At 39.8% G+C, this 144179-nt stretch overlaps 10 protein-coding genes, 1 long non-coding RNA gene and 1 pseudogene across 18 annotated transcripts in view; 6 read left to right on the top strand and 6 right to left on the bottom strand.

Annotated features, from left to right (window-relative positions):
- The window catches only part of LOC147869509 (uncharacterized), a 1292-nt gene extending 825 nt beyond the window's left edge, over positions 1-467 (top strand). The window contains exon 3 of the long non-coding RNA XR_015532229.1: positions 1-467. This exon is cut by the window's left edge and continues 61 nt beyond it. This is a non-coding gene — a long non-coding RNA (uncharacterized LOC147869509).
- A 35645-nt stretch (positions 468-36112) lies between these two features.
- Positions 36113-37332, bottom strand: PER1 (1-cysteine peroxiredoxin 1). The gene is made up of 4 exons (XM_087338722.1): positions 37193-37332; positions 36817-36965; positions 36575-36721; positions 36113-36394 (listed from the first exon to the last, which is right to left on the bottom strand). The coding sequence occupies exons 1-4, from the start codon at positions 37308-37310 to the stop codon at positions 36149-36151; spliced, it is 660 nt and encodes a 219-aa protein (XP_087194848.1). The 5' UTR covers positions 37311-37332; the 3' UTR covers positions 36113-36148.
- Positions 37333-39450: 2118 nt separating this feature from the next.
- On the bottom strand, positions 39451-42704 carry LOC147869507 (elongation factor 1-alpha). Its single transcript, XM_087330232.1, has 4 exons — positions 42604-42704; positions 41037-41362; positions 40695-40832; positions 39451-40595 (listed from the first exon to the last, which is right to left on the bottom strand). The coding sequence occupies exons 2-4, from the start codon at positions 41358-41360 to the stop codon at positions 39714-39716; spliced, it is 1344 nt and encodes a 447-aa protein (XP_087186358.1). The 5' UTR covers positions 41361-41362; positions 42604-42704; the 3' UTR covers positions 39451-39713.
- Positions 42705-45498: 2794 nt separating this feature from the next.
- Positions 45499-52401, top strand: LOC147869506 (putative sodium/metabolite cotransporter BASS5, chloroplastic). The gene is made up of 8 exons (XM_087330220.1): positions 45499-45682; positions 46233-46339; positions 47346-47479; positions 48338-48531; positions 50014-50266; positions 51434-51687; positions 52067-52149; positions 52243-52401. The coding sequence occupies exons 1-8, from the start codon at positions 45547-45549 to the stop codon at positions 52318-52320; spliced, it is 1239 nt and encodes a 412-aa protein (XP_087186346.1). The 5' UTR covers positions 45499-45546; the 3' UTR covers positions 52321-52401.
- A 12206-nt stretch (positions 52402-64607) lies between these two features.
- On the top strand, positions 64608-68133 carry LOC147869505 (protein yippee-like At5g53940). Of its 2 annotated transcripts, none has more exons than XM_087330207.1 (5): positions 64608-64966; positions 67326-67369; positions 67597-67705; positions 67813-67868; positions 67989-68133. In XM_087330207.1, exons 1-5 carry the CDS (start codon positions 64871-64873, stop codon positions 68005-68007), a joined length of 324 nt encoding a protein of 107 aa, XP_087186333.1. In that variant the 5' UTR covers positions 64608-64870; the 3' UTR covers positions 68008-68133. The 2 variants fall into 2 exon arrangements, with proteins under 2 accessions (XP_087186333.1, XP_087186325.1); XM_087330199.1 differs by having other exon boundaries at positions 64613-64966; positions 67953-68133.
- Positions 68134-75936: 7803 nt separating this feature from the next.
- On the top strand, positions 75937-79047 carry LOC147869504 (pentatricopeptide repeat-containing protein At2g33680-like). Its single transcript, XM_087339289.1, has one exon. It carries the CDS (start codon positions 76084-76086, stop codon positions 79045-79047), a length of 2964 nt encoding a protein of 987 aa, XP_087195415.1. The 5' UTR covers positions 75937-76083.
- Positions 79048-82789: 3742 nt separating this feature from the next.
- On the top strand, positions 82790-106459 carry LOC147869503 (protein GRIP-like). Of its 2 annotated transcripts, XM_087330168.1 has the most exons (24): positions 82790-82914; positions 92085-92168; positions 92412-92493; positions 98416-98860; positions 98953-99068; positions 99238-99407; positions 99996-100089; positions 100237-100323; positions 100599-100679; positions 100753-100878; positions 101724-101832; positions 101910-101989; positions 102067-102195; positions 102278-102378; positions 102462-102595; positions 103695-103786; positions 103869-103985; positions 104309-104336; positions 104428-104486; positions 104570-104641; positions 104733-104780; positions 105598-105703; positions 105798-105856; positions 106027-106459. In XM_087330168.1, exons 3-24 carry the CDS (start codon positions 92443-92445, stop codon positions 106135-106137), a joined length of 2415 nt encoding a protein of 804 aa, XP_087186294.1. In that variant the 5' UTR covers positions 82790-82914; positions 92085-92168; positions 92412-92442; the 3' UTR covers positions 106138-106459. The 2 variants fall into 2 exon arrangements, with proteins under 2 accessions (XP_087186294.1, XP_087186303.1); XM_087330177.1 differs by lacking the exons at positions 82790-82914; positions 104309-104336 and having other exon boundaries at positions 92041-92168; positions 103869-103997; positions 104412-104486.
- Positions 106460-108719: 2260 nt separating this feature from the next.
- LOC147869502 (uncharacterized) lies at positions 108720-109966 on the bottom strand. The gene has a single exon (XM_087339279.1). The coding sequence runs from the start codon at positions 109932-109934 to the stop codon at positions 108720-108722; it is 1215 nt and encodes a 404-aa protein (XP_087195405.1). The 5' UTR covers positions 109935-109966.
- A 2733-nt stretch (positions 109967-112699) lies between these two features.
- On the bottom strand, positions 112700-119243 carry LOC147869501 (protein REPRESSOR OF VERNALIZATION 1-like). Its single transcript, XM_087330156.1, has 8 exons — positions 118632-119243; positions 116065-116127; positions 114041-114820; positions 113723-113857; positions 113557-113640; positions 113404-113463; positions 113230-113316; positions 112700-113113 (listed from the first exon to the last, which is right to left on the bottom strand). The coding sequence occupies exons 1-8, from the start codon at positions 119019-119021 to the stop codon at positions 112862-112864; spliced, it is 1851 nt and encodes a 616-aa protein (XP_087186282.1). The 5' UTR covers positions 119022-119243; the 3' UTR covers positions 112700-112861.
- Positions 119244-123703: 4460 nt separating this feature from the next.
- LOC147869500 (large ribosomal subunit protein uL11z pseudogene) lies at positions 123704-124520 on the bottom strand (annotated as a pseudogene).
- Positions 124521-126198: 1678 nt separating this feature from the next.
- POL{LAMBDA} (DNA polymerase lambda (POLL)) lies at positions 126199-134534 on the top strand. 4 transcript variants are annotated; one of them, XM_087330117.1, is made up of 15 exons: positions 126202-126403; positions 126596-126733; positions 127477-127645; positions 127789-127862; positions 127972-128053; positions 128168-128298; positions 128563-128625; positions 128743-128922; positions 129010-129057; positions 129216-129304; positions 130331-130424; positions 131159-131239; positions 132216-132283; positions 132384-132468; positions 134148-134534. In XM_087330117.1, exons 1-15 carry the CDS (start codon positions 126236-126238, stop codon positions 134244-134246), a joined length of 1569 nt encoding a protein of 522 aa, XP_087186243.1. In that variant the 5' UTR covers positions 126202-126235; the 3' UTR covers positions 134247-134534. The 4 variants fall into 4 exon arrangements, with proteins under 4 accessions (XP_087186260.1, XP_087186252.1, XP_087186243.1 ...); XM_087330111.1 differs by having other exon boundaries at positions 126204-126403; positions 129004-129057; XM_087330126.1 differs by lacking the exon at positions 132216-132283 and having other exon boundaries at positions 126201-126403; positions 129004-129057.
- A 2001-nt stretch (positions 134535-136535) lies between these two features.
- PMP (putative type 1 membrane protein) lies at positions 136536-143318 on the bottom strand. 3 transcript variants are annotated; one of them, XM_087330099.1, is made up of 11 exons: positions 143147-143318; positions 142937-143020; positions 138592-138684; positions 138431-138509; positions 138248-138319; positions 138088-138167; positions 137878-137970; positions 137648-137776; positions 137466-137571; positions 137202-137389; positions 136536-136691 (listed from the first exon to the last, which is right to left on the bottom strand). In XM_087330099.1, exons 1-11 carry the CDS (start codon positions 143213-143215, stop codon positions 136623-136625), a joined length of 1062 nt encoding a protein of 353 aa, XP_087186225.1. In that variant the 5' UTR covers positions 143216-143318; the 3' UTR covers positions 136536-136622. The 3 variants fall into 3 exon arrangements, with proteins under 3 accessions (XP_087186225.1, XP_087186222.1, XP_087186231.1); XM_087330096.1 differs by having other exon boundaries at positions 138248-138328; positions 143147-143316; XM_087330105.1 differs by lacking the exon at positions 136536-136691 and adding an exon at positions 137023-137039 and having other exon boundaries at positions 137153-137389; positions 138248-138328.
- Positions 143319-144179: the final 861 nt, after the last annotated feature.

The following is a 144179-nucleotide window of genomic DNA, read 5'->3' as shown; positions in this document are numbered from 1 at the left end:
AGATACCATTTGTCATCCTTCTTCGTTGGTATATCCGCTACAAGTGCTTCAGCCACAAAAGCTTGCATCAAGTCGTTGTAACCTTCTTCTTCATATTCATCCTTTTCTTCCATTGAGGCAACATAAACCTCTTCTTCTTCTTCTTCTTCTTCTTCTTCACCATTTCTCTCTTCCTTGAATTCTTCTACAATGTGCGCTTGTGGTCGACGAATGTTGCTTGGGAATCTTCGAATAGACTTTTGTTTTGCCTTACATTCTTGTGGTGTGTGGCCTGGTCTTTTGCAAATGTTACAATTAGACTTAGTGAACTTCATTCCTCCTTTAGTCATAGGTGCATTAGTCCACTGACTCTTGAAACTCTTGTATCTTGCTTGTGGTTTGTAATGAGGTCGATAGGCTGCCATAACGATAGCTTGTGTTGATGTGTTTTCTTCTCTTGTCTTTCTCATCGAGTCTTCTTGTCTTATGTCTCCCATGAGATCTTCCACAGTGGCATTTTTATTTAAATTTTGTGTAGTCACAAAAGATGACCAAGAAGAGGGTAAAGCGCCTAATAATAAACATCTTTGTAGTTTATCGGAGATGTTCAAGCCAGATGTGATTGTGTCATCCAATTTCTTTTCCCAAGTTGTTAGAAAATGATCTACATCATCTTCTTCTTTCATTGTAAATGTGACATATGCACGTAGTGTGTGCACTTGCGCTGCATCCGTCTTTGGTTTGTATTGTGTCTTTAATTTCTCCCAAATTTGATGCGAAGTTTGTAACTTTCTAACTGCTTCTCCTTGAACATCTGATATATGTGCTAATAATTCCATCTTTGCCACAATATCTTTCTCTTCCCAAGTAACTTGGTCAGGTTCGGGGAGATCGGGTTTTTTTGATAATCCTGACACTACATCCCAAAGTTTGTAGTGTTGAAATAATAATTCGAGTCGAGCACTCCAAATGCGATAATTTTGCTTTAATAACTTTACTAATGAAAGTTTATGTGTGTTGAGAATGTTGGCAGGAGTTGAGGATTGTGCCATTTTTATGGAAGAGGCCTATCCGGCTTAGCGCTCGTCTTGATGACAAATCGATCAACGCTCCTGGGATTCTCTAGTCTTATTTGATAGATGCGGAAATCTATAAATCTGATACCATGTAAAATTTGGCAACTATACAAATAGAGAATGATTGTTAGAGAGAGAGAGATCACACATACATAATTTGTTCTATATTAATTGTATAATGTTACATTAGCCAAATGGCTTGTTTGTAGAGCCGATGGACAAAGAGTTATGTCTCTTCAATGAAGAGTTTTCTCTAAAGTGTAATTGTAAATAACTCTTTGTAATTACTTATTTTAATAATAATAATAATAGTCATATTAATGATATAATATTAAGATTAAATATTTCCACAACGGGGACTAATAGCCTTATAACGACTCCAACAGAGATACTCGTTCTGTATTTGGATCGCAAGACAAGTCGCCACGGCCAAACATGAACTTAGCATGGCGGAAAAGGAAATATATGACATGGAGTTTCATGGAAGCATGACGCGATGGATTCGAGTAGGGGACAAAACCACGAAGGAATTCTTCCGCTCCAAAGGCCCGAGGCACGCTAGAACTATGATGCGCAACCTCAACCGAGAGGATGGAATGACCACTGACGATGGCGACGAAATGAGGAATATCGCCACAAGTTATTATCGCCGCCCATTTACCGAAGACATTATAGCTACAAGGGAAGACATAAGAGAAGATATTATCCTCCAAAGCATACCGGAGAAAGTCACGCCGGAAATGAATACGTGGCTCGTGTGTCCCCTATCAATCAATGAGATATGGGAGGCCCTCACTGATTTAGATGTTGATAGTTGCCTCGGAATCGACGGCCTCACCCCACACTTTTTCACATGTCTTTGGGACACTATTAAAGAAGACCTCCTCCAGGCATATGAGGAGATCATCACCTCTGCAAGCATGCCGGAGGAATTTGGACAAGTGATGATACATCTCATTCCTAAAAGTGGTGGGAATGCCAACGACATTAGCAAGTCGCGGCCCATAACTCTTCTCAATACTGTCTATAAGTTGCTCGCAAAAATCGTGGCACGCCGTTTAACACCACTTCTCCCTCAACTCAAGCATCCATCGCAGACAGGTTTCGTTAGAAATCGGAGCATCCTAGACAACCTCTTCTCATTTTGGGAAGTAGTAGCCCTTGCCAAGTGAACCAACAACAAGGTCGTGGTGGTGCTACTAGATTTTGAGAAAGCATATGACAAGGTATGCTGGAACTTTCTAGAAAGTGTGATGATGAAACTCGGCTTTCAAGAGACATGGATTAAAGGCATTGCAGGACTTTATAGGAATGGCAACAATTGCATTTCACTGGCAGGTGAAAGGGGCCCCTTTTTCCGAATATCCCAATCTGTACGGCAAGGATGCCCACTAGCTCCATCCTTATTTCTATTATGCGCCGAAGCACTCTCTTGCTTTCTCAACTCGCGACATCTCAACCTACGTGGTCTTACTGTACCTCATTCTCACCAAAGCATCCTGGATATAGAATTTGTAGATGACACAACAGTCTACCTGCAAGGGGACTTGGAAAACCTCCAAAAGCTAGAAAGTGGGCTAGCTGTATTTTGCAAGAGATCCAACGCCATGATCAATTGGCACAAATCCTACGCAATATGGCTATCTCAGGAAACACATTCGTTATCCATTCCATTCGATAAAAGTTGATACATTGGAGCTCCAAAAAATTGTCGCTAGCGGGTCGCATCATAGTGGCAAATCAAGTACTACTCGCAACAACATGGTACAGTCTATCATGTTGGACAATCTCCAAGGAAAGTATACATCAGATTCAACGACTGGTTCGCAACTACATTTGGTCTGGTAAGGAAGACCATGTAGCTCGCGCCAAGGTGGCGTGGCCTATACTCACAACGCCTAAGTCGAGAGGGATCGGGTCTTATCGATCCCCTTTCACAATCGAAAGCCTTACTTGCCAAATTTGTGGTGCGAGGACTCCAACTAGGAAATGAGTGCTGGAAAATGCTACTGAGGTTATGTTTCGCTTACTTTAGGCCACGAAAAGGGGTCAATTGGGCCCCCCAAACGGGATGGATTCTAAACATGGATCTCAAACCTAGTTTCTCCCGCCAATTGGAGGATAGATTTAGTGCATCCATGTGGAAGGCATGGTGTGACATTCGTCGAGGGCTTAAGTGTGATCAACCGAGATCCGAACCTGCTTGGCTCAGTCAACGTTGTCGTGCCTTTTGGCGCCAGATCGTTTGCATGAGTTGGGTGGGAACCGCTTGGGTTTTGGACTAGGAAGAGGAGAGTTTTAAGGCTAATAAGAATATAAATATGTTGTAAGAAAGAGTTATAGCAAACACGTGAATCCCACGAGTGTATTGTATTAGATTAATCAATATGAATATAAGAATATAAATTTGGGTTGAAAGAGAATGATATAGAATCCTCGTGAATCCCACGAGTATAGTTTATTAATTGGTATTTTTTTAGAAACATATCCAGTTTCCAAATATTTTTCACACCTATTACATTGTGCTCCCCATCCTTATGTAGTGATGAGGGAGTCTTAGGAATCCATGCTTTTTTTTACTAACTATAGACTCCATGCTTTTCCTATAGATAGACTATATGCTTTATCTAAAGTGATTATGCTTTTTCTAACTTGTGCGTTTTTTATCAACTATAGCGTTCATGCACGCTAGATGTGCATGTGTAGCTTTTTCTTTTAGCATGCGTTTTTCTTTTAACTAAAGTTTATCCTACGTGAACTTACGATTTTTATGTGGGACATCTACTTTTTAATAGGAATGAAATGCTAGTGTAATGGTAAGACATTACATTATTAACATGGAGGTGCAAGGTTTGAATCTTGCCCTATGTATGTAATGCTTATTTTGATATTTTCTTCTTCTTTTTTTTCTTCATATTTATTCAATCGGTTATTTTATATTATTTTCACGTAGTGTACGAAATACACTACGACACTCGCCCCCTCCGAACCCGCACATCCTCCGGTATGTGCCGAAGTTGTCGGTGATTGTTAGTCTCATCCGTCCGTTCTCCGCATGGTTGGTTGGTTCAGTTCAGTTGTTGGCTCTGTCCAGTCTCCGGTTACCGGCCCTCGTAATTCTTCGTCACTTGTTGCGCCCTCCATTTCTCTTGCTATGTCGGCTTTGTGTCTCCATTTTGAACACATCCATTCTTTCCACCTGAACCATTGTTGCCATCCGATCCACCATATTCTTTGTTCATTCTTTGCATTGCCATGAGTGGTTGTCATGGTCCCTTGTGGTCCTCTTGAGCATCTCCGCGTGTTGTCTCTCTCCGCTACGCGCTTGTCTTCCGTAGGTTCTACCCATGCGTCGATGTCGACCTCCGAATACGCGCTCGCTGTTAGGTCCTTGTGCGGCTTTAATGCATGTTTCATTTCTCGTTGTTGCGCATGCGTCGTATTACACCGTAGCGCATGCTTCGTATTCCATCGTAGTGCATGCGTCGTATTACCCCGTAGTGCATGCTTCTTTTTGCACCGTAACGCGTGCTTCTTTTTGCGCCGTACCGCGTGTTCCGTATTACGTGCTCCTCCCGTCGTAGACCTGACCTTCGCGTTGTCGTGCTTTTGTTTACATTGGAATTTCGGACGGATCATCTTCCATCCGAACCGGATTGCAACTTTACCTTCCTCGCCGCCATCTCCCGTCTCTCTGGTCTCACGTTGGTTCTCGGACACAACCGCCGAAGTCTCTAGAATTAGTGGGTAGGAATCCTTGGTATTATCATCCTCCGTTGTTTCACCCATAGCCATCTTCTCAGCTATCTCTTTGTCGTATGAATCGGCTTCGACCTTTGTTTTCTCTCCACCACCTTCCGTCTCTTCGGTCTCACGTTGCCTTTCAAACGCAACCGCTGGAGTCTCTAGAATTAGTGGTGGGGAAGTCTCCATATGGCCATCCGCCATTGATTCGTCCATAGCCACCTTCGATTCGATGTCATCTTTTGCGGCAACCTCCTCAATCAAGTCCTCCTTGCTCTCTTTCACTGCATCAATTATGAAAACATCAATTATGCTTACCCCTTTTTCAGCCGATGTTTCAGACACTTGTATTCCGAAATCTTCTTCTACACTTGGGTTATCGGCCTTATCCTTCGCCGTCGTTCTTTTGCAAGACAAGAGGGTAGCTTGTTTTACACCCTCTTCCGTCGCACCATCATGTTTTATTTCGGCCTTCATATTGGCTCCATCGTTTGTCTTCAATCGACCATCCTTCATCGGCCATGTCGTTAACAAGATTCTCATCTTCCTCTCATCATGTCTCCGGCATACCCTTTGGACTTCGGCCCAATCTTCGGTAAGACCATTCGCACCGTCATCGTCTTCGAGTTCGATCCCGATGTCCATCCTTTCTTTTCGATCGATCGATTTTACGAACATTAGGACTTTATCCTCCCCCAACAATCGTTGTTCCCGCTCTGAGAGTCGAGCAAAACAATGCTCTAACTCTAGAAATGCTTGTGTTGCACTTCGGTGGGTCTTCTCCGATGCCACTCATTCATCGTACTCTCGCTGATCTCGTCCCTTTGGTCTCTTGTAATCATATGCCTCTTGTAAAGCTTCTTCGAATGACCCCCATGTCGAGTTTTGTTGCCGTATCTTGTGGATTCTCTCTTGTAGCTCATCCATGGCCACCCGATTGAAGGATGTCACCTGCAACCCTTCCGGTATCCCACATCGCATCATCTCCACCTTGTAGTCACGTAGATAGCGTGACACATCGTTTCCGTTGAATTGTCCGTTTCGTTGTACAAGCCGCCGTGATCTTCGACATCCCTCGTTCTTGTAGCATCCACTCGAACATCATCATCATCGTTATGCTCATCGCCTCTTGTTGATTCTCCATCTCCTTGCCACCCGCCTTCACCTTCGGTCTTATGTTGACACACGGTCTCGACTGCTGAAGTCTTCGGAACCAGTGTGAAGGAATCCCTTCGTTCATGCACATTTACCTTGTCTTCCTCATCACCCTTCCGGTCGTCCGCTTTTCTATCCGCACATTCCGTCTCTTCGGTCTCATGTTGGCGCACGTGCACAACCGCCGAAGTCTCTAGAATAGGTGTGGGGATATCCTTTCGTCCTCGATCTTGTTCCTCCTTGTGTTGGGCCTTCATCTTCCCGTCACCACCTTCCATCTCTCCGGTCTCACGTTGGCACACGGGCGCAACCGCCAAAGTCTCTAGAACAAGCGTGAAGAAAGTCTTGACATGGCTATCCGTTGTCGACTCGTCCATAGCCACCTCCGACTCGATGTCGTTTGTCATGGCTACCTCCTCAATCTCTTCAGACTCAAACACTTTATCTCCCTCGATCATGCAAGCTTTTCTCATGCTTGCACCTTCATCACCCAATGTTTCGTACACAATGCGTGTTCCGAAACATTTATCCTCCCTCGAAGTGGCGTTTGCCGTGCTCGAGTCATCGGCCTCCTCCTTGGCCGTCGTTTCTTCGTAAGACAAGAAGGTGACTTGTTTCACACCTTCTGTCTCGGTACCGTCATACCGAACCTGAGCCTTTGTATCGGCCACTTCATTAACCCGCATTTGTTGGGAGGTCTCTTCTTCCTCGATCACCATTCACCTCGGTTTTGTCTCCTTTTTAAGCTTCATTTCTTTTGTTGGTGGCGCGTTGTTGCATCTTGTCCCTCTTCGATCGTCCCTCATGGGCCGTCTTGTTGTCGTCGATATTCTCGCTTGCCCCTTATCGTGTAGTCGGCATACACTTTCCACTTTGCTCCAATCCTCGATGAGGCCATTTGCACTATCATCTTCTTCGAGTTTGAGGCCGATGGCCATCCTTTCCATTCGATCGATTGACTTCATGAACATAAGGACCTTATCGACCCCCACTAATCTTTGTTCCCGCTCCGAGAGTTGAGAAAAATGATGCTCGAAGTCTACGAATGCTTGTGTCGCGCCTTGGTGGGTCTTCGCTGATGTCACCCATTGGTCGAAGTTGCGTCGATCTCGATCCCTTCAGTCTCTCATAGCCATATTCCTCCAATAGAGCCTTCTCGAAAGTCGCCCACGAATCATGAGCTTCTAGAAGCTCTTTTACATCTTTGAAGATCGGTTGAGACACCACCTGACAAAAGTACTCTAGCCTCATAGCTTTGTCCACACCTCTTGAATCCATCTCCGCATTGTAGACTTTTAGGAAACTTTGGACTTCGGCACCATTGAAATAGCTCACTCGCTCGACTACCCTATCGACGGCTTGTTGGGCTTCATTTCGTCTTTTCCCTTCTCTCAGAAACTCCATCATCCTTTTTGACATTGCCTCCATGAGATATTTGCCATCCATCTTCGTCCTCCCCTGCTACTCTTCACGTTGGGTTCACCACTTGTGTCGTGCCTTTCAGCGCCAGATCGTTTGCGTGAGTCGGGTGGGAACCGTTGGGGTTTTGGATTAGGAAGAGGAGAGTTTTAAGGCTAATAAGAATATAAATATGTTGTAAGAAAGAGTTATAGCAAACTCGTGAATCCCATGAGTGTATTGTATTAGATTAATCAATATGAATATAAGAATATAAATTTGGGTTGAAAGAGAATGATATAGAATCCTCGTGAATCCCACGAGTATAGTTTATTAATTGGTATTTTTTTAGAAACATATCCAGTTTCCAAATATTTTTCACACCTATTACATTGTGCTCCCCATCCTTATGTAGTGATGAGGGAGTCTTAGGAATCCATGCTTTTTTTTTACTAACTATAGACTCCATGCTTTTCCTATAGATAGACTATATGCTTTATCTAAAGTGATTATGCTTTTTCTAACTTGTGCGTTTTTTATCAACTATAGCGTTCATGCACACTAGATGTGCATGTGTAGCTTTTTCTTTTAGCATGCATTTTTCTTTTAACTAAAGTTTATCCTACGTGAACTTACGATTTTCATGTGGGACATCTACTTTTTAACAGGAATGAAATGCTAGTGTAATGGTAAGACATTACATTATTAACATGGAGGTGCAAGGTTTGAATCTTGCCCTATGCATGTAATGCTTATTTTGATATTTTCTTCTTCTTTTTTTTCTTCATATTTATTCAATCGGTTATTTTACATTATTTTCATGTAGTGTACGAAATACACTACGACAACGTATCCTATGGAACCCATGTATCAAGGATGAATCTAATCAACTACTGGGATCACGTAAGGGGTTGTCATGGGGATACATTGCAGAAGATCCAAGAAAAAGTATAGAATGTTGGCGATGGTTTATGCCACGGCCACTACAAGATCAAGCGAACATACTCCATGGAATCATGGGCGGATGAACTATGAGATCAAAAATCATTAATGCTCTACTAATTAGGGAATCTGCTACTCAAAGAACAACAATGGAGAAATGGATAGGCCACGAGGAGGAGGGATTTCTGTTCCCGAGAGGTAGGGGACCACCAGACAGACTCGAAGGCTGTGAATTGCGAGACACCGAGACAGCAACACAGAATATCACAATTCGAGTACTCGCGTATACTGGTCGTAAATGGACTATAGATCCTTATCCGATCAAAGTACAACCCGATTGGCACATAAGGTCAGTTGGGACCCTTTTGCAATGGACATGGCGTGATCCCTATGCGGGGCAAGGAAGCAAACCCATCCCTTTCTTCCAATTCACAACTAGATTGGGTCACCATAGTCTAGCCGCCCAAACTGCCCGAGAGTCGGCTGCTGCGAAGGTCTGGCACACATTCCAAGTTCCTCCCACAATAATCACCAAATTTTGGCAGAAAATCTGGAAACAACAACACGCAAGGCGAATTACCACGTTCCAATGGCTATTAATACATAAGTCCCTACCGGTGGGAGCATGGCAACGTGGGAACCTTAGCTCTCCTAATTGTATAGAGTGCCCACATGCAGTAGAATCCATACGACGCACTCTGTGGGACTGCCCAACGTCCCATCGAATATGGCGGGGGGTTGGCCACTTGTTGCAATTATGCCAAGTGCAAGGCTCAATCAAGTGGGGAAATATATGTTGGCTATCATGGCAGGCCGCACTTGGCAGATACGAGCATCAGGAGGAGGGGATGACTTTGGTGATACAAGCACAAGAGGTATTTTTCTCCTCCAACGGCAATGTCCACTCCACTCCTCTTAATGACAAATCTCAAGAGGTGTTGGAATTGGTCAACCCAATAACTCTTTGGATCCTATGGAAACAACGATGTAGGCAAGTCTTCTCCAACCAAACCGCACATCCAACAAGGTTACTGCAAGAGATATGGAGTGAAATTGTAGCCACTTTGAAGAGCCAATATGATGGCCTTAAGGGCGGCTCCGAGGGAGTTGAAGACAACGAATAGCCTTCATCCAACAATGGTCGTCCTCTCCCTTTCTTGAGTTAGTGGGCATCCACATAAAATGGAACTATCGCATCCCTTCAGGGATTTGTACATAATCGTCTCATTTGTAAAATTTTATAACTAATGGAAGGAGTTTTTTTTTGGAAATAAAAAATAAAAAATAAAAAATAAAATTGGGTAAGATTTTAGTTATTATGGACTATATGGACATCACCCTAGAGCCACCTTACAACTTGACTAAATTTCGGTAAGCGTTTAGTTATTATGGACTATATGTCTTCAAACAACCTAGTGTAGATAAAATCTTCTTCCTAAAGTGATCTCTTAGGCAAATCATTTCATGATGAACTTCAAATCCATGATATTTTACTTGACAACTCTCAAATATTTATCAAGTACTTATACTCATAGGTATTTTAGTGGGGTTTTATTTCAATGTGAGGTTTCGGGTTATTGCAAAGATAATCACAATCAGTTTGCGTAATTTAAATGATCAAGCTCAAGAGTTGACATTATATGGTGTACATCCTTGATCAACAAAATGATCATATAAGTATAAGCACATATCATCAACAGTGAACACCAACAATGTCACATGAATACTCATTGTTCCCCAACTTTATATTCCTACAACCCTCATCAAAAGTAGAGAAATATTGAATGTGTGAGGTGACATGAATTATGGAACCAGAATCAAGCTTTTAATATTTTTTGCACATATGCACCATTATTGGCATTGGGCATACAATAGTTAGAAGAAAACATCACCGCAATCACCAACAACACACATAACATTATTTGCCAAGTTCTCATTTCCGTTTGACTTTATGGGGTTATTTGTCACAAGTGGATAAATGCTAGGCACATTAGGATTTGTGTGCATGTGCAAATGGAATTGTAAATCTCATGGCCCTTTCTAATTGTAACTATATGGCGATACGGAAACTCTACATCCGAGCCCTTATACTATCACATGTAGTTAATTGTAAACCCATAATACATATAGATACATCTATTGAGGGATATGACTCATTGGGTATACAACTTTAGCCTGATAATACAATTGATGATCTTAGAGTTAGTACTATAGTTATTAAATCGTGGATAATACAGTTAATTTTGCCATTGTATGAGATTTACGGATTGTGGACTAATCAAGATATTGTGTAGCTAACATAGTCTTCAATTGATTAGTCCATGTTCTTTAAATTTTAATTTAGACAATGAGATCACATGGGCTTGGAAGTTGGTGGACAATCTCTACATTATTGTTTGAGACCGCATGACCTTTCATTAGGTAACTTTTAAATATGCTTTGACAACTTCTATGCATTGTATGTATGGTTGGCGAAGCTCACATGCCCTTCCACATGATAACTTTTAGATATTCCTTGAGTGCCTGTAAAGCATTATTATCGATATCATCATCTTACAAGAGCACATTTTTCTACATAAATATTCATTTATGGTTCATTAAAAACAACGAAAACTAATCAAACATAGATGAGAGACCCATACAACATGGTGGATGGCCATGAGATGCACATAACATATAGTTTGTCTACCTTTACACGATACTAGCGGATATAAGATAGGAGTATGATGAAGTCTATGGGAATAAGACTGATGCACGAGGCAATTAATTTATCTGCCTCTTACAGATAGAGGATATCGGGTAGAAACGATCAGAAGTGTGGAAAAGCTAATTAACCGAAATATTCGGGAGTAACTTGATGGGTGGGTGGGTAGGGATATTAACAACAATGCCCTTAAGTTTTCAAACTTGTGCTTGGATATCTCTTTGCATAAGTTTGAACTACAAAGGGTATTTTGGTAAAGTCCTCCCCTCCCCTCCCCGCCCCCCCCCCCCCCCCAAAAAAAAAAAAAACAAAAGACACTCATCCTCAAGGGGATTTTGTTTTTTGTGTTATTTTGGGTGTGCAATTTCACTTTCTGGACAAGGACATCATTGAAATTATTTTAAGGGGCGGTCTGGCGGAGTGTGCCGGCGAGTGAGAGGGCGACATCCTCGACTTGGCCGATTTCGGTGCTACGCTTCACGATCAATGTCATCGTGGACGACTTGGAAGCTGATGAATCGGGGGCCTGGCCAAGGCCGTCGGAGCACATGCCTTGCATCGTGAAGGCTTGGCTGAGGGCGACCTGGATGTCCATGATGTGGCGGCGCCTCAAAGATTCCGACTCGGTGCCCACGTTGACAAGGGCCGCGCATCGGGTGATCGTGAGGGAGAGCTGGTCCATGGAATTCCTCAACAATTCAATGCAATCATCAAGAGAGGAGGACGAAGGGGAGCTCGAGAGGGTGGCTTGGTGGTACGAGACATTGGTGAGAGAGAGGGCATACGCAGCCATTGCCGAGATTTGTCGTTGGAGTGGTGGGTTGGTGGAGGAGGCCGTAGAAGGATTGGTGTGGAGGATTTGGGTGCAGAGTTGTGGGTATGGTGTTTGATCACATGGGGTGCTTGCACCTTCTCCTACTCCTACCCAACTACTAAAGCTCACACAAAGCATCACAATTACACTTAAGGTGATCGGCACAAGTTCAAATCTCCCCATCTCTCTCTCTTTCCACACACACCCTCTCTCTCTCTTGGTCTTCTTATTCGTTTGCACTAAGTAATAAGCTTGCACTCAATTCTCCTTATATATAACAAACACCCTCTTGCTACCCATCACATAAATATCAATAGGCCTCCCAAGATATTATTAACAAGATATTATTAACATCATTGTCATTGCCCTTAAAGCGAGGCCCATGTCATGGCCTACAAGACCAAAAAGTGGCACACAAATGAAACTATCTCGCCTTTTTTTTTCTTAGTCTTGTTTATGGAATTTTGGCCTTAATCTACATTAGTACATATGTGTATGATAACCTATCGTAATCAGAGAGTCTATTTTCGTAGGTATACCTTTAATGATCATTTGCGCACACTCACACTTGCTTTCACACACAACGTTGCTACCTTTTTTCTTGGAGTCATTATGCACACCATGCATTCAAGTGTTGCAAATAATCCACACTACATATCGGTATCCCAGTTATCATCATTGATGCAAGTGTTGCAAACAATCAACTCTGCCAATTTGCACAATCATCCTAGACATCATTCCTTACGAGTGGTACAAACAGACCACACAACCTTTTTGCACAAATTCGTCATAGAGTTTGTTCAAACAATTGCTACCTAATTTATTCATTAGTTTACTCATCCTAGATATTGTTCTTAAAGTTGAAGACGATCAATGATGCCAATTGCCAACTTACATTAGAATATGCTAGAACTCGCTTTAGGGAAAAGAACAATTGAAATTAGAGACTTTGTTTACCTCCCGTATGACTAGATAAATAAACATTCCCTTAACAATGCTTGTCAAAATAGGACATACATATGTGGATGTATAATTGATGCGCCTCTTTTGTCCCGTTTTAGTTTTGATTCATTTGTATGAACGGTAAACAACAAAGCTTGTTTTTTCTTTTTCTTTTTCGGAGTTGGGTTTGTGGAGTATCTCTTTATCAAAGACTTAGGGATACAAAGTTGAAGTAAAGACTTCAAATATATGTTGAAGAAAATGAGTTTGAGATGGAGACATACACATACACTATCTCAAATATTCGACATATGAGATACAATTTTTTATTAATCTTGTGGAAGATTGATACAATTTCTGTAATTTGGAGAATTCTATGATTGAGTGTGTGAGCATTCAAACCCCATTTGAACCAAAATGGCTTGTGATTTGAATGTGAGCTACAAAGCCAATATAACTAACAACAAAAACATAAAAGAAAGGAGGGTACACATTTGATCTTGTTTGAATCAACGTTCATTGGATAAAGGAGTTGTTTATTTACTAGTTTGACTTCGAAATGCCATTGTTATAGGATGTTGAAGACATGTTCAATTTTTGTTATAGATTTCGAGTTCCGGCACCCAAACATGAGAAAATATCTCTTACTTTAAACATATTTCAATGTCAATCGTTCAAGCAAAACCTAGTTAAATCGTCAAATTACATTATATATAATGTGACACCCTCAAAGTTACATGTTTATCCTCATCGTTATGAATTGAACCATAAATTTGTTGAAATGTCTACATACATTTATTTAACACACAAAATGTTGGTGATCAACTCCCAATTTCCCCTTAATAATCTCATATGGTAGTAGTTTGTTTTGTTTATTAGTAGTAGGTTAGAACTTCAGAATTCATTTTTTGTTCCAAATTTGTAAACCAAAACAACATCCATCAAATCATATATTGCAAAAGTTCTTTGAAAGATGACATATCAATTCCTCAATCCTATTGACGACCCAAGACCTAAGTCTTTTCTTTTTCACCACAAAAAGATACTACATTAGTATTAAGAAATGCCCAAAGATTGTGTTTACAAGATGTACCTTTCAGTAATGAGCCCCTGTTGTAAATTCTAACTGTTGGTTTAAATAAATACTTCAGTGTAGAGTAGAACCATTCCGCCTTATTAGAAATCCATGCCTCTGTCCTAGGTGGCATGAAACTCTAATCATTTGAGCTCCGCTTGTTGCGTCTTACTATTTATATTATCCAAAGAACCTTTGGGATTATGCACAATCTCTATCCAAATCCCAGAAATTATTTGGGCAAGTCTTTCAGTCACATTTTGAAATACCTTCAAAGATCGAGCCTTCCAAATATACCAAATTGTGATACTACTTACCAATTGTCATATTTCATGTTTATTAGTCTCTATTTTGCATCAAACCATGTCTCACAGCAATAGCATCTACAACCTCCTCTTGTTCATATACCATTGGTTTATCTTGTACGACCACCCATAATATCACTCTTGATGTATACACATCTCGAGGATATACTAGTATTAGTAGTGTTATGATTCTTTTCCATATTTCTATCGCAAAACCACAACTCCACACACAATGCTTAGCAAACTCCACTAGATCCATATAAAAAGGGCCTATATTGTCTACATCCCCTTTTGCCAATCATTAACCGGTATAGTGTGGGGTTTCGGCTGGTTGTCCAGACTACCATGGCCCCATGCCATGATAGCCCTCTTCAAAAATCCTCTCGGCCTTTGCTGTTGAGAGAGTCCCGATTACGCTCATGGTTCGGCCTAACCGCCAGGATTTGAATGGAGTGCCGACCGTCTTAGTTCTTCACCCTTGCGTATGCTAAACCATTGTCCAACACCTTCGTCTCCATAGCTTTATGAACCAACAACCAACGAAAACAAACAATTTTCCTACTGATTTTTATGCCCCACAACCATTTACAAAATTGTTTGAGATTTTGTGAAGAAATTTTATTTCATTTCCAGAAAAAAATTGTGGTTGGTTCTTTCCATGATCTAGCACCAATCTTCACAGAATATTAAAAAAACGTCATAGATTTTATCTTATCACCTACACCTTCCAATACAGTTCTCTAGGATCTCAAGTTAAGTTAGATATTGATCTCCTTTCCATAACCCAAATCCTCCAAAAAGAATTCACCTTTCGTGGATCCAAATCTAATACCCAATTTGATCCATCATTTGCGATCACCCCCACTTCTTTATGCAAACAAAAAACTAAACAAATTAGTTTCCTTACATGCATCATCATGTACATCAAAGGTCATACAAGCTTCTTCCCCAATATAGGCTTTTACTCCAATCAAACCCTCCAATGGAGTAAATATACCCATCCACTTATGTGTAGAAGATCCAAACAACATCTAAATATTAGAAAGGGTAGTTTGTATCGCATAATACATTATCTTTCCGCCCCTTATATTATGAAGCATTATCTTGTGGGTATCGATTACATCTATAATGTGTTTAATGATATGACTACCACCATTTTGGCCATTTTCGAAAATTGACAAAATATGGTTGCTCGATGATTTTCTGGTGTCTTATGTTAACATTATTGATATGGGTATTTATCAAGTGTAGATATATTGTCGTATCATTTTGAGGGATATCTATTAATGGTATACTATATAGATGCTCTCTTTAAAGGAGACATGGCCCAATAGTCAATCATGCTAATGAGTTATGTCGTGTAAATATACATGTGTTGTTATTATATGAGTACCCTCCATTTGAACATCTTTTGCGGGGCCAAAGTTCGGATACCTAATTTATGAATGTCTAACATTAAAATGATTCACATGCTAATTTGCCACAAGGATTCTAATTTCCAATTTCATAACAACATAACTTGAGCAATATATTCTACAATCTCTTTGTGGGCAAAGGTTATTTTAAAGTCATGTGTAAATATATTACTATTGTCTTTTGACGTTGATGAAAGTAAGAAAATTTGGGTGCTTATATTTTTTTATGTCTAATAATTTGGGATGATTTATCATTTATAATATTATTAAGAATAGCAACGCTCATATCCATTGATGTTTAGGATCTAAGGAATTGCAAACTCATGGGTATTGATGATGAGACTCATGCATACTCTCTATATTGATGTATAGTAACGTAAACATCAGTGAAGTTACTATTGTAGGTATTTAATGCGTAATGTCCGTGGGACTAACAATTTTAGTGAAGAACATTAGTTATGATTGATAGCACTTGACAATAGCACACTCTTGGATAATCATGGTTTCACATTATTTGCAACAAATCCATGCATAAAATTACATTTTCAAGTGACATGGTGAGGTGCAATTCCAATAATATGTTTGTGACGAAGCTTTTCTTGAAAAGGAGTGTGAACATGTGTACATAAGCACATCCACCACATCGTTGTTTGTTCAAAATCCTCAAGTTAACGTTTTCTCCCAATATTGGCGGTTGTTGAATAGGCTTGGCAAACGACTAAATTTCTATCATTTGAATATAAACCTTTTTTAATTCCATTCCAAGCATATGAAATACAAATGATTCTCAATGTAATGTCATCTCTTAGATTGCGTTTGTCATGTGTTTTCTAAACTTATTACTTATTTTGATATAGATTCTAGTGTGCCTCTTATTGAAGTGACGGACACGCAAACACTACCTATGGAACTTGGCTATTGCTTTTTGTTGTTTTATGGATGAAATCTACTATACTTTCCTTGAGGTGGATGATGTCGCAATTGTTGTATATCGTATAATTTAACTCTGGATTATTCTATGTAGTTTCTTTGTTGATGGTGGATTATGTTACAAATGTTATGTATTTTGTAGTTTCAACTCATGCCATTGATTTTATGTAGGCAACTCATTTGAAGAGATGCATCCAAAAGAAAAGTATATGCATAGTTATTTAAAGATGTGATACTGGTTCATTTGGCCATAACAATTCAAACATCGACTACGTATAATGGTATTATGTATGAGTCCTCAAAGGTAATATAGGATTTGTGGAAAAATATGAACTAGGCACAAAAGACTTACAACACGAGCTAATCAACCAAAGCCTCATCCAAAGTGGAAGTTGTGGATGATTTGGTTGCAAACTTCTTCCATTCAATTTTACCTATTCTCAATGGAATACCTAAGTAACAAAGCAAACCATATTTGGTTCTTATGTCAAAATCATCTCAACTCTCTACGCAATTCTTTTGTTGCTTTCTCCTCCAATACAATTCTTGTCTCCCCAAAGAATGCATGTATGTCTCAATTCAATAGTTGCACTTCTATATATGAAAGAATTCAAAACTTCTACTTTTTCTATGTTTTTTTATTTTTTCTAGCATAAACTAATGTTACATTTGTGTCGACAAGTGAATTGGCATTGGTAATGACATAATAGCGCTACGATGGGTGTGTCACATACCAACCAATGAAGTAATTGATGTGTATGTCGACTTACATAGGTTTTTATAAATAATTATTCTTTTAAGTTATAATTATAAGTACTTAATCTTAATTTCCCCACGCTTAGTAACCGATACTTCTTCTTTTTTTAAGATACACCTTAGTATATTACTTGAAAAGTCTACATAAGAAAAACAGAAGGAGACATTTCATCTCACTTCTTTTTGTAAGATACAAAAGCTAGTACATCTGATGATACAGATGATGTCATATATGAACAAGTAGACAATACTTACTATCCACTATCCAACATAAACGAAGGTATGGCATAATTCCACTTTGGACCAACAGTTGTCTCTGAAAATAATTGGAGTCCTTGCCATCGGTTCTTAAAGGCCACTTGCCGTTGCCACAAAACATCATCTGAACCCTGTAGATCATCATATGTAAGTAGCTTTGGAAATAAGAAACCGATGAATTTTGAAACTGATACTTTGACCATACATATGTAAGTAGCTTTGGAAATAAGAAAGCATGCATTTTGAAATACATATATAAGCATATTCTAGTCTTATCTCCCCAAAGAATGCACGTATGTCTCAATTCCATGGTTGCTCTTCTATATATGATCAAATCGAAAACTTCTCCTTTCTCTTTAATATCCTTTTTTCTATGTTTATTTATTTTTGTCTTCGGCTTTTTATTCTAGCACAAACGAATGTTACATTTGAGTCGGCAAGTGAATTGGCATTGCTAATGACATGATAGTGCTACGATGGGTGTATAACATACCAACCAATGAAGTAGTTGATGTGTATGTAGACTTACATAGGCTCTAAGTACTTAATTATAATTTCCCTATGCCTAGAAACCGATACTTTGACCAGGCATATGCAAGTAGTGTTGGAAATAACAAACCATACATTTTGAAATACATATATAAGCATATTCTAGTAATTCCCCCTTATTATTTTGCCATACACAAGAGCCGGTAGTTCTTCCTGTCTATACATACATGCATACATCTTGTGTTTCTTAATCACTTAACACCAAAGAAGAACCTTTCAATAACAAAAATAAATTATCTTGCTATAATCAACACCTACTAAGCAAAATGCAAAATGTGTTTTTGTTAGCCCAACGTGTATGTGTGCGTTATCTTATATTGTTGTCCAAAATTTTGCATTTCTCAAATTGTGTTGTACGAAATATACTTATCATTGTGTTATATGAAATATATAAAAGTTAATGAAGTGGGTTTTCCATCAATCACTAAATATAACATATCCTTCAAGACCCCACAAAAGTTCCATGAACACATCATGACTTATGACTCATAATGTGTGACAATATTGAATCTCTTTTATGTTGTTGAGAATAAGTGTATGTGGAAAACAATATCTGTGAATGTTAAATTAGTCACAAACACAATATCTATGTGAATCTCCCTCCAATGCATTTAGAATCATATTATATTACATTTAGGCTAAAGCTATTGTTACAAACTTACAAGTTACAACATTATTGACTTGATGTATTACAATGGATGAACCTTTTTGCTCATTTCATGAGAATCTAAAGCATAATTTCCATTGAATATCCATGTTTATGAGTAGTAATTGATAAAACATTACCAAGCTATGCATAATTCTTTCAAATCGAGTTATCTAAATTCCCATTGCAATAGTCGCCAATGAGGCACAAAAAAATAAAAATACACAAAAAACATGTAGCATTATTTGAGATTCCATTGTGAAAAAAAAAATATCCTTGTACACATGATGCTTAAAAAAAAGGAGTATTTATCTCTATCTCTGTCACTCACATCTATAGAGTCATCGAAGGGAAAACAAAGCAAGTTGATGAGCTTACCTAATTTCTCTTGGAAGATCCCTCAATCTAACCAATCTTGTTTTCTTATTGCTACAAAAATCTCCTCCCAAGAATTCTAAGATTATTCCAATGCAACTAGAAAGTGCTTCTTATACTTTGCATTTCTAGAATAGCACATCACCTCCTAGTTTGGTTCCATTAAGTACAACCAATCTATCTATTGCCATACCTTCTCTGGTAATGGCAAGTGGCCTTTAAGAACCAATGGCAAGGACATCACTTATTTTTTGATACAACTGCCGGTCCGAAGTGGAATTATGCTATACCTTCTTTTATGTTGGATAGTGGATAGTACTGTTCTACTTGTTCAGATATGACATCATCTGTTTGATCAGATGTACTAGCTTTTGTATAGAAGTGAGACGAAAGGTCTCCTTTTGTTTTTTCTATGTAGAGTTTTGAAGTAATATACTAAGGTGCATCTTTCTTTCTTTCTTTTAAAAACAAAAACAATCTGTCTATTGTTTTTTGTTAGTTTAGGCTAAACATTTTGAACTCTCAAAAGAAACAATATCTATAGGTACATCCATAAAAAATTCAGCCTATTGAAAATCAAGTATCCGTCCAACTTCTTCCTGTCAAACATGACACTAAATCTAACCTTACTCTTTAGGTGCCTAAGAACATACATGCTCCGTCCCTTTTTCATCAACTACTTTCTTTTCTTTCCTCAATATCCACTCACCAAGGGAATCCACTCCTCTCTTTTACACATAGTTTTCTTTACGATATTTTCTAGTCTTGCTACATTTTGATATTTGTCTTCTCTCTAAATGCTCCCTCCCTTCTTCATCAACTACTTCTTTTATGTCCTCAATATCCACTCAACAAGGGAATCCACTCCTCTCTTTTACACATAGTTTTCTTTACGATATTTTCTAGTCTATCCGCCAACGTATCTAAGTGAATGACTATCTGAAATATATTCAAATTTGAATCTATCGACTAAGTTGCTCATAATTAACCAAATCTTTCCCCTAATGTTCATCAATAGATTTTGAATCTCGTGTTTGGAGGACCCACCCACACTTTCATCATCACCATGGCACCCAAGGTGGCCTATCTGAAGTCTTCCAAATACCTCACTCTCTCGATCTCCTACTAGAAAATGATTTAACACTGGTTGCCCATAATTCAACTTCACACTTAGTTACCACTTTCACTATTAGAAAACTTGGTTGCCCAAAGCATCAATGCCACAATGTTGTGATACAACTTTATACTATTCCACGACCAACCAAGCGAATTACAAAAAGTTGCCTTAAATCTCTCTCCATAGATTCAACTACTCGTTCTCCATCAAGTGTTGCGCACTTGAACACCTAACTTGATGGAAGAGTACATCATATTCTAGAGATCAAAAGGCATCTTTAACATGTATTTGTACTCGACCCTCAAAGAGAAACTACCTCATTTCCTATATGTATCAAGTTTGTGAAGCACAAGTGCATCTTCAAGGCACTTCATTCAACCCACTTGAGCCTCAAATGCATGAACACTTATGTACCGACAAACCAAAATTTCACACACACACACACACACATTGTGCCAATTACCATGATTTTGAATATAAATACAACTCGAATTACCTTGGTAAAGTGGAAATCATAATCAAACACTCAATGAATATACAATAGAAGTATTCGTATATGAAGTAGATGCTTGGAAAGGGTATAAAAGACCATTCCTTTGACACCATCTTGGGTCAAGGAAACCATGCAATTGTTACTAATGCTAGAGTAGCAACCAAATACTAGGACAAACAAAATAAAAATCTCCCTTCCATTTGGAAGAAGTCCGTTTCTTTTTATGTGATGGATGGTGTCATAAAGCACTATTGATTTGCATGCAACATGTGGAAGCTTATTAGATGCATATAAATTGTTCGAAGGGCTGAGATCCCTTAAAGTGGGTGTTGATCACATGGTTGTACACGACGACATGTTTATACATGCTAGAATCATGGATCGAGACATACAAAATGACCTCTATACCATAATGCTTTGATTGAATTTTACGTTGAATATGGAAAATAGAGGATGCTTGGTCATAATTTGTAAAATTGGGAGTATATTGGGTGCATGTGATGACCCAAAGGTGGTATTGGGAGATGTTGAATATAAACATGATGAGGAAGATTGATTTGGTTTGAACATATGGCAAATTCATGGTATGTTTCCAACTATTGAAGAAGTGTTCAATCAAAATAAATAAATAAATAATTCTCCCTTCCAATTGGGTGAATGTCTTAATTGAATGGTTAAGGAAAAGGTGGGTGACTCTAAGGTGTAGAAATAAGTACTTGAGTTGCCCATTGATCCATGCCTTCTAATACACTCAAAAAATGAGGATATCAAGAACATCAAACTACAACATATTGCAATCAAATAAATCCACGATCTTAGAACATTACCTAGAAATAGCGAGACATGCTCATGACATGTTATCATCCACATACTAGCTAGTGTAGACTACTACATCTTCACATTGTATCCAATAAGTAGATATCTCAAGAACGAAGGTCGCTTCACACAATGATTCCCGTTGATAGTCTAACACAAAATTGTTAAAGTTTGACATGACATATCCACCTACTCGGATGCATTAAGCATGTATATATGCTCTTGACTAACATATATAAGCAACCTTAAGAAAATTGCAAGGTCCATAATGTGCTCTATGTGTGGATCATGCAAAACCAAAGATTCTCCATTTTATATGGATCCTATAGGTCATAAATTTGGACTCTATAGGATGCATGAAAGTAGACATTTGTGGGCATGTTCTTTTTGCTCCATGAGCTTTAAGATATCATTTTTGGGATAGGATGACAACAATCGGAGTCCCAAACTAGCTTTTGCATGGTTTATACGGTCCACATGAGAAAGTGCTATGCTAGCTAAAGAAGTTGAAAGGTTACTATTTGGATGAGTTCTCTTAGTAGCATCCTACAATCAAACAAGGAGACTTTTCCCAAATACAAACTCCTTGGATTATGCACTAATGCATCGGAAGATTATATTTTGGATGTTGTGATTGGTTATCATTATTATAGTTATGCCCTTATTCTACTTTCCTACACTTACATTGTATGCCCCTTGCCAGATAATGCCATTATCCATATATATCAAGGATTGTTCAAGAATAAAGTGTCCATGCTCCAAGACTTTTGTGCACAAAGTTAGTGATTAGTGAAAGCAACAAAACAAAGATGATGATCCCAACAAAACATACATGATCAACATTTGTGGCTACATAGAAATGAAAAAAAAAACATTGATGATGTGCGCTCTTTTCTAAGTACTTGTGCATTGAGGCGCCAATGGATCGACCATAGGTAGCAAATGGAGCGATCATGGATTGTGCATTGAGAATAGACGGATATTAAAATCTGGGTAGTCATACCTCCATGGCTAGTCATTGGGATAGTCCTTTTTCCTCTTCTTTTTCATCTCTTTTGTAGTTTGTACTTGATAGGTATTTTTTTAAACTAATGGAAGGATATTTTGTTTTGGAAAAAGATGTGTGAGTAGAATGTTATATGGGGGGCACAAACAATATAATCGAGAAAATATGTGTGCAAAAAAACATATGGAACTAGAGACATGCTCTAGTACTATGAGGCCATTGTTGTGAGTAGAATGTTATATGGAAGGCATAAACAATATAATCGAGAACATATGTGTGCAAAAGCATATGGAACAAGAGACTAGACATGCTCTAGTTCTATGAGGCCATTGTTGGCGCCAATAGGTGCCGTATGTAATTGAAGTGTGAGATGCCAGCATTTAGAGACCACATAGAATCAAATGCAAAAAACTTCAGGACTGACTTATTATGTAAAGTCCTAGCAGAGGAAGTGACTACACCATATGCATTCTTGTTGTTGGAGATGAGGACTCACAAAAACAAACATGGAGCTTCTACTAAAAGATATGCCATTGAATGTAAAAGTCAAGAATCTGCATGATGGCAGGCTGCCAAAGAATACATAGATGATGAGTGTCAAACCTATCGATATACCCACAAATTCTTATCAAATCAGCCTCGTGTTACAAAAAAAAAACTCAACCTCATGATTCATGATGGTTTCTTACCTAACACACAATCTGCAAGTAAATTATCCTAAATGGAGTCACTAGCGAAATACCACAACACATTGTGATTGCTGATATAGAGTTCTAATTTTAACTCTAATCTAAACCTCAATAGTGGTGCTAAACTCGGGGATCAGTTTGGTTATAAGTGATTAGAGGTTTTTTCATTATAATTGTTTAGAGGTTTTTCATGATTCATTCATTCACCACACTTCTTCTTCCAGATTAACTAGAGTGTTACCTTTTTACACTACCAAAAAAGGGAGAGAGTGAGAAGCATGACCCAATTGCATCACCATCTACATTACTCGTCAAGTCTCTGTATATATTTTGGTTATATGAGCATCCATCACATTTCTTGCTTTATGAACAACATGACATATTTTCTTACTGCAATCACACTGCCAAGGCTGTTTTTTGGAGCAACATTCATTCGCCTTTACACAAAAGCTCTTATGTTAATTTATTGAAACACTATTTGAGAAAATTGTGAGGTTGATACATAGGAATGACTCTGTACAAATGATGAAGCTTTTAGTTTTACAGAACAAAAACAGGGACGATAAAGAGATGAAAAAGGGAAAAAAGAAGAAGGTGTGGTGTTGGTGATTTCCTTTAAGGAAAGACTAGGGCTATGGTTATGGCTAGGGCTATGGCTATGGCTGTTGATAGTGGCGATACAATCCATAGGATGGGATGGGATGGGATGATGGAAGGTCAGAATCCAATCAGACATTTGGGTGAGCTTCTGGTCTGGCTTTTTGCGATCCAACATCTGTGTCCAACATTAGGGGTGCAGGATCTTGTGCTGCAGGGTTTCAGCCAAAGATAGGCCGACGGCAATCGTCTGTGTGATGGGGCCGCTCTGCTTGATCAGCAAGGCGGCGGCAGAGCTGGCATCATGGTGTCCGTTAATCTCGTCCTGGCAGGTGTCTTGGAAGGTATAGGCGGCGCTGAGAGAGACTTGTGCATCCATGAGGCGCGCATGGGAAGCGCGAATCTGCTGCTGCTGCTGATGCCCCTTCCCGCGAGCAGGGAGGACAATGCCAGAGATCTTGGATATGGAGATGTGGAGCTGATCCATGGAGTTTCCCATCAAATCGATGCAATCCTGCAAGGCTCCGGAGGCGAGCTTATCACCACGGCCATGGCCATGAGCAGGCCCACGCCCACGGATTTGGGATTGATCCCAAGAGTGCTGCTTCGCTGTGTCCCGGACGACTGCAGAGTAAGTGAAGTTTGTGAGGCGCAGGGCATACGCTGAGACGGCAATGATTTGGCGGGTGAGGGGGGCCTTCGGGGGCAGCGTGGATAGGATCCTGGTGCATTGCTCTGGGTATGCAGTCGTTCTGCACAGCGTTGTGATAGCAGGAAAGGCTGGGGTTGAGATTCGGGGCCTAGCTCTGCTACTTCCATGGCCTATGCTGTTAGCAGGGGAGGGTAGAGAAGCTTTGCAAGCTCCAAGCTGAAGAAGAAGAAGAAGGAAGAAGAAGAAGCATTGATTGGATCTGTGCGAATCAACAAATGAAGAAGCCATAGCCATAGCTCAGAAGATATCTCTCTGTCTCTCTCTCTGTCTCTCTCTCAGTCTGTCTGTCTCTCTCAAGAACACATTTGTGAAGGGAAGAAATCTTTCAGTAACTACTTACTTGAAAGAAAGGAAACCCTACTGCACTATGTACTTACTTACTACGTACATACATTCATTCATTCATTCATTCATTCATTCATTACACACACACACCCCCTTTCTCATCTTCTTTCTTATCATGTTGAGGTCTACGAAATAACCACACAAAGACGTTCTGTTTTAAATATGTATATGTACACCGTATTTATACATAATAACTTTGTACATACATACATACATATGTATCTATATGTATGTACAATGTATGTTGTCGTATTATGTATAGATACATTACACGTACTTTGTGTCTTAAATACTCAACTCCTTTTGCTTTATCTATCCAACCTTTTTATGGCACCTCTATCTTTCTCTCTCTCTCTCTCTCTCTCTCCACCATGCCGCCTCAACTTCATGGGCATAATTTATATAATGTGCCTCATTTCATCCCCATATATGTATACGGACACCGAAGGCAAGTGGGGATGTATGTAATATATGTATACATGCGGACATGTATGTATATATATGATGGTCATAATATACATACATACGACCATCATATATATACATACATGTCCGCATGTATACATATTTTACATACATCCCCACATGCCTTCGGTGTCCATATATGTATTCAATTGACACCCGCCCCGATATTGAATCCCGCCCATTGCCTTATGTTTCTGGCATTGCTCTTCTTGAGAAACCTAGTTGAAAACTCCATTGCCAAGAGCCCCGACGTTTCTAGCATTATTGTTCTTTGAAAATCCTTGATTGGAAACCTATTGTAAAGCCCTTTTGTTTCGTGAATACAATACTACTTGTGCTTTTCTGACTCATTTTATGTAGCGCGGTGCGATGTTACACTTTTAAATATGCATTCCCCACCATCATTGCAAAAAAGAGACATTGCGAAAGCATACAATGTTTTATATGTAATGTCTTGTCTTACCATCGGACTTATATAATGCACAATACATTGTCGTTATGCATCGCCACAACCCAACCAATGTTTACCTTAAATCTCCCTCAAAAGTAAACTAAAACTTTACTTACCGATTGTTCATTGTATAAAATACCCTTCGTTTTTGTATTTCCCAAAATACTTCTTTCTCTATAAACTCATTTCACGTATTGGGATTGCACCCTAGTGCGACCCATGCAACAAACATCTACCCTCGCTAATAAAGCTACTTTTCTAGTGAATCCCATTTCATTAGACTTCTAACCTCATCACTAAGGCTACTTTTCTACTGCACCCCATGTAGTAGACTTTTAACCACTAACAAGGCTACCTTTTTGGATAATATATAGAGGAGGGAATTGCATAGAGAGATGAGCATTTTGGGGGATTGGAAAGTGCTAGAGGTGTTGTAGGGATGTCTTGGAAAACAAGGAGTATTATGGTAAATATTTGAAAAAATAAATATAGAGTTTCGACTTTTCCTTACATGCTTATCTCCTACTCGAGGACTCTTGTTCCTTATATCCTATGGTGCATAGATAAATCTGAAATCCATAGCAGATAGTGCCCTAAATTTAGCCTTTCTTACAAAGATACCTTTAACATTCACATTCATCTATATACGTCCAACAATGAATACCTTTGCTCTTCTTGCATGGACATAGTTCGCAAATGCACATGCATTCACATTTGTCGCACATACATCCAATAAGAGAAAAACTCTTTCTACATAATCGTCTCATTTGTAAAATTTTATAACTAATGGAAGGAGTTTTTTTTTGGAATAAATAAAAGAGAAAAACTCAACTTACGTCATATTCATACAAGTTTTTATTTTCATTGAACTCCAATAAGGGGCATTATGTTATGTGATGTTACTAGATTTCAAAGTGCAACCCTTTCCAAACTTAACGACTTGCACTTAACAAAAACTTAAATAGAACATCAACTTGATATTAGGGTAAAACAATGGATATAATAACTAATGTAATAATTAGGATATCAATAGGTGTTAGGGTAAAATGGTAGATGGATGTCAATCAACATGAAAGTAAGGTCTAACATGTTTGTATGTTGTCTTTTGTTTGATTTCAAATATGGCAGTGCATGTTTTGCCCAAAAAGTAGAAACAAACCAATTAATTGGAATTCATGAAAATATCGTGTGCATGCCATTGCACATTGGAAGTGATCATCTAGTTTCAAGTGCTGACAACAAAAAAGTGACATGGCGATAATGTTGTGCATATCCGAAAAATAAGTGTGTGATTGAAGTACAATTAGTTTTTAAGTGAGGCATTCTTATTGCCCCCCTTTACCTTCCGTTCTCTTTGCATTCAAACTTAGATGCCAAGTTCCAATTATAATATAATACTCCCAATCATGCACAATCCTTATAGGATCTTACTAGAAAATTTTAAGTGATTGCCCACAATGATATGTGAATAGCAAATACTTCAAAATAAGATATTTTGAAAATCCATTTGCATTATTATGGCATCATTGGTGTAAGCATTAGTAGTCGCATCAAGGCCATTTAATGGAACCATGAATGGAGAAGAGGTGTGTTAAATCCTGAATCACAAGATTCCTAAGATTTACAAAAAGTCCTCAAATGAAGATGTTGTGGACAATGTGCATTTAGTGACCCCCTTATTTGAAGCCTAGAACAATGTCAATACACTTTCTTCATATACACTCTTGTGCTCTAACTAATTAGATTAATTGAACCTTTGATGATAGTGTTTAACAATCAGCAACGGTTCGGTTTGAACCAACCCGTGAAACCATGGCTTAATGGTTTCAACGGTTCGGTTCAAGTTTAGGGTTTTTAAAACAATTCAGTTCAGTTTCAACAGTCAAAACATGCCGTTTAAATGGTTTAACAATTTTTTTATTTTTTATTTTTTTTAAATTTGTTTTTAAACAATCTTTTCATTTTTAGACCTTATTCTCACATTTTAGGAACATCTTTAAAATCATGAAATATTATAAATTTTAAAATTTTAAAATTTGACCTAAGTTGAAAACCGAAACCGAACCACGAAACCGCGGTTTTTACGGTTTAATGGTGTAACGGTTTCAAAATGTTTAACGGTTTCGTGGTTCGGTTCGGTTTGGACCCTCTCAAACCGAACCGAACCATTGCTGATTGTTAATAGTGTTCTTCATTTATAACAACAATTGTACTATAGCCTCATTGCCAATTGCTTGGCATTAATAAAAGCATAACAAGATTCTTGAAGTAGCGCGACTAGTTGAGGGTTGTATTACATAGGTTTGAACATATGCAAGACAATATATGTATACTATTTACTTTATTTTTAATACCAATGGAGGATAGAACCAGGAGCAGGAGCGGGTCAAAGTGTTTTTCTGGTTAATCACCCATCGGGCTATTCCAACTAGAGAGTGGCTTGGGAAAAGAGGTGGCATGAGTAGTTGCAAGGCCTACAGTGCAAGCTTGGAGGACATCGCACATTGTTTGTGGAGTTGCCCACGAGCCCAAGAAGTTTGGCTAAGGAGCTTAAGAATATTGGCTCGATTCGGGTGTATCGAGCGCAACAATCATTTGGTTGGCCACTAAATCGGCCGCGTGGTTTCAAGGGTGGAATGGAAATAGTCCTTCTTTAAAGGTGATGCAAGGGACTGTACAACCAGCGCAAGGAGGTTCATTCTACATACAGGAACACTACGTGGACATATGATTATTAGTGGTCGGCCTTACGGTTTGGCAAGTGTGGGTATCTAGGTGCAAGGAGACCTTCTCAGGTAAGAGAACCCCCCCGACTGAGAGTTTAATGATGATCTGGTTTAATCTTATTTTTACATTATGAGGAGAGTTTGAAAGCCTTCAAGGGTCCTCAGACGCAAGTGAAGAAGCTAGAGCTCGGTTCCTTCTAAAATGGAGCAGTTCTTCAATGCTGCAAATGGTGGATGGCAAAGCGAAGTGGAATTATCAACCACCACGGTGGTTGTTCCCTCTGAGTGTGCCTAACATATAGATGGGTGCTACCATGAGAAGAGAGTGGAGGATGGCTATGTTGAATTTGGGTTGTATGAGGCTCACGTGGAGGGTATGTGTCGAGTAATGCTATGCTCATCGAATAATGTGGTGTTTTGGGGTTTTTTTTGTTGTTTCCTTTACACATGTTGTTTTCTTTTCGACATGCAAGTTGGCATGTAAGATATGAGTTGTATATTATCCTATGTACATTGCCTTAACTAATGAAAGTAATTTTTTTTTGGAAAAAAAAATACCAATGGAGGATATTTTTTATGGAAAAAAAACAATATGAGTGTTTTTTTGGTGCTCCGGGTTCCCTAAGTTTAAGAAAAGTTCCTTACTCTTATGATACATAATTTGAGGTTGAATTTTAATATTATGACAACTATTAATGTGTCATATTTTGTAAAACAAACACATAGCATATGGACATATAAGTTTTCTAGAAAAATAATGCTAAGGGCACAACCAAAGGACATGAATTTATAGTGTAGGGTGGTGGCGTGTTCCAATATGATGGGGTGAGACCGGGCACAAATTCTGAATTTTTTGAGGAGATTTGTCTTATGATGGTGTGTTTAACGGTCTGGCACATCTGGATCAGGCGTTGTAAGTTTGTTTTTCAGTAGCAAAAGCTCTCATGTGGGGAGGTGTTGTTAAATATCTAGTTTGAGCTTGTGGCTTGGTTGCGCAGTCAATATGATTCGATTCAGGGGGAATCGGAAGAAGTAGAAAGGGCAAGGTCAAAGTTCTTGCTAAAATGGAGTGGTTCTCCCATGATGGTCAAATCTTCGTCGAGGCCTAAGTGGAATTACCAGGCGCTTAGGTGGTTGTATTCACCGATGGCACCCAATATTGTACATCGGTTGTAATTATGTATGTATAGCTGAAGCAAAAGTGGGTTAGTATAGTCATGTTACCCGGATAATGTTGCTAGAAAAGAGTTGGTTGGGAGATGTAGAGTCGGGGTAAAATGGGGTTTATTTTAGTTTTGTTGGAGTTAAGGGTCAAGTGAGTTTTTGTTGTTTTTGTTTGATAGTTTTGGAGTTGTTCCTCTAAGTTGTATATGTTGATCCCAGTGTGGATTAGGGTAAACTCTATTGTATTCCATTTGCTAACTAATGTGAAGTAGTGTTTTTTTGGTAAAAAAAAGAGGGGCACAACGAAAGACTTCATTAGCTTGTGAATATTGACAATATTACATTATGTTTCATTAGAAATCTCAACAAATTTCATCTTTTCATGTCCAAGATGCGATAAATGTTTCGGTAATGAATTACTTAATCATCATCTTGATTGAATGAAAGTTAAAACTTATTATAGAAATGAGTTAAATAACATTTTGACCAAATAAATTATAGAATTTGGACAAAGTTTGTGCATAATCTCAAAGGTTTGTTGGATAGTATAAGAGGTAATACGCACCAAGCGGAGCTTAAGCAATTGGAGTTTCATGCCATCTGGGACATATGTATAATGTATACATATTTTATAGACGCTTTCTGATGATAAGGTGGAGTGGTTTTACTCTACACCAAAGTATTTATTTAAGCTGATGGTTAGAATTTAGGAAAAAAAGGGATATGTGGTATATCTTGTTATGTATAGCCTTACGGCGTATTCTAATACTAATGTAGTATCGTTTTTTGAAAAAAACAAAAAACATTTCGACCAACTATGTGTTCAAAATTAATTAAAACATTCTCACTAATCTATGGAAGCCTTTCAGATGTGTCTTACTCCGACCAATGTGTATAATTGAATATTGATGATAAAATATTAGTGAAACAATCTTTCTAACAATGTTCATTTTTAAATAAAAAGGAGAATTGAAAAGCCAATGTCACCTTAAATTGGTGATCACCAACCCTTTCTTAGTTAGGTGAAAAGTGCATGGATGTTTAACAAATGAGTTAGGAAGCCATAAAAATACTTTAAGCCAACTTAATTTTAGAAAGCATAAGATAGTAAATGTAACAACATAATAAGAAGCTTTGACACAAGGTCTCCTTACAAACTTCAATATAGTCTCTCAAAACACTATGCATAATTTATAGTCCAAACACAACTTTTAGTCATCAAGCACACTATGCACAATAATGGCACCACAACAAAATGGGCAATTTCTCATCATGCACATGTTTTCATGCTGACTTTATGTCAGAAAGTTTGATGAAAAATGTAGATATTTCTAATACTACTTTATATTGTTGGCGGTTTCGACAATTTTTGCAAAGTGTCTGAATTTATGGTACTAATGATGTGTATGAAATAAGGATAACCTAGCGCTTTAGAAATAGCAAAATGTCAATAAGTTTGATGAAAAATGTAGATATTTCTAATGCTACTTTATATTGTGGGAAGCTTTGACAATTTTTGCGAAATTTCCGAATTTATGGTACTAATGATGCGTATGAAATAAGTATAAGCTAGCGCTTTTGAAATAGCAAAATCCTAGCCATGATGAGTGTAGATATTTCCAATGCTACTTTATATTATTGGAGGTTTCAACAATTTTTGCAAAATGTTTGAATTTGTGGTACTAATGATGGGTCGAAAATCATATGATAATCTAGCACTTTTGAAATAGTGAAATCCTAGCCATTACAAGAACTTGTGGGATTTCAAGCAAATTTTAGAAGTAAATGTCGAGAACAAATTATGTCTCGCAATGCCAACATGGGCAATAACATAATAAAATCAATGTTGTACCATTAAACATTATCATGATGTGCTGCATTTTCTTTCTCCTTGTATGTGCCTTCCGTTATTCATACAAAAGCATGGGCAATATCATACAAGAAAGAAGATAAGGTAGTTCAACAAACCACAAAAACAAGATATGCTAGCTAAAGCACAAAGTAAATGTTTTGACTTTGTAGGCAAATTATTGGTTCTAGATCATGAGCCTACTATTGATGAAATCCTCGAATCAAATGCATAAGCATGATAAATATCTACAATATGTGAGTGATTGAATGCTTTGGACATCATTCCCTCTATAAAGGTTTTTCAGCTTTGCACAGCCATGACATATGATATGTGCATGTATTTTACATGTGGAAACCTGGAAGAAACATTCACTGCCTTAGTAAAGGCATTAGTAAAGCAAGCAAAAGATACAACAAGCAATAAAAGGCTGAGAAGAAGGATGTTGTAACTGGATTACACCAGGCATTTGTACGGAATGTGATTGATGATAAATATCTGCAATATGTGAGTGAATGCTTTGGACATCATTCCCTCTATAAAGGTTTTTCAGCTTTGCATAGCCATGACATATGATATGTGCATGTATTTTACATGTGGAAACCTAGAAGAAACATTCTGTGTTGCAGCATAATCGCGATGTGGTGTCTTACAACGCAATGATCTCTGGGTATGTGCGGAATAGTGAAGGTTTTTCAGCTTTGAAACATTTGAGCAACAAATGTGGGTTATTGGTTGACCTTATTGATAGCATGTACATGCTTTGGCAATATAGATAGGGGGAAATTATGCTCGAATGAAGTTATGAAATTGGATCCGGATACAATAGTAGGATATGCATTGATGTCAAGCATGTATGCTGAAAGTCACATAGTGGAGGCTTCTCCTAATCATCTCTCATTTTTGTAAAATAAGTGGGCTGTATTTTGTAGCAGATATGCTTTTTAAAACTAATGGAAGGATATCTTGTTTAGAATAGAAAATATATATATAAAAAAATGCATAAGCATGATGTTTAAGCTACTTATGTAAACTAGATAAGTTTAGTGTTTTTCCTTAAGATTTGCAATTTGAGATTCGAGGATAATGTTCAAGAGTTTCATTGGGACTAATTGCAGGGTAGGGTTTGTTCTTTGTAGTGTTCATGGTATAGTTCAACGTTAACTTATGCCTTAAACCTAATCCTTATTCTACAAATCGTAAACCTAGAGAGATTGACCTTGCATCTTTCGTGATACAATGCACACTACATCGCAAACCTTACATTTCCAACCATTAATGTAATTCATAAGTGACAAAACACTAGAATTGAAAGCTTAGATCCCAACCCTAAGGTTCCCACACTATAATTGCCCCAATTTCCATCGTTTTAATTATTGTTGTTTGTTTGGAGTGCCAAAAAAATTTGTGCTAATTCCAAATAAACACTCAAGGTCAATCTTTGACTTATGCTGATATGATTTGGAAAATCATATGGTTGTATTGATCACATTTTGAGCATTTTGAGCATTCATTCGGATAACAATCATGTGGTATTTGGTCAATAATGTCTTGTTAACTTTTGTTTCTCAAAGCTCTTTGAAACAATCTCTTTACGATTGTGTTCAATTTGAAGACATCCTTCTAAAATTATTTCAGTTTTATTTTTAAGTACTTTTGAGCATCAAATTTTGAGGTTGCCCACCAGTGATATAAAGGTCTTATATAAGAATTTGGTAGAAATTTAATTGATGCTTGTTGTTGGACTTCCTCACAATATGACAAATTATAGATATGTGCATTATGAGGATTCCTAAAAACATGTTGATCTCTTTTAGTGAATATAACTCATAATCATGTGGTATTTGGTCCATCACATCTTGTTGACTTTGAGAACTTGTTTTCCAAAGTGGTATTTGGAACAATTTCTTTGTGATTGTGTCCAATTTGAAGAGAAAAGATGTTTGAGCTTTATTTTCAGTACTCTAAGAATTGATATTCTGCCTATTTTTATTTTCTATGGTTTTTTACCTTCACATTAAGGTTTCCCACTAGGAATAAATGTATCACCAAAAGAAAAAGCATCAAAAAGTTTGGAACTATATAAAAACTTGGTAGGCAAAAACTTATCTGATGCTTGTTTCAAACTCTCTTTACTACAACAAATTATACTTTTACATGCATTAGAGGGAACCTTGAAACGAGATCGTTCTCTTGTAGTCAATATAATCTGGTATTAAAATGTGATTCATTTTAAATACATCCCTTCATGATATAATAACCAAATGTTTAAATAGTTATATAACCTAATCTCGAGGAGCGACCATGTGACAAAATAGTTATATAACCTAATCTCAAGGAGCGACCACATGAAAAAGTCACACACTTTTGTTTGAATGTGAATACCTCCTCACTTCTAGTAAATTTAATGACGCATTGATTTATGATTCTTGGAGTTGGTTTTGGTGAGCGTGGCGAAAGTAGAACATGGTTTCGCATTATTAATAGATCCAGATTTCAATGATCTTTCTTTCGAAAACTAGTCACTGGGGGAATCGTAAAGGTTTGTTTTGATATAAGACAATCTCCAAGTAAAATGTACATAACCTCTTCGATATGTAGGGTCAAGGAGCTCTTATTTTGTGTACACCTGCTAACCTTCCTTTGTGCGTGAGTTTTGTGATGATTCACACATGGACATGAATGGAGACGATGAAACATAATCATACATAATGCCACAATTGGCAAATTCAATGACTTTACAATGGCCAATGATGCAATTCTAGACTTGAGGAGGAAGCCGAAGGACAAACAACTAGGACTTAATGTATTTCATCATGTGTCAAAACTTCTTTCGTGTAGTGAAGCCAAAGGATTATAGAGGGGTTTCGTGTATCTAAACTTTTTCCATGCACTACACATCCAATATTTTAGAGCTTCCTCGTAGATTGAATGATGAAGATTCTTACACACTCTTCACTCTTCTCGTCCAAAATATAATATAACACATTATGCTCTTCTTATGTTTGACAGTCTCAAAAGAGATGGGGATTTCTCGTGTATCATGCGTGTTGATATATTAAAAAGTAGATAAAAATATCACTTACCTCAAGTGGGCAACTTATAGTAGTTAAACTACGTTTCTAATATCAATCCACAATTTGATGTCATCTCGTGTTACTACATGGGGGGAAGCAAGTTTTTAACGAGAATTTGCAAATAAATCTTATGTGATGTGTGTCAACAAGGTAACTTGCAAGTTTAACTTAGGAACAAGAATTTGCAAATAAATCCTATGTGATGTGTGTCAACAAGGCAACTTGCTAATAGCAAAAAGGTTTAGCAAGATCAACAAATACTTGTTAATAATAATTGGAGCAAAAATGTATACACATCATTAAGAAAAAGTAAAAAACAATCAAATCAAATCCATGACCAAATTATTAAATTAATGCTGGTTACAACAATAACAAGCCACACTAACCAACAAGAAAAAAAATTGGACCCCTATAATAGTTGAGAGCCTAGCAAGGCTAGGTTGATAGCTAATTGAGCATGCCAAGAAGGTTGTTAGAATCTTGTAGCCTCTCTAGCTAAGGGACCCTCATGCGCCTCCAAAATCTCTTATGCCCAATACCCCAATTGGTTCCTACACCATCACAATGTCTTTGACACTTTTATGCCACATTGATTGGTTAAATCAAAGACATCTATTAATCATAGGATACAAATAATGAATACTAACTTGTCTCAAAATACTGATATGGAGAAGATACAAATAATGAAGTGGACCATTGCTTACCTAACGGGTCTCAAGATTGATATCGACGTATAATGCTTTTATGGTTTGTCTTTGTCTACATGATAATCATATTCACGTTTCTTGAATATTCTGATAGACCTATGGACATAATAATGCTTCTATTGTTTGTCTTTATCTATATGATTATCATACTAACATTTCTTGAATTCTTGAATATTCTGATAAGACCTTGAGATCCTTCGACATATCATATTCTAACAAAGCATTAACTGTCTATTTGCCTATTGACAAAATAGAATTTACTTTGGATGGATAGTAACATGACAAAGTAGTATTGAAAGCTTACTAAGTGTCGCATTAGCAAAGTGTCTATTTGCCTAATGACAAGCTAAAGAGCAAAAAAGAAATACTTCTGGGCCTTCTCAAACATGGGGCCATATGATTTCTCTTTTTATTAAATATGGAGGTATCAAAGTGTCTATTTGCCTACTGATAAGCTAAAGAGCAAAATTAGAAAGATTTATTTGACACCCTTAAAGAGCAAAAAAGAAGGTACTGATGGGTTCCACGCATGGGGTCATATTTCTAAAGAGCAGAAAGAAGTTACTTAATGGGCCTTTCCAAACCAAACATGGGGTCATATTTCTCTTTTTATGAAATATAGAGTTTGTTCTCTCTTTTATTATATTCACAACAGAAAATGTCTTACCCTACCAACAAGAAAACAACTTCTGTGCTTATTGAATCAAAATGTCTTTGCCTGCCCATGGGTTTGGGGTGTTTATATTCTTTTTTTTTAACTGCCCATGGGTTTGGGATGTTTATATTCTTTTTTTTTAACAACATAATAATGATCTCTTTTTATGTTTGAAAATAGAAGAGAAAGGGGAGGGGGAGGAATCCTATCATTTGTCTAGACATCCGTAGTGAAGCGGATATAGCCTTTGCCCGACGGCAAATCCACCTTATCATAGCTCTTGAACATCGTCTTGGCCTCCTCATCCGAGACCGAGGGCGAGATCAACACGGGTTGCCCCGGCTTCCAGTTAGCCGGCGTAGCCACCTTCTTCTTTGCACTCAATAGAAGAGCATCCAAGCATCTAATCACCTCCTCAAAGTTCCTCCCGGTCGTCGCCGGGTAAAGGAAGCTCAATTTTACCTATATATAAAGCGTATTGGGTATAAAAATCTAAAGTAGTCGGAGTTGGTGTTGGGAAACAATTGGTAGGGTTTAGGGTTTAGGATTTTTCCACCTTTTAAAAAAATCTCTTAAGGAACCTTGGTTCTTTTTTATTTTATCGTGATTGGAATAATAATAAAAAGAGATGGTTTTTTTTACCGTCTTGTCGGGACCCATGACATGAAGGGCCCGAGAAGGCCGAGGATTGCCAGATGCATCCTTCTCGTCGGGATCCGTCATGTTGAGTTGCGAGGTTATCTTCCTGTCAAGGTCCGCGAGGATAGGATAGCTGATCGAAACCCCGGGCTACATAACAATAAAAAAACAAGGAAACAGATCAAGCAAGAACCTTTGGTCAACAATATATATATATAGAGAGAGAGAGGATTGCTTTCATTTACCGAGAAGGCCTCGATGTCCTTGATCCAAGACTTGTGTTGGTCGACGGAATCGTTGGAGATCCCGACCACTCTCACGTTCCGCTTCTCAAATTCGGGAACATATTTGGCCACGCTCCCCAACTCCGTAGTACACACGGGTGTGAAATCGGCTGCCACAATTGGTTATGAAAATATATATATGTATATATATTACTACTATTTACTTCCAATTATACAAATAGTTTCTATATATTATTAGCCCCTATGTTCACATTTTCTTTATCCAATTTATGCATTAAGAGAAAAATAATGAATGTATGGAGCCATTTTTAGCATTTTAAGTAATGAAATGAAATATAGTCGGATCTTTGAATTGAAGAAGGAAGCACTACCATACCAGGGTGAGAGAAAATGATGGCCCAATTATCGCCCACGTAATCGTAGAGCTTGAGGTGTCCGACAGTCGAATCGGCTTCCACATTCGGGATGGTATCACCAAGCGTCAAGCCAGGCATGATTATGAAGTGTTATTAATGAAAATAATATATAATCTAAAAGATCTAGAAGTAAATACTCTTATAATTCTCTTAATCACTGAATCATTAGCAAACGATACACACAGTGCTGTAAAGAACATTGCTAACATTCTTATATTATAGACTTGGGTTCTTTGCATGTCTTCCAAGTGTCCATGCGTTATGATTTGGGGTCATCATATCACACTATTTTTTTTCGTGTTTTATCTTTTTAGTACTACTACTAGGTTGATGTCAATGCTCAAAATAGCCAATGGGATGCATTCCAAGTTAGTACTCTCCTCATAACTATGTACTTTTCTATGTTAGGTAGTTATACTTTTATATGTTAGGTTCACATGAGATTACACACCTGCCATCGAATAGGTCATTTTCTGATCCTCGTCGATTCTCCCCGATACCTTTCTTCTGTTGAATTCACATTATGCACTTGGTATTGGGTTCACATGACTACCTAGTTGCAATTTGCCATCACAAATAGTCCTTGATTTCCCTAAATTATACCAATACCTTGTGTTGAGCTTTAAATGTGACACACTTTCGTATTTCATTTGGGGGGGGGGGGTTGAAATCATTTGAGTAACTCATTGTCATTGTCTATCTTCATAATATGAGAATTGACCACAACAATGTGAGAAAGCAATGATTTAATGGTGATGTGCCACAACAATGTGAGAAAGAAATTATTTAATGTCCTTGTGCCAAAACTTGATGTTGTCCTCTACAATTAGAACCCTTTTAATATGATGCGTGCCATCACGTGCATATCAATGCACCATGGATTATGTAGATAAGGGGATCATCACCCCCCCAAATCTTTCGTGTTGTCTCCAAGTACATATCACTAAAGAAATGCATATTAGTGTTTACAATCTCTTTTAGGATGCAACCTTTTGACCAAATTGTAATTACTATAATGTTGTGTTTGTTTATGGTGCTCTCAAGTTGAAGTTGAGTCTCAACTATAAGAATAGAGGTGTGTTCTCATCTACAAACACCAAAAGATAAGACTATGTACTTGTACGAATGTGTTAGGGAGGAATGAAGTATTTTTCCAAAATATCCAATGAGAAAATGCAACAAACAAATGAAAACCAACCATTTCATCACAATGGTGAAGGACAAACAAATTGAAGGCACAAAGAAAATCACTTAGTGAATGATACTTTGAAATACAACTTCAAACAAAATTCGCAAAAGCAAAGCAAGATAAAAAAAAGGACAAAGCATAAAGAAAGGAAAGACTTCACATAAAAGGGTTCAGCTTCCCTTCTCTCTAAAGGTAGAACCTTTCGATCTTATTGGTCGTAGATAGTTGGCAACCATTCACAACACCAAGTTCAGAAGACAACTACTAAGTCTCCAACACAAGACATTTTCTTCATTAGAATAAGTGTGTAGCAAGCATTCTACAAGACGTCTTATATCCTCTCCTTGCAAAGTCAAAGGACTTTATCACAACCCTTTCAGAATACACACATTCATTCAAAAATCAGACATACAAATGTAATGAATAAAATGTTTGGCATAACCTACAAACATTTGAACGTTGTGAATGATTTAATCAAACATTCAACCATTTAAACTAAGAAGTCATATTCTAAGAATTGCACATCTAACGAAGTTTTTCCATCAGATTACACCATGCGGCCATACAACATTTGCAGAAGACATTGACTAAACCCAACCCCAAAATTTAGCTGAAACCCACAGCATGTCATGTCAGATTACACAATGTCACCTTCTTTGAAGACATACAAGCCAATCTATTGAAATCAAATCTTTTCAGCAACTCCCAATCAAAGACAATACCAAACTCAAATAACACCATTAATACACTATCATCATCTCAAGACAACCCACACAAATTTACCCCAGAATATAGCTCGCAACCATTTGTCAGGATATCTGCATAAACATTTGTTCACTTCTATGAAGACATACAGCAGACAATAGTAGATCTAGACAAATCATGTTTTCCAGCAGACATTAGTAGATCTAGACTGTCGAATCATCCTCAATAACAAAACCACAAGCACAAAACTGTAATAAACTTTTAAGCAATAAACTACTATGATGTTCATCATACTTGATCAAGCATTTCTAGTAGCCAATGATAAAAACATAAAAACACTTGAATTTCATTTAAATAATATTATGTATTTAGAAATTCATACTTGATAGATCATCCAGTACAGCAAATGATAAATAACTATAGTAGAAAAACAAAAAACCCTGCCACCGTCGATCCAAAACCCAAGTCTGCAAGACCCTTGATGACAACATACGGACTACCCAAACACAAACAAAGAAAAAACAGATGAAAAAAGTAAAACCAAGACGACACTCTTGGATAGTAGTAGCAGTAGCAGTAGCAATAATTCATTTCTTCTTCGCAGCAGCTTTAGTGACCTTCGCTCCACTAGGTTCTTTCTTCTCAACTGCCTTGATGACACCAACTGCCACAGTCTGCCTCATGTCACGAACAGCAAAACGTCCAAGAGGAGGATACTCAGCAAAACTCTCAACAGTCATGGGTTTAGTCGGGATCATCTTCACATATCCAGCATCACCATTCTTCAAGAACTTTGGTTCCTTCTCAATCTCTTTACCAGACCTTCTATCAATCTTGGTGAGAATCTCGGCAAATTTCACTGCAATGTGTGACGTGTGGCAATCAAGAACTGGGGCATAACCATTCCCGATCTGTCCAGGATGGTTCATTATGATCACCTGAGATGTGAAGTTTGCAGCTTCCTTGGCTGGGTCATTCTTGGAATCAGAGGCAACATACCCACGCTTGAGATCCTTGACAGCGACATTCTTCACGTTGAAGCCAACATTGTCACCAGGGAGAGCCTCTAAGAGCGCTTCATGATGCATTTCCACAGACTTAACTTCAGTTGTCAGTCCTGTCGGTGCAAAGGTAACCACCATACCAGGTTTTATTATGCCAGTCTCCACTCGTCCCACTGGCACAGTGCCAATACCACCGATCTTGTACACATCTTGCAAGGGTAGGCGAAGAGGCTTATCAGATGGCCTCTTTGGCTCTTGAATCATATCCAGCGCATCTAGTAGAGTAGGACCTTTATACCAATCAAGATTGCTAGACCTCTCTATCATATTGTCACCTTCAAAACCAGATATCGGAACAAATGGAATCTTCTCAGGGTTGTATCCAACCTTTTTGAGATATGTTGATACTTCCTTTGTGATCTCATCATATCTCGCTTTAGAATACTTGGGAGTGGTGGCATCCATCTGATGGAAGCAAACATAAATCCAGCGGATTCAATAAGATGTGGATAATATACATACATGTAACAATGGTTTCACTCAGTTCACGTAGGAACCACTAACCTTGTTGCAGCAACAAATCATTTGCTTCACACCAAGTGTAAAAGCAAGCAGTGCATGCTCACGTGTCTGTCCATCCTTAGAAATACCAGCCTCAAAGCCACCAGTGGTTGAATCAATGATCAAGACAGCACAATCAGCCTGTTGGAAAAGACAACAAATCCGATCACTTCCAAAAGCACACATGAAACAAACCAAAATGTAGGGTTAACACAAGAAAGAGCTCGGAAAAAAACCCATCCCTAAACATGTCAGATACTACGCAGGACTGAAAACAATTGTACAAATTACGAAAAAGTCAGAAAGACCTGACACAACTCTGAATCTCTGTTGTTGAAAGTGTACCTGGGAAGTTCCAGTGATCATGTTCTTGATGAAGTCACGGTGGCCAGGTGCATCGATGACAGTGCAGTAGTATTTAGTGGTCTCAAACTTCCAGAGGGCGATATCAATGGTGATACCACGCTCCCGCTCAGCCTTGAGCTTGTCCAGTACCCAAGCATACTTGAATGACCGTTTGTTCATCTCAGCCGCCTCCTTCTCAAACCTCTCAATCACACGCTTGTCAATGCCACCAAGCTTGTAAATGAGATGCCCAGTTGTTGTGGACTTCCCCGAGTCGACATGGCCGATAACAACAATGTTGATATGTGTCTTCTCCTTCCCCATGGCTGCACACAATAATGATAAAGCAATCTTAGTGTGTTCATAATGCAAACATGTAGCCATAGATTCATCCATGCATGCATTCGTTCATTCATTCAACCTAACCATGAATTATGAAGTGCATTAAATCAAATACAATATTTGTTACGAGTCATCAAAAAAACAATGTAAAAATAAATGGCGCAAAAGATATATTTTGATAATGCAAAAGCCCATCAGTAAGAAATAATGGAAATCTAGCAACTGGTAATCTGTTACTAGCTCCTAAGATGTTTGACAGTCGAGCATAGGAAATATGCAGGGCGTATAAAGAAGAGGCAAACAGTGAGAAGATGACACAAAAAAGGCAACGTATTCCATAAAAACAAATCGATGGATGCAGAAAGGAAGAACAAAACACGTAAGATCTAAACAAAGGTTAGGAACCACAGGAAAGCAGATTTTTGCCCCAAAAGACTTCTCCACTTCCTCGTAATTAAACCACAGCCTTCTCCACTGCAACAGTCTCGATCATTTACTGGTTGATCCATAACATCCACTTACATATTACCTCCGTATCCTGGGATCTTTAATAGATCTACTAAAGAATATGATTCACTGAAAGATTCTTCCCTGATTTAAACTTCGATATCGCAAAACCTAAAACTACTCTTGCTGTAAGGTTTCCTTTTATATTTACTCAATAACCACCCATGCATTAACATGGGTGAGGATGTTAAGATCAGAACTTACGGAAACATGAGATTAAGACGGACGATAGACCAAAGCATCAAAACATACTGGAATGACAATGAAGAGATTAAATCTGGACAGATCGAGAAGATCCCCTTATTGAGACAAATGAACCGATCAAAACCAGATTGGATTTGAGAGAAGTATCATCAGTACCAATATCAGATTGGAGAGATACGAGGCATCATCAGATCAAGACCTCGTTTTGATGAAGAAAAAAAATAGTAACATAGAGATCCGTCCACTTAAGAGAGAAGAACGAAACATTATCTGAAGCTCGTCTCTCTCGCACGGAATGCTAGAGACAATAACAACAGATTGAAGGTAATGAGTCAGCATTGGCAAGCTCTCTCTTTTAGGAGACAAACGAAGGTATACACGTAAACGTTCATATAACAGATGAAAGTAAGCCCGTAGTTGCAAGAGAAAGGAGAATCCGCGACAGAAAGGAAGGGAAACCAACAGCAACAGAGGAGAGAAAGAAAAGAAGGAAGAAGGAGGAGCCATAGCTTACCTGCAGGTACCCGCGAATCGCAGAACAAGGCAGATGAGAATTAGGGTTCGAAGCTTCGTTATAGAGTTAGGGCTTACGCATAAATTGGATAAATATATAGTAAACCCTAAACCCGCAATGCCTTTCGTGGTTGGCCTCCTCACCGTTAGATCCTTATCCGACGTCCCACACGCACACACGTGGAAATCTCTACTACTTTCCATTGCTATCCATCCCACACATTGACCGACACAAATTCACGCATTCCCATTACCTCGGATGGATGGATGGATGCGCCTCGCATCACCCCACACATACATACATTAGTACATACATACATCCATACATTAGTACATACATCCGTACATACATACATGCATGCATATGTACATACATACATTCATCCATCCATACATACATACATACATCCATGTACATATAAGGGTGTCTATTTGTCCGTCCCCCCCTCCCTCGCCCGCCCGCCCGCTCGCTCGCAGAACCAATCGTTGGGATGCCCCACAACAACACCACCCATGCTAATTATTAACTCAACTCATATACTCCACTAATCATGCCCCACCTCGCCTCACATGCATTTGTGCTCTTCTTTCCCATCGCATCACCTCACTTCCCATATTAGTCCATGATAGCCATTGGACAACGTTCGTGTTTTTTTTTCCTGGAGGCTGAAAATGCCAATAAGGAGTGTCGTAATTGGATGTAATGAATGGAGTGGCTGTCCAAACGATAAGAAACTCGTGTCGTCGAGCAATTTTAGCACCAGAATCTCAACTAGACCATCCCATTGACCCTCCAGAGTATGAACTATGTCTAACCAATTTTTTGAAACCAATTTAGCTGGTGATGTTTTAAGTTGATGGAAAACAAGAGAGCACCAAGCCTTCTAGATGTGATATACAGTGGTACTACTCAATATCTCCCATATTGGTTGGACTTCCTTCCGTATTCCTGAAAACTATAATGATAGCAATGGTGATGTATGAACACTTCTAGATTTAGTGTAAAATCCATGGTCCATAGATTCGGTGTCACGATGGAACGCATCACGAACAAGTGATGTCGAAACCACCATGCCCCAAGTGAAAACCAATGGGGGAAAATAGTTAGCAAAATTTCTAAGGAGACGATGCCATATCAGTTGAGACTCAATGCATTCCCATAAACAATGTTTTTGAGTTTCCGTTTGTAAATGGCATCGAGCACAACCAGAAGATACTCCCATCCTATGCAATCACGTGTCCTGGCAAGGCTTGGTCAGTGTACAAGTAACCATTGCACATGCAATATTTGGTGTGGTTATTTTCTTGCCCAAAAGATAGCCCATAAGTTTGCAAGGATTTGGGGAGTAATACCTTGTTGATTCCAATATTGAAATGCAGTCGGTAACACATCACGTGTGTATGAAAGCACATGTCTTCCCAACGGTACAAAATATTGGAAGAAATTGAACTTGTTAGCCATAAAAGGATATGTCCATTGATAAATAATTGAGTTCCAATCTAATCTAAATACTGGATTTTTAGCCAAGACCCACGACTTCCAATGTGCCCTTATTTCCTCTATCATTGGATCAATATACCATTTATGGTCGGCATATCCAATGGCCCTTATATTGTGTTCAATAGCATAAGGGCAATCTGTCACCATACAACGTTCATGTTTGGGATGGTATAGTTGGAGATTTTGATGCTAAAATTGCTCAACGACATGAGTTTCTTATCGTCTGAACAAGTACTCCATTCGTGACATCCAATTACGACGAAACAACCATTTTCAACCTTCGAAATGGTTGTTTCCCCCGCCGAATCCTTGTATAAAATGTTTAAAATATTGTAAAATGTTTACACTAATGACAATATATCTTCTTTAAAAATAAAAATAAAACGTTCATGTTTGGGGCCCCAACATTAGCTCCTCTTACCTACACCCCTTAATCTTTTATCATAGATCATTACCCTTACAGTATTCCTTTGATTCCTCTAGAATGTTCCCCCTCAAGGTAAATATATGATCAATCTATCTCTTTTCCTTGATTATATGCACTCACTATATGAACGATTATATGCACTTCCGTTTTCTTCCTTTTGGGGTACTAAAAAACACAACTTTAACGTTATTGCTGATATTCACACCAAACCTACATTCATCTTTGGTTGTCCTCTATGACACACGTGTCGTTGCATTCTCAAACTTGTCAAAGAAGTTATGAATACCAACAAATGCGGGGAACATCAAACTTGTCTCAGAAGACCCAAACCCTCAATTGTATCATTACGTTAAAAACTAGAAGCTTTGTTAGTAATTTTGCAAAACCATTTGACTTTCAGAATATAAATAAGGTAAATTGTAGATGTATACAAAAAATGTCTGTTGAAGGTAGTATTTTCGTATCGTACATTAGCATGTAATGGTCTTGCTCATATATGAAGCCATGCACTAGATTAAACAAAGATATGCGAGGGAAACACAACTAACTCATGCATTCTAGTTAACAAAAGACATTTTGAAGACGATGATCGAATATATAATACACAATATGAAATTTGTGAATGCAGGGTGGAAGGAATCACATGTTTCTAAGTGCATGTTTGTGATTCAAATTAATGAAGAAGTATGCGTAAAAATTATTCCTAGTAGTAGCCAAAAACTCGATCGAAATCGCAACCTTTGCGTGGCATACAAAAAAATATTGACCTCCATGACATTGGAAAATAAATATATGTATGTAGTTTGTGGAAATTTGTAGAATCTCCCCTGATATTTAAAAATTGAAATCATTCTCATACAAACGCAAACGCAAACGCAAACGCAAACGTACGCCCCCCTCCCTCCCCACACACACTCGCACTCTCTACAATTCAAGGAGAAATAATCATTCCACACCCTCTCTCTCTCTCTCTCGATAACGAAGAAGAAGGCGAAAAAGAAGAACTTCCCACAGCTATGGCTCTCCTGTGCAGAGCTTCACCTGTTGATAAACATTGCTCTATAAGATATTTTGCAACTCTCCCTTCTTCCCACCGTCTCCATCTCCATCTCCTTCGCCTTCCCTCTCCACAGTCCTACTTTTTCGGTTCAAGTAAGTTTAGATCAATCTTATTTGGGTTTTTGGTTATGTGATAATGGATTTTTGATCATTTTGAAAGAGATTATTGTTTTTAAATGGGAAAATGAGAAATTGGATACAGGTTAAGTTTTCCCATATTGCAAATTGTTCATATGAATAAAGAAGTTATTTTGAGCATTTGGCAAATTAAAAATTTAAGCAATTTAGAGAAAGGGAATCTAAGGATTTGAAAGGAAATTTTAAGAATGCAATGTGTGAGAATTCGAGTATGTGAATCTAAGGATTGGCGCTCATAAAGATCAACCGAAAATCTTCATAGTCATATAAATATAAACTACACGGTATTGAGCCTCACAGTAGATCTAGAAACGATAATTTTCTTCATGCCAACCATGATTATACAGAATTTAAGCATATGTACTGTTATTACTTTCACGGCACAATTTAAGCTTTTGAACGAGCATATGAATAGGACCGTTTGAGCATTTGAAGAGAAAATTTTAAGCATTTGGAATAGGATTTTAAGCGTTGGAAAAGGAAATCTAAGAGTGCAACAAATCAGGTGTCCCATTGCCACGTTTGTATCGATGCAGTAGAAGGATTTGTCCAGTTTCTTTTTCTTCTTCTTCCTTGTCTGGTCAGAATGGAGGAGAACTGCCTAAAGAAAAGGTGCCTTGGATCTGTCTTTTTGTCCATACAAGCTGTTTCCTTTTAGGTTCCCACTTTTACTTTCTTTGTCAGATGCTGCCTCTTGAGAATGGTGCTTTTACTCATTGAAATAGTAACCCTAAGGTAACAACATCAACTGCCTTTGTTTATATTCAATTCCGTTTGCAATGTGTGTGTAAATCTATGGTTTGGATGAATGTACGAGCTGTTAAAAACCCATACGATGAAAATACGAGCTCCTCTATTACATCATAGAGCAATGAACTTATAGTTCCCAGTATAACGTTCTTCAAGTACACATTGCAGAAAAAACTTTATTGAATATAACCAAAATGTTCAGTAAATTTAGTGGTGAATTGATCTTTGGTACCCCATAAGAGAGGGAAGAATTGTGCACAAGTATCATACACAAATGCAGCACAACTATTCGTTTCATCCTTAAATATAGAGTTTGTGGCTGCATTTCAAACAAAGCATTTCAAAGTTTTATTGATTTGTTAGAAGGGCATAAAGAGTCATATGATGGAAACCTTCATACAGTGAAGAACTATACATATAGACCTTTTAATAAAAATATCCATAAATAGAGATGTGCTGGATTTCATAGTCTCCATTTGTGGGTACCTCCTTCCTTGGTGGGACTAGGGATGACATCATACATCTTTGTTGCATGCAGTGCATGTTTCTGTTTTCCTTCATATAGACAAAGAATGGTAATTTACTCTTATGTGAAGACATCCTGATACTGTGAATGCAGATGGGCTTCGAGGCTGACGTATCTATTTATGTGCTCCTTAAATCGGTCATATCTTCCTTGAAATCAGCTTCTGAGAGCAGTTGTTTGGGAAAGCTTTGATAGTTTTATATTATTATCCTACTTGTATAACAAGTTGATGTGCTGATCAAGAAAAAAGAAACAGATTTTTTTTTTCAAATTCTTTGTAGCAGAGGAGTTGCTTTATACAATATATGTTTTGTCATTGCAGTCCAGAACTGATTTTGGCAGACTTTTGAAAGGACTCCAAATGGCAAAGCGTGGAATATTATCCAAAATGCAAGTTCTTTCCTTCCTCAAGTCATAATGGCAAGCACTGTACTGGCATTTGTGTTTCCACCTTGTTTTACATGGTTCACCAACAGGTTGATTTCTTCTATAACTTGGGATTTTGAAATTTCCTTTATGATTTTCCTTTTCTCACTCAAATTTACCATAACAAAACACAAGGTCGTATCAGTGTCTAGGAGAACCACCTGTTTTGGGACATGATTGGGAAGTTGATTGTAAGATGAAAGATGTTTACATATGATGCCAAGGAGATTATCTTAATAAAATGCGAGAACCCAAGTTTGATCCTCACATGGGCTAGGCCCCATCTCATAGATCGCAATTGGTCATCTATGGATATTAAAAATCAATCAATCAATTAATCAACCATGGCTTTTTCTGATAAAATCGTACCTGCATCTATAGTTGTGTGCTTTCATATTCCACAGAATCTCTTACTTGGTTTGCTTCATGGAAATATGCATGAAATATGTTATCAACTAGTCCATTTATTGTTGACTATACTCTTTTAAAGAGCATTTTCTGAAAGATGCCAACATTTAATTGTCATAGCTTTTGAATAATACATTCACTTGAATCTCTTTAGCGAACTATCTTTGAAATTGTTTATCATATGGCATATTGCATCATGCTTCTAGAGAATTAATAGATCTGATGCGTATTTGTATACATGAGATAATGCCGTCTTACAGTATATGGTTGTGGTCAAGGTCATAAAAGAACGTGTGAAAGCATTAAATTGATTGAAAACTAGACACAAATGGTAGATTAACAACCTTCTAAATGGCCTTTATTCGGACTAGGAAGCAATATTGAGCCAGCTTGCAAAGTATTTTTCATCTGTTGAAATGATCTCCACAGGAATTTTTGGCACAGTTTAACTTTAAATATTTTAGTCAATAAAATAAGCCTTCACATGTTGTTCATTGCAGATATTATGCACCAGCACTTGGATTCTTGATGTTTGCTGTAGGTATTAATTTTGAAGCATCAGATTTTATCCTCTCGTTGCAAAGACCGGGAGTGATAATGGTCGGGTACTTGGGTCAATTTATCTTAAAGCCATTACTTGGTGTTTTTTTTGCAAGTTTGGCAGTCTCTTATTTGCATCTTCCACAAGCAATAGGTATGACTGTTATTCTGAAAACTAGAATGGTTATTGTTTTGGACCTTTTCCATCCCTCTGAGACATTTGAAAATGATGAAAATAGATTGCGAGTGTATAATAGCTTTTTGAATGTTCTGTTTATCTATGCATTGCAAACTGTGAAGACTGAGTGGGAAACAACAGATTATCACATAGATATTTAGACTCCCTCTGCATATTAGAACCCACGTGTAAGGTGACTCAATATCCTATGCATCATATGGATTTTTTGTTTGTTTTCGTATTATGGTTCTACTTGGTAAGCCAAGATTTCAAGTCATGGACCTGGGCTCAAACCTTACTCTATGCACTACTTTACTAGATGATACTGGAATCTAGGTGTTGAAAACATGATCTTCTGGTCTCCGCCTACTGTACAAACTGAGGTTCATCCATCGTTGATATTTTGGTGGCCCCTTGCATCATTGAGAATGCAAAACAAATTGCCACTTGTATCCGTGTACATTTGGGAGTTTGTTACCTGTGGATTGATGTGTTTATATCTATGACATAATTTCATGCAGCCATCTCTTTGATTTCTTTCTTAGGCACATGTAGTTGTTTTGTTGACCTTTACGCAACATAGTAATTAACACAGGTACCCATTATGAAAAGAAAGAGAGAAATGAAATGAAACGCTATGAGGTCAGTGTTACATCTGTGTGAATCTTATACAAGTCTGGTAAATTAAAGTCCAAAGTGGTCTATGAGGTCAATGTTACATCTGTGTGAATCTTATACAAGTCTGGTAACTTAAAGCAAAATCAAATCGTGCCTAAACTGGATATTACTTTATGTAATTAGCCTCTGATGAATAGACACTAATAAGGACTGCGGATTACAAAAATGTGGAGGATGCAATGTACAAAATAAATACATATCTGTTAGATCCAGACTGTGAGTGGATCAACCATTAAACTCTCGCATTGGATGATGCCATATAACATGTCCTAGTGAACCACCTGGGTGATCATTCTTGATATCAGTCAATGATGCAATGTATCCTCTGATGCAGGTTAAATCTGAAAAACTAAGTATCCTTGGCCATCTGGAATGAACAAAATGGATTGCTGCCTCAAGCAATATCCCACTAGAAGGTGCTGATTATGCTTGGTCTGAGGTCTCTTGACATGACCATCTGGTGAAAACTAACATTTGCCTTTGTACAAGTTCTGTTGGCCGTTTATTCTTTAAGAGAGATTCTCTTAATCCACAGATCTCTAGTAAAACATCTCCAAACATCTGATAATAGAGCTGCTCTAAATCTTCTGACCCATATGAGACAGTGGAAGCTTCCTCGGAAGTGGTTTATGAGGCCAAATGTTATGTTGATGTGAATCATATAGAAGACTGGTAAAATAAAGCAGAGAGAGGAGAGGGAGGGAGAGAGAGCATGAATGCAGCGATTTTTCATGAAAAAAAAGAGACAGAAATAGAGAAATTTCTCTGCTTACATCTTAGGGACTGGGATAATTCTAGTTTCTTGCGTCAGTGGTGCACAGCTTTCTAATTATGCAACATTTTTGGTGGAGCCAACTATGGCTCCACTGAGTATTGTGATGACTTCTCTTTCAACAGCAACAGCTGTATTTGTGACGCCAGCTCTTACATCGGTACTGCTAGGGAAACGACTGCCAATAGATGCTTATGGAATGATCATCAATATTACTCAGATTGTGGTGGGTCCTATTGCTGCTGGAATTGTGATAAACAAGTAAGTTCAGGGCCGTATAATGCTAACTTTTGGTCTTTAGTTGTATAACTAGACAAACTCTATTTTTCTCTTGATCTGAAGGGAGAAAACTTCAAAGTTTTTCCCATCTATTGGCAGATTTCCGTATCAAATATGTAAGCTAATACTTTTTTTTACCTGCAAATTTTTTTTTTGCATTTTTAAAAGATATTTTCAATCTTCCATCCATGGATGATCTAGAGTTGAAATCATACCAGTTAGGACAATGCCCAGCAACATTTATGCTATGTTGTTCCCTCTCAACCTTTTTCCATGTTTTTTGAGATTGCTTCTCAGGATCCCTGTTTGCCAGTGCCAGACAAAAGCACACTAATCCACTGACGAAATGAATGATTTTGGTGCCAATGATATCAACTTTTCAGTCAGACTGTATCTTTCACACCAATCCCTCTAAAACCGACTGATCAGATATGTATAATGTGAACTTTAGAACTGCTTTGGGATAGTCGTCAGACCCTTCATTGATCTTGTAAAGCCTAAATTTCTATTTGCCAAATGGTTTTGGAGGAAAGTGCTCCATTCATCACAATCTCTTGTTAGTGTGTCAAGACATGCTTAGATAACAAAAACATCATTCTAAAAGTCATTTCATAAGGTGTCATACAATATGTACAACCGAAGTGAATGGAGGATTGAATATCATTCTTTGAAATAATCTTTTGGTACTTTTGTGAACCACAAAGGTCAATGGACCATATATCTAAAGAGTAGCATATGTTTCCTTAAATACTTCCTCTTGGCAAGTTTTTCTATTGGTTTTGTAGCCGTACTGTTAATTCTTATACAATGAGGCAGCATGTATTACCTGGGCAACACATTGTGTTTAATGCTAGTTCTCTTGTGATTAGGATCCTATACGTTGACCCAACACTATATATATACACATACATACATAATTTTGGAAATAAGCAATTATATTTTTTGAGTTTCTAATACATCTAGTATGTTTTAATCATTTTTCCCTGTCTTGATTCTTGATCTTAAGTACTGGTGTTAATAAGATTTCCACGACATGGATCTTGAAAATTAACATTGTTTTATTGCCTTGAGTTTGACATGGTTTTGGTTCAAAACTGGAGCTCTGCAATGAATATATCTAACTATGAATATTTCTGTTTATCATATCAGATTTGCAGCAACCATATCAGGAAGTATAAGGCCATTGATGCCAGCTCTTTCAGTTTTCATTACCAGTCTATGTATAGGCTCTCCATTGGCTATGAATGTTGACGCTTTGAAGTCTCCCTTTGGGTTGGCAGTTCTGGTGGTTGTTATTGGTTTCCATGCCACAGGTTTCCTATTCGGATTCTACTTACCTGGGGTTGTATTTTGGAAGAGCTCACATCAAAGAAACATGCAGAAAACCATATCCTTTGAGATAGGTATTTGATATATACGTATTATGTGTTTGTCCTTGCTAATTGGTAAAAGTATTGACATTGAACTAATAGCATACATGGGTAACAAGTCACATGCTATAATGTATGTTCCCATGTGTGTATGAGATTGTGACCTTGTGGATGAATTTATGCTTGTTCTTGATCTATATAATTAGAGTATTCGAGTTTTGATAGATTATCTCCTGTGAACTTGTAGGATATGTGGATGTGTTTATGGAACTATAGTTCATCTGTAAATGAAATTGCTCACATTACAAATCCAGTTTGGTTTTTTTTTCGGTTAAGTTTGGCTGCATGCATCTCGATCAACCTCTCACTATATACATTTTCTCACAAGTCATCTATATTTTTAATCTATCAGGGATGCAAAGTAGTCTTCTCGGCCTTGCCCTTGCAAATAAATTTTTCGTTGACCCACTTGTGGGATTGCCTGCAGCTATTTCTGTGAGTTCAGATTTCGTTTTATATATTCAAGTGTGTGTATGTAAATGTGTATGTGTATGTATGTATGATCTGTTTCTTCTTTCTTCTTTGCAGACTGTAGTTATGTCGCTCATGGGTTTTGGGCTTGTGCTCTATTGGACCATGGAGAGAAAGATGTCTTCAAAGTCCTGAATATGACCGAGGGTGGTAAGATCTTATACATTTGGTTAGAAACTGTTATATTCTTGAGGACGAAGGTCTTTGTATTCTGTAAATTTTGTTATTCGCTTAGCCGGACAAGGCCTAACACAAGGTGTCACGGAGACACTTCACCAAAGGGTGATTACGGCATAGGATTAAGATTCAACGATTACACCGACTTACGTAGGTTACACGATTAGATTGCTTGGTTAATTACACGCGTAAGATATAACAGTGATTACAGAACGGAAATCAAGACAGAAGTACAAACATCATAAGCTCTATTAATTATCCGCTGTCATTACAATAGGGTCCGGGCCTTTAAATAGGTTTCCGGCCCGTAGTACAAAACGGTGCCCCTCGCACCTATTCGGGATCCGTCCGGATCTGGAACGGCATACCGTTTCCAGTCCGTCCGTCCACACTATCCTCATTTACAACCATATATAATTAATTCCGTATTTTGGACTCCTTGCCGGCCGGTAACACATGGCACGCCCGTGGGACAGTACCTTGTACGTCGAACCCTTCTCGGCCCCTTCATTGTTCACCCGAATTGTCCAAAATACTTGGTTCAAGAATTTCCGCTTGTTCTTTCGGTTGTGGTTGTTGCGGCTGTGCTTGCTGCTGCTGCTGTGATTGCGGTTGTGACTGAGGTTGCTCCGGCTGCTCTGCTTGCTGCTGCTGCTCCATTTGTTTCGCTGACTCCGGCTGCTCAGTTTGTCTCTCTGGCTCCTGCATCTCCGTTTGACTGCTTCCGGTCCGGTCTCCTTCCAGTAACGGTTCCTCATCACTGAGGTTGACCGTAACTGGTTCTCGTTCTTTCTCTCCCCGGATCCGGGACCTCTCGTAGCTTTCAAACTGGATCTGCGCCTCCAGCCTGTCGTCGTCTAGCTGAGCTACAAGTTGCCGGACTTGCTCTAGTTGGTCCTCTGCCAAGGCTTGAAAGTCTTCGGCAAGCTCATCTCTTATGCCGGTGAAGTCCTCGGAAGTCAGCATATAGCAATCATCTCCCTCCTTTCGCCGGTTCTCTACGTCGGCCCGGAGCAATTGGAGTTCCGCCGCGTCCGTGGCCCACTTGGTCCACCATTTGACGGAGCCGTTGTCGATCAAGCTCTTGGTCTGGTTCAACCAGGCCCGCATGATATCTTGGATGCGACTTGCTCCCATTTGTGCTCTGCTTTCCACCACTTGTCGCTCCTCCTTCAGCTGCTTGATGAGATTTGACGTATCCTCCGCCTGCTCTCGGTAGCGCGTCAGCTGCCCTTGATATGTCGTTTGCAGCCTCTGCAGTACCTCCGCCGCTCTTTCTTTTTCCGCCTGCTGTTGCCTGAGGAGCTCTGTCCGAACCTTCTCCGCCTCTTCCAACCGTCTTCTGTTTTCCGCTTGTTCCTTGGCGAATGCGGTTGCGGTCCGATCAACTGCTTGCCGGAGCTCATCCGTCCGTTCCTTGTGCTCCGTTTGCAACCGTTTATACTCCCGGTGCAATTGCTCAAATTCCTCCGTTTTTTGTTTGAGCTTGCCGTTGATCTGGCGATTGTTCCGGTCCTCCCGGTCCTTTACCTGCCGGAGTTCCTCTTTCAGGCGCTCTACTTCTGTTTCGGCGTTCCTCCGGAGCTTGTCCTTCTCTTGCAGCATTTTCTCCTTTTCCTCCTTGAGCCGGTCGTAAGCTTGGTGGCCTTTCCGTAAGCTCTCCTCGGCCCGGCGTAGATTCTCAGCAGTCTTTTTGAGTTCTGCCTCCGCTGCCGTCTTCAATTCTCTTTCGCGGCTCCTCAGCGCTTCTTGGGCAGCAAGCTCATCCTTTAAATCCGCAAGCTCTTGGGCTTGTGCCGCATTTCTCTCCGGAACGGTTTCCGTTGCCGGGGTCTGATTGCTATGTACAGGTTGATTTGATACTTTATTCTGTACATTGCCCGGAGTCACCGGTGCTTGGACTTGTGTTTCCCTTGTGATCCTGTCCAAGTCTTCTTCAAGGCTCCGGATTCTGGACCGGGCTGTCTCTAGATCTACGGTTGTGACGAGCAACCGTTCCTGGTGCGTTCTCTCTTCCGCCTCTATATACTCGACCACTCCGGCGATTTGCTCGCCTACCCACCGTAGCCACATGCTACTGGTGCCCTGTTGCTGTACTGGTCGAGTCGCCTCATTCATCGTGGAATTGTCTGGCCTGATTGCCTGCATATGCCGTTCTGGTTCTACTCCTTGGCCGCCGTGTGCTCTGGCTGGGCTCGCCGGCTGTTGAGTTCCGGTTCTCGCCGTCTCCGGAGCCGTTGGACTGACTTCTTCTATAGAAGTCGACAAGACCGGTTCCCTACGTACCGGTTCCGGTTCTTCCCTTGTGGTTTGCTCAGGTTGAGTTGGGGGCGTCTCTGCCTCTCGCGGGTACGACCGCTCCCCTCCTGCCTCGGCGGTCCTACTTCTTGACCGTCGTTGGAGGTGCTCTTCTGGCTCCTCCGTTTCCTCTTCCTGTGTCACGGCATGTTTCTGTGCCGTCAAGGGTTCCGGTTCCTTCTGTCCTGGTCTCCGTAAGGTTATTTTGACGGGTCGGACCGGTGACACCTCCTCCGGTTCTGGGGCCCGTTTCTTCCCTTTCGTCGCCTTCGACGCCAGCAGCTGCTGTCGTTTGGACGCCGGCTTCGAGGTGCTCCCTTCCGATACTCTTGGCCGCTTCTTTGGCTGGACGGTCTCCACCGGCGGCACGAGCAATGTTATCCATTGAGCTACGGCGTGCCACAGCTTCCGGCCCTCCTTGCCGTCCTTCCCTCGTACCATGTCGATTGCCATGCACAGCCCGTCTGCAATCAGCACCGGCCAGTCCACCTTGACCCCTTCATATGTGGCTATGATCATCCCTGCCCGATTTTTTGGCATGACAGGGGGTCGGGGGTACACGTGACCGTACTCATGCAGCACTCGAGCTATCTCCCTGAATAGCGGATCTTCGCCGCCCTGCGTCCGATAGCCTTTGCCGGCAACAGAGTACTCACCGAAATATCGGGTGAGTTGCTCCGAGGTTGGGTTATTGATCTGAAAGATTCCTCCCTCCGGAAGGCCTGTTAGCGCGCGGATCGCTTCCTCGGTGATGACCTCTGTGGCGAGCTCCTTGATGACCCGGTCGGCTTCTCTGTGCGGCGGTGCCTCCATGATGGCCAAGAACCCCTCCAGTCCGTTTTGCCTGAACCATTTCCTGGCCGCTTCCGACAGCGTTTGGGGTTCCATGTCTGCTTCAAGGTCGAGGGAAGATGGCGAGGTAGAGTGGTGATGAGAGTGAGAGCGAGAGAGAGAGCGTTCTGAGCGCGGAGGTTCTCTGCGTGCAGGTTCGCGTTTGCTCAGCTTCCACTGTCTTGGTGCTTCTGTGCTTCTTGGCTCGCGAAATGAAAAGGTCTCCATGCGTTCTGCTTCTTCTTTGTGCGTTTTGGCGCCTTTTTCGAGCATGCACACGTCGTGTACCCATTTAGTATTAAGTAGCGTGGCGTCTCTTAAATGCCCACTACGTACCTTTTCGCGCCTCGCTTTCACACCCGTTCATACCTCGATTTTTAATGATGTTTTTTTTTTTTTTTTTTTTTTTTTTTTTTTTTTTTTCAGTCTTTAATGACGGTGTGTGACCTTACACATCCGTAGGTCCCTTCGGACCCTGACCGTTTTCCTTACGGGTTGCCGTGTCTTCCTTTGTCTCTGCTACGGGTTCCCCGTCGTCTCTTTCTTCCGGATCGATCCGTACCGATCCCGGACAGGTTCCTGGTGTAGTGCCGGTGAGCTGCATAAACGGGTTCTTTGGCATCGGTCCTTTATAGGGTTTTAGTCGAAATCCGTTTACCCACTTGCCTAGTACTTCACCGGCAAGTGTCCCTATCTGATAGGACCCGTTGTATTCCCGTGTCAGCCAATACGGGCCTGTCCATCTGAACCGGAGTTTACCCGGCATTTTGCCCATCCTCGTTTGGAAGACTAGAACCGGCTTTCCGATTTCGAACATCTTTTCGTTACCTTTTCGGTGACGGTCAACGAACGCTTTCCGTCGTCGTTGCTCCAGTTCCATGTGGAGGATGCTGGCCAGCCGTTGCTCCTCCAGTTCGCATAGTGCTGCTAGCCGCATTTCCTCCGACTTCTTTTCATTCAGCCGTTCCCGTAGTTGGATCCGTAAGCTTGGTACCTGGAACTCGACCGGCATGACCGCTTCCAAGCCGAATGCTAACCGGAACGGTGTTGTCCGGATACTCGTTTTGTATGCCGTTCTGTACGCCCATAGCGCGCTATTGAGCTTTGTATCCCAGTCCGTCCGGTTTTCGTTGACGATTTTGCGGAGAATGTTCTGCAGCGTTTTGTTGGTGGATTCCGCTAACCCGTTCGCCTGTGGGTAGTACGGTGTGCTTCTTTTATGCACCACGGCATAGAACGTTGTTAAGCTTTCCACTACCTGGCCGAGGAAATGCCCTCCTTGGTCGCTGATCAGTTCAATCGGACATCCATATCGGCACCAAATGTTTTCGTATAGGAATTTTGCTGTGGATGACGCGGTGTTGTCTCTCAGGGCCTTAGCTTCCACCCATTTCGTGCAATAATCCGTTGCCACGATGACATAACGATTACCCGTTCTCATTGCCGGTGGCTTGAACGGTCCGACAAAATCCAACCCCCACTTCTGGAATGGCTCTAGTGGAAGTACCGGTTGGTGTGGCATTCGTGCTTGCTCCGTAGGCTGGCCCATTCGTTGGCATAGGTCACATTCCTTAGCATACTTGACGGCGTCTTTTAACGTCGTGGGCCACCACAAGCCGCTCTGCCATACTTTCCTCGCCGTCGCTTCCCCGGCATAGTGTCCTCCGGCAACCCCACAGTGTGCTTCCCGTAAAATTACTTCTTTCTCGTCACTACGGACTGCCCGTCGCCATATTCCATCTGCTCCTTTGTGGTAGAGAGTGTCCCGTAACAGACAGAAATTGCGGCTCTGCACCGCCAGTCGTTTCCTCTCGTCCCGGTTCATTTCCTCCGGTGGCAGGCCCGTGCTTAGGAACTGGTGCATGTTTGTCAGCCATTTATCTTCTGATGCCACCGTGTCGTCCGCTGCCGTTTCCGGGGTGATACGGAATAACTCCGCGTCCGGGAATTCATCCGCTACTCCGTCGCCTGGTTCTCCGGACTCTAACCGGCTCAGGTAGTCTGCTACGGCATGCTGGATACCGGGCCGGTGGAAAATCTCGAATTCGAACTCCTGCAACAGCAAGGTCCAACGGGCCAACTTACCGGTCAGGGACGCCTTGGAAACTAAGTAGAGGAGCGCCGAGTGATCCACATGGAAGGAGAACTTCCTTCCCAATAGGTAGTGACGAAACTTTGTGACACTGTAGATCATGCCGAGGGCCTCCCGTTCCGTCGTTGAATAGTTCTTCTCCGCTTGGGACAGCTTCCGGCTGGCGTAATATACCGGCCGGTACCATTTGGGCTCCGTAAGCTGCATTAAGGCGCTGCCAATCGCGATGTCGGACGCGTCCACGAACACGTGAAATTCCTTGCTCCAATCCGGAGGCTGTACGACGGGTGCTTGCGATAAAAGTACCTTCAGGGCATTGTATGCCTTATCCTCCGTCTCCGTCCATTGGAACGGTGTCCGATGTACCGCGGTGTGTAATGGTGTCGCCAAGTCCGCCAAGTGACGGAGCATCCGGCTATGCCACCGGATTTGTCCTAAAAATCGGCTTAGTGCTTTGGCCGTTTTCGGCGCCGGTGCCCCTAGTATGGCGTTTACTTTGTCCGGGTCGACCGCAATGCCCTCCTTACTTACGATGTGTCCCAGCAATATTCCACTTGAAACCCCAAAGATGCATTTTGCTGGGTTTAAGCTTAGCCGGTATAACCTGCACTTTTCAAGGCATAACCGTAGGTGCTGCAAATGGTCTTTTCCCCGGCTATAGACTGCAAAATCATCTAGGAAAACTTGCATGAAGGCAGGAATGTATTCGCCGAAGATCTCCATGATGATTCGCTGGAACGTTGCTGGTGCCGTTTTTAGGCCGAACATCATGACTTCGGCCACAAACACCCCCCATTCGGTGACGAACGCTGTCTTTTCCTGGTCGTCCGGGTGCATCCGGATTTGATTGTACCCGCTGAACCCGTCTAAAAAGCTATAAACTTCATGACCGGCGACGGCATCCAGTACTCCGTCCGTGAACGGAAGAGGGAATGCATCCGTAATTGTGGCGGCATTTAGTTTCCTGTAATCAACACACACACGGATTTTACCGTTTTTCTTGGGGACGACGACGATGGGGCTCAGCCACGTCGCTTTCTTTACCGGCCGGATGAAGCCCACTCTTAGGAGTTTGTCGATTTCCTCTTTTACTTTGGCGGCGTAGTTGGGGTTCATTCGGTATCGTCGTTGCGCCACTGGTTTCGCGTCCTTGCCTAAGTGGATTTGATGCTGATATAATTGAGGGTCCAGCCCTCGCATGTCTTCGTATGACCAGGCGAATACGTCGCGAAACTCCGTAAGCAGTTTGATCATCGCCGCTTTATCTTCCGGCTTCATTTCTTTGGCGATGTGAACCGGCTTTGATTCGCCCTTGCTTCCTAGGTTCACTTCGTCGAGCTGGGATGCTTTTACCCGTTGGGAAACGGCCATTTCCCGTTCCAATGCTTCCTGTGCTTGCCGTAATTCCCGAATCGCATCTTTGTCTGGTTCGGCTTCGGTGTCGTCGTCCCGCTGCGGCAAGTATGCGGCTACGGCTTCAGCTACATCAATCTCGAAGAGTGGTACGATCCTCGGATGTTCCTCCAAGTACTGGGCTTCTTCGTCGTCTGCCAATCCTTCAAGCATGTTCACACATTCCGCATACAGCGGTGTGCATTCCTTACCGTTGCTCGTCCGTGGTTGTGTCGGTACCCGGACCTTGGCTTTTCCGCGCCGGAAGGTAATCATATTTTTTCGCCAATTTTGCTTGATGTGTGCTGTTTTCAACCATGGTCTGCCCAGCAATAGTGGGTACGCGCCTTGCGCCTGTAGCTGCAGCACGACAGCCGAGATGTGAAATGTGTGGCCTCCTATGGTGACTTCCAATTTCCGTATTAAGCCCGTCGGCCGCACCGAGCTCGTATCCGCCATCCGTAGCCAGAACGGGCATGGCTCCCATTCATGTATACCCAAGGCATCACACGTACGGAGGCTTATTACGTTCACCCCGGAACCTCCATCGATTACGGTGCCGGGAAGTTCGTGCCCTTTGACAATAGCTGTAATCACCGGACTGCTAGTGTCCACTACCGTTGGTCCCTCCTCCGGGTTTGAGAAGAGGACTGGTGCCGGTGGGGCTATGCCGTCTGACATGCCCGTTTTTAGCCCTTCCGTAAATCGCGGCACGAGCTGTAAGAGTCTTCCTAGCGGCAACGTGATCTGACATTCTTGCAGTGCTTGCCATGTCTCGTTTTCTGGGTGTCTACCGCCGGCACTCCCTATGCTATTTGCCTTTTGCCGTTCCGCGTCAGCGACGTTCTTTTCATTGGCTTCCTTCACCCATTCCGTCGCTTGTTTTCGTATGACCTCTTGTGTTTCCCACTCTTTGGCCATGCCCCTCGACCGTGTGGTTACTTGCTGTAAATCCGCCACTTCTGGAACCACCATATTAACTGCTGGTCGTTTCTCGTAGCTCTTTACCGGGCACTGGTTACTGTAGTGGCCTTCCTGCCTGCAGTAGTAGCAGTACTCTTTACGGGTATTGCTGGATTCAGCATTGCTGGTAGCCGGCGTTGGTCCCGTAGCGAGTGGTGCGTTCTGTGCCGGTTGGCTCCTTGGTGTTCCATGTTCCGGGTCCCTGGGGTGACCACCTTTCTTGAAATTACGTTTCTTATTATTCTTATTCTTATTTCGGTAGTCCGGTCGTGGTGGATCGTAAAATCGGCCATAGTCCTCCTGGTGCCGTCGGTAACTAGGCGAATGGTCTCTGTCGTATTGCTCGTGTCGTCTGTTGGGCTCCCGATAACGGTCCGATCGCTCGTACCGGTCGTAGTTATCACGCCGATTCCCGTACCGGCCATCATTCTCTTGCCTGTCTCCGTACCGGACATCTTGTGCCGGTGGGTACCGGTTCCCTCTTTGCCAACGATCGTCATCTTCGTCTCGGCTGCTTCTTGGCTCGATCCGTCGGACGGGTGGTGCTTGTCGATTTAACAGGTTGTACTCGCACCGGTCCGTTGTATGACTCTTGGATTGACAAATCACACACTGAGTGCGCATGGTGCACTCTACTGCCGAGTGTCCGGCATTTAAGCAGATTGTGCATTGAATTGCCTGCCGGAACCGGAGATCTTCCTCGGTGGGTAACGCCCGTTGTAGTGTTCCCAGCGTAAGCCATGAGCTTGTCTTTTCCATTTCCCTGACCCGGTCAATGACCTGATCGATGGTGCATCCTCGAAAGTCGATCACCGTACACACCGTGCGTAACGGTTCCCGGAGTGCGTTTAAAAATATCGTCCGTAATTCCTCCTCCGGGGGTGCACGAGCAAGCTGGCTATGCATCCGTTGGAAACGGATGACGAATTGGGGAATGCTTTCCCCTGCCTCCTGCCGGATCGTATAAAACAGGCCCACCATTGTCGTCTGGTCGACTTCCTTGTGGAAAAAATGCAAGAATTTTGCTTTTAATTCTGCAAATGTTGTGATGGTCGCCGGGTCCTGCGACCGCCGCCATCGTGTCGCTGGTCCCTCCAACGTGACTCCGAATTCCGCTATCTTCGAGCGTTCTTCTTCCTCCGGTGTCATTCGCTGGGACGTGTGATTTGCTTCCCATGTCTGCTCGAAGTCATCCACATGCGCTTCCGCATCCGGATCATCGCGGTACTTTGAATATTGGAACGGCATGTCGTCGTCCAGTATTAAGCCGCGGTTTAGTGGCGTTTGTTGATATTTTTCCGGTTCTTTCTCCGGTTCCACTTCCGGTACCTTTGCCGGTCCGTTCGTCGGTGTTGGTGGCTTTGCTTCTTCCACTTCCGGTGTTGGTGGGTTGACGGCTTCCGTTTGCGGTTCCGGATAGCCCTGGTTGAGCGGTTCCGGTTCTGGAGTCGGCACGGTATCCGACCCGTCGTCTTCCGGGCCGCCGGGGGTATCGTTGCTGCTCCGGTAGTTCGTGTGCACGCTGTATCCCCCTTCGGAATCTGATTCGTAGGCTGAAAAGGCTTCTGCCTCGTTTTCTCCGCTTGCCAGCGCCTCCAGGAGTCGTTCGGTTTCCCGGAGACTACTTAGACTGCTTCCGTCGTCCTGGTTGCGAGTTTGCCGTAACCGGAGAGATTCCTCCGCGACTCTCCGGATCTCGTTGGAGAACGAACGATCCGAGCGAATTTCCTGCGCTGCTTGCTGGAAAGTCTCACGCCGTCTTTGCCGTTCGGCGATGCGTCGAGCTCGGTCTGTAACCAAGTCGTGCGTTGGTCTAGTCATCCATTACCGTCGTTCGCTGCGAGTAAGCAGGAATCGTGGTCGCCAAAACTGTGTTATTCGCTTAGCCGGACAAGGCCTAACACAAGGTGTCACGGAGACACTTCACCAAAGGGTGATTACGGCATAGGATTAAGATTCAACGATTACACCGACTTACGTAGGTTACACGATTAGATTGCTTGGTTAATTACACGCGTAAGATATAACAGTGATTACAGAACGGAAATCAAGACAGAAGTACAAACATCATAAGCTCTATTAATTATCCGCTGTCATTACAATAGGGTCCGGGCCTTTAAATAGGTTTCCGGCCCGTAGTACAAAACGGTGCCCCTCGCACCTATTCGGGATCCGTCCGGATCTGGAACGGCATACCGTTTCCAGTCCGTCCGTCCACACTATCCTCATTTACAACCATATATAATTAATTCCGTATTTTGGACTCCTTGCCGGCCGTAACAAATTTATGCCCTATTGTGTCCAGAAATCATTTGCAGTGTATACTATGCAAATGGAATGTTCACTTGAAACAACATGAATATGGTTGGAGTAAATTCCAAGTACTATATTCATTGCTTTCAACTTTCTTCTTTTTCTTTAGTCAATCAATCAATCACTGTTATGTTTGATTGGTTCCACCTTAACCCCCATTAATGCACAAATTGAAAGGCAACATAACTTAAGCCTTGATTTTTTATGAATACTAAGTTGTGATTACTGGTATTTCTAGGTTAGTAACTAAGTTATTGCCAAGTGCATCTAACTCTTACACTAATTACTACATTTGTGATGAATGTACAAATGGAGGTACCAATGGTATCATTTTTCAAGATGTGAGCATAGTATATGATCCATATGCCCTTGAATGCAATGTTTTCTCTTTAAAAATTGCTTGGTATGAACTTTCTTTATGCATGAGGATTTAGTTGGTAGCCCACATTATAGATACATGGGTTTATAATGTCAACACAACTGAATTTTACAAAGAGACTTATTCATTATTGAAGCACTTGGTCACTCTACAAGAGTATTCTATTCTTTCTTTTGGTAATACCAATTTGTTAAAATATATAATTTTCTTTCATTCAATATTCATCATAATATTTCATACGAAATATGCTTACCTTACATAATGTGGAAATGTTGATCCCTTTTAACTATTGTGTAGTGTAGCATTGCCCATAACTTCTTGAATTTTGTCTCATACATCAAATCAAGTCATTGTATGAGGGAACGAAACGATTGAAATGGTGTCTATGAGGGTATACTATTAATGTGTAATTCATATGCTAGGGTAAGGATATTTGGAGGCAATCCTTGACCAGGTGTTTCCTTTGCATCTTGAGGTCTTGTCGATTCTTCAATACTCTTGTTGATATTTTCTGAACAATTCTTGGCATAATCCCTTGCCTAACTCTATAGATCTTTTTATGAAATTTAGATATATACTTGACTTGATGTTACCCCTAAGGTGCTATAAAATATTAAGAAAGCCGAGAGATTGGTTAGACAAGAAGGGTAAAAGATCATTGGATGAAATAATGTATTATTGCATATCATGTTTAAATGAGGCTTTCATAAGAACAATAATTGAGAGCTTTTCAATATGGGTGTATTTGTGAGAACATTGATGTACACATTTTTATGTTTATGGATATTATTCCATATAAAGAAGTTTTAATGCAATAAAAAAGATAGGTAAAACAACATTGTTACGGACTCTTGAAATGCATACATTTCATTGTTTGGGTTGTTAGCATAAAGTCAAATAGTGAAAAATAGGATGCATAGAATCAATACAAGGTAAATGCATTTTCATGTATGGCTTTAGCGCGCATTGTTATTAGGTTCATGAATAATGTGAATAAAATAAACATAAAATCCATTGATTATATTAAGCACTTGCAGTACTTTTTCTGGAGTTTGTGCAATACTAGAAGAAACAATCTACAACACAAAAGTGTCTTTAACTTTTTGTTCATTCTATTCAAACACATGAGTGATGTGAAGTTTTCGAATAGTCCCCTACGAAAAAGGTAATATTGGATGTGAATTAGAAGGATTGGTGGATAATGCTCGCCCCTTACATGATCCTTGAAGATGTAGGAAAGGTAGTTGATCATAATTATTGTACTATTATTGGAATCACGATGAATGCATTTAATTGAGTTGTCCTAACCTTCCATTGTTGCAAGATGCAATAAAGCATCTTTCATGCGAGATTGATGAAGAAACATTAATGGATGTGGTCTCAAGGTCTTCAAAAGCGTGGGTTAACAAAGTCATGGTTTTGGAAGGTCGAAAAGTGTGTGGCTTTAAAATAACAAATGCACGAGTGAAAGCCACAATATGGAAGTGGACAAAACAATTAGTTTATAGAGTATCTATTTTTGTGGATATTTGTTTCAATGTTTGGAGGGGGGAGCAAAAGCTTGTTAGGTCACAACATCAAAGGAGAGTGGACACGATGCACGTTTAATAGACAAGGATATCTGAACGGGGTGGACATACACTTAAATGAACCACATTGTCAAGCAGCGAGAGTGGACACACGTTTAGCAACACTAGGACATACAATAAAAGGTGGACATACTTAACATACCACATTGTCTGGATGTTGGGGAACACGTATGTTTAAACACACACGGACATCAAATTAGAGTGGACATAAGCTTGAGTCTTGAACAACTACGATGGGATGGGCGAGTGAGCGAGATACACCCGAAAGATGGATTGTGTCCCTAAGTGTGGAGGCTTAAAGAGTGTGACATTTTTTGCGTGTACTACCAATGTATGGATGGATAGGCCTCGAGACAGCCTTTTTACCCTTCATTTCCCCCTTCCTTCCTTCCTTCCTTCCTTCCTAATTGGACTCATTCATATTACAATGAATTCAATGCAACTTTCCAAAAGCACCATCTCCTTCAATCACAGACATCATCATCATCATCATCATCATCATGTGGAGGTGCGTGAGAGAGATCTTGTCTAACAGTTAACCCCCCCTCCCCTGTTTTTAAAAAAAATCATCATCGTCATCTATCCAAGGTTATTGATCGTATTCTGAAAAAAGAGTGAGAAAACACACAGAAGTAGTCACCAAAGAAAAGCATGGGCCGGATTTATGTGAAGAAGTTGGATGGAGCTTTCTACACATGCTGCTTCTGCCATACCCAATTAGCTAATATCGACGAACTCATGTCCAAGGTGAGAGAGAGTGAAAACGTGCTCTGTTTTTTCTTTATTATATTTGTTTATTGCTGATGAAAGAACAAAAGAAGAAGTTAATAATAGAATAGAAAATACTCTTGGGGCAGAACATCCTTTTAAAAAAAGAAGGTCTTTTCCATGCTAGTTTTAGTAATGTGCTGTTTTTGTGCTGAATTATTACTTTGCACATGTTGTTTTCTTGTGTATGGATATGTATATGCATGTATGTGTGATAATATATTGGTTACTGAATTATTTGTTTTCTATATTGTGCGACTTTCTGTGTATATTCTATGTATGTGTGCATGTATGGGAAGTTTGGTTTTGTATGATATAACTCTCATGTGTGTCTTTGTGTACGTACATATGTTTGTATGGAAATTCGATTTTACATGTTATAACTCTCATATGAGATCACAGACATACACGAATGTGAATTTTGACTTGCATGATGCTTCCAGTGTATATGTTGTTTTAGGTTTTGAATCCTTCAATAGTCACAAAGTCAGAAATCAGCGTCAGAGATTTTATTGTCTTCTTGAGAGCTAAAATATGACCAATGGAACCAAAGAAATCATTATCTTGGTGTGTCTGTGGATCTGATTAGTGACATAAAATCTTTTAAGAATTATATAATAAGCATTGCAATTGTGAGGCGACATGGTGGTTGAGATTGGGGGGGAGAGATAGGTGTCAAAGATAGATAATGGCAAAAACATATTTTAAGGTCTAATATTATTGAAGTCAGAGCTCTCAGGTAGGATGACACCCAGATTCAGAAACATTGCTGAGAGACTCTTCTGCCGTGCTGCAGCACTCTGTCTAGCATCAGAGATAATGAAGAGATATGATGAATGGAAGGGATGACGTGGATAGAAAACAAGGTGGTGGACCAAGGATATAAGGATGGCTGTGATTATTGCGAAGATGGTTTTGTAGTTTGCTGCAACTATGTGATATAATGTATGAAAGCCTGAGCCTCTGCATTTCTCCCAAGCAGTAATATAATCAACTTTGCAACCAAATTTCATTCGTTGTAGAGCCTACGGAGCAATTTTGTTGCATTTCAGCGTTCAAGCCACTTCTTGATGTATTGCATCCATCCGGAGTTCAATATGCTGAGTTTGTGCATCTGGTGCTTGCTTCCATGCAATTGTCGGAAGTTGATGTGTCAATGGTTTTGGCACATCATGAATGTGTACTCCACAAACCTCACTATGCCTGCAGTGTCAATATAAAGTGATCTGGTAGTGAAGTGGGTAGGAGTATGTACATTGTATGTGTCTTTGTATGAAATCACTTTTGGACATGTTCAAATTATTTTCTGAGGTAGACTGGAGATGCTGTCACATAGGAGGTATTTCTTGAGAACCCAACATTTGCTTTCCACTTTGTTAAATATGTCCTCAAACGCATAGTATGTCCTTTCCCTTGCTTCCAGTCAACATCATTGCACAATTAGGCCATTTTTTATGCCTTGAAACTCAAGACCCAGGTATTTAAGCTCTCCACCTCTTCTAGTGTCTCATTAACATATACAATGCAGACTCATTATTGTGTACTTTTGTTTTGAACTATACATGTAAAACTTTTCTAGAACAATGATAAACGTTTCTTCCTTGTGAGTCAAGAGAACTATATCACACATCTGTGACTATAGGATGGTTAATATGTCCTTAAATGGTAACCTCGCGAGTCCTTACTTGTTCTGTAAACTCAAACATGGTAGGTGAAAAGTGGGCATCCTTGCTTGACACCAATTGTGCTTGTGAAACATTCTGAAATTCTGTCTCCCTCTCCTGATCACAAATGAGTTAGCTTTCCCCGTGTTTTCAACCCAGACATATCCATACACATTTCTCTTTGAGTCACAATGTGCACTCTCAATTGCAACGGTAATTAACAAAATTCTTTACCCATTAACTCCCCACGCATTATATGAAAATGTTTCAGTTTGGTCCATATGCCATATTTTACCCCTGAGAACAAGAATAAGAAGAAATTGTCACAAGGGAGCACCAATTTTGAACTATATGACCTTTTCCCATTGTTTGAGTCCCATCAAAATCCTAAAATGTGAGTATCATTTCAGTCACATTCATGGCCACGAAATTCATCTGATATGACTATATTATGTGGCAAAAAAATGAAAGCCCTTAGAGAGTGAGAGCTGAGTTTGATATAAGATTCGTTAATGTATTTGATTTTAAAAGTCGGATTCTATCTCGGGGCTCAAAGTATAACTCATTATTAAAAAATGTATCACATGCTTGGTTTGGGGATGTATGCGCGAGAAAATGATTAATACCTTTATCTGGCCACGTGTTTTTCATGGTGGTTTTCTTTTGTTTACCAGACATTTCACTGTCGGCATGGAAAGGCTTACTTGTTCAACAATGTGTAAGTCTCCCTTCCTATGCATTTAATTTTACTTTTTTAGCTTGCTTTGTTCAAGTTGGACCATTTCCCTTGATGCTCTACTTTAAATGTGCATACGACGTTCTTTCTCTTTGTATTGTTGGATGGTTATGTGCTCTGACTCATAGAATTTCTTTACAATTTTTGGCCTTATCAATGTATATTGACATGTCTGAAAATAGTATTTTTGACACGTGATCATCTTGCAGAGTGAATATAACAGCTGGAGATAACGAGGAAAGGTTGATGAGTACTGGGATGCATATAGTTGCTGACATTTACTGCATTTGTTGTCATCAGAATGTGGGATGGAAATATGTAATGAGTTTCTTTACTTTTCCAGGATTTTTGGTTAATTGTCTTTTAGTAAACAATGAATAATGATCTATTTTTTTCTTAAAAGACAGTATAAATTTTGTTGACAGGATATGGCATATGAGGAAAGGGAGAAGTATAAAGAAGGGAAATTTGTTCTCGAAAGGTGAGACACCAATCTCGACAAGTTAATGAAGTTCCACATTTATAACATTTTTCTCATTTTCAGTATTGATGGGAATTTTAATAGGTCCAGGATTGATGTATTATGCAATCCTCTTGGCAGTGACATAGATGAGGCATGAAAAATGGAGTAGACTCTATAAGCATCGCGTAAATGATTGAGATTCTATTCCAAAGAATGTATTTGTGTTATATCTATATATATGTAATAATCAGATGAAACATATATACACCACCGTTGTTCACTTAATGTCTACTTGTATGGTTATAGCTTGTTTGCATTAGTCGGACTCGGCTACTTCTGTATATAAAGAAGTATAGATGCTAACTTTCCTCTAACTCAGCATCTCTCTGTCTCCCTCTCATGTATGTAAGTACACAAAATCACAATTGGTGATCTTTGTTTGTGGGATGGAGAGTCGGGGGATATACAAACATTCCAGGAATCCTTTTGGATTTTAGGAGTGAAGAAAGCAAAGCATGCTTAAATGTATTGATCTTCGAGGGAAAAAGACTACTGAATAATTTGTTAGGAATTTGGCTAAGGTGGGAAAGTGTGCCACCTCATAAGCTCAAACAAGTAATATCATGCCACCATACTACTACTATGTTATCACAACCGTCATTTACTTTTCATTGAGTGGAGTCACACCAATAAGAACTTCCAAAGGAAGCTTTCCACCTCAATGAAGAGGAGGGTTAAAGATCCGTAAGTTTGACAAAATACAACTAGGTTCTTACCATTGCCCTAGGATTTGATTGCATACATCAACTTGTATTACAAATGACAATCTTGTTCTCCATGATCTACGTAAAACCGCTTTAAGAGCATAACACATTATATTGCATGGGTGTTAGTTTATACAACACTATGCAATGTTGCCCAAATAATCTTTCAACTCTTAATGTTCTCTCTTGAGGATGACAAGGAAACTTTGAACAATGTTCTACCCTAAATGATTTTGGTCTTAGATCTTTCCCATGACCCTTAGTGCACATTCAATATGGGAATACTAAGCTCAATAAAGCATATGAGTAAAACACCACCTCAAGCAAGGTCTATCTTATGAGGAGGTTGTATGAGGTTGATGGAATCTAACTTGGTCATTACCCACATCATGGAGTTTGACGCCATCATTTAGTAATTCAAGGGACCAAAGATGAGCCTAGATCTAAAGATGCAAATCATTGTGCTCATGTACAAATTTGCCTAACTTGTGAGAAACCTTCAGGACAATGCTTAGCACAAGTTTGCAGAGGGAACACTTTCATCAAAAGATGTATGTAGAGTGCTTCTTAGTGAGGTGATCCATTGGACATCGATGTAATTGGGTGCACATGGTGGTGAAGCGTACAATTTATGGGATTCAGACAAGCCTATAGAGGAATCAAGAAACTTGCAATTGAAGCAAATTCCAATTGAACGAGCATCAAATGTTATGAATCATGATTAGCCCTAAAGGGGCTCATTCGGAGGCGTCAAAAGGGGATTCATAAACACATTGTCAACCCTTGTCGGAACCAACTAAGCATATGTGATGATGCCCACAACTCAGAAAAGGAAGAGCGAAGGGTGAACAAGTTTCGATCATCATCATCATCATTGCTGCTTGACATAGACGAAAGGCCAAAGGAGGTTGTTGTGCATAACATCCATGTGTAGGTTGATGGATCAACCATAGAATACAAAACCCTCCCTGAGAGAGGGTTCGCATGATGATGATCATATCATGCATAGGCCTATCTACAAACCCTAAGGGAGGAGGGTTCACAGGATGATGAGCATGCCTAGCTTTATCCAGAAACCCCTAACTTAAGGGAGGGTTCACACAACGATGAGCATGCCTAGGTTTATCCACAAACCCCTAACTTAAGGGAGGGTTGACATGATGATGATGATCATGCGTAGGCTTCTTCTCCACACGCCCTAACTAAGGGAGGGTTCACATGATGATGATCATGCGTAGGTTTTATCAATCATCATGCGTAGGTCTATCTACAAACCCTAACTAAGAGAGGCTTCACATGATGAATCATGATCATGATCTCCTTCTGCTTCTGCTTCTTCTTCTTCTTCTTCCTGTTCTCCGTCTGTGTCTGGCGTGTGTGTACTTTTTCTGGACCTAGCTGTGCGGAGCCGAAGGAACGTGCGCGTGATGAACCGGAGCCGAGCTTCTCGCCGCCAGCGAGTCGACCCTCGCGTTGTTATTCCCTCCGTCTCTGCCGCCGCACATTGCGCTCAGTCGTGCCTCAGATTCTGGAATCTCCTCCTCCAAGATGCGGCCTCTGTCAACCCTTTCGGCATGTCTGCAGAAGGATACGATCGCACAGAAGAAGAAGCAGCAGAAGAAGAGGAAGATGAAGAAGAAGAGGAGGAGGAGGAGGAGGAAGGCGGAGAAGACGATGATCGTAATGAATCCCATGACGATGACGATCACGGAGCCACAGTTGGAGTAGACACAGAAGCACAAGCAGAAGAAGGAAAACAAGTCGCAAAACAGAAAGAAGAGGGAGAGTTGGAAGATCGAAAGCCTCAGATTGAAGGTTTAGTGGGAGGAAAGCGTGAAGAGAAGTGTGAAGTAACAGAGAAAGAAGCTACTAATGACAATGATGATGGTGATGATAAAGGGGGTGTGATTCTATATGGAACCTATGGGGTTCCCATGCCTCATCCTGAGGCTTCATACATGAGACCTCGTACTGTGCATTGGTGGAACCACCATGTTGGTTTTGCACGTGAGGATGACCCTTCCTATGCCGACGTGTTCCGCCTCCCCGTGGGCTTCCTGGTCACAGTGTGTGACCTGTGCCGGGAGGACATGCAGCAAGGTGACATACCCATGTCCCTCCGCCTCGAGGGCCGAGTCATGTCTGTGGAGCGCCAGGTTGCAATTGCTGTCACCCGTCTTTCCACGGGCAACACACTGAAGACAGTCTCTGAGCTCCTCAGCTGTGGCCGATCCACCGTTGTCAAAATTGTGACCAAATTTGTTGCCTCAGTGCGTCGCCGTGCAGGTTTTTACCTCCAATGGCCCTCCTCCTCTTCATCTCCCGAGCATTCATTGAGAGTGAAAGATGGGTTTCTTAACAAGCATGGTCTCTTGAATTGTTGCGGAGCTTTGGATTCATCTCACATCATCATGGAGCTCCCCTCGGGTGAGCCCGCAGACATATGGGTGGATAAAAACCACAACTTTAGTATGGTTCTTCAAGCTGTTATAGACACCGAATTGAGGTTCTTGGACGTATGTGTCGGCTACCCTGGGTCAATGAACGACACCAAATGCCTCAAGGAATCTGCCTTCTACAAGAAGTGCATAAATGGGCAACGTCTCAACGGAGATCCGATGCCTGGAGGGGATCTCTCCATTGGAGAATATGTTGTTGCTGACACTGAATACCCCCTCCTCCCGTGGTTGATGAGGCCATACAAAGAACATGAAATAACCTCGCAACGAGCTTTCTATAATGATAAGCTATTTTCCACTCGTATTGCAATTGCTCGGGCATTTGGGCGTTTGAAAGGGACATGGAGGATGTTTCATGGGATTGTGAAACAACCCAATATTGAACGGATGCCAAAAATGATACATGCTTGTTGTATCATGCATAATATGTGCATTGAATTTGGTGGCGTAGAGGGAGTGCATTTCCCAGAGCCTGAAGTTATAGTGCAAGTGGAGGATACTGAGAAACGACTTGGTGATGCTGAAGATGAAAATGAGGAAGCTAAACAAGCGAGGGAGAATCTTAGCACATATCTGAACTCGTTATCTCAGCTCTGAGACATTGTCAATGAAACTTTGTACTGGAAAGTTTGCCCAAGAAGATGTAGCGAACACCCATTCAAAAAATTGTCATATTATTACTATACAATTTGGACATATGACCTATATGTGATCGATATTTCTGAATTTCATATCCAAACCATACAACAATGGCATGGGAAATATTTGAGATTGGTAAGTAAAACATTACTCTCAAATTTTGCCTGACTAATCACTTATATAGATTGACTTGACTGGGCTGGGTGTGTCTTCAAGGGCCATGGATAGATAATGAGACCCAAATTGCTGCTGAATATGATTTTGGGACTCCTGGTTTGTCTGTTTTGCTATATCCCAAGACAGAAGGGCCTAACCATGTTGTAATATTTGTACTTCAACCCCTTTTTCCATTTCTTTTCAAAATATAGATTTGGATTGATGTTTTGAAGACATTCATTCATTAGGTGTTTTAAGCGAATTTTGTGTAGACTTCACTAAGGGTAAGGAATGATGTCCATATTTAGGCTTTTAAGATTACATACAGTGATTTTGTGTACTGTGCATGTGCTAAAACCACTTGTTCTCAATTTATGAGATTGTTGTAACTAAGCATAAATCCATTTGTCCAGTTGATGAGAACGATTTTGAAAGTGAAAGAAACCCAAGAAACATGATTAATGTGTGACATCATTCAATGAGCTCCTTCTGGTTGTATCGGAATGGTTACTTCACTACATTAGTTGTAGTGACTAAATTGAGTACATTGCATTTCATGGACTAAGCTTTTTTGTTTTGTCGATTTTGGTGGTTATTGCGTTAATGCATATTTTGAGAGTGGTGTAGAGTTGGGGTTATAAATCAAGTACATACAATCTTATGGTATGGAACTGAAGTGTAAGTGCAAGTGCAAGTGCAAGTCTCTCATGACAAGCTCAATTCTTATCTTTTGTATCTTGTATTATACACAATTTGTGGACATATAATGAGTTCCATTCATCTTTTTCATCTAGGGGGTTGACTTAGAGCTCCATTCATCTCTTTCATCTAGAGGGCTGAATTAGAGCTCCTTTCATCTTACTCATCAAGAGGATGGAATCAGGCTTTTGATAAGTTACGATCAAGAATTATTGGCTCTAAATGAGCTTAGTGCAATTCTTTTCACTTGTATATTTCAAGATGATTGTTGATCTCCTTTATGTATTTGTGATAGGACTTTGCAATACAATCTTCATTTCTTCCATTTGTGCCTCGATGTGTTTGTATTCACATAGTCTAACAACTCATTGATAAATAAAAGACAAGGTAGAAAAGCCAAAATAGAGTTGTCCGAGCTTGAGCTTTAACAAGAGACCTTGATATGTGTTGAACTCATGTCTGGTCATATAACCAATTCTTCATTTTAAAAAAGAAAATGAAACAGTCAAGTTAGATTTGATAAGTACGTTGTCGTGAAGGATTCCGGCCATAAGGGGAAAAAGAGAGCCAAACGCATGTGAACGAGGGAGTACAAGAAATGTAAATACGTGTAGAATATTTAAAGTACTAGGCAGAGTAGTTAATGGGTACTTTTAGTCCCACGCGTATAGAGAGGAATACTAGGATTTGATGTGAGGAAATCAAGGGAAATCTCTATAAGAAAGGTTGTCACTGAACACGATGTAACGGCCTCCCCTTTGTGCTATAAAAGGGGAGGTTTGAGATTGTATTGGGAATCCATGTATTGGAGAACCAAGTGTTGTCCGACCAGCTCTGCAGACTTCCGTGTTCTCTCATTCTCTATTTTCAGTTTCGGGTTGTGTTGCTAGGCCTCCGTTTTGCGATGGTAGCCGTGTGCTCCCGATCAGAGGCTCGCTAGCGTGTATGTGTGTGAGTGTCGGGAGCTTAAAGCTCTATGTTGCCGGATGCGTCTGGTTGTAATCTTCTATTTTCCTTTGTTAATTATTAGTGTTTGCGGAGTCTTTGCTCTTGCCCGGCAATTCTGTCTCGTTTCTGTTTTGTCGTGAGTTGGTCGCGTCCAGAGCTTGCGATCTCATCTCTGTTCTATTCCCGGTTGAGTGTGGGTGTTCGGTGTGTGAGCCCGTGTGTTCATTGCCCATTGTCCGGCGCAGCTCTGGAACCGATTACGCGTGTCAAGCCCGTGTGCTCGTCGTCAAGCATCCAAAGACTTGTTTGGATCGAATAGGATATTGGTAAACTGTGCCGATCCGACCCCGGAATCCGATCCAGATAATCCCTTTTCCTCACCGGCTCCTTGGTCTGAGACCCCGGTGGTCCCACCCCGTTCCGACACATCCATGCGGAAATCTGCGACAATGTGAGAGGGTGATTGATCACGTATAGAAGCACACACACAAAAAGTAGGATCACAAGAGCGAAGAAGGGCATCACACACAAAAAATAGGATGCTTGGGAGAGCTATCCAATGATAAAGATGAACAACTACTATTAAGTATGAGTGAAGTGAGATTTATATGTAAAGCCCTACCTTATTTATGTACCACGACATATTAGTATATCATGTATACATACGTGGTTACATGGACGAAAAAACCTCTACCTAGCCCTATAGTAAAAAGTGCCCATGTATAGGGAAATGTTTTACATCAAAGCTACTTGAGGGGCACATTGGTGTAACAAGATTGCAATGAAGCCCTATCTTTGTGGAGAAACTTATAGCCTTTTTCACGTCCTATAATGCACATGTACACTTTTTACCATGAGATATGGAATGTATCAAGCTCCTTGGATCCCATGCCTCCTTTCAATGGAATTATCATTTGATGAAATAAGAAGGATACTTAGTTCTTTAACCTCATGCCCGTCACCACGGAGCTCATTGCATGAGTTAATAAAAGCATCATTGGCATTTGGAGGGTATTCTCAAAACATTTATACAAAGTAGCATACATATACATAATACCATAATCGTAATAAGAAAGTCCGACAAAGACTTGAAGCTACAAACTTTATTCTATATATAATATATGTGTGTGTATATTGTGGTGTGCATGTGTTCCTTTGTGCCACCCTTTTAGCACACCCTTTTTAGCATGCATGTAGCTACGCCAACCCACCCTTTTAGCACACCCTTTTTAGCACGCATGTAGCTAAGCCAACCCAAATGGGCACCTTTGTATCGACTATAAATTGAGCAAGAAGTAAGAAGCCAAGTAAGCTAGTTTGGATTCCTTTTATGTGCATTTCACAATATATTATCCAATAGGTTGCCTTTTTACCATTTTATATAATCTTGACTATATATCAATTAGGAGATGTCACCACCTTGCACAAGCTAATGCATGATCATCAAATGACAAGCTTTCATGAATGCCAAGTGGTGATCATGCATGTATTCGAGGTGGCAAAAACATACATTTGTCCAACCATGCCATATAAGTAGGTGATTTAATCATTGATGAACCATTTCAGTTCAACACCAAATTTCCGCATATTCTTGTATCCCTTGTTTTCATTGTTAATACATTGTCAATTTCTTATTCTTTCTCCGTTCTCTTTCTTTTCTCTAATTCGATCCACCCTGATATAAAGCCACCCAATTCACGTTTATGCCATAATATTTGGTAACATATAATCCCACTTTTACATCAACGTGACATTTTGCAAGCACTAACAAAACAATTACAATCGTTTATGGACTCTTCTCTTGCATCCTGAGATGATTCATTGTACTTGTTTTGATCAATTCCTCAATGAGAGTATACTTACTCCTTGTATCTTGTACCCCTCTCTTCAATGTTGTACACTTGCAAGTGAGGAACAAAACCTTGGCAAGATAGTTTGGTACTCAGAATTACTCACAAGGCACATGGTGTCATTTGTGTGAGGCGCAGAGCCCATATTATAATTTTCACAATGTAGCCTTTCGGTATTTCTTATACAATATTCTCTGCATATGGTTCTCGAAACACATTTCATTCCCTTCCCCCCCACCCACCCACCTTTTGATGCACATAGATCGATCTCCTAGCTCGTGCATAAACACATAATGGAAATAAGACATAAATCGTGGCCCATCCCATTTCATTATAATATGAAAGATCTTCGGTAGCAAAGTCGAGATTAAAAAACTTGTTTGGAATTTTGTCTAAAAGACAGAAATATTGTTCTTATCCAAGTGACATAAGTTATAACTTATAACCTATCGTCCAACATACATACATATGTACATACACATATATATACGTATTCGTATTCGTATGCGTACTTAGTTCCTCCTCTAGTCAGTTTACTCTGCTACATACAGCAAACCAAATGCTTAGCTCTGTAATTTACAGATTTCTTTATCTCCATAGCATGTTTTTCCTGCAGTTTCTAGCTGCTAATTGCTGTCTGACACTATAGAGTAGCAGTGTATGCGCTTCAGAATCACTTGTGAAGAAAAGTGGAAACTCTGTTGAATCCATTGTTAGAATGCAGAAGAAACATGTTGGGATGGTCTCTAACCCGACTGTTGTGGGTCTTCTTAAGGCATGTAATAGTCACACTTATAGTGATAGCGTAATAGAGGGCAGACTCATACATGGGAAGATCGTTGAAGAAGGAAGAGAACTGGATGTATACATCGGGAGCATTCTCATTGATGTATATTCAAAATCGCAATGTGTTACCGATGCTGAATTTGTGTTTCGTGGATTAGGCAGTAGAAAAAATCTCATTTCGTGGGGTGCATTGATAAATGGATATGCGAGAAATGGTGAAGAAATGAGAGTATTCAAACTTTTAGATGAGATGATTCAAGAAGGCATCCAGCCAAATGAACCCATTCTTGTGTCTTCTTTGAAAGCTTGTGGAAATCTTTATTTGTTAAAGCAAGGCAGAAAACTACATGATCTTATTGTTAAGATTGATCTGTCTTCAAATGTTGGTGTAGGTAACAAGCTTATTGATGTTTATGCAAAATGTGGGTTGTTAAGTGAAGCATACAAAGTATTTGAACAAATTCCCTGTCGGGACATTATTTCATGGAACATCATCATTCAAGGGTATGCTCAGCATGGCCACTACTTACATTCCCTTAAAATGCTGGAAAGAATGCGAAAAGAAGATGATCTTCTTCCGGAGAAAGTGACATTCCTTGGAATCATTAGAGCTTGTTGTAGCTTTGGCCATGCAAAAATGCTTCACGATTGTATACTAAGAAATGGACTCATATCTGATGTTGAAGTAGGAAATGCTCTCATAAACATGTATGCACATTATGGTAGTCTAGAAGATGCACGAAAAGTATTTGACAATTTGCCGAATCAAGATCTCGTGTCATGGACTACACTAATGGTCGGATTTTCTCATAATGACAACCCTCTGGGTGCAATTGAGCTTTTTTGGAAAATGCTGCAAAAGGGCATTGAACCCAACCGAATCACATTCTCATGTGTATTACATGCATGTGGCAAGGCTAGATGTTTTATACACTTTCATTCGATACATGATCTTCTTATTAGAAGTGGAATTCAGCCTGATATAGCAATTGGAAATGCTCTAATTTATTCATATTTAAATTGTGGAAGCTTGAAAGGAGCTCGAAAAATCTTCGATAGAATGTCTGATAAGAATCTGGTGTCATGGACGACCATGATAACAGGATACACTAATCATGAGCATTCACTTCATGCTCTTGAGCTTATCCAATATATGCAAAAGGTCAATATTGTGCCTGACGAAATCATATTTTCATGCATTTTAAGAGCATGTGACACCACTTATACACTTTGTGAAGGTTGGCTCATGCATGACCGTATTATGAGAGTTTGTGAAAATCTCACCACTAGTATCGCCAATGCACTTATTTCCATGTATGCTAGATTATATAGCTTAAAAGATGCATGTAAAATATTTGATGGATTACATCTCCGAGATGCATTGTCATGGGATGCAATCATTATGGCATATTCTCGGCATGGGCTTGCCTCAAAAGCATTGGATTGCTTTTGGCAAATGGAACAAGGAAGCATTGAACCTGTTGCTGGCACATTGTTTTCTGTTTTGAAGGCATGTGGAAGCTCAGTAGCCCTTCGCCAAGGTAGAATTGTACATGACTATATTGTAAGGCATGGATATGAATTGGAGGTGACCATCGAGAGTAGCCTTCTTGACATGTATGTTAAATTTGCGAATTTGAAGGAGGCATATAGATTGTTCGAAATGATCCAACACAAAGATGTTGTATCATGGGGTGCTATGATTGATGGGTTTTCTGAGCATGGGCGTGCATATGATGCACTTAGATTATTTGAACAAATGCCCAAAGACTGTATCGAGCCAAGCAAAGCAATCTATACTTCGATATTGAAAGCATGTGGCCGTATAGGCGTAATAGGCCTTGGAAGGTTTATACATGACCAAGTTTTGAAAGGTGGATCTGAATTTGATAGTGCATTAGGGAATACATTGATTGATATGTACGCAAGGTGTGGCAGCTTGGGGGAGGCACAACGAGTGTTTGATACATGGAAAAATAGAGATGAAATATCACGATGTATCATTATGGCAGCTAATGCAAAGTATGGTGAAAGGTTAGATGGTGAAGCTAGCTGTTTGAAGGGCTTAGGAGGGTGTCTTGAATCATCAAATGAAGATGAGGTTTATGGATATATAATCGATGTTTTGAGCCGGGAAGGGTTGTTTTATGTGGCTGAAGACTTGGTTGAAACAATGCCCAACCTTCCCGATGACATTTCTTGGACATCAGTTCTTAGTGGTTGTAGAATGCATGGGAAACTGGAAATGGGAAGGAAATGCTTTGATCGTGCCTTGAAAATTGACCCAAATAATGCTTCCACCTATGTTCTTATGTCTAACATTCATGCAAACTTTGATGAGTTAGAAAATAAAGAATTTAATAGTGATGCACAACAGGGGTCACACATCATGATGGTCAATAGGAAGAATATATGTGCAAGTAAAATCAATAGACAATGTGCCAAAAGCTCCTCAAAGCCATTGAATGTAGTAGTTCCATTTACAAATATAGGGAGTAGGTATAAACAACAACAATTCAATGAAGTTGTTTCTTGTGTAGGGTTAGAGAAGCCATGGCCATTCATTAAAGATGACCTTCTTTCATTATGGTTACAGTTGACATGTTTGTATATGGTAGTACAAAGTTTTCTTAAGATTTCCAGCATGCTTTTCTTATTATCCCCCTCCCCCCGGGAAATTAGGAAAAGGCATCAATTATTTCATCAAGTTGAAGAGTTAAACACGCTACCCACTAAAGGGGCCAGAGTTTTGTGCATAGAAAGATTTGTTGTGTATGAGCACAAAGTGAAAAAAGTCACACTTCTCATAGGCAATAGTATTATACGACCTCCTATCACAAAACTCTTCCATCCTTGCAATTGCCACCTTCCATTTGGAGACCTGCAACCTCCTTAAAACCCATGTAATAGTTTTCTCGCACTTGGTCCCACCGGCCATATTTGGTATTTGAGGATGCTAATAAATGGTGTTACATTAGTTTTCTTTACAATTCACATTGTAGATATACTTTAGGGTAAATTGTGTCTAGGCTGATTTTGATGTTAGCGTATCTTTATTTCCTTCACCCTATATATGAATATAGTATGGTTGTATCTCTTGTGGTAAGTGTTAGGAATATGTCCCTCCTATGGGAGGACCTGATTGGTTGGACTGAAAGCTGATAGTCAAAGACAAGGAGTAGCCGACTGGTCGGGCCGAGAACCGAGAGTCGAAGACAAAGGAGTAGCCGACTGGTCAGGTCAAGAGCCGACAATCGATGTCATGGAGAGTCGACTGAGAGAGAGCCGATAACATAGTAAATGATCCAAGTCGAAGACACGACCGACTAGTCGGGCCGACCATATGGTCGACAAAAAGGCCGACTAGTCAAACCGACTAGACAATCGACACAGGAGACGATTAGTCGAATCGACTAGTTGACCAGTCGACTAATTAAACTGTTATTAGTATAGAAATAGGAAGATAGTAGTAGAGGCTACATTTGTAAATAGCCCATAATGTGTATAAGTATAAATACACCTAGGGCAAACATAGTGATGTACAATAGCAGTGTAGAACACAACGAATAGCGTGTGAGTTGTAGAGTGTGGAGAGTGCGTGAGAGAGAGCGGCAAACCTACCAAGAACCCTAAGTGGTTATCCTCTGAGCATTAGAGAAGAGTTGTAACCGTATATTTGTACTCCTTGTGTATAGTGGAAGATCCGTTGTCCCGTGGTTTTCCCCATTTAGGGTTTCCACGTAAAACTGTGTGCATTGCATATCTTTGTCTATTTCCCATTCTGTGTTCCGAGTTGTGTATTTATGTGTATATTTTGGTAAGATTTACGATCCCATCTCTACAGTAAGTTGTGTTTTAATTGTGGTAAGTTGTAATTTTATTAGCCCTGTGCATGTGTTAAGTAATTGTAGAGTGCATTAATTTAGTAGAATGTAAGTGTTAACAACCTATCGGTCTCCATTGAACAACCTCAAACAATTGAGGTAAATTCATCTAAGACCTCTCTCTCTCTCTCTCTCTCTCTCTACACTGGAATCCGATCATAAGACTTTATGTATTGACGTCAAATGCATGCATAGGTTTGACGGTGAGAAGGTCATTGAAGATAATAAACAACCACACTTGACCATGAACGTTAAGTCATCGCTCATGTATTCCAAGATGGTTGAGGATATGTCAAAAATGACAAAGATACAACATGGTGCCATATTATGATGCAAATGGGAAGCTTTTAAGAAAGCCATTCTCTCATGCCTAAACTTTCGACCAAGCACACATCTCGGAAATGCACCAAGAGATGTAGTTCAAAGAAAAAATGGTTTGATAAAGAATGTCATGAAGCTTGAAAGTGCATTACAATTTTGGATGTAGTTAAGATAAAGAAAATTACCAAAAAACATTTGCATGAGTACAAAAGGCATATTCAAAGAAAGAGAATAATATGGGAAGTTACTCAACAATTTCTCCAAACACAAGAGAAAGCACATGCATGTGCTAAATTTTGGGGAAATCTAAAAGGGAAATGTGTTGAGAGTTATGGTGACTTAACTCTTCTTGACTTGTCTATCTCTTTATATGAGCTATCTCTTTCTGGAAAGATGACGTGTTATGGTTCTCTTTCACATAGGTCTCCCCTCTTTAAAATTGAAGATATATGTGTAGGACTTAAGAAATTGACCTCTCGAAAGGCAAGTGATCTTAAATGTATAAAGACCGAAGCACTTAGATGGACGTGAAAGGAAGTACATGCATGGCTAAGTGATATGTTTAATTATGCATTGCAACACAATATGTTGTATGATTGGACTACAACTTGGATCAAACCTTTATATAAAGGTGGAGATGTAAATAATGTAAACAACAATCGAACCATCATGGTTGGCTTGCGCATGACAAAAGAATTTGGATGTATAGTAGAATCAAAGGTAAGTGCATGGGTTGAAAAAAATAGTAAGAGAGCTTATGGACAAGTTGGCTTTTGAAAACACCATTCATCACCTTGTCACCCTTTGAGTATTAATGGAGGAAAGTTGCCTTAGAGGTAAAAGTTTATATTGTTGCTTTGTAGACTTCAAGAAAACTTATGACATGGTATCTCATGAGCATCTTTGGAGGTGAATGGAAGAACTTGAGGTGTCAAGTGAATACATGCTTGCAATTTCCCGAATCTATGACAAGGTTATGTGTTGTGTGCGTATGGGTGATAGACTATAAGATTTTTTCAATAGCACTATTGGGATTTCCACTCTCACCAACCATATATTTGTATGTGCATTGATGAATAAGAAGAAATAGCTGCCAAGTTTCTACAAGTTAAGAAACAAACGCCTTACACACTCCACTTCTTTGAGAATGGATTACTTCCCATTGAGATCATGGCCATGGAAAGGGTTGTTCAATACATGCTTACAGTTCAAAAAAGTCCCTCACATTAACTTCCTAGAATTGCATGGGAAACAAGCAAAAAGATCCAAACGACGCGTAGAAACAAAATTGCAATTTTCAGTTGGATGTAAGATATGAAAAAATGGTTTGGTTGATGACATGCAACGCACTTGCTTCATGAAGCATCACTAGGTTCCTCTTTAAATGAAGCCTTCTTGCAACACCAATGTATCATGACATGAGACTAATGTGGGGGCTCACGATTCACACATTATACTACACATGTTGCACCTAACTATAAAACCATATTCTTCACAGAACATGGAAACTATACACATCAATACATGTTAGAGCCCATCTTGTTGTCTGCCATTCAAACTATTGCTTCCATGCAACTTAGCTCACATGCATTGCAATGTGAGATGGGGCATTGGGGCACAAGTGATGAGAGTGGTCAACTATGCACAATTTACCCTAAACAAGTTCTAGAGTCTAACGATCACACTTTGATACAATGCTCTACCTTTGATCATATTCGACCATGCTTTTCACACATCTTTGACGAAGCCCAATCCTTGCATGAATTTCTCTCACAACCACAATGTGCACTCTCTATTGCAACATTCATTGGTAAAGTTCTTGAACATTGAGAGTCGTTACTCAATTTCACATGTATCACATGCATATTTTTATGGAAAAATTTCACATGTATCACATGAAATGTAATATTTTTGGTCTCATAGGTCATATTTGACATCCGAAGACGATAATAGAAACAATCAATCTATTTATATTTGTTTTTATATTTTATCATAATATGCTTACCCTATTGATAAGTAGTTACACGACCAATCCTAGGCCTTAGGCCCAAGGCTCGGTCTTCACACCTCTTTAATATATTGTGCATATTTTTCCTTAAGTTACTAGATGCCATTGCAAAATGCAAGAGTTGAACACATGCTCTTCTAGTCTACCATACAACCTTAGGAGCTCAACTACATCCATTTGGGCCCTCACTCTTTCTCTCTTCCTTTTATTTGTTGGTAGTCTCTCTCTCTCTCTCTCTCTCTCTCTCTCTCTCGTAAAACTAGTGTGTATACTAAACCATAACAAATATATGTAAATAAGAACCTCTTGGTATCCCTACTATAACAGTGAGGATATTCTTGCGCGGTTATGTTCGTAATTATGGATAACCTTTTACTGTACACAAAAGAAAGGGGTGGGAGCGTGTGAGCAAGCTACTAAGTTTACACATATTATATACATACCCTCCCGGGTACAGTGTATGGATCCCAGATCTCTTCCTCAGGAATCCATCCATCGATCTATCGATCACGTTTTCTGATCTGACGAGCTTCGGTCTTCGCAGAGAAAGGTATGCTTTGCTCAAATTGGTGGAGAGAGAAAGATAGATATATTAACCCTTTTAAAACGCCATTATTACCTACAAAGATTACAGAACTGTGTGTATGTTAACTCTTCGATTCTGAATAACAAAATGACAAATTGTTAAACCCTAGCTTCTTACATCATCTCAAATTGAGACCTAGAAAAGACTACATAATGCATATGTTAACTCGTTTGATGCGAGTTAGAAAAGAAAAGGTTAATGCTAGCTTTTGAAAACTAAATGGATTGAACAATGTAATCATGAACAACCGACAATCAGGTGAGGTACCTATTCACCGAAACTGATTATTTTCCTTCTGAAAATATCCTTTCCATTATAGAAGGTCAATGAACAAGGAGGGCATCAGGTGTGATGTTAGCTTTTGATCTTATGAGAATATGCCCATTGGGTTCACTCCAGCCTCGCATTGGAGAGAAATGTCTGGGACAAAGAGCAATGCCTGTAGTTGGCATGACTTCAATATTTTCTTGTACACTGCAAAGAGTGTCCCTAGTAGCATCCTTCCCTAAGATCATCTTTATCTGCTTATTTCTAGAAGGAAGAGTGCTAATCATCTTTGATAAATGTCATCTATCTCTCTACAGGGATGTCCAAATCCTTCCCTAAGATCATCTTATCTGTAGATTAGATTGGGGTGATGCCATATATAATGTTCATCAGCGTCAACTTCATGATTGCAAAACTGGCGAATAAGGCCATATAAAACTATATGCGTATATGTTTTGCTAGCAACATGATGTGTGAACCTGCCATATCCAAGTTCGTCTGGTGTGCACTATAATGACACTTGTCCTTATCACACTATTTCTCACTGATTTATATAGAGTCGAGGCTACATTCACATGGTGGGGTTAATCCATATCCATGCCATGTACTCAGAAAAAGTATATCGTTTGTGCAAACCAAAATTGGTTTTACCTTCCTTTGCTAGCCAAATAAATAATGCAAGAGCTAATTGTGCATAGTGATGCCTAGGTAATTCCCAGATTTGATGTATACAAGTCACAGCTTGGAAAGATGTGTTTGTGACTATTGGTCTGCTACGGAATTAGCTGTAACCATCTCATCTTGTACTTAGTAGGTGCAAACAACCACCAACTACCCATTCATGTATGGTCAATGGAAAACATTAAATATGGTAGATGTTGGGTCTAACAATCTATTGTGTATAAACCAACATTAGAATGTGTATAAACCCTAAACCTTGAGGATGGATATGTCATAAAGAATGAGTCTAGGATCCAAAACTTGGAGACTCAACTAGCCTCTGAGTGGATGGTGAAGGCAAAAAGGTGGAGGTGTTCATCCTGTGGATAAACCACCTTTGGGATCAGATGGCAGTTGCCAGGTTGGTGAAGTTAGGCATCAAGCTAGTACAGTGAGCGAGTCTTCAGCAATTTGATTAGATTCAGAACATAATACCACTTATTTAGTGGGCAGATGAATCCTTGATACTATATTAAGGCTACAAACTGAAGATAAAACGATAAATCCAAGAAAGTATTGGAGAATAGAGACCGAGCACAATAGAAACGTACAATGGAGCCGAGCTTTGTGAATTATGCAAGGAAGGTCTGAGTGGGTTTGGAAAATTAAATACAAGACTAATGGGTTAATTGATAAATAAAAGGAAAGACTCATGGTGAATGGATATGTGCAGAAGATGGGAGGGAATTCTATCGAATCATTTACTCAGATTGCACTGCTTGGTCCTGGAAGTATTAGGGTGAGGAATTGCCAACATACCAGATGTCGAATACATGTGTATAATGGACGTATTCACACGATCCCGTTTTGGCCATTTATGTAATTATCATAAAGGGTAGTTGCCCTAAGTTGGTCACTATATATAGTGACCTTGTAACCTCTTTGTAAGGTTGGTTGTTGTATTCTTTGTTTATGAAATAAAGAGTCTTTTGTGTGTCTCTCTCTCTCTCTCTGTGTGCAACGACCTACAATCTCTCATACGCAGGTATTCAGAACAGAACTGAATGCTTCTCGATCTTCCGCACAGACGACCTCGCTTCCAACATCTGGTATCAGAGCAGAGGTTCGGCCGTCATCACCGCCTGCACAGCATTCGGTTCTTCACTTCATCACGGCCTGCACAGTATTCGCGTCATTTGAAGAAAGAGAGAAGAAGAACAAAAACGAGGCTTGCACCTCATCGCGTTAGATCCTCTTGCTTGGAGTAAGCCTTCAGGTTGTACTCTGTTCCTTGTGATCGTAACCACTCGAGGTGAAATCCCCTTGTGCAACATCGACACGATCGTGCTTCACTAGGTTAAACGGCATCCGAAGAGGTAATCAAACGCTGCTCGTTGTAACCACTCGGTGCAGATCGGTCTCAAGACAACAACCCCAATTCGTGCTTCATCCGGCTGATCGACATTCGAGAGGATCAGTTGGATCTGTCTCTCTCATCGCTGCAGCCACCCGAAGCAGAATCGGTCCAGATAATCGGTTTCAATTATCGGTATTCGGCATATATATCCGAAGCGAACCGGGCTCACTCCGACTCGGCCACATTCGGGAAGACCAGTCGGTTCTGTCCCTCAAGTTACCGGAGTCAATTCGAGCAAGTTCCGAAGCCGAACCGACTCGGGTTCAAATCCGACTATAACGATATCGGGTGAGCCAACCGGCTGCACTCCAACAAGGTTCGTAGTCAACTCCGAACCGAGCTTCGTCAACCGAAACCGAATTTGATGGCATCAACATCCGGCTCGTCAGAAATGAGTCTACGAAAGTTCGATGGATCGAACTTCAACTTCTGGAAGGAACAAATGCAGGACTATCTCATAGTCAAGGGGCAAATCGATCCCATCGAAAATGAAGAACCCCCAGAAGGATACAAACCAATTGAGTGGCAGAAGCTGGACAGAATTGTCCGCGCCACGATTCGGATGCACCTATCGGAATCGGTATACTTTACGGTGCAATCGTGTACGACAGCATTCGAACTGTGGAAAACACTGTCGGACACTTACGAAAAGAAGGTCGCCGCAACGAAGATGTTTCTGATCCGGCGCCTCTACAACTTGCGGATGAAAGAATCCGATTCGGTTCAGGCACACCTCAATGAGTACGAAAGCATCAGCTCCCAAATCTCATCTCAGGGGACGGCAATCGAGGATGAACTCAGAGCAATGATACTCATGAGCAGCCTTCCCTCATCATGGGAAACTTTCGTCACAACTGTGTGCAACGCGTCAACCACGGCTGTTAAATACTCCGAAGTCACGAGCGCAATCCTGACCGAAGCAGCTCGGAGAAAGTCTTTCGCCAAAGACTCAACAGAAGACGCTTATGTAGTACAAGGTTCGACAGACCGATCGAACATACGAGGAAGAGATTCCTCACGACCGCCGAACAATCAGCGAAGACGGAGCCAGTCACGGGATAACCGAATCTGCAACTATTGCAAGAAACCCGGACACATCAAAGCCGACTGCCGCGCACTCAAGAACAAGAACAGCAAGAAGAGTGGCCGGCATGAGGAGGTCAATTACGTCAGCTTCTCAGCTGATGTACTACCGGACGACCCGAATATACTATCAATCGAAAATCCAGTCGGATCAGAAGTTCTACTCACGACTGAAGAATCGAGCACATGGCTCTTAGATTCGGGCGCGTCATTTCACGTGACTCCTCATCGATCCCAATTTCGGCAATACACGATCCGTCACTCCGACTCAGTTCGGGTCGGTAACTCGCAACACTGTGACATCATCGGAATCGGCACAGTAGAGCTCAACCTTGCAGGTGGCTCTACACTTGTACTCCACAATGTCCGACATGTACCCGAGCTCTCAAGGCCATTGATCTCAGTCGGACAACTAGATGAAGACGGCATTCGTGCCGGTTTTTCTTCGGGAGGGTGGACACTCCACAGGGGGAACCTCCTGCTTGCTAGAGGACCCAAGATACACTCCCTGTATCCGTTACATGTTACGCTCAGAGAGGGTAACCTGTTTTTGGTGGATATTCCTGTGTCATCACTATGGCACCGACGATTGGGACATCTCAGCAAGGCCGGCATCACGCACCTATCTAGAGCCGGATACATCCCCAAACTCTCCTTCTCGGACCATCAATTCTGCGAGCATTGCCAGTATGGCAAACAAGCAGCCGCATCACACCCGACATCCGCACCAAGAGAAACGAGACCTCTCGATTTAGTCCATTCGGACGTCTGTGGCCCAATGCCGCATCAGTCTCTAGGCGGTGCATCTTACTTCGTCACTTTTATTGACGATTCGACTCGAAAGGTGTGGGCTTATCCAATTCGCACCAAAGATCGTGTCTTCTCGATCTTCTCCGATTGGCTCGCTATGGTAGAAAATCAAACCGACCGAAAGCTGAAATGCCTTCGGACCGACAATGGGGGAGAGTTTAAATCCGAAGAATTCGTCAAATTCTGCCGACAACGCGGCATCCGACGTGAATTTACGGCACCACACAGTCCGGAGCAAAACGGGATTGCAGAACGAATGAATCGGACAATCCAAGAAAGGATAGTTTCCATGCTCCAACACTCCGGACTATCGGATGGCTTCTGGGCAGAGGCTCTACTCACGGCAGTACACATAATCAATATGTCGCCAAGTAGACCTCTAGGACTTCAAATTCCTCAGGAACTATGGATCGGCAGTAAGCCGAATTACGACAAGCTGAGGATCTTCGGATGCGAGGCGTACGCCCTTATTCCGAAAGATGATCGCCGAAAACTTGCACCTCGGTCCAGGAAATGCATTTTCCTTGGATATGGATCCGACGGCGAAATGGGATACCGACTCTGGGACCCCGAACGCAGACAAATCGTTCGAAGTTCGGACGTTGTGTTCAACGAGTCGGCTATGCATCCATCAGTCGAAAAACAGATCGAAGTCCGAAGGGTAACATTTTCCGATGTGCCGACCCTTCAAGAAGGCCCCGCTCTTAACACACGGTCAGCTTCACGGGTAGCTGAACCTTACACTACCGACTCGGACAACCCCGACTCGGCACAGCAGAACAATCCGCTTTCGGACCATCCGACCCCGATACCCGATGCGACCAGTCCAATCATACCTCGACGATCCGAGAGACTGTCGCAACCTCCGGAGAGGTATTCTCCTGGAATCTTCTTCACCGACGCCGGCGAACCGACGTCTTACGAAGAAGCATCGACATCTGTCGATTCCGCCACCTGGCATCTGGCGATGGAGTCGGAAATGCACTCCATTCGGGCAAACAAGACTTGGGATCTGGTCGAATTACCTAGGAACCGACGTGCTCTTCCTTGCAAGTGGGTTTATCGACTAAAAGAGACGTCTGATTCGACCACCCCAAAGTACAAGGCCAGATTAGTTGCGAAGGGCTTCCGACAAGAATATGGCGTCGACTTCGACGAGATTTTTTCACCAGTGGTGAAAATGACAACCCTTCGTTTCCTACTCGGCGTAGTGGCAGCCGACAACTTGGAGCTGATTCAGCTAGATGTCAAAACAGCCTTCCTCCATGGTGATCTCGAGGAGGAAATTTATATGGAGCAGCCAAAAGGCTTCGTGGCAACCGGCCAAGAACATCTAGTCTGCCGACTCAGGAAGAGTCTATACGGCCTCAAACAGGCACCGCGACAATGGTACAAGAAGTTCGACGACTTCATCCAATCGATCGGCTTCTCCAAAAGCGATGAGGACCATTGTCTCTTCACCAACACAGCTCAAGATGGATCACCCATCTTCCTCATCATTTACGTGGACGACATGCTAATTTCTGGACGCCACGCGGGCGAACTTGCCGATCTCATTCGGCAACTGCGGTTGAAGTTTGCCATGAAGGACCTCGGTCCGGCACGACACATCCTTGGCATGAAGATTAGTCGGCATCGCGATAAACGACATCTTTTTCTGTCTCAGACCGACTATATCCGACGTGTCTTAGAACGCTTCAACATGCAATCAGCCAAATCTGCTTCAACCCCGCTCCCTATGAATCTTCGGCTCTCTCAGCGAGACTGCCCGACATCCGGTCCGGAGGGGGAAGATATGAAGTCGGTACCGTATGCACCGGCAGTCGGCTCTCTTATGTACCTGATGGTCGCGACACGGCCTGATATTTCTCACGCCGTAGGAGTCGTTAGCAGATTTATGCATAACCCTGGCCGATCGCATTGGAACGCAGTCAAGCATGTGTTCAGATATCTGACTGGCACAAAAGACCATGGCATTCTTTTCGGTCCGAACCGAACCTCAGGCGTAGTCGGTTACACCGACTCGGACTTCGCCGGCTGTATAGACAGTCGGAAATCTACAACCGGATACTGCTTCAAATTCGGCAATGGAGCAATCTCGTGGAAGTCGAAACTTCAGGAGTGCACAGCGACCTCAACGACTGAAGCAGAATATGTAGCTGCGTCCGACGCAGCAAAAGAAGCTTTATGGCTCGGTCGGCTGGCGCACACGTTTCGACAAGTCGACCATGACTCGGCTCCAGTTGTCTACAGCGACAGTCAAGGTGCTGTTGCCTTGTCGAAAAATCCGGTTCACCACAACGCCTCCAAACATATCGACGTTCGATATCACTTCGTTCGGGACTGCGTCATTTCAGGGAAAATCGGTCTAGAGAAAATATCCACAACCGACAATGTCGCAGATGGAATGACCAAATGTCTTTCGGCAGACCGTTTTCGGTCTCTTCGGCATCAGATGGGCGTAACGACAAACCAGTCCGGTTAGAGCCGGACACAGAGCAGGATGGTTCCCGACAACCGACATCAGTTCCTTAATGATCGGCTTCAACACGTCCGACCCGACCAGTTCGGTCTTCTGCCTTCGGACCCTGCCGACTCGAACAAAGCTGATATGTCCGAGAACCTAAGTCCATACCTGTAATCTTAGATAACCCATGTATACGCCCATTACGGGGGAGTGTCGAATACATGTGTATAATGGACGTATTCACACGATCCCGTTTTGGCCATTTATGTAATTATCATAAAGGGTAGTTGCCCTAAGTTGGTCACTATATATAGTGACCTTGTAACCTCTTTGTAAGGTTGGTTGTTGTATTCTTTGTTTATGAAATAAAGAGTCTTTTGTGTCTCTCTCTCTCTCTCTCTGTGTGCAACGACCTACAATCTCTCATACGCAGGTATTCAGAACAGAACTGAATGCTTCTCGATCTTCCGCACAGACGACCTCGCTTCCAACACCAGATGGTCCTGAAATACAGCTTTCTGAATAAATATCTCAAGAAGGAGGTATGCATAGAGTAGACACTGGGTCTATAAGGTGTGGAAAACTCTATATTGGCTGAAGCTAGCGCCAAGGGCCTGCTATGAGCAGATTGATAGATTCCTCATGATAGGTGGATTTCAGAGATGTTCAGTGCATGTTACTTTCTATGTCAAAATTGAAGGTGAGCATGTATATTTGTGTTGTATGTGGATGGTCTGGTTCTATGGACAACATTGAGTTTGATCTCGGCTAGATCAAGGAAAGGCTGAGGTCCAAGTTCAAGACTATGGCACTTGTATTGCACTGTCCTCAACAGAAGCAGAGTATAAGGGGGTGTGCTATGTTGGACTTGTAGCAGTGGACTAAGAAAGCTTCTACAGAAATCAGGATGCCGATAGAGGGGGGAGTCTATGCAGATAGCATCCGACAACCAAAGTTGCATTACTATCACAAAAATTCCTGTGTTCCATGGCCAGACCAAGCATAGTGAAACCAAGTACCACCCAACCCAAAGCTCATGTCAGATGAGTAGGTGAAGATGGACTATTATCCTTTGGAGGACAATTGTGTGAATCTCTTATGGGGGCCCTGGGACCTGAGTGGATTAAAAATCTTCCCGGTTCTCGTATAAAAGATGAAGCAGAATCTGAACTGAATCTGAACTGAATCAGATGATACAATTTATACGGGTAAAGCACTTGAAGGGGGATTGTTAGGTGTGAACAAGCACCACCAACTATCCACACAAGTGCAACCAATGGAAAGGGAGGTGCATTGAATTTGGTCGATGAATTAGCTGCTGTGTCTAACAACCTATTATACAGCAACAAACATAGAATGTATTCTAGGATTAGCTCTCATTTCACCCACTGAGTTGTAGCTGTATATGCTTGCCTAGGAATACCCGGGCTAGAGCTTCCATTGTATCAAACCAACAGGTGTTTAATCCTGCTTCAGCGATCTGCACCAACTATCCTCACAAGTGCATTGATTATGGTAGATGGATTACTGTTGTGTCTAACAACCTATTATACAGCAACAAACATAGAATGTATTCTAGGATTAGCGCTCATTTCACCCACTGAGTTGTAGCTGTATATGCTTGCCTAGGAATACATGGGCTAGAGCTTCCATTGTATCAAACCAACAGGTGTTTAATCCTGCTTCAGCGTTCTGCTAATAATATTTTAATTCCTGTTTTTCTCATTATGTACTTTATGCATTCTCTCATTTTTCCCAACAGTTATTGGTACTGGTATTTTGCCTCTTGTCATATGTCTGATCATTGAAATAGTGGCCTTTCTATGTTTCTGTAATCTTCAGCACTGTGGAGACTGGTGCCCAATTTCTGCTCCATATAAGGTAGGTGTGACCAATGTATTGCACGACCATAGCTTTGTGCGTGGTTCTGGGAACTGTATATGAAAATTGTATCTCAAGTTTCCTAAAGCTGCATAGCTCTAGAAAGTCTGGTTGCAGATGCATTATTCAAGGAGAAACAGGTTCTTGTGAATGTGACTTCCAAATATGCATATATCTTTGCATATTTTTGAAGAATTTACGTAATCATCATTTTAACCAATGGTGAAATGTTCCATGAAGAGTCAAGGAACAATGCTAGACCTATACCTTTACTTTGAGGTTGATGATAACAGTCATAAGCTTGATGACATCAACAGCATGCACTTTTACGTTTCTGTCATGCTATTCATGTTTTGGGGTACGCCATTCATGGTTGTGTATGTGATTATATTACTGGTACATATGTAACATTAGGTTTGCGCTAGGAGTGTAGACATATGTGACAGGGTTTTCTCCAAGTTTCATTTAGCCCAACATGTATATTTTACTGACAAAGAATCTACAACATCATCCTTTTTGAATTTTGAATTTTGTTGACACAGTCTTCAGACTGCTGATGAATTTTGAGAGCTCAATCATGGAGGAAAACATCCTTTTCACAAGGAATGCCATGAAACTGTGTGTAACCTACTGGTATGGACACTTGACAATTATCATTCCTATCTATATCTGGAACCTAAGAACTCATAAGTTTGCTGAACAAAAATGTACAGTGTAAGGAATCTTGCTAATGGATAATTAGGTATTTCTGATAGATTAAGGAAATTATTTTGTGTCCATATTGCACTTCTATTCTATATGGCAATTTGTCTTTCATTAAAAAGTTCTTTTTGTGTTGATCGAATCCCAATCATTAATAGTTGATATGGCTCTCAGGTTGCTGCATTAAGAATAGAGTGTTAATGATATGGAGAACGAAGGTGTGGCATTATCCAAGCATATGGACAATGATCAAGAGGTATCCGTAAAAAATCTGTTCTTTTTGTTTCAAAATACCAACTGGATAGTTTAGTGTTCAGGTTTCACAGTCAAAGTAGTATGCAGTGAATGTATTTAGACATAGTTATATTGCATTTCATAAGGAAAATTTGTGGGGCAGGAAACATTTCCACACAAGTGTTAAAGAGTTCTATTAGTATCTAACTTAGGACAAAATGATATACGAAAAGGAACAAGGTTAACTAATCTGTAGGTGGAAGAAAAGTAAGTGGAATGTGGTGCTGGTCAAGGGAAAAGTTTTGGTCAGCTTTCCCCCCAGAAAGGGAAAAACAAAGGAGAAAATAGATAGGTCTTTTCTAGGATCTCCATTGTTGTAGACTCAAAAAAAGGTAACACAAAGACAAAAATGTAAATTACAGGAAAAAAGTTTACATTCACCATTTAAGTAAGAAAGGCAGAAGCTCACTCAAACAAGATCACCAAATAAACCATTGCTGTAGGATATAGGTTCTATGAAGGAGGGAATAGCTGTGATGCTATATAAGATGAGTGCACAATTGTGATATGAGTCTGGTCTAAGCATATTCAAGTGGTTTTTTCCTTGATGAATTGTTCATGAGTCTCGATCCCTATTTTTACTAATGTGAAGTAAATGCTACAAATAACTTTTTTTTAATTGAAGGGGTGGGTATATGTAGCTTTAAATATGCATTTTGTTGCCTATGCTTGCACCAGTTACGATGTGTAGTGGTGGGTGAACACCTTCGATAGATCTGCGTCTATCGGTCTTCAAGGGCGTGGTACGTGAAGGCTCGTAACAGAGGCGTCGAGAGAGATACAGGGCTTAGAGAGAAAACACTAGCGAGGTCTTGATAGACGTGGTGGCGTAAAACTCATAGGTATGGATCAAAGCACAGACTCATGCAGCAAAAATAGGCACAAATAAGATATATTACTATGACAGAAAAGATTACAGAACACGGCCTATGGCCGGTGACCTTACGAGTTTATCTAATTACGAATGACTAAGCTAGTGCTTCCGCCTATAGTTTTCTTCTCCCCCGTCTCTGAGGTACTGCTCCTCGTTTAAATAACCTTTCCCCTAATACACCGCCTAGCCGTCGGTGGCCCGTGATACTCGGACTCGGCGTTTGCTAATTTCCTAATTTTACATTTCTGTCCTCTGGACAACACCTGGCACGCCCGTGGGACAGGACCTTGTCCGTCGGACCCATGACTTACAAAATACTAACAATATTACAAAAATTGCCTTTTAGGCGTGATCCTCGTTTCATTCCTCCTTTAAGATGTCGAGGATGCTTTCGGGGTCCGGGGTGGTGGCAGGGTGGTCTGGTTGGACTGTCGGTGTGGGGGGTTGAGTTTGGTCCAGGGGTGGCATATCTTCTCGGGCGTCCGCCTCGGGTGCGGCCGATTCTTCTGGTGGGGGTGTGGGTTCGTGGGCGCTGACCTCTCCTTCGACAGGCTCTGGTACCGTGTGGGCGTCCATGGGATGTTTGTTGGCCGGGGCAAGTTCCTCCTGTGCCGTGTCCGTGATCTCCTTGCTGGGAGGTTTTTCTTTCTGCTCTGTGGCCGTTGGAGGGCTGGTGGGGATGGCTGCGAGTCGTTCTCGTTCGAAGGCTTCTGCTTCCAGGCGAAACAGCATCTGACCGTCATTGAAGTCCTCCATTATTTGCTCGATTGCCGCAGTGTGAGATTTTGCCAAGGACTGGTAATCCTCAGTTAAATCTGCACGCAGGTTTTGTATGCTGGCTTCGTCCATTTTGTAGAAGCCGCGGCCCTCCTTCCGTCGGTTCTCGGTGTCGGCGCGTAAAATATGCAATTCGGCAGCTTGGGCTGCCCATTCGTCTCCTGCGCGACTTAATGTTTCCTCGACCTTTTTGGTAAGGTGCTGGCGCTGTTTCTCGATCAGTATTCGGATGCGTGTCTCATCCATGCCGGGCTGTGCTCGGATGGCTGCTAATTCCTGTTTTAAGCCGTCGACCTCGGCCTGAATCTTCTGTGTTCTTAGCTCATAGATGGCCTGAGTGTTCTTTGCATCCGCGGTTACGAGTTGGAGAGCCTGCTCGTAGCGCTTGGTGAGTTCTTCGGTGGCCTGCTCCCGTTCTTTCTGACACGTGGCCCGGATTTGTTCCCGTTCGACGATTTGCTCTTCTTGTAGGGCGAAGTAGGAATCCGATAATGCGTCTTTTTGCTCCAAAAGTAGCTTGCATTTGATGAAAAACTCGTCAGCCATCTCTTTAAGGGTCGTACGCTAACTCTGCAGCTCGGCATTCTCCGCATTCATCCTCTCCTCCCGTTGGCGATTTCTTTCCTTTTGCCGCTGGTTCCAGTCTTTTGCATTGTCGAGCGCGGCCTGTAGGTCTAGAACCTCCTCTTTCTTCACCACTGTGGCTGCGTATTCCTCCAGCTTGCTTTTGAGTTCGGATTCCTTGCCCGCGGCTTGCGCTTGTACCCGGCCCAGTGCTTCGTTCTGCTCATGTATCCTTTGGTCGGCCTGGGCTCTTATTTCGGCCATCTGCTTGGAAGCTTCTTCTTTTAGGCGAGCCATCGCCTCTTGATGCCGTTGTTCGTGTCTCTCGGTTCGCCGTTGTTCTTCTTTAAGCTCCGCACGGTAATCCTGGAGCGGGGGTTCTGTCTGGGTTGCCACCTCCTTGGGTGCACGAGGTGGTGGTATCTCGGTCTTCTCCATGGGCGTGGGCGCCTCGGTTGTTGTGCAGGCAACGACCATTTGTAACGAGTCCGTTTGTGTACTGGCCTGCACCTTCAGGATTGAGTCGGTGATGGTGCTTGCATCCATCATTGTTATGCGTGGAGGCGCTGGGAGGGCCTCGGTGGTCGTTACCAAAAGACTCAAGAGTTGTTGTTCCGGCTGGTTTTGCTCCCAGGCTGCCAGCTTCTAGTTCGCAGTGTGCCATAGTTTTGTGGCCATCTTAGCCTGTTTTTGGGCTATTTTTATCTTTCGGGCCATGTCTTTGGCTGCCCGCGTAGTGCGATCCAGGTCCCAATATGCCTCGATAAGGGCTGTGTTCAACTCGGGTACCTCCATGAGGAGAGCGGCCTGTTTTGCCTGCTTCTTCCTCCCGATTTTTTGTAAAGCCCTGTCCTCCTGAGGCTCAATTTCACCTATTAGCGCGCGTTGAATCATTTTTTTTTCGGCGTGCTCCTCCGTCATTCGAGCGGCTGCCGCGACTTGGGCTCTGGCGAGGAAGTCGACCAGCTCGAATGACCTACCAAGGCGTAGGAGCGCACTAAATTCGTAAGCCTCCGCGGGGAGGTCCTTATACCCGAGGACTTCATCCTCCGAGATCTGCGTTGTCTGCCCATGCTCGATCGTTCCCTGGTTCAGCGATGCCTCCTCAGGGGTGATGGCCAGGTTGCTCTGTCTGACCACTAAGGCTTGCTCTTGTTGTGGCTCTCTCTGTTCTTCCGAGGACTCGCGGTTGAGTCGTCTTCTCTTGCTTGGCTGGGTTTGGGGTTCCGGGGCCGGTAGTGTCGTTTCCTCCGCCTGCTTCCTTTTCCGGGGTCGTGGTGGTGCAGCCTGCTGTGTGTTGGGGTTGCCGTTTCGCCGATCAATGCGTGAGTTCCTTCGGTCATACCGATCATCGCGATTGTCATCGTATCGAGCATAATTGTCGTGCCGGTCATTGCGATAATAATCACGGCGGTTATCACGTTGGTAGTCGTCGTCTCGGCGCCATCGATCCGGTTGATCGCAGTTGGTCGAGAGTATGTATTTCATGGCTCGATCTGGCAGACCGGTGCCGCCGTTGTTTGGTTCAACATATTATATTCGCACTGCTCGAGCGTTATGACTTGTTCGATAGTATGGTTGGCGAAATTTGTAAGTGCGAGAGTCGTTCGTAGAGGTTCTCGTAAACTGGATAGGAAAGTGTCCGGTATATGTTGTGCCGAGACATCATCGGCCACTTGTCTGTAGAGATCCTGGAACCGGATCGTGAACTGCGCGACCGTTTCGTGCGGTTCCTGGCATATAGAGAAGAATTGCCGGAGCAGTTCCCGTTTAGGCACCTCGCGATGAAAAAGTTCAAGGAACTTTGTGCGCACGATTTGGAAAGTGGTGGCCTCTCCTATTTCGAGCCGAGAGTACCATCGTGCGGCCGGTCCATCGAGGGAGAGTGTGAACTCGGCAATCTTCGAGGCATCGATTTCGGCCGGCATGAGGCGGTGCGTGGAGTGGTTAGCCTGCCACGTGGATAAGAAGGCACGGACGTGTGACTCCGCGTCTGGTCCGTCGGTATATCGTGGGTATGGGTACGGCATGATGTCGTACTGTGGGTCTTCTGGTAGCACCGGAAAAGGGTTTAGTTCCGGTTGATTGACCTCCGGAGGGCTGGACGGGGGTTTTGGTGGTGAATCAACTCGCGATCGAGTGTCCGGTGGCGAGGATTGCACTGGACACGCCCCCGATTGATCGGTAAAGGATTGGTCAGTGACCGCCGAGTCAGAAGTTCCTTCGACTGGCTCAGGGCGTCGGGTGGGTGGCCGAGACCTCATGGTGCAAGAGGACGCCGTAACGGCGGCTGGTGGTTACCTTCAACGAAGTTCGCTGTGCACTCACAGCTGTAACCGGGCGTGCCAAATTGTGTTACCTGTTCCTTTGGGTGAACACCTTCGATAGATCTACGTCTATCGGTCTTCAAGGGCGTGGTACGTGAAGGCTCGTAACAGAGGCGTCGAGAGAGATACAGGGCTCAGAGAGAAAACACTAGCGAGGTCTTGATAGACGTGGCAGCGTAAAACTCATAGGTATGGATCAAAGCACAGACTCATGCAGCAAAAATAGGCACAAATCAGATATTACTATGACAGAAAAGATTACAGAACACGGCCTATGGCCGGTGACCTTATGAGTTTATCTAATTGCGAATGACTAAGCTAGTGCTTCCGCCAATAGTTTTCTTCTCCCCCTTCTCTGAGGTACTGCTCCTCGTTTAAATAACCTTTCCCCTAATACACCGCCGAGCCGTCGGTGGCCCGTGATACTCGGACTCGGCGTTTGCTAATTTCCTAATTTTACATTTCTGTCCTCTGGACAACAGGGTGGGTATATGTAGCTTTAAATATGCATTTTGTTGCCTATGCTTGCACCAGTTACGATGTGTAGTGGGCTGGACTGCTGGCAGAGGTCAATGATATGTGAATTTTGTCTCTCCCTCATGCGGAGAAAGAAGAGTCAATGAGTGATTCTCTGAAGAGGACAGTGAGGCAATTTTTCACCTTCATCTCTGGAGGAATGTGACTTATGCAGGATTAAGAATTGACTGGGCTCTGAAAGAAAGAAAGAAAGAAAGAAAGATATATTAACGTCTTTTAAGAGGCCAAAATGGCCTATAAGACCAAATAAGAGATTACATCTTAAGTGTTTTCTCGTCTTTGAGAACAAATCAAAATAAAGTAAATATTACACAGTAAATATAAAAGTAAATAAGATGAAAAGAAAAGAGACGAGGGAATCTGGTTTTGGCACATGTGAGATTCTCAAGTTAGGTATATTGTAGCTTTTGTCTTCGAAAGATCTCTATCCTAGGTCGATCCAAAATGGAAATGTCTCCAAAGCGAGGGAAGCACCTACGATGGCAGGAGATAATGGCTTTTATCTGTCGATGACAAGGGTGTCGAGGTCGTGGTCCATGGGGCCGGGGCCTATGTGCACGGCAAATTGCCATTGCCCGATGAAAGAAACAAAGAAAGTTATATTAATGTCTATTAAGAGGCCAAAATGAGATTTAATAACCGTAAGGTTTGACAAGGCAAGAGCCTGTGAGTTTGTTTTAGACGTTTTACTTTAAGTTTCTCTGTATAAAAAATAAAAAGCGTAGAAACCTCTTTCTGTAGATAAAAGTATTCATTTTTTGTAGCTAATGAATTTAAATGGTATCTGGTTTTGCTCCTGGTTGAGAAGCTTGAACAGTCAGAGGAACAGACAATACCCCTGTCAGAATTAAAGGACAATGTTGCAGTATCAGATCCTAATGGTCCGAATAATGATATAGAAATTTCTTCCCCGATGACAGTGCCTCCAGATTACCACGATACTGGCGAGGATCTGAGTCCAAATCATTCAAATGGCTTTGAGATGGGAAAAGGAGAGACTCCTTTAGCTGACACAGAAGCAGATTTAGTTGAGCTGGAGGAGAATAAACAACCAAGGAAAATGGAAGATTTTCAAGAGCAAGTGGCAGAATGTAATGGTAATTCGTATGAAGAGGTAACAAAGTTAAGGCAGCAATTGCAGCAGAACCATCTTGCACTTTCAGAATCAGGGAAACTAGTTGCAGAGCTTCGTGAGTCCCTCTCAGGTGCTGAACAAAGAGCAGAGACATTAGCATTGGAACTTGCAGAAGGTTTGTTTCTTTGAGGAATTTCACTATGTTTAATGGAAATCCATATTCTAGGAGGTTATGTGAAGATTATGTTGTGCTTTTTGTTATTTCAGCCCAAAAAAAGATGGAAAACGAAATTACAGCACGGGATAAGAAGTATACAGAACTTGATGCTAAGTTTGGAAAACTGCAGAAACGTGCAAAACAACGAATTCAGGAGATGCAGAAGGTAAGAACATGTTTATCGAAAACATATATTTCAATTTGAGGCTTCCAATGTGCTATTTTAGTTTATATATTTCCTAATGTTCATCTGAATGCTTGCAGCCATGAAGAGCAATTAGTTTTCATTTAAGGGACCTAAATTAAGTATGAGAAAGAATATTATTACATTTCAGGAGAAAGAAGACGTTGAATCTCAGCTGGCTGCTGCTTCAGAGAAAGCATCTCAGGCATTATCACAGTGTACCTCACTGCAACATGATTTAGAGCGAGTACGGGCACAAGCTGGTGAAGCTCTTCGTACATTAGATGCTGAAAGGCAACAGCTCCGGATTGCTAATAACAAGTGAGATGATCATTCACGTAGCCTAAAGCTGTAGATAGTTGGTTCACTTTGTTTCATTTTTTAATCTTCCTTAGAGCACTATGTCAAAATTATAAGCTATTTAAATCTTGTTGATAAATCTATGCATTTTCTATTTTGTTTGTTTTCATTGCATTTTCTGTTTTGTTTGTTTCATTTGTTAATCTTCCTTAGAGCACTTTGTTAAAATTATAAGCTATTTAAATCTTGTTGATAAATCTATGCATTTTCTGTTTTGTGTCGAAATTATAAGCTATTTAAACCTTGTTGATAAATCTATGCATTTTCTGTTTTGTACATGTTGATAAATCTATGCATTTTCTGTATGTGACACATAGGTTCTATGTATATTCTACAACACAGATTTTTCTTTTCAGAAAATAAGTGTACATTTAATTGAACCTTTGGATATAGTAGGCAAGATAGAGATAGATCTCCATTCATTAGGCACTAGTATGAAGTATGCATAGGATAATGATTAAATATACCATGTACACATCTTAGGATTTCTTTTACAAGCATCCAGGTATGAATCTAATCCTTTTTTTTGGTTTGTGTCTGAAATGTCAGACAAAAGGAGTTTATTGAGGACCTTGAACGCAATTTGGAGACGAAAGAGAGAGAACATAAAGAAGCACAACAAATTACATTTGAAAAAGAACAGGTTTAACTTCAATGTAACATGCGTATGTATGGAAACTGCATTTGCATGAATTTAAGTGCCAAGCATTCTACATCTGTATTGACTCCATTTTTCTAAAACTTATATCTCGGCAATAAAAGTGAATTCTCTTGTTGCTTTCTTCCTTAGGTAGTTAATGAGCTGACAGACAAATTGATGGAGGTGGAGGAAAAACATGGTGCTATTGTTGCTGATGTGGTGTCAAAACATCAGAAGGTTTTGACTACGGGCTTATTTGAATGATTATGCACATATGAATATGTTTATTTGTAATGTTTACGTCATGTATTACACTAGACACATGTAGTTATGCATCAAATGTATTTCCATGCATGTTTCCAGTTTAAGAGCTGATCGAATTAAATTTTTCTAAAATAACCTTGGTTTTGTATCTTTGTTTAAAGTAATTCTTGGTCTTTCATTACGTGTTTGACTCTGATTTACGTGGGTAATGATGTATCGAGATTCTCTATTTTGAGCATTTGTTTCAGGTAATTGAAGATCTTGAATCTCAGTTAGCGGATGCAATCCTTGAACGAACCAAGTCAGCTGAAACCACGGCTACCTTGCAGGTAAAAAAGACTACTCATTTTAGCTTTAATCAAAAGTTTGCAGAAACGTCTGAAGTGTTTAACTGGCATGCAGATTCAACTGGCTCAAAAGGAGGCACATATTGCTGAGCTGGATGCCACATCATCTGGAGAGGCGATACGTCTCACTGCATCTTTGGAATCTGCTCGAGGGGAACTAGCACGGGTTGAACAAGAACATGTATGAGACAAGGAGAGGTGCACAAATAAATGGTGCAGAATGTAATTAGTGGTTGTTTTCTACCATGTTTCAGATGAAGTAATATGAGCTAAATTTGACAATCTTATTAAATGTTTTGCGCAAAGTATCCTTTCCAAAAAACTTGCAGAACAAGTCCTCTCTAAGTTCTTATCATATGAATGTGAAAGGTTTAAGAAATTCTGTAATTTTAGCAAGACTGAATTAGAAAGAGATAACTTTGTCAGCTAGCAAAGAAATTGACAAGCAGCATTTGTATGCGTTTCCTGGCTGTAATATTGTAGGATGAATGACACTGATCTCTTTCCTGTCATAGGGACAAAACTGAAGAGCTGATACAGATGCAGAAAATGAATTGGACTTTGTGAGCCTGTCCAGAATATTTTGATTACCCCGTCATTGACTCTAACAATTGATTTGAAAGGATGATTGATTTGGACATCATGGCTCCTTTCTAAGTGAACCAATTGTTGTGTCATTTTTCATATTTCAGCGCCAAAATCAGATTTTTCCTAATAAAAGGCCTATTTTCCATCTCCTCTCTAGATTGTTCTACTACACCCTTGATCTGTGCATACAGTAAAAGATAAATAGGATAATAAATATTGAAATGGGCACTGTGAACGATAGATTAAAGAAGAGAGGGAACAATAAAACAAGATTAAGCTTCTGCCATCAATTCCAGAACTTACTCAAGAACAATTGTATGATGAATTATGGTAGATTGGTGGTAATGCATATCTTTAGGGTATGAAATCTTTTATGCTTTCTGAAATGTCCAGAATGAATTTTCACTCAGTTTGTAGTTTTGTTTCTCGAAATGATAGAGGAAAGAGCGTGAAACTTGGGATGCCACATTGGAAGTTGTGAAGTTGAAGCTGGAGGAAAGTGAGAAGTCTTATTTACAACATCAGATAATAACTGCAAGAGAGAAAAGTAAACATCTATTTCCTGATAGAATTTTTTTATCAGAGACTGGTGTTAAGCAAAAAGCATGTTGATGGCCATGATAGGTCAAATGGAATCTGAACTCCAGGGTGTTCGGCAGGCCTTGAGTGTAGCTGAGGCAGAACGGGATGCTTGTAGAGAGCAGGTTCGACTCAATAGATTCGTTTTAGAAGGGTCTAAGTAACACGTTCGAGTGCATAAATTGTATTTTGATTTGTACAGGCAATTCTTATAGAAAAGGATTTCAATGCATACAAACTGAGAGCATATTCTCTACTCCAAAAGAAAGAAGCTGAGCTGTCTGCTGCAAAAGATGCTGAATGGTTGGCTGCACAGGAAGCAGCTCTAAAGGTGATTTCACAAAGGCTTCAGTGATTTTGATATTTGGAATAAGGAAGGCATGCTTTCTAAAATTGAACTCCTGTACATACAGGACGCACAAAATTTGGCAGCTACAGCTACCACAGAAAGAGACCGTGCAGTGAAAAGGTTGAAGGATCTGATGACAGAGCATGAAAGCCAGCTTGCTGCAAGGTTCAGGATTCTGAAGTTTTTATGATGCCAATATCTTGCCAAGATTTAATTTGAATCTCCATTTTTAAGAGTATGATTTTCAGATCTGTTGCATTACTGGATGCCGAACAGAAGATTCGTGAACTAGCTACAAAGCTTGAATCCACAAAAACACGTTTGGTTCTGGAACAAGAGTCTTGGCAAAGTCGTATAGATGAAATAAATGCAGAATGGGAAGGTATTGATTTTCATTTCCTTGGTTTACATTCACAGTAATGAGTTGATTTCATCATCAATGGCCTAATTGTTTCAAATTATACTCGAATGGATCATCAATTCCTTGAATATCTTGTCAAACACCTTTTAAGGGAACATTTCCATTCCTGTTCTTCTTTCCCTGGATAGAATCCCTGTATAGATGAATTATCTGAACTTAGTTACTAAACCTCTCTATCTCCTTGAATCTCGAATTACCTAGGCATTGCTATCCAAACTAGCTCTTGCTTCATCTATAAAACTAGCGGAGGAATGCAAGACCAATTGTTGGTATTCAAAACTGAGAGATTGGTTCCAAGTACATGCATGAATATATATGCACTTCGAACATTTGAGCATAGCCTTGATTGCCCATGTTTGTGTGTGACTAAGTCAGACAGAAATAAAGTGATGAGGATGATAAATCCAAGACTGCAACTAAGCACAATTATGAGTTCCTCTTCCCTCTTATTACATATCCCCAAATGGTCTCATTATTCAAGACGAGCATATGAAAACACACATGCCTTTCACACAGCGATAGGACAGGTCCAAGTATCATCTCATTAACGGAGGAGAGATTCTGGATCATATCCTTGTATAGATTTTGAAGACTGCATCTGTCAGCTTTGCAATCAAGAAGTCGAATCTGATGGAGTAGTATGTACGTCATTACCCAATCATTTATGAGATCAGAAGAAGATAACATTGTCCCTTTAGAGGAGGATTTGAACCTCTCTGTTGACCGATGGAATACAATGATCAGAGTTGCTTTGTCCTCTTACTTTTAGAGATAAAGCGACAAAAATATAGGAGGAGATTTGCAGTCGCTGATCCCACCTAGGCAGATTTGCATGGATACTTTTATGGACACTCATGCTGTGCAAGTGAACATCACATCTACCAGAAGTATTTCTCTTTGTTATGAACATCACCTCATTGTCTTGCTTTCGTGTATGAACTCCTAATTGCAGATCATTCCTTCATTGTAAGTGGAGTGAGTGAGAAACACTAGCATATAACATGCATTTTGCAAAAACTTACCCCAAATTATGTAATGACGTTGTATTACTTGAGTTCAGATAAATACAATACTCTGCAACAGAAGGGTGCAATATACGATAAGTTAGAACAGGAGAACATCTCACTCAAGGAAAGCTATACTCATTTCAAGGTAATATTAGCCAATTTAAATGAGATCCTTTTCATTGGTCCATAGCATTTATTAGTATGTCCATGTGCATATGAACTTCCAGGATGAACATTTTTCGTTTCAACAAATGGCAAATAATATGTTGGAATCCAAGGATAAAGAAATCACTCATCTTTTAGAACAAATCGGTGACATGCAGAAAGTTATTGATGCATCTAAGGTTGGTCTGCTTCTTAAATTTGTTTTGTTTTGTTTTTTTGTGACAGTGCATAAATATTACTTTCCAGATGATCTTAAGTTTAGGGAATGTCCGAAGGAAATGGCAAATGGGCTTTTAAATTGGTTTGACTTCTGCTGATCATATTAACAGTGTTCTCAACAAGGAATATCCCACTGCTACTATTTATAACCGCAATATTTGTATTGTCTCCATATTATGATTCCAGAATATAACTTTGTCCATTAAGCATTCATATGATTTTTAAAGAGGTTGTTGAGAATCTTCAAGGCTTGAATTGAGTTTTTCATTTTTTTACGTTACAGGCTGCAGGGAGTTTTGCATCAAACAGAGGTAAGAATCAATTTATACTTTTCTATTGTTTCTATACGAACTCCATGTGATACATGAAAGTTTTGAAAATTAAACTTACATAAAAATACAGAGAGAAATCTAGATGATACTTCCCTTTCCAGCATTGAAACAGGAGAGCAACAGATTTTGGTAGGCCTATTTGTGTGGCAGTCTATATTCTGTACTCTAATACCAATATATCCGTTTTGAAGTTTCAAATTTTTGTTACATAGATTTTAGCCAGGCAGCAAGCACAGAGAGAAGAAGAGCTGACACAGTGCCACCGCCATATTCAAGCTTTGCAAGTAATGCAATGAATATATTTCTGCATTTCTGCTTTAAGCAATGTGAAAATGCCTTAGAATATGTATTGAGTACTTAAGTACTTCATCACAGGACGAAATTGTTGAGTTGGAACATGAGAATCGCCTTCATGCACAGCAGGTATACATTCGTCAATTCTGGGGTTTCAAACCATCTACTATATGCTCATTGTCTCATGAGTATATGCTGTTTGCTATGAGATCAGCAGCACTGTTTTATTCTCTTATTAGTATTTTCTGTATTGGTTATTGTCTATTTTGCTTGATGCTTTTAATTCTTCACTTGAGATAAAAAAAGGAACTAAGGAAACTCTAAAAGGGAAGATGAAATGAAAGCAGAATGGTAGAGCTGTCCAAGATAGTTAACACTTCAATGGACAGATTCAGAAATACAAAAACTAGTGAGGGTTTGTTTTGATAGGATGCAGTTCTCAGTCTAGTCTACTTGAGTTATCTGCAATTCTCATGTTACTCAGACGACATGAGGTTGGATACTATATGTTGGTTTTGCACTTGTATTCTTGGTTCTCTAGGGAAAAGCATAAAATAATGGATCCAAAGAGAATCTCTCAGGTAGAAATTGGCAACTGTTTGGCTTGAGTAAACCAAATCGTGAAACTGCAGATTAACTGGTTTGGTTGAGATTTAAAATGTGTTTTAACTGGCGAAACTGATTATTTATACGCAAGGAAATATGTATGCATCGTTCAAGGGGAAATACATATGGATACATATTTCCTTGTTTATAAATACTTTTTTTAGTTTTAAGAGCATAACTTATTTTAGTGGTGTCTATGCATTCATCACATTTTATTTCCTTCTTTTTCTGATATTTATAAGTTTAACCTCTTATAGTCTGTGGTTTCTCATCTTGATTCTCAATAATGGCCTGTTCTCTATGTATTTAAGCAATGCATGTATCCCATGTGTGCATGCAGGAATCAGCTCTGAAAGAAGAGCTAAGGAATCTGGAACGGTCTATGAAGCGAGAGGGTGTGGATATGACATACCTGAAAAATGTTATCATGAAACTTTTAGAGACTGGTATTCATTGCACTATATTTTCTTATAATGTTCTAAGACAAAAAATAGTAGATTTTCAAAATTTTGATGATTTAAAAAAGTTCTTTGGTTACAGGTGAAGTAGAGGCCTTGCTACCTGTAATTGCAATGTTGTTACAGTTCAGCCCTGAGGAAGTATGAAATTCTTAAGCTTTCATGAGCAGTCAATTTTGTGCAAATTCACCATTTTTCCCACTCATTTTTTATCTCTTTCTTCTCAATTGTTGCCTTAATTTGTAGACAATTTGGTACAAATTGACAACTTCGTAGACTTTTTAACCTTATTTCTTTCTTCTTTTCTGTAGATGAGGAAGTGCCAAGAAGTGTATGATCTTGTGCCAGGAGCAACTTCAACCTCTCAAGATGCTCCTCGGACATTACTCTCAAGATTCCTATTTTCAAAAGCTGGGAAATAAGTTTTGTTCACTAACAAGTTCATTTCTCCTTCTCATGCATCTAACGCGTTCCTTTCAAGAGGCGTTCAACAAGGTTTTGTGATACGAGGTTTTGTGATACAGATGTCTGAGATGACCATGTTACAGTATTGCAGTAATCACTGTGGAAGGGTTCACTTCCAGATCATTATAAATAAGGATGGAATATAATTGGAAGGCATGATTCCAACTGCTTATTACCTTTTATTCAAAAATCTTTCAGTTATATAGATGGTGTTATCTGTTCACCACAAGGAACTTAGTTATGTATGTTTATGTCAGGTCAGTTGAGCTTGTGATTTCTTTTCCTGAGATAAAGATTTGATCAAAATTTTCACAGATTTAGACAAAAGTAGTCAGAACAATGGTTAGAGCAAGTTGTCAAGATACTTGACTTATTACATATTAAATATGATCAATGGAACCAAAACTGAATCATTTTTATATATTTAGTAGTGTGACTGAAGGCTCAAGAGTTCCACTAATAAACATCGGAATGGAGTACACATTGTAATATTGAGAGGAATGTGTAGAGAGTGGATTGGATTGACACACTTGAATTGGTTGATTATAGTACATTCTATCAAGCAATGCTACTTCCACCAATCTAGGGAAAAATATGCATGGTCAAGCCCCATTGAAGAGAATGTGATTTAACTCATATTGAAGCACTGGTGTGAATGGCTAACAAAGGCACGTGCTCTAGCATGTATTGCTGGGTGGTTTCCTTTTTGGAAGTTTTGTAGTTTAGTACAACTCGTGTAATATTATGTGAAAGATGAACCTACTCATCTTTCCCACGTGGTACATTGGTGTTGCAAAAAGACCTCATTCATGAAAGAATCTATTAACACATTGTGAAGAAAAAGTGAATCTTCTATTTCCAAACCATTTCTCATATCTTCCATCTATCTAAAACTTGCTTGTGTCAATTGAGTTGATGTGGTGATCAACATCTTAATCATGTACTCAATCACCCTTTCCATGGCTATGATCTCAATGGGATGTGATCCAATTTAAAGTAGGAACATGTATTGCATTGGTTATAGGTATGGCATTAGTAGAAACCTCTTTGGTCATTTTCAAATTCTTTCCTAGAAGACATTGACCTCATGTAGACGCATTGGTATCACAAGAGAAGGAAAGCATGGAATGTATGGCTAAAGGCTCCTGTCATACATTGTGGTAATGAAGACACCATAGGAAAAAGTTGAAAAGAGGGTTGCTACTATTATCAACTTAATGCTTGATCTAATCTTGACAATAACTAATAGATGTCATATCTAGTAATCCCAATGCATCATACATTGATTAATTACTAGTATTAGACATGGTGAATCATACGATTATCTAAATATCACTTGTAAATTTAATCATGGTCTTTAATGATGATATGGCAAATAAATTAGCCAAAACCAATTTGCTATTTGTTATGACAAAGAGAACTTGTTTACAATTTGTTAACTCGTAAACACTTGTGTTTCTGTATTACAAACAATTATTTTTGTCCTTCCTATAGAGGATGTTACAAAGTGGTACCACAAACAAATTGACATCTTGAAGTTGGATCTTTTTACTTACCAACAATTTTCCCAAATTGTAGGTGATGCCATTAGCCTTTCATACAAATCGTGACAATATAGTTTTAAGCACATACAATTTGAGTTATTCATGTTCAATGCATGAACAAATTTAGTGTTGCCGCAAGAGATACTTACCACACATCATCAACATGGCAACAATTCCTCTAGCAAATAATATTCTTGACTTGATCACAATAAGGAAGCAGTAGTGTATAAATTTCATGAAATTCTTAAATAGAATAATCCTATGTATTTTTCATTTACCCACCCAATCTAAATGTGAAGTTTATGCCATGGACAGACAAAGTCGCGAGACCATGATGGCACATCACCTTAGAAGAGTCCCACGCCGGAGTTGCTTTGTCAAAAACAAAGCGGGGTCGGGACACGAGAGTTATTAAAGATAGTAGGATTGTCATCCTTAAGAGTTTGGATTCATAACTTGAGTTTTCACAACCCAAGCCAAGGGGGGTTAAGAAACAACAAAACTTGAGTTTTCACAACCCAAGAGCCAAGGGGATGAAAAAAACAATGGCCCTGATTTCCTTCCACACACCAGGATAGGAATAAGTTTGAATTCATATTAATGCGGTTTTACTAACTTAACTAACTTCAGTTTTTGAGAGTACACGGGTTAAAAAAAAAAAGAAAAAAAATGCAAGTTCTGATGCAAATGTACAAGTTCTTCTTATTAAATATGGCTTACATTGGGAATAATTCAGAATCCAGATTTTCTACAACCCCGAAGCCTTCCTGGGGAAAATGTTTTGAGACCGCGAATTGGTGGAAGGAACTGAAAGAGCGCAGAGAAAACTACTCAGACGGGGAGGCGAGTAATAAAATAATACTCTCTAAAGTATGTGGTAGGTGGAACAAAAAGACAGAATGAGTGGCTAAGTAAGTGATCACATGCTCTGAATTGAGGTGATAGTAGTAAAATAGTGGTCAGGGCATCAGGAAATGGTGGTGGTGGTGGTGATCTTAACAGAATGCGCGGCACTCGGTAACACAATCATACATGCAACCACCATTACCATGACCATTAGCATTACCTAGTACTTGCCCTGCCATTGGGCCACCACCACTGTAAGTCTCTCCCTCCAAACTTCCTTCTCTAACCCCACCCCGACCTTCTCCACCTCCTCCACGACCCCCCCTCCCCCCGCCGCCTTGACCACCTCCTTGACCCCCATTACCGCCTTGACCGCCGCTCCCCACCGTCCCAGGACTACCACTTTGGCCGTCTTGACCGCCGCTCCCAACCCGCCCAGGACTACCATTCCGGCCGCCTTGACCTTGACCGCCACCGTTTCCACCTTGACCACCACCACCTCCTCCATTTCCATTTCGGTCGCCGCCATTACCACCACGGCCACCGGCTCCTCCTCCTCCTCCTCCTGGAGCACCGGGAGCTCCGTCTCTAGGCGCACTTGGCGGAGGAGGAGGAGGTGCTGCTGCTGCTGCTGCTCTGGTGGTGCCATTTCTACGGCCACCATAACCTCCGCCGCCTCCTCTTCTACCTCCTCCTCCTCCTCCTGGTGGTGGGCGTGGCGGAGTAGGCAGTCTTCCTGGCATTGTTGATTGAGCAGGAGGTGAAGCAGCCCCTCCAGCTCCTCCGAGGCCACCACCACCACCAGTACCACCTCCTCCACTGCCAGGGGCCCCCGGAGCCCCATTCTGACCACCACTCCCACCATTTCCTCCGGGAGTGCCGTAGTCATAGTCATCGTAGTAATAGTCGTAATCCTCTTTGCCAATATTCTTACCCCTTCCGTCTGTCTTCCGGCTCTCCACGCTAGCGCTGCGATAGGACGTAGCCGCTTCATCGTCAGTGTCATGATGTGTGGCGATGGAGAAGCAAGAAGATGGGCAATACAGAACCCTACCAAAGCAGTCCCCGCCACCATGGGCGCGGTCTAATTTACAGACAGCAAACTGGGATGTGGAGGTGGAGCCTGTCTTAGGGTTTCTGGGAGAGACGACTGTGTGAACATCATAAGCGTTAGGCATGGAAGAAGAGGAGGAGGAGGAGGCCTGATCATCATGAAGGACCGCCTTCCTCTTACCAATCAATGAGGATTCTGCCATGGCTTCATGGAGATGCGAATGCTGAAAGGGAGGCCACGTTAAATATAAGAAGCTTATTAGCAAGACCGATACAATGGTGGGCACAATGGAGTGAGTTGCCATGGCCATGCTCTTCCTTCTTCCTCTCTGCTCTCTCTCTCTCTCTCTCTATATATATATATATATACATATATGTATGTATGTATGTATGTACGTATATGTATATGTAGAGAGAAAGAAAGATATATTAACGTCTTCTAAGGCCAAAATTGGCCCATGAGACAATTGGTTTACAGCAAAAATGTGTATTTATCCGGTCATCATAACTAAAATAAAATAAGAGAGAGAGAGAGAGAGAGAGAGAGAGAGGGAGAAATGTTTTTTATATAGAAGAAGGGCGGACTGTCACGACTCACGAGAGCCATGGCTTTTAAGTTTAGCTTTCACTTGCTTCATACTGGAGACTTTCTTTCACTTGGCACACACCAACAAAGTTTGTTAGTTAGGCTCACACATACACACACAAATCGGGTAGATTCTCTCTCTCCTATGTGTGTGTGTGTGTGTGTGTGAAAACGTACGTGTGTGTGTGTGTTATAATTTATGTATACGTATGTATGTGTGAAATACATGACATTCATCACCACTTCTGTTACCTAATACCAAGCACAATGTGACAACATTGTCATTAGTACTTCTCCCTCTCTCTTTTTTATGTATTGGAATTTGTTACAATACAAGCACTACATCTTGGGTTCGAAACCCAATCTCTCACCTCTCTATTACTCCACATATATCTCTTAATTTACTATATGCCACGGTGGAATGTAGAGGTTGAACCAATAACCATCTTGGGTTCGAAACCCAATCTCTCACCTCTCTATTACTCCACATATATCTCTTAATTTACTATATGCCACGGTGGAATGTAGAGGTTGAACCAATAACCATCTTGGGTTCGAAACCCAATCTCTCACCTCTCTATTACTCCACATATATCTCTTAATTTACTATATGCCACGGTGGAATGTAGAGGTTGAACCCATAACCATCTTGGGTTCGAAACCCAATCTCTCACCTCTCTATTACTCCACATATATCTCTTAATTTACTATATGCCACGGTGGAATGTAGAGGTTGAACCCATAACCTCCTGGTCTCCATTGGGCAACCTTACCAACTGAGCTCTCTCTCTCAATGAGAACACACACTTACAATGGGTGTCACAATGGAGTATGGACACGCACTAACTACACTACATGGGTAGTGGAACATGTTGCATTGCCAATAAGCAAGATGATCACTCCATGCCTACCATCAAACACAAAAGTATCTCTCTCTCTCTCTCTCTCTCTCTCTCTCTCTCTCTCTCTCTCTCTATGTGTGCATGTACATGACATTCATCATCACCATTGTGTTACCAAGCACAATGTGAGACAACATTTGTCATTACATTTGAGTAGCATTTTTTAAACATTGTTACAAGACATATCACAACATTAGTCTCATCTCTACTCCACTATACGCTAATGCTTCCTCATCATCACCATTGTGTTACCAAGCACAATGTGAGACAACATTTGACATTACATTTGAGTGGTGCTTTTTTCACATTGTTACAAGACATGTCACAACATTAGTTTCATCTTTACTCCACTATACACTAATGCATACTCACCTTGTCACCCCCTTTCTCGGATGTACCATTGTTCAACTTTCAACTCTTCTATGTAAACATATGTCAAGATACAATATACATGTACATGACCTCTCTTTCCTAGTGATTATTATTTGTTCACAAGTGCCTTCATGATATTGTACATTATTTGGATGCTTCCTAGGAATAGGTTTTCCAGCTCATTCTGAAAGACCACAAGGAAAGATTATGGACAAGTGCAAATTGTCTAAAAAGTAAGATTTGCCAGTCAACTATCAAGTACTACTTTTGTCCTCCATCTATGATGTTCTCAAGTTGGATGAACTCCTAATAGATCCCTTTCTTTATGTACCATGGCTACTTTTTTGCTGCTTCAAAAAGTCTCAATTTTCATTTTATTAGTTGCAATGACCTCTTCACCACAAACTACATTTCATGTGTTTCCTCCATGCTTTCATATTTCTCACCCATACCTGCCATCATATTTCAGCACAGCCAGGTCCCAACTTTACAAACTTGTTATTGCAATACATTATCCACAAGTTTATAAGCTCTATCCACACGCACTTTGTTCACGGGCACAATGAAACCAATTGAAATATTCTTCTACAAGTCAAAAAGTTAAAATTTACAAGCACAACACGACAATGTTGTTGCAGCCTTTACCATATGATGGGATATTGGCCACCATTTACCATATCATAGATCCCATACACAACCCCAATTATTTCCCATCATTTGCATAACTGATCATTGGGAAGAATATTTACCCTTACTTGAATATGGCTATCAAATTCCTTGTTCTCAGCAATACATACATCCATTTCCTATTTATAGCAACGTCATCTTGGAAGTTAAGATACATAATTACAAGGATAACTAGAAAATTTCAAAACACAGAAGATTCCACATGCCAAGCACATCAGGCAGAAGGTTAAATCACATTTTTTGGTTCTTAAAATGTTTTGCAGCAACAAGATATGACTTCCTTCATAATTCTATTGAGAAAAGATTTCACTTAAAAGTAAATTTTACTTGATAAATATTTTACTTGATAAATCTCACGCAAAGAACAAAGAATTGTATTCATGCTCATACAAAAATTTGAAAATGAAGTTTGGTGTCAAAAGCTCATTTCAAACTCTAGAAGAAAGACATATACAAACCAGTTCGCCTTAAGTCCTACCAAAAAACAAATGTATGCCCCTTGTGTAACAAAAGGCCCAAAACAGGAAGATATTTACAACACACATGACACATGCTACTATTATCCTATCAGAACTGGTGTATCGTTCACTAAGTTACATATTTACAGAATTAGCAAATACATTCCAGATCCCAAACTGGACCATTCATTCTGGCTACATATATTTAAGGATGGGCTCAAAAGCTTAGATTTCTAGATTTGGCTTTCCGGAATGGACTGCTTACCAATATCACCATGCTGCTCTGATGTTGCTACACCACTTTCTAAAGCTTCTACTCTTTTGGTATCCTTAGGGCTCGTGAGCTCTCGCTCAACCTCTTCAAATTTTGATGTTGCCCACGGTGCTGTACCAACTGTCAGATTGGGGTGGACAGTCTGAATTGTCAACGAGGATATAGAATCCCTTGACGAATACCATGTATTTCCACATTTCAAGCATTCCAACTGAGAAGATACAAGACAGAACGTCATTGTCAGATACATAGCAAATATATAGTATAATACATTCCAGTTTCCTAACAGTATGCTCTCATCTTAGCTTCTTGTCCTAACATCTTTACCTGATATCTATCCCCATGTCCCACATGTATAATGTCCGTTACTCCAACTTTCTTTTCGCCACATATTGCACATCGAACATCTGCCATCTGTTACAAAGATAGCAACCTTATACCAACATCTCATATATGAAGCAGCTAACGAATCCTATAATCGGGTTGCAAGTCACAACCCACCTGCATAGTCTCTATCTCTTCTGGCTCCTGGGCACTCTTCTCTTCAGCTGTCAGGCCATCCTGTTATTAACAAATTCATGGTTATGGTCAAAAACTAACAAGAAAGATACCATAGTATTTGAATATTAAACTTCGGGCAATAAATAATAACACCTTTAACTCTGCTGGAGACATATTCAGAACTTTGGATGCATCCAATTCCTTCTTGAGAAGACGTTGTGCAAGAACTGTACTGTTCTGTAACACCAGAAGAGCACATCATACAACATATAAGATTTACAATATCCAAATTTGTGTACTCTTGAAGATCATTGACTACCTTCAAATTGAATTCAAGCTGACGCATCTTCAAGTTATATTTGTGCATATCAGAGCCTAATGTATCAAAAGCTACTTTCTCAAGCCCTGTAACTGCAGCAACTGCATCGTCAGGCCAAACGAGATCAGCATTAATCTGCAGAAGCAAACACTTCGCTTTAACATATCTCCATTCTACTATACCAGAACAGTTATCCTAGTTATCTTAAATGGTGTTATCCACTAAGATGAAACTGAGCCTGTGCACAGGTATTATAAACATAACGATCAAATCCATGCCATCACCTAGCAAATACATCGTTATGATAAATAATTTCACCTCTGAGGCCTTGGGCATATTGTTGCTACCATGATTGGTTAGAGTTCCAACGGACTCTTCTGTGACAGTGTGCAATGTATCTGCAGAAAGTGTCTCCTCTTTTACAACATTCTTCTCAGCATTCTCTGAGTTCACTTTGCAAACATATTTCACACCTGTGAAAATCTTTTCCATCCATCTATCCCGTGCCTTATTACCAGTGAGAACGTTGAAGTTAACTAGAGTTTTGTACTCCTCTGATTGTGCCAAACAACTGCCAGGTGTATCTGGTCTTCCAGGGAATTCTTTTACAGATAAATCCCCAGGTGAATTTTCGTCCTTGTTGATGTTAATAGGAAGTATAGTTCTTCTACGAATCTGACTTCTGCTCTTATCAGTTTCTTCTTGGTCAACTACAACTTCTTCAGGATCAATATCAGGAAGCTCACCAAGGGCATCTCTAGTCTTCTGTACAAGCATGTCAAGCTCTAATTGTTTACTATCTTTATAATCCTTGTCTGTTAGTTTCCAAAGCTTTTTGTCAACGGTGTCATAAACTTTCCGCACAATAAACCCAGGATGCTTTGACCGAACCGGAGTCTGTTTGTGAGGGGGTATGAAGTGCACCACACATTTGTGCATTACAGTTTCAGCAGCTACCTCATCTTGGTGAAAGCTGTAAAACAACTCACGTGAATCAGAAGAACACCAACTACCTCCACCCTTTTTAAATGCCTCCTCTGGACGGTAAAACCATTGTCCTGTGATTGCAATACTCCCGTCTTTTGATTGTTTAATTTCCTGAAACGCGAAATGATAAAAATAAAAATAACACCAAATGATAAATAACCATATATAGCTTTATTGCTCCCATTATTAGTTTTCCATCGCAGAATATAAAAATAGGAATTAATGATAAACCGGCATTTTGAATGTAAATATATAATTCATGATGCATGTTTTCAACATCCATGTCAATTTTATGTTAAATGAGCAATGTTACATCTGCATTTCAGTAGATGTGAAGTATTTATGAATGCAACAAAGAAAAAACTTCATAAATACAGGAGGGATCATGATCCACAAGGTGTTTGCAGCTTTTCACCCTGGAATGTTAAAGGATCACAACCCAGTATTATCACATTGATACCCAATATGCAAATCAAAAGAGATCTATAAATATAATGTATTCAATAAATATTCAGCTTGTATCAAGCTACAAATCAAATAATATCCTCAATAAATATTCAGCATATCAGGTTTCATCATGAAATTCGGACAGCAAAAATGCATTATGCAAGAAAGAATGATCTGTCTAAACCAAAGTCAAAACTTCTAAAAGGTAATGAAAATAATAATTAGGAAATAAATAAGGACAATGCATATATAGATTTGATATGAAGTGCATCCCAATAGCGATACAATCTTGATAATTGTGATTACACATAAGTTAATGACAGACAAACATCATGTTATATTTGTTTCTATCAGATAAATGGCACTACAAAAGCCTAGTACTAAAGACACTAAACGAACTTTTCAACTAAGTATACCCAAGAAACCCATGCAATCATGTTCCAGAATAAATCTAATCCACATGCCAAATATAATAAGTTTGAATGCCCAACAATTAGTTTGAACGTTAGCAGTTTAGCTTCCAGCCCACCATTTTGAAATTAACCCTTCCATAAGCAAAGAGCCTAATCGATAATTTATTTTGCAGAAAACAGCTTCTTAAAAATAATTTACAAAAGGTGCAATCGGTAGATACTGATATTTCATCTTATATGACTTAGATTATATTTTTTAGAGAATAGAAAATAATGAGTATATTAAATAATTCTCAGTGTCAAGAAAAGAATGTCAGAACAGGTTAACCTTAAAGTAGGTTAAACACAAAATCACGCATACATCCCAGCTAACATTATCCATTAGAAAACTTTTAAATAAAGATTGCATAGAGCTACAGCAGAGGGAAGAACCCCAAACACAAAAGTGACGAAGGAGTTCTAAGTAAAGAAATTAATTCTTTGCACAACTCATACCTTTATGATTGCAACATAAGGCTTTTGATTTTTCTCTTCAGGAGTGATAAGCACAGAATCTTCCTAGAAATAATGAAACCATTGGTTAAATCAAAGTATAAAACGAATTCATCAATAACGTTATACACCATTACTTTATGCAAAATGTTTAATTTATAAATGGAAACTTTACACCAACGACAATAAAGACAACACTAAACCCATGATATGGAAAGATATTGAAATTAACAAAGTATAAATTACCGATTAAATGCAAACATGCTGGCATTTTTAATATCCTTTCGGCAAACACAAGTTTCAAGTTCATACATACGCATCCCTCCCTATGATCATTATCCATAAGCTGGCTAGACTTGGTTGAGCACATTCTGGAGTGAGAATTGACATATGTCTCACTTAAATTTTTGTCTCAGATAAATGTCTTCATCAAGAGGTAGATTGTAAACTCATTTGACAACTATCATTTCAAACACTCTCATTTTAATGTTGGATAAATCGTGTGGCTACTGCACGTTCTTCCGGTGAAGCGGGTCATATAGGGTAACATATTGATTTGTTACATTTATCATGGAAAGAGCAATGGAGTACATTTGATAACTCGAAGATGGACTCCTAATATAAGGTCAGTTCATTTTATATTCTTCACTTTAGTTGGAACTCCAAACACTGACAAATTTACGGTTAAGATGAGGCAATAACCATCTAAAACAATAAGAAAGGATGTATTCTATCCCATGTACAACTGTTTCTCAATGTAACAACATTTTCCAATGAGGATTCTGTTTATCAAAAACATGAATATCCATATTTTTATACAGCCACTATGTTATACAGATAGCAAGTAATCTAGAGATATCAAACTCTAAAATAGAATTCAGCTCTGTGACGATTTTAGGTAAACACTAAGATTTTGGAAGTATGATTTACTTTAATAAATAAACTATGGACAGAAGAAAATGACCTAAATCAAGACCTTGAACATCCATAGGCATATGAAATTTGAGTAATAAACAACCCCCACTCTATAGACCTTCCAAGAAGCATACAGGCAAAGTAATATGGAGTAATATAGAAGATAAATGAACTTGAAACGGACAGAGAGAGAGAGAGAGACTGTGTGTGTGTGTGTGGCAATAACTCTGGCAAGTTTGAAGCCTTATAGTTGGCGAGACCAGATTGGCTTATAATTCTTCAAGCCCAAGACATTTTATAAAAGTTAATTGAAGAACTGTGGAATCATGGTAGATACTGGCTTATAATCTCAGGAGGTTTTGAGCAGAGAACAAATCAAGAAAAGATAATCTGGAATAGTGATGGCCAGCTTTGAAGATTTAAAAACCAGACTGGACAACAGTTACTTGAAATAACAGTATTCAATTGCATGACCGATTAAAGTTTCAGCTAAAAATTCATGGAATAACTGTACAAATCAAAACGAAGACTTTTTATTCAAAAACTGTAACAAGTTCGAGCTTTAGACTAGCATAGAAAGCCTTTCCTTGAAGAAGACATAGTTCAAGAGCAAGAAAAGTTAAGATTTACTTAAAAGTTCAACAAGTAGCAGTAGAACTACTTTACAGACTGGCTTTTCGTAATAAATTGCATATTCATAGCTTTGAAGAAGCATAAATATGAGGTAATCTGGAGTAGGAATAGATATTAAGACACTTGAATGCAAAATAAATACTGTAATTTAAAAAAAGGAAGCAACTTTGAAGGCTTAAATCCAGACCAGACTAGATTTACTTGAAAGGATACTGCTCAAATCGCGTGAAGCTTTAAATTATTAAGGTGGAAAAGTCAGATTAGAAACTGGCCGTTTTGCATCTCATGAACTTTCAAGCAGCAGAAGGCCAGAAATATACGAATAGAAATGAAGGTGAAATAAACTTGAATGAGCACTAAGCAAGTTTTGTGAGCCTCAAAAACCAGATTACAACATTTACTTGAAAAAACATTGCTCAAGAGCATGAAAAATTACGATTTAAATAAAACTTCACAGAAAAACACAATAAACATGCTACAAATCTTTCATCCTGCATAAAGACAGGGTAATCTAGAATAGAGACAGAGGTTAAGCAGGCTTGAATGGAGAAAAAGACAGTAATTTGTTGCAAATTTGAAGCATTAAAACTTTAGCTTTAACCGGAATTTCATTTAGTAGCCATTGAAAAGTCAAGCATGAATGCTTGAGTTTTATTCACAATTCACCTAAAAACTGTATAAAAGGTTAATCTTTGACTGATTTTTATTGTGTGAACATATAACAGCATTAGAAATAGGAAATAAAGGATATTTCAACTTTAAGAGACATAAAAAACCAAACCAAACAATGTTTAGTTGAAGAGTTAAAAAAAAACAGTTAATCTGAATGGTCTTAACCACAGTTAGTGTATTGTTGAAGAGTGTGAAAAACAAATCATCTTTATGTATTAACAAGAATTTCATGGAAATAATAACTGAAGGTTAAACGTTAGGGAAGGACTTGAAAACCAGACCATACCACAATTTACTTGAAAGAAATTTGTTCCAAAGAGCATGACAATATAGGCGATAAAATGTCTCACAAGTTCATAGCGATTTCCATCCAGTTCAAACGCTTGATAGTATAGTTTCTCCAGTTTCCCTCTTCCGCTGCGTTTGATAACATCACCTAAAGGCTTGGGTTCACCCGCAGGTTCTTCTTCTTCATCTTCTTCTTCTTCTTCTTCACCATCACCAACATTACCTTCTTCCTTTTCTACTTCTTCTTTTTCTTTTTCCTTTTCTCCTTCATTAACACCTGCTGATCCAACAGCAACATTGACAGCTACCATGGCTTCTTCTCCTTCTTTTGCATCTTTTTCTTCTTCTCCCACTTCTTCCTCCGCTCCAACTTGGTCCTCTTTAGATAACACGGGTCCTTCGTCATTCTCATCCTCCGAGTCCAGAAGTTGCGCGAGTTTTCTCTTTCCCATCGATCTTTACTGCACAGTAGGCTTCAAAAACAACCTGCTTTAGTATATAAATGCACATACACACGCTATACGTTGGATTTCTTCAGAATTCCTAGCAAAGGTCGCATGCTCCGATGGAAGCTTGGAGATGCTGCAGAAGAAGAAGAAGAAGAAGCAGAAAAAGGCTTCTTCTTCTTCACTAAAGGATTCAGTTTTTTCATTATTTCTTCGTCTTTCTTCTTCCTCCTCTTCCTCGTCGTCGTCGTCTTCGTCTTCTTTCTTTCCTTTCGAACATACATCATTTTTGTGAAATTACAGAATTGCCCTCCGAACATTTCCTTTAAATCACCAAACAAGACCCTGTCGGTGACACTACGAAAAATATAGCAAATTTCCCAAGAAAGTTGACCCGATATTTTATAGCCAAATATTTCCATGATATTAAAGATTGTGGAGTTCTATGTTTGAATAACATTAGACTCCATAAGTGCATTCATTCTATGTTTGAACCCTAATTGTGTGTGCATTCATTCTATGTTTGAACCCTAATTGTGTATGGGTGATCATAGTGTTCATTAAGATTTGGTTGGTTGAAGACGATAGCATAATAGTGTCACACGATCAAGATCTTCGAAATATTGACAAACCATTCTATGTTATAAAACGTATTGAGAAGTTCAAATACCATATGTAACTAAACCCACGCGAACCAATAGTGAATATTAACAATAACCCAACCCAGCATGTGTGATTTCTCTACTGAGCATAGGAAGGGTTTGACGATTTTGTCATAGACATGAAGTGAACATCTTCTTAGAGCAATGGATCACATGAAAAAATATGACATAATAGAAATTACACATACATATGATTTTATAAGAAAATAGTAGTTTATTTTACACTTGGTCAACATGCAAAAATGTTTCCATTACGTTATTTCCTTTTCTTCCATATATTTAAAGTATATTTGGTAATATGATTGACACTAACGAGATTAAATACAATATGCATACAAAAATTTGGCAAAAATAATGAGGCATTTTGCAGAGCCAAGGCTATATCCGATATTGCTTTCTGAGGAACGGTGTTGCATAGAAAAGGGTATCGGCAGAGAAAATGATTTTGGTGGCAATATGCGCACGCTTCTTCGAGAACTATATACTCATCGTCTCTCAAGTCATGGTTCAACTAATTCATGATGCGCCGTTCCCAAGACGGGTCCGTCAACTCATCTTGCAAAGGCTCCAATCACCTCATGGTTGAGCATGAGAAGGGCGAGTATTTGTCCTTCATTTTCTCTTTCTTGGGCGTATAAATTCTTTGTGTGTGCTCTTACACAAAAGAATACAATGTATGTATTTATATAAGAGAGAACATTGTATGTATGTATATCATGTGTTTATGTAAGGGAATACATGTTATCTTTGTATTGAGAGTATGTGTTATGAGCCATAGTAATTCAATACGTGAATCACAACATATTAACATACAAATAACGTTGAACTACCATAGTGAGGAAGTTAGATGAGATAAGGTGTGTCAACTAAGTGTACAAAATAAAGCATGGTAAGGAAGTATGATACCACACATTGACAAGGTAATGAGGCATTTAGGTATTGACACATCTTAGTTACACACGGGAGGCATGATATAGGTACATGGTAAGGTGCCATTGGCATGCATTAGTTAACATGATTGTAAGTTGTTTTCGTGAAATGCGTTATATGTATCATGGTAAAGAATTTCACAAGGAAGATTCACATGGGTTAACATGAAGCGATGTTCATGATCATGAAACATGCTAAGGAGGCATGCAATTGATGAGTTAATGTTGAAACGAAATATAGCTTATGGTGCATCTTGCTTGTAATGTGAAGCTTGGAAATGGCACATAGATGGCATACATGGGACATTGTTGTACATCAAATTTAACATGAAATTGGGAGTAATCATCTATTGACTCTCGGTGACATTTCATTTCATTCACATGTTATGTTATGGTGATATTGGTCTAATGTTAGAATCTCTATGTTAGAGAGGCTCATTTACTAGAAGTGAAGCATTGTTATAAAACTAAGGCTAGAAGAGTGGCAAGCTTTCTTATGTTGAGCAAACTTTACTTACAAGTTACGAGTCACGACTCACAATGAGGTTGGTATCTTGAAAATTTGTTTTTGTTTCATGGCATAACTCTTTTCAGTGTTATAAATTGTATGTTTGTTTGCCTCACCATTGTAATTGATATGATTTAAGATTGGTGATTCATTTAATTATTGAAGTAGTCAATTGGTTGGTGGTAAATATTGTCTAATTGTGATTGCAATGAATCGCAATATCATTACATTTGAATTAATTGTACTTTTAGGTTTTTGGACTTGGATCACAAAATAATTAAGGTTTTGAATTTTTTTTTAAAACAATTGTCAATAGTTGGATATCCATCCACCTACTCATTTGTATGGCTATATTAGTGGACTAGTGGCCCTTCAAATACTCATGGATGCACCTTATATTGGTCAGGATATAGCATTTTATGGGTACATTGGTTAAATTTAACTATGCACTAAGGAGTTTTTTCTTATCCAATTTAACAATGATACGGTGATCAAGGTTGAAAACTATATATCATAATGATATGGATGCAAACATGTTTCGAATCAGTGTTGAACTCTTGGAAGGGAAGTCATATGATAAGCATTATGTCGTATACTAACATGTCCAATTTTGTCCATTTCACATTGTTCTGATGTGGGCAACATGAGCAACTCATGAGCAAATAAATTGACCCACATACATTTGAATCTAGAGCTAAATTCTGTGATTTGGTTGCCAATAAACTTTTTATTAAAGCACAAACATTCGACTCTAGAGCTAAATTTTGTGCTTTGGTTGGCAATAAACTTTTTACTGATTTTGCACACTTGTAAACATATATAATGATTTCCTATATTTTTCTTTGTTGAACTTATGAACATAGAATTCACTAGTGTTTGGAGTAGTGTGTAACATGTCCAATTTTGTCCCTCTATTTGAGGATGATTTGTTGTATATCATTGAAATCATGTTCACGATGTTTTGACTTGAATTGAAAATCCACAAAAACTAATCCACGACTCTCCAAAGCTAATTTTTTTGTTAGTTGGCTAAACTTTGGCTCTAGTTGGCGAAACTGTTATTGTTGTACATTTGTAAACAATATTGTTTTACAAATTCCGGTAAATGTTATACGCAAGGAAGACGCACAAAGACGATGGAAGCAAACGACGCTCTTGCCCATTTTTGTTATTTTCAGGCTTGTTCTCATTCGAATTACAAATCCACAAAACCTAATCCACAATGCTTGAAAGCTAAATTTTGTGTTAGTTGGCAAAACTGTTATTGATTTTTGTACATTTGTAATCAATACTGTTTTACAAATTCTGGTAATGCTATACAAGGAAGACACAAAAATGGTGGAAGTAAACGACGCTCTTGCCCATTTTTGTTATTTTCAGGCTTGTTCCACAAAGCTCTCATTTCACGGTTTACGGTATTCCCATTTCACTAGCCGTTACTAGGGGAATCACTTTTGCTTTTTATTCCTCCAGCTACTAAGATGTTTCAATTTGCGAGATTGCCTCTTGCCTGCCTACAGATTTAGACAGCAGGACGGAAGGTTAACCCATTTCTACCTGCCAGAACAAAATCTGGCTGGGTTTTGCCAGTCCACAATCAAAAAGGTTGTGGATTGAAACCAGGGCAGGGGTGTCAGGAATTGGAATGCACCACAAACAAACGATGCCCTTTAAATTTATTTTTTTTATAAAATGCACTACTGTTTGGTATACTACTGCTGCTGTTACCTCCCCACTACTAATCCAAGCTTGTACAGTAGCCACAAATTTTGTCGCTGTTTTCCACAGTAGATAGGACTTAGGAGGTTACATAGTGTTCATCACTTTCCATCGTACACCTAAATTAAGTGATGATTTTAGGTTACATCAGATTTTTTTGTTGGCGCCTTCTATTTATGTGAAGCCTGTGTTACGCGATATAAGGCCCAACCTATGGAAGTGATCAATCAGGTGCAATTTAATGCAAACAAATAAAACTTAGTGACACATTCTGGAGTTTGCCGAGAGCATCATAGTACATTGCAGTAAATTGGTCAACTTCTGCCATAGGGCAAATTTAACGATCAACTAAGCCTCAGTTTCAAACACGCTCATAAGGCTTTGAGTAGTAAAGACAAAATCCAACAGTATGAGGTGTGGCATCCATGTCACTGTTGGAACAACACAAAATATTGAACCCCCATGGCCCATTATGTATATGTAGAATTGCAATATACACAACTGATGGAAAAGACATAGTGTCCATGTAGTTGAGATCAAAATATATGTTTGCTGTATAGCTCTCACAACTGATATGTCGAATTGCAACATAGCCAACATAATGCAAAACAAAGTAGCATGCAGAGTAGGGTGGAATCAAAGATACGAATGTCTGATGTAAAATTACAACATAATGCAAAAGAAAATAGCATTGACAGTGACAATGATGGCCTATAGCATTGCTTTCGCAGACATGATCATAAATAACAGTATGAATTGTAGATCTTCCTCTATACTTGGAAGATGAAAAATTCAACACCTCCAATCAAATGCACCAACAAATGAACAACTCAATAGTATCAAAAACACGTTTTGTAAAGACAAAAGATAAGAACATGAACAAGAAACCTCTGCTGCGATTAGAATCATGAGAAGGAATTCCCATACGGAACATAGAGCGGGGAATGTAGCTTTGAAGAAGAGATACACGTCTATAACACCTCTGACCAGTGGGGTCAAGAATGAAGAACAAGAAAAGAAAAGAAGAGAAAAAAAAAAAACAGTTTTCTGACAACGTAATCCTAACCTGGTTTGATTCTGCGAGACAAGAAAAATAAGAAAACAAAAATTGGTAGGATCTGAAGAGTAGTCAGTTTTCAGGGATGTCTACGTCTCCGTCGTCAATCTCACACTGCAAATCTTTGGGGTCTTTACCATCGACGGTACAGCCAACGGAGACGCAGGTGCCGAGGATCTCCTTGACGGTGCCGGAGAGTTGTTTGGCCATGGAGCGGGGCCTCATGACGCGAGCGATCTCGACGACGTCGTCGATGGAGATGTTGCCATTGTGCTTTATATTCTTGGTCTTCTTCCTGTCTCGCTCGGGTTCTTTGAGGGCCTTGATGACGAGGGCGGCGGCACTGGGGACGACGGCCACCTTGGCCTGCCTGTTCTGCACCGTCAGCTTCACCGTCACGCGGAGGCCCTTCCAGTCCCTCGCCGTCTCCTTCGCGATGTCCTCCCCGATCTTCTTCGGGGAGAGGCCCAGCGGCCCGATCTTCGGCGCCAATGAAGACGCCGCGCCCACCTCTCCGCCTGTCACGCGCACGTACACCTCCACCACCTGCGACGGATCTAGCTTCGGCGGCATCTTCCCTTATTCCGGCGGCGGCGGCGGCAGAGACGGCGATGAAGATGAAACCCTAAACCGAGCACAGACACAGGGCTACAGATGAAACCCTAAACCGAGCACAGAGGCAACAGAGATAGGAAACCTAGCAAAACGCGCACAGAGACAGAGGAAAAGACTGCAGCAGGTAAAAGACAGTGTTTTGTGAATGGATGGGTATTTCTTTTCCAAAACCCTAATTCTGCATACCTATGTACATACATATATACATATGTACAACAGTACATACATACATAGACATGCACATAGTACGTAAAATTCGTGTTCCTCTAGTATAACATTCGTTTTCCTACGTTGGAAAACGAATGAGAATGTTATCCAAACATTCTTGTGTTTTTTTTTTTGTTTTTTTCCCATTTTTTTAATGTTTTTTTTTTTTGTTTTTTGTTTTCATTTTTAGGCTTATCTACCTCATAATAAATAGTTAATCCAAAAGTATGATATTTATCATTCGTTGATGGTGTTTTTCTTTCGCGAATGATTGAATTATTCGCGAATACGAATGCACTTATGGTGCGTATGGTTCATATGCATGTCACATGCATATATGATATACATATGTACATATTTACACGAATGCATGCACATACATACATGTACATACATATGTACATAGATAGACATATATGTATATATACACACAACACATGCATACATACGCACCCCCGGAACCCAAAATCGAGTGATAACTAGTGACCACCTAGAGCTGCCTTCCCTTAGAAAAAGCACTAGAATTTCCGGTGATAGCTACTCCGAAACCTCAATATGCTAACCGACATGTCAATCGCCACTTGGTGTCCATTCTGTTCCATTTTATTGTACTCAACCCGAGTGGGTAGCCGAGTAGAAAATGCATTAGTTGTGTTCGTTGTTGGGCTTCGCAGTCCTAGTTGAGAGATTTAAGGTTGTTGAATCACTTTGAGGCACTCCTACATCTATATTTGTTGCTATCGTAAATGTGTAATTGTGTATATGTACGTGTGCTCTACCATAGCATTATGACGTTGCTTCCATACTATATTTGTTTGTCATGTGGTATGATTGTGTATGTTCCATTCCACGGTGAAGTTAAAACATCGCAGTCAAGCAATGTTGGTTATGCACTTGTTCAACAACAAGAGTTACAAGATGAGATACAAGTAGACATAAGAACTACAACAGAGAGAATGATTGCAATATGCTCGGCCAAGTGGAGTAGGTGACATCATTGTAAGCGGTCCTGGATCCATTGATGGGCCATACGTCATTGCTTTTAGGGGGTGAGGTTGATATAATGAATTGCACATCGTGGAAGTTTAAGGTGATTGACATTTTTCATTCATTTGATCTGTTCTAACACGAGAATCTAGCACCCAAAACGGGTCTAAATTTGCATCAGCTCCTTAATGTCGCTTGTGGCCACAACGACACTAGTAAAGCACATGTCTGCCCAAGAAGCATCATTGCCATTCTTTAATGATCGACTGCATCATATCACATGCACTTACTTCATACGCCCCATCTCACCCCCTCCACCACCACGTGAAAGAAAGAAAGATATATTAACGTCTTCTAAGACTAAAACTTGGCCCATGACTCATGAGACGAGAGAAGTGGTCCATGATACATCATACAAAGTAGAACAGAATTTAGAAATGCGCTTCTTCTTCTTCTTCTTCTATGTACGTATTCCATCCGACTGAGCGGAGACGCGCTGACTGAACGACACATGGCAGCACTGGCAGCATGCGAGAATGGAAGGAAGCCATGAACGAAAGGGGGATGACGCATATCCGCAGATAACCAGAAAGAAGATGGTTTCTTCCTCCTCTTCTTCTTCTTCATCCGAGGAGTCCATCTCTCTCTTCAGAGGAGTTAGAGCTTATTTCATCGAGTCAGGAATCCAGCCACGTCGCCTTAAGGTCTGCTCTCTTTCTCTTGTATGAAAAGAAAATTTGCCACAGTCACCATCACCATCACCATCACCATCTTCTTCTTCTTATTCTTCTTCTGATAGTCTGATGAAAATTTGAAAACCCTTTGGTTTAAACTACATAATGTTCTGTTTTGTTTGTGTCGGTTTTTACGTAAAATTCTTTTCTTTTCTCATCCAGATATGGAGTGATAAAATGAAGCAATTTGGTGGAAGGTTAGAGGATCACCTCTCACATGATGTCACCCACATATTTGTTCTCGATACGGGAAAGCTACAAGAGAGAGTTACATTGCAAAAGTTGAAAAAATATCGTTTGGTAATGGCCTAAGATCTTTTGTTAAGAAGGGTTTATGGTCGAAATGTTATTGTTATTCTTTTTTTGATGTGTCGTAAAGATTAGACTCATGATTTCTTACACAACTCATTGCTCTGTTGTTGATCACATTTGATTTGCAAACCCACATTTTGATGAGGACATAATGTTCCTATACACAGTTTATCCCAGTCTGTCTTTGGACACATTGTGGAATCCCAATAGTTGTAATGCTTATCAGTTAAAAATCTTCCAAGCATCTAGCATCAGTTGCACATGCACATTTTGTTTTGGTCCAAAAGGTCATATTTGACCTAGCAGTTCTAGGTATGGTACATGTATATGTTACTTTTAATTCCAAAGGTTACAGTTGACCTCCTGCAGAAGGATGATATTATGAATCATACCAATAACATAATTTCGAACTTGAAAGGAGAGAGTTTTGTGCCATCATCACTGATTTGTCAAAAGATTGGCATTGTGCTTAGTATGTACGATTTATAAGGGAAAAATGGGAGTTATGCACACCAAGCGAGGTTTTAGCATCAAATGATCAAGGGCAGCTTTTGTTATTGATCCTTTTACCTTTGAAAGATTGAGGTTGCTACTTACTTATCTCTACATTGGCAAACTATAGATGTGCAATGTGTCTGATTTTCCATGAAATCCTCCTAGATCCCTGTGTAGCAGTACTTTTAGAGGTGGAGAAGTAGACAATAATAGTATGTGAAAAACAAATGTTACAGAAAGTTCTCCGTTACGAATGGATTCAAGACTGCCTGAAGCAAGGTCATTTGCTACCATCGAAGTCTTATGAGCTAAGGACTGAACCTATAAACCAATGCATTCAAGGTTTGCAACAACAAAGTGATGTCAACATGAATGCACATGTTACTGGGAAGCTGGAGGAAATAGGTGTGTGCATATAATATTCTATGAATTAAGAACAAATTGAACATGGGTATATTGAAAAGTACGTTTGATACATTGCAACTTAGGAAGCTTCAAAAAATGCATGGCATTTGGCATGAAATGAAGAAAATTTATCTCAATGGCAGATCATAAAACTTTGAGTGGAGGAAGAGATGATTCTGAATCATGGAATCTATCCTCGGTGAAGGAGTCTGGATCGGTATGTACATGGACGCACCCACAACACAACATAAACATAGTTATATGGTTAAGCTTTTGCTTTGATTGTCTGTACTTGTTATGGTTTTGACATTCTAATAAACTTGTAGCCCTCTTGTGAATACATCCCACCGAATGTAAATCAGCAAATAACTGAACCATTTGCTGAGCTACGGGATATCTATAAGAATGGTAAGTAGAAGAGGTCTTGCAGAGCACAATAGAGAGTTTCTGTTTTTTTTCCTCATTTTGTTTTTTGTTTCTAGTACATCCTTATCCAGAATAAATGGTTCTGATGCAGAATAGCAATGGGAGATGATAGAAGGTCTTTCAGCTACCACAAAGCCATTTCTGTGCTTGAGAAGTTACCGTTCAAAATAGAACACATTGATCAAGTGAAGGGGTTACCAACGATTGGGAAATCCATGCAAGAAAATGTGATTGTTCATTATATTCTGAAATTAATTTTTTGAAAATATGTAGAAGTCCAATTTTGCATGTTAAAAGACTATATACATTTAGGGCTATAAGAATAGATACTTCTGTGAACATTTCCCTCTTTAAAATAACCTCAATGTTCTATTAAAAATGATAAACAATTATGTTACCTCTGTTATTGCCAATGTTCGTAGGTTACAATGGTTAAGGTAATAAAACGTGTATTCAGACACGTTATACATAGTCTTTGTCTCTGTCTGCAGATTGAGGAAATATTGATTACGGGGAAATTATCAAAGTTGGAGAGCTTCAAAAATGATGAGAAGGTTATTAATGTTCAACACATCTTTAGCTTATAAATTATCTGGTTATTTCTTTACTTATTTACCTCAAGGCATTTGTTCTCCTTAGATACTTATGTAAAAACAATACTGTATATGCAGATTCGGACGTTGATCCTTTTCTCATCTATTTGGGGTGTTGGTCCTGCCACAGCACAACGATTCTATGAAAAGGGTCATAGAAACTTAAATGATCTTAAGGATGAATGTTTACTCACTGCATCTCAGAGAGTAGGGTTGCAATTTTATGATGACTTGAATGTAAAAATTCCTCGTCACGAGGTGACATCTGCTGTGTGGTTCTGTTAAAAATTGTTCTGGTGATAGGGATAAGTTCTAACCATTTTATGTATTATTTTCAAGGTCAAGGAGATGGAGACACTTGTGAAAAGAGTTGCTGAGGAGATCAAACCATCTGTAAGTCTTATAAAAAAATGCTAAGGTATAAGAAAAATGTTGTCATTTTTGGAGCATTGTTGTGGAAAACAATGATAAGGTGTGGAGGAAATTTACTTAGTGATTTGTTCCCTTCAATCTACTTCATTATCTCATTTTACTTTTTCTTGGATTGGAAGATGCTTGTGCTTTGCGGAGGTTCTTATAGGCGGGGAAAATTACTTTGCAGTGACATGGATTTTATAATCACGCATCTTGATGGATCGAGGTGATGGATCCTTCTACGGTCCGGTTATGAAGTGCTTTTTATTTCTTTCTTTGTAGTTATAGTATTGTAAGGTCTTAATCACAACATACTGCAAGTTGTTTGGATGTCCAATTGAAATCTCTTAAAAAGTGCACATGGTATGGAGTTTGCCCATTAGCAGTCGAAATTTATGTTCCCAAGATGCATACTATTAAGTTAAACACTTCAAGTTAAAAACATTATAGAATGGTCTCCATTTTTTGTTCTGTTCATGCATGAGAAGAAGTGCGCTTGATTTAACCTTAGCTTAATTGAGTAATGCAACTAGTGATCATGTATTTATTTATACATGCTTACTTATTTATACACTAGTCTCGAACATACATGTCCAGTGGAAATAATTTGACATTTGGATAAGTACTGGTGGAAACCCAATATTGAGAAAGGAAATAAAGTTATTCAACAACAATGCTTTTATTCTTATCCTAAGAATATGTTATGTATTGACCCCAAACTTGCTGGGGCTCATGGTATTTATCAAATTTCTTGAAAAAGATGCTCTAACCCATAAAATGTGTCTGGATTTTCGTTATCTGCAATGACACTGATGATTTTCGAGCATGGTAAGAAAATAAGCATCCTCAAAATTGTAACATACGTTTTATGAAACTCCAATGTTTCGGAAATGCTGGTCTAATATTCATACTTCCGTAACACCTTAATTTATTTATTTATTGTATATTGTAGTAGATTTAACTGTTCAACTAGTTCTGTTGTGTAGATTTAATTATTCTTTTTTTGTTGTATATTGTTATATATGTTTAATATAATTATTCAACTAATTCTGTGTTAAGCTCATGCCTGCTCTTTCCTAAGCTACCCAGGCTGGCTTGGAAGTGTTGAATAGCCTCTGAACTATAGTCTGCACCTCTGTTTTGTTGGCTGCCTCTCGTAGAACCTCCATAAATACTTAGCCCAAATATTGATAAAATTAAAGATGTGTTTCCTACTGGAGCACTGCTTATGAATTTTTGTTGTGTTTTGCAGTCACAGTGGATTCTTGGTGAAACTAATAGTAGCATTGAAAAAAATAGACTTTTTGACTGAAGACTTACTGGTTTCTGCTACCAATAGCATAGAGGTATACATATATAATCGTGTGCATTTTTACCTTCATGAATATCATATATTTATCTAGAACAGGGCCTAACTTTAATATTCCAATGTTATGTATTAACAATGAGTGTATATGCTACTCTGACATGCTATCAACTTGTTTGCCATTTTAATATGGTTATGTAAACAATATCAAGCAACTTGTGAACATTATCTTCATCTTGGAAAACTATATATGATCTTGGCTGTACTCATTGAAAACTATGTTCTCGGTAATTACTGCTGTTTTGAATTGCTAAAAACTTTATTCAAACACTAATCTGACAAGTCAGACCAATGAAGACTTGTGATCCATGCTGAAATTGATTGGCTACCAGCTTCAGTTCTCTTTTCAGCATTTGTAGCCGGCTAATTCGGGCCTTCATGAGAACTGTTCTTCAGTATTGTTATTTCTTTTCCTAGATAAATGCAACTTTGTGCTGGTGATCATGGTGCCTACCATTGCTAGAGGTATTACTGCTGCTTTTGTAGCAGATGCGATTGATTTTCTTGATGATGATTAGTTTATGACAACAGCTTGCAGATGTTAAATGTATTCATGTGGATATTGTTTACTACTTTCTTAGCGAGGATTAAATAATGTCTTGACCTGTTTTCTCTTAAAAGAGCTAGAACTACATGCAGTGGAGAAAAACAAACTACATGATATCAACATCATGTGCTTAATGATAACATTACATACTGTTTGCAATATAACAGGGTACTGATTCAGGTGTCGATACATACTATGGCCTTTGCAAATATCCTGGTAGGGAGCTGCGGCATCGTATTGACTTTAAGGTATATTATCCTCGTCCTTTTAACAGTTTCTTTCATATTGTGTGGTATTTGGGTTCAGGACATCCACTTAATCATATGAATAATTTAGTGTCTTTTGAATGATGATGGTACTTTGGGTCAACAAAATGAAATAATTATGTCTGTTTACTAGATCTTATGAAATCTTGACTACATCACACATCTTTGTGATACTGTCTTGCACTCACAGATTTTCCATGAGATTTATATTGTGAATGCAAATCTCTTTTTGACATACTAATGACACAAATCATTGGATATATTCTGAATCTCCCTACCTCTTATCAATCATACATTTCATATAATATGTACGATTGGGACATGTTTGTGCCATTTAGCAGAGGGAATTCATCCCCCAGAATCCATAGAGAATTTTTTATTGTATTTATTCAAGTGATATAATCGAGTAGGTTGGTTCCCCTCTCTCTCTTCTGTTTGATCATGGATTGGAGGCGAATAGGAAACGGTCTTTCCAGCGCATGAATGGTTGTGGAGAATAACCGGAAGTCTCCAATTGATATACTGTCCATGACATTTCGGGTTATTTTTGGGAGAGCTGATATTCAAGGTAAACAGCATGTCTTGTTGGCAACTACCTCTTGGGGAGTTATGATTCCTTGGAGATGGAGCAAAATCTGTTATTTAAGTTTTCTAGGGACTTGATTTTTTTCATAACACTTTGCTTAGAAATTATGAAAACTCTTCATATTTGAATGATAGTTTGTGTAAAACTGGCAAGGTGCATCACAAACTCTTCTAGTCTATCCATATTTGAAAGTTTTTGGTTCATGATATAAATGGCATGTCGAAATTAATAGGGTCTTTTTTTGTATTTCTTCACTTCATTGTGATATAATGATAGATTCTTGCTAGATTCTTTTTCACATTATATCAGGATCGGGATGATGAGCAGGTTTTGAACTATTATTTTATGTAAAATGTGGACATGGTCTGACAGGTATATTCTATTGAAATGTACCCTTTTGGATTGATCGCCTGGACTGGAAATGACGTATTGAATAGAAGGTTTGTTCCTAATCTGTCTGAAGAGTGGGAAATCTTTTTCATTTTTGTTCTGTTTACCACAGGAACTTTAGACAAATAAATATCTTCTCACTTTTTGCAGATTGAGATTGCTGGCAGACCACAAGGGTTACAGACTTGATGATACTGGGTTGTATCCTATAACAAGAGACTCTCATGGAAATAAGGTGAGAAATTGATTTCAATTTCTTTCATATCTGTTGTGAATGTGAGGTCCCTCAAGAACCTGGAAACTTCTAGAAATTGACCTCATATATACATGAAGAGTTACTAGAACTAGGGATAGGAGCAATGCCCCTCTTTAATTTTAATTTTTGTTTCTTGCAAACCTGATGAATAATTTTAGTGTATAGTTCAATCTTAAATCCCAATGTCCTAGAAAATGGTCCTAGTTACTCATTTACACCACAGCTATCCTTTTAGTTACCAATCTCCAGTTTTTACCCCTCCCCTATCCTAATCTTCATTTGGAAAATAACGTACTCCTCTACTTTTGAGCAGTACATAGTATGGGTTCTAGAAATTACAGAGGGTGAACACTATTTAGGTTTGAACGTAGACCTTCCAGAAAAGAGGCAAGACTTGAGATGCAGTGTAGAGTTGGAAGAGAGATTGAGGGTCTAAATTGAGAGGGGCTGGAGGTGAGCTTGATCTTAATCAAGAGGAAGTGATAATGTTGTGCATTCTTTCAAGATCGACACTATTGAGAAATGCAAGAATGGCCCCAATCATATGTGAGAAATATGAGTGCACTAACCAACCCATTCCAATATAACATGGATTGTCCACACCTGATGTGATCAGAATGGAGAAGAATTAGAGTAATCCTAACCGATCATTAGATTGGATAATAAAAGAACCAGAATCAGCTCCATGATGGGTTGTGGTAGGAAGATGGCCCACTATAAGGCCCTTTGTTTACACATGTTGTAGGATGGATTTATGATCAGGCATTCTCACATGGATTGACATCGATCTAATACACAAGGTAGTTTGATAGTGCACCTCATGACCTCTTAGATATGCACTAAGATTAATGGAAGAGAAGATCACCAATTGTGTTATTGGGGGGGTGAATTAAAGGAATACTATTTGCCATTGTGCTATTTTCTATGAAATAAGGAGATACCAATGCCTTTCAGGCAATTGAATGTGAAGACAGAATGTGCTTGGGTCTCTTATTGTGAGACAGAGAGAGACAGAGAGAGTTGTTGAAGAACTTTCAATCCCAACACAAAGAACCAACAAAACCTTCTTTAGCTGCATTGCTAATGCTATAAGTCAATTAAGGACTTCAAAAGTGGGCTCTTGATGCAACATTGGGGGTTACGATAGATCAAGCAATAATAATATATCTTGTAGATAGGTCATATCCTGTAGTACCATAATCTCGAAAAGTGGGCTCTTGATGCAACATTGGGGGTTACGATAGATCAAGCAATAATAATATATCTTGTAGATAGGTCATATCCTATAGTACCATAATCTTGTCACCCCTGTCATCGACATATGAAGGCTATTATTACCTGACGTTGACGGGTGCTTGCCTTGCTTCAGAGACCCCACCATCATTAATCAGCCCATGCTGGAGATCTTTTGAAGGCAAAGAAAGTTTCAGCCCATTAAGCTCAAAATATTAAGTGCTTAATTATAAATATTACCAAAAGCATAAATGAGATCTTCTCCAGCTAGTATCAGACAATGAAAGGTTCATTTACTACACTTCTATGCCTGGAGATAAATCTAGATCTACTTTCAATAACAAGTACAATGGCATTTCCATTTGCAAAACAGAAAATGTAGTTGTAGATTGTCAAAACAAATAAATTGTTTCTGGATATTTCAGGCCAAAGACAGGAGTATCTCAGTGCCATGTAAAAGCGAAAGAGAGATTTTTGACTTTCTAGGGTTCCCATGGCTTGAGCCTCATGAGAGAAATTTGTGAAGTCAAGAGTGCCAAGGAGATTTGTATGAATGTATAATATAGCATATAGCATGGCATGTAGGTGAAATCTGAATGTGAAGTTAATTAGTATGAATGTGTAATATAGCATATAGCATGGCATGTAGGTGAAATCTGAATGTGAAGTTACTTTAATTAGATCTAGATAGCAATCATGTAAAAGTTTTCTTTGACATGCTAGAGGGAGTGGATGTATATTTATGGCACATACATATTTTTTGTATATGGAATGGTCACGGCCAAGTAGCTAATTTTGTTACATGTTTTTGAGATTGGGTTTAAGGAGAGGGAGGCTATAATGGAGATGGGCTTGTAAGCTGAGGTCGATATTTCATATGTAACAAGTATGTGGAAAGTGGCTAATTTAATTTACGTGTTTCCTATATTGGAGTTAGGGAGAGGCAGGAGGGTCAATAGGGGTGTGATAGTTGAGACGGTTGTATCAGCTATTTGGAGAAACAAGGGGGTAGTTACTCCAACATCTTAGCAGGTATTTATTTAGATAGAGAGAAATTCAAAGCAAAAACTATTGCAACACAAGGAGAGATATTGAAAAGGACTGGTAATGGAAGGGTTTGTTAAATAATGGTAAAAAAGGGGAGTATCTGACAATAGAGTGAAATTATAGCACAATCTTCGTGGGTGAACAATCTTGGTGGTTGAACCATCATCAAGGACAAATATATTGTTGTCCATAATTTCAGAGATTGAAATAATCATAGGGAATCTTTTCTTTAACTCTAACAAAACTTGAGCCTTCATCAGATATAAAGTTTGAACGAGTCTAGTTTGTAGTAGATCAAAATAACGATAGGGAATCGTCACTTACGTAAATTGGAGTTTTTCATTGGATATGAAGTTTGAGCAATTCTAGTTCACACCAAAATCTTGACCAAGTCTCACAAGGAGAGAATTAACTATTGAAAATATCTAACTTTTGTTGAAGGTCTAACTATGAGCAATTTATAAGATGAACACATTGAGAAGCATAGATAAAGAAATGGGCACTTTCCCAATGCTGGCTATAAATGCAAGGATTATCGGGTGTCCTACATAGGAGTAAATTCTAGACTAATATTCTATCCTTCACAATTTGTTTCATGTGTGCAACTAGTGACGGGTGTTGTAGAGGATTCATGTGTGCAATTGGTGACTAGTGTTGTAGTGGATTTTATCAATTGAACTTCTCCACCTTATTAGACAATGATTTTCAAAGAAAAGGCTAACATTCATTTGAAAACCCTAAACCCTTCTTAGTTTTATGTGGTTCAAAACCAGATGATACACGTGGATGATACATCTTTTAATAGAGTGCATCACACCCAATGAAGAAGTTTACGTGATGCTAATAGACGATGCACACCTCTTTGAATAGAGGGCTTCACATCCAATGAAGAAGTTAACATCCAATGGTCTATTGTCTATGTGTAGACTAGTAAACCACTTTCTTAGTTTCATTTGTAAAGCTCTAGCCACACAATCTTTTTCCTTTTTGGGGAACATGTGCTAAATTGGAAGTAGTATATAAATAACTAGATTGAAAGCTCCATCAAAACAATCTTTTTCTTTTTGGGCTAATACAAACAAGCTTGTGCTAAATTGGAAGTAGTTATAGTTTGTTAGAGAATGAATAAATTATAGAAACAGATAATGTATACAAATAACTGGAAACACCAGTTGATTACTTTATTACTTGCTAGTGAAGAGAGTTTTTCTATATAATGTTTGCAATTAATGGGAAACACCAATATCAATGGAACGTATATAATACAAACTCTAAACCCCTCCCAAGCTACCATGCATAAAAATTATAGTTTATCTATATAATGTAAGCAATTAATTGGAAGCACCAATATCAATGGAACATATATATAATACAAAAAGATGGCCTAGCATTATGTTGCACATAACCTTAAACCCTAACCCCTCCTAGGCTACCATGCATAAAAATAGTTTTTCTATATAATGTATGCAATCAATCAGAAACACCAATATCTGAACATATATAATACAAAAAGATGGCCTAGCATTATGTTTGCTCCAATGTACATAACCTTAAACCCTAACCCGTCCCAAGCTACCATGCATAAAATAAATTAAAGTACTAAATTTCCTGCCTTCTTGCTTGATAAAGATGTACTTACATTCATAGTTGTGGCCAATCCTGGTCTTGTCAATTTTTGACAACAAAATACATCAAAGGTAAAATTTATACGTAAAATATATAACGAACACAAGTATTTGCTTCTCTACCACAACGAGAAAAAAAAACTTTGATTTCTTTCAGCTTAAAAAATACAAAACAGCAGCTGGTTATTCTTTTTCTCTAGGGCAATACAATCTAAAAAATCTACGGTGTCAATCCAATTTGGCACCAGAATACAATAAGGTATCTTTAGTCACTGGCATTTTGAAGAGGAAGCAACTCTGCACAAAAATAATGTTATCAGCATCCGTTACAAATGAAGAAGATTAAAAAAAACACTAAAATGCCTTCAGGTGCAATATATGCCAAAAAGAAAATTGAGAAGAGAGCTGATGTATGAAGAGGAGGCATAAGTTCAATGAAGGAACAGAACCAACTAGCAGAGTTACTTGGCAGGAGAATAAAATGGATTGTTTGGACGTACTACAGATTTAGACAACTCCACAAGCTACACATTTTGGACAGTTGTATCCTTACTCTCAGGCAATTGTAGCATATTGGCCAGGTGGTAATCATGAACATTTAAAGAGATATAATCCTAATTTATAGAGATAGGATCATGTACATTGCTAATAATGTATAAATCATCAAAAGAAGTCAATAAAAGCAATTGTGGCATAATAGATGACACGGTAACCATGAAAGACATAATTATAATCCTTATTTATAAAACTACATGTACATAATAATGCATCATAAAAAGAAGCCTAAATAAAAGTATAGCAACTTACCCCTATTATCAATGCAACAACAAATAGGATTCCAGTGATATAGGCAATTATGGTCTCTGTCAAAACTTCTGCAACAGCAGCTGTAAGAGTGTCTGATGTTTGTAGCAGCTGTAACCGAGATGGTCCGCTAGTAAATTTGAAATTGAGAATAGGTTCTTTACCATCTACTATGACTCCTACAAGTCCACCTACATTGGAAGAATCTTTAACTTATCCAGAAATCTTACTTGGTATGCTTAAGAGAAGGTGAACATCGATACATACCATTGAAGGCTGCATCTAAGTAGGTAAAGATCTTGTTGACAATGACGCGTACCAAGTCAGATGCCTGCTCTGGTCTGATGCTGCTTTCAGAGCCTTGGTATAGTTCCTAAATCAATAATTTGGTATTAATGATCACGAGTCTTATTTTGGACATAGAACCCATTGAATAATACCAATTTTACCTCGACAGTTGGTAAAGTGCCAACAATGAGCCCACCAGGGATGTTCCTCAAAACTACTGCAGCATTCTTTGCATGTGCTATTAGAGAAAGGAGCTTCTGAACAAACATCCAGTTCCCAACCTGGATAAAGTTCACACATAAAGAAAGAACATTAACCTTAATCACTGTAGATTCTGCTTCAGCTTTTTAACAGCTAATGTTCATGTTCTGAAGATACTTGCCTTTGGAAGATCAAGAGTTACCAGACCATCATCGAGAGAAAGTGATAGTATTCCTTTTGCTGGTCCATTACCTTTTGTATAAGAGCCTCCTAGAAATGTTGCCTACAAGGAGTACAAAAATGTCTATTTGTAAGAAAACCTACATTACAGAGACATATGAGGTTCACAGAATACTCATGTTTGCAAGGTTGTGTATGCAAGAACAGCTTCAACACCTACCATTTCTTGCAATTTCACATCATCATCAATTTGGGACACTTCTTCTAGAGTTTCATTCAGCAGCAAAAAGGTTGTATAGTCTGCAACACCAATTTTCAAAATTTTGAGATTTAAATATACTCAAAATGTTCTATCTTCAATGCTGCAAACTCTAATCTACCTGGAATCTTAAGTGATGCTGCTCTGAAGCTTTTGGGTTCAAGGTCCCAATGTTGAGCCGACTTCATTTTAACTTTGCCATCTTTGGAGAACAAGTTCACACAAACAGTTTTAGAACAAAGATCAATACATATAGAACATAATATGCCAACAAAGATCAATACATATAGAACATAATAAATACCTGATTTACTATGATCGATAGTTAACATTAAGATTCCATGAGGCCTGTGGAAAGGGTTTGGTACTAAAAGGTCATTCAACTGCAAAAAAGTATACAAGAAGCTGATGAAATCTCTGAATCACATAAACTTGTTTTGAAATCTATATAACACAATGACATACCTTAGATGCAGCTTCATCACTGATTGATGATGGAGCTATACCAAGAAGAACAGAAACTGCAGCTGACAAATCAGCAGGGAAAAATGTGTGTTCCTGATATAAATGCAAACATCAGCAAATCCATTTTTCATTGCTTATCAGTGAACATTTTACATACATTTTATCTAATCACAAAATACATAATTTAAAACAGAAGTTAAGTTTAAAAAATACAGTGCCTAAATAACTGTTTGCAGCCCTACAACTCATCAAAAGGGCAGATCTTGAGCAGTAAATCTTCACCTACCTTTCTATATAGACATCCTTCTCCCAATCATCAATTGTATATATATAAATCCTTGACTCTTACCTCTTCAGATTGCCATTTGCAATGACCTTGAGGGTAAAGAAACTAGAAATATATTGATTGCCTTGCTCTAGATAAGCTAGAGTACTATAAGTCCAAGTGCTTGAGTAAAAGAACATTGAAAACACTTGTTCCATTGACTCTGGTCAAACTATGTCACTCTTATCCATCACCAACACCACATCTGAGGGGACACATTTAATTGCTACCATTATGCATGCCTCAGATTAGTCCCACATGATGAAACAGAAAAATGTTCATGTGTCACAAGAGAAATTGTTCATGTGTCACAACATCCATATGATATTGAGATTCTGTGGCTGTTTTACAAAAATGCAATGGGCAAAGCTACAGAATGCATGACGGACATAAGCAATAAGAGAAGATGTCTAAAAACCACCACACATTGTATAGTTCACTAATGAAGATATGCCAGCCAAACACAAATGTTATGCCACTCCAGAATCAAGTGATGCATGGACTCAAGTTGGAAGGGAACACAATATCATCAAACGGAAGAAATGGAGAAAATGTGAGCTTTATAGATGCAAGAATCGGTATATCTTGAGAAAGACACAAAGGATTCATGAAGCGCTATCATAGACTCTTTTTACATATGTGGAATACTTATGGATGGTGGATGAAAGACCATGATCAACATGTTTCTCCCGAATGAGAACCATGAAAAGTTTTGAAATGGCATGGCTGGAATACAGAGATACTTTACAGGTGACCAGGAATGCTAAGATGGACCGTTGTGATGTGACACAGTCCCACTGGCCCGAGTATTGATATATGCAGTACTGATAAGGCAACAGTACAAGAGTTTCCTCAAGATTTGCAAGATAACTGGATGAATACACAATACAGAAACCATCTCACCAACTATCGTGTGATTATGGTGGGACCTTTTAAAGCTAAACCTCTATGAGTACCACTGAACATCATTTCAGTGAATGGACTGAAACACACAGCAAGAGATCTGCAGGAAAAGCAGGTTTTTTACTCAAAAGAAGATATGTGTACTGCAGTTCTGTACATTTCAAGAAGTTTTCTGCCATTCTAAAAGCAAGATTATGGGACAGAATGGAAAAACTTGGGAGTACCAAAACACATGAAAGCATAACTGCTACCCTTATATTAAGAAGCAAGATGCATGAAGTCATATGAAGACACTTCTAGAGAGCATCATGGGAGTGATACAAGGATGCTCTTTATCACCTACTCAATTTGGCCTATCTCTTGACCAACTAGTAGAGTTCATCCAAGAAGACTAAGCTCAACATAACCAAATACTAGCCATTGAGCATTTCACAATGTTGTTTCTGATTTATGCACATGTTGTCTCACTATTGGCATCTTCTAACCTGAGACAGCCAAATCTTTTATATACTTTTTGTGAAAATAGCAGCCTGGCAATCAATATGACCATGACCAAAATTCATGGTTCGTAACCATCGTCAAAACTGAGATTATTAGACAGTGGCCTACCACGAATAGGATGCCACTGAAGGGGTGCATAGGTAACTAACTAAGAAAAAGGAAGAGAGCATAAGCCAATACTCTGAATTTAAGAAAATGCACCACTTCAGCACAACCCAATGATGGTAGATTAGCGCAATAGTATCTGGTGTATGCATTGGGAAAACTCTGCTATATGGATCTGAGGTTTGGATAAGCAGTATTTTGGCAAACTGTGGAGAGAAATGGAGAACATACAAAGGAAATTCCTAGCAAATGGAAGAAAAGCATATTTACAGGTTAATGCCACATTCCTGTACTTCGTTATGGTACTAGAACATGGAAGAATGTCAAGAGTCTTTTATGCCTTCAAAAAATTTGAGGGCAGAAAACCATGAGAAAATTTCTTTCATCCACAATATCCACAAATGATTTACAAGATGCCGAACTGAAGAACATTTGGATGCACATGGAAAAGAAAGGAAGGAAAGGGAGAAAATGAGTCAATGTTTACTCAAGCCACATTGGGAACTTTCCACACAAGACAGAGAAGCTTAATATCGATCTAAGTTTGAGTACTAACGCAGCTGCGTAGGGAGGCTGCGATGCCCAAGCTCACATCACATGTTCAAGAGGGCAAGACATAGGATCACACTGCCATGCACAATGTCACAAATTGAGCATAGAAACTAGGGGCTGAATATTAAGCAAAACAAGAGAGGATACCTATATTGCACCTGCATATAAAAAATATAAGAATGTGTCCCTTTGATATTTAATGAGAGGCAAGCTAGCACACAATTAACCTCATCTCAGCCTCGGCATGAATAGTACATGCCCTTCACATGGTTCACACCCACATGAATCCACGTTTTTTACTCCAGAAAGTGAGATTCCTGAGCAGCCCCTAGTCTCCCATTAAGATATTACTCTGCATAGCGAGGACAAAGACCTAAAAGAAGAAGGGAAGGGCAATATCAATTTGGAAAGGTCCAAGATCATGATGGATTGCTATGTGACCATTTTATCTATGCCCAAGATACCTTTGGTACCACTTCTTGCACACATACTTATAGGGCTACGTGTAACGGTTTCCCTACTAGTTGGAAGAACATACCATTGTATTGATCTTCAAGAGTGAAGATCACATGATATCGAGAAACTATAAGACACTCATGATTCGTTATTACTTGACCAAACCATACGGCGCAAACCTAGCGTTAGACTTGAGTGTATGGGTACAACGGAATGTTAGCCATTCAGCCAGACAAGCAGGTTTCTGAAAGGGGTTCACAACTTTGAATTATTTATTGACCTTACGAGCCCTCGATGAGTCCATAAATAGGAAACCTGGATTTCCAGACAACCTATATACAGTGTGCTTGGACCATGTTCCGTGTGTAAGAAAAGGGGGATATGCAATGGGGAATCTTTGCACTACATAATCCGGGTGTAAGAAAAGGTGTGTGCTCCTACAGGTTGTTGGAGGTTGTGGGTAGCACAATTGGAGTGAACCAAGGATGCTCACTATCATCCACTCTCTTCAGTCTTTATATAGATGAGGTATGCAATTACATAAAGAGATTGGGTGGTTCAGGTGCATGCTTCGCAAGGATAGCCATACTGACATTACTAAATTTTAATGGCATTGTGTTGATCTCCAACTCCCCAAAGGAACTACAAAGACATCTAGATGCTTTAAAGTCATTTTGTATTACCAAAGACTTGCCGGTGAACCTTGATATAACTGAAGGGATTGATGATGTCTAGCACCACCCAAGTATGTGTGACAAGATCAGAACCAGAATTCTTCTTGGGTGAGGAAAAGATAGCATCCACACGATCCAACATATACCTAGGACAATCACAAGTCCTCAGTTCTCCATATATGAGACTGCCAGTGCTCAACTTTCTCATGGATATGCAGCCCCCGATGCTCATGAATGACCACATACAACATATATAGTTCCAAGAACCATTAACTAAGTTGTGGTGGTTTGATATACGTAGATCCCTCATAAAGATAGTCAATATAGCAGATATTCAAATAGATATATATCAGAAAACTGCAATTTTTCGCACATGTAGACCATGCCCATCTGAATCACAACCCTATCACACTTTTCATTGACAAATAAAGGACATTATTATCTGACATCAAAGGTGCTTCCCTCACCTTGAAGACCTCTCCATCCTCAGATCAGCGGCCAGCCCATGCTGGAGATCTTTTGATGGAAGAAATTTCCACCCATCTAACTTCAAAATGTCAAGTGCTTAACTAATGAGATTCTCTGTGACCTTACGGAATTCTACAAATGTTTAATAACTTTTGGTCTCATAGACCATATTTGACCTCCGAGAATCACTGATCAACACAGCACACACAATGTGAAAATGTTTCACTTTTGGTTCCATATGTTATATTTTACGTCCAACCACAATAATAAAATCTATCTATTTGAATATCTATATCTCTCTCATAGACGTATACTATACATATAGAAATATTTCAAGACTACTATGAGAGTATAGAAGAACCTGAATCTGATCGGAAGTGGTGGCACGGAGGTAAGAGCCTGGTGTACTCTCCAGGAAGTCCACTGAAGCAGCACCAACTTCACCCTGAAAAAAGAGGACAAAGGGAGCAAAATCTGAGAGAGAGGGAAATGGATGAAGACGTAGAGAAAGAAAATCTAAATTTATTCATACAAGCACATATACAGAGAGAGGAAGAAGTATATCACTTACCCAAGAAAACGAGATTGCGATGATGAACAGCAAGATCGAGGAAGCCATGAGCATCTGTTGGCAGCTCATCGTGCGTGGATCGAGCGAGCGAGAAGGATCTGCTCCTTCCCGGAAGACTTGATTATATATGGTTCAGGCCAAAGAAGTAGATATATGTGTCCACACTTCAGTGTACATATTTGTATGTATTTATGTCTGTGTGTATGTATATGTATCGTGTATGTATGTATTTTGTATGTATGTATGTCTGTGAATGTATGTATGTATGCATGTGTTAATGTAACTATGTACGTCTGTACATATGTATGTGAGAAATTCATCAAATTATCCTTTGTCTACTCTCAAACTAATTCTACTCTTGAGAAGGCCAATTATCTCAATTTATTACTTAGACCCGATACTATGGACAACGTGCATATTACTCATTCTACACCCTTTGAATTTCTCATCAGCCACTCTGTCACCTTTGTCACTATAACGAACCTAAAACTTGGGGGTCTTGAAATGGACCTAAAACATGGTGGGCAAAAGATAGAATAAGAAAAGGAGAGATTCTGTTAATACAACTTAAGCATGATTAAAAAAAGAGTTAGTTACAAGCTCCTTAGAGCTGCTATAATTAAGGAGAGAGGGTGGAGAGAGTTTCTAGATCCGAGAATGAACCAAAATGAGGAGAGACTCCTTCTATATAGGCCAAGGGTGGTGGTTGAGCTCACTTGGCATTAGCCCAAGAGACTCCTTATATAGGCCAAGAAGTGTCTTTTGGTCTCCCTTGTGATTGGTTTTTGGCATTGTGACGTTGTTGATTTTGTAGCAAGAGTCTGGGACTCGGTATTTCTCAAATCCCAACTCAGATTGGGACTGGTAGTCCCAACCCAAGGGTGGAAACCCTTCTTTGGGATTGGGACTAGTTCCCTGCTTGGGTCCCAACTCGATATGCTTGTGCTAACATCGATCATGACTCCTTGCCCCCACTCATTTTGGGGCTTCTTGAGTCCAACCCAACTCACTACAGGACCGCGATCCAATTGGG

This window comes from Azolla caroliniana, unplaced genomic scaffold, assembly GCF_043228905.1.
Source record: "Azolla caroliniana isolate FFs.n. ecotype wild unplaced genomic scaffold, voAzoCaro1.0.p SCAF_1, whole genome shotgun sequence".
Taxonomy (NCBI): Eukaryota; Viridiplantae; Streptophyta; class Polypodiopsida; order Salviniales; family Salviniaceae; genus Azolla; species Azolla caroliniana.
The sequence above is the reverse complement of the archived record's forward strand: the minus strand, read 5'-3'. Positions and strand labels throughout refer to the sequence as shown.

Excerpts from the sequence above, each read along its gene's own strand:
- LOC147869503 (XM_087330168.1), top strand. The coding sequence starts at position 92,443 with ATGGAGAACGAAGGTGTGGCATTATCCAAGCATATGGACAATGATCAA. Across the intron at positions 103,986-104,308 it reads AAGTTATTGATGCATCTAAG|GCTGCAGGGAGTTTTGCATC; the intron begins GTTGGTCTGCTT and ends TTTACGTTACAG. Across the intron at positions 105,857-106,026 it reads TACAGTTCAGCCCTGAGGAA|ATGAGGAAGTGCCAAGAAGT; the intron begins GTATGAAATTCT and ends TCTTTTCTGTAG.
- PMP (XM_087330096.1), bottom strand. The coding sequence starts at position 143,215 with ATGAGCTGCCAACAGATGCTCATGGCTTCCTCGATCTTGCTGTTCATC. Across the intron at positions 137,777-137,877 it reads ATGGTCTGGTAACTCTTGAT|TTTATCCAGGTTGGGAACTG; the intron begins CTTCCAAAGGCA and ends TTATGTGTGAAC. Across the intron at positions 137,390-137,465 it reads CTTAGATGCAGCCTTCAATG|GTGGACTTGTAGGAGTCATA; the intron begins GTATGTATCGAT and ends CTTCCAATGTAG.
- LOC147869506 (XM_087330220.1), top strand. The coding sequence starts at position 45,547 with ATGGCTCTCCTGTGCAGAGCTTCACCTGTTGATAAACATTGCTCTATA. Across the intron at positions 50,267-51,433 it reads GCTGGAATTGTGATAAACAA|ATTTGCAGCAACCATATCAG; the intron begins GTAAGTTCAGGG and ends TTATCATATCAG. Across the intron at positions 51,688-52,066 it reads AACCATATCCTTTGAGATAG|GGATGCAAAGTAGTCTTCTC; the intron begins GTATTTGATATA and ends TTAATCTATCAG.
- LOC147869504 (XM_087339289.1), top strand. The coding sequence starts at position 76,084 with ATGCAGAAGAAACATGTTGGGATGGTCTCTAACCCGACTGTTGTGGGT.
- LOC147869502 (XM_087339279.1), bottom strand. The coding sequence starts at position 109,934 with ATGGCCATGGCAACTCACTCCATTGTGCCCACCATTGTATCGGTCTTG.
- LOC147869507 (XM_087330232.1), bottom strand. The coding sequence starts at position 41,360 with ATGGGGAAGGAGAAGACACATATCAACATTGTTGTTATCGGCCATGTC. Across the intron at positions 40,833-41,036 it reads TGATCACTGGAACTTCCCAG|GCTGATTGTGCTGTCTTGAT; the intron begins GTACACTTTCAA and ends CTTTTCCAACAG. Across the intron at positions 40,596-40,694 it reads TGATTTGTTGCTGCAACAAG|ATGGATGCCACCACTCCCAA; the intron begins GTTAGTGGTTCC and ends TGCTTCCATCAG.
- LOC147869501 (XM_087330156.1), bottom strand. The coding sequence starts at position 119,021 with ATGGGAAAGAGAAAACTCGCGCAACTTCTGGACTCGGAGGATGAGAAT. Across the intron at positions 114,821-116,064 it reads CTTATGTTGCAATCATAAAG|GAAATTAAACAATCAAAAGA; the intron begins GTATGAGTTGTG and ends TTCGCGTTTCAG. Across the intron at positions 113,641-113,722 it reads AGCTTGAATTCAATTTGAAG|AACAGTACAGTTCTTGCACA; the intron begins GTAGTCAATGAT and ends CTGGTGTTACAG.
- PER1 (XM_087338722.1), bottom strand. The coding sequence starts at position 37,310 with ATGCCTGGCTTGACGCTTGGTGATACCATCCCGAATGTGGAAGCCGAT. Across the intron at positions 36,966-37,192 it reads CATCATTTTCTCTCACCCTG|CCGATTTCACACCCGTGTGT; the intron begins GTATGGTAGTGC and ends CAATTGTGGCAG. Across the intron at positions 36,722-36,816 it reads AGGACATCGAGGCCTTCTCG|CCCGGGGTTTCGATCAGCTA; the intron begins GTAAATGAAAGC and ends ATTGTTATGTAG.
- LOC147869505 (XM_087330199.1), top strand. The coding sequence starts at position 64,871 with ATGGGCCGGATTTATGTGAAGAAGTTGGATGGAGCTTTCTACACATGC. Across the intron at positions 67,370-67,596 it reads GCTTACTTGTTCAACAATGT|AGTGAATATAACAGCTGGAG; the intron begins GTAAGTCTCCCT and ends ATCATCTTGCAG. Across the intron at positions 67,869-67,952 it reads GGGAAATTTGTTCTCGAAAG|GTCCAGGATTGATGTATTAT; the intron begins GTGAGACACCAA and ends GAATTTTAATAG.